At 36.9% G+C, this 128,753-nt stretch overlaps 1 protein-coding gene across 2 annotated transcripts; it reads right to left on the reverse strand.

The window, feature by feature from the left end:
* Positions 1 to 2,223: 2,223 nt before the first annotated feature.
* PIK3C2A (phosphatidylinositol-4-phosphate 3-kinase catalytic subunit type 2 alpha) lies at positions 2,224 to 93,340 on the reverse strand. 2 transcript variants are annotated; one of them, XM_001504950.7, is made up of 33 exons: positions 93,185 to 93,340; positions 70,324 to 71,463; positions 56,689 to 56,792; positions 51,997 to 52,154; positions 49,919 to 50,039; positions 49,069 to 49,180; positions 47,786 to 47,865; positions 47,590 to 47,653; positions 41,221 to 41,364; positions 39,657 to 39,705; positions 39,366 to 39,576; positions 37,475 to 37,597; positions 35,689 to 35,856; positions 30,866 to 30,977; positions 30,337 to 30,482; positions 28,550 to 28,738; positions 27,976 to 28,069; positions 27,383 to 27,477; positions 26,598 to 26,778; positions 23,578 to 23,682; positions 22,106 to 22,198; positions 20,723 to 20,852; positions 16,883 to 17,019; positions 14,635 to 14,804; positions 13,925 to 14,081; positions 12,855 to 12,964; positions 10,761 to 10,968; positions 9,444 to 9,568; positions 7,798 to 7,915; positions 7,636 to 7,708; positions 7,193 to 7,302; positions 6,980 to 7,105; positions 2,224 to 5,345 (listed from the first exon to the last, which is right to left on the reverse strand). In XM_001504950.7, exons 2-33 carry the CDS (start codon positions 71,395 to 71,397, stop codon positions 5,163 to 5,165), a joined length of 5,070 nt encoding a protein of 1,689 aa, XP_001505000.2. In that variant the 5' UTR covers positions 71,398 to 71,463; positions 93,185 to 93,340; the 3' UTR covers positions 2,224 to 5,162. The 2 variants fall into 2 exon arrangements, with proteins under 2 accessions (XP_001505000.2, XP_023501895.1); XM_023646127.2 differs by having other exon boundaries at positions 93,175 to 93,338.
* Between the last annotated feature and the right edge of the window lie 35,413 nt (positions 93,341 to 128,753).

Below are 128,753 nucleotides of genomic sequence, written 5' to 3' on the forward strand. Positions count from 1 at the left end.
ATTCAGTGCTATTTAGTACATTCACAATGTTGCACAACTATCACCATTAATTCCAGAAATTTTCATCACCCCAGACAGCCTTGTACTCTTTAAACAATCACTCTCCACTCTCCCCGCCCCCCACAGCCCCTGGCAACCACTAATCTGCTTGCTGTCTCTATGGATTTGCTTATTTTGGACATTCCATGTAAATGGAATCAAACAATGGTGGCCTTTTGTGTGTGATTTCTTCCGTTAGCATAATGCTGTCCAGGTTCATCCATGTTGTAACATGTATCGGTGCTTCATTCCTTTTTATGGCCATTATGAATAATGCTGCTATGTACATTTGTGTACAAGTATTTGAGTACCTGTTTTCAGTTCTCTTGGAGATTATGCATATATTTCAAATTGCTGGGTCATAAGGTAAACTCTATGTTTAACTTTTTGAAAACTGCCAAACTCTTTTCCACAGCAGCTGCACCATTTTACCTTCCCACCAACAATGTAACAGGGCTCCAGTTTCTCTACATCCTTACGAACACTTTTCTTTTCTCTCTCTCCCCAAAGTTCCAATACATATTGTATATTCTAGTTGTAAGTCCTTCTAGATCTTCTATGTGAGCCACCACCACAGCATGCCTACTGACAGATGAGTGGTGTGGTTCTGCGCCTGGGAACCAAACCTGGGCCGCTGAAGCAGAATGTGCCAAACTTTAACCACTAGGCCAGCAGGGCTGGGCCAACACTTGTTTTTTATTCTAGCATCCTAATGGGTATGGATTGGTATCTCATTGTAGTTTTGATTTGTATTTCACTAATGACTAATGATGATGAGCATCTTTTCATATGATGGCCATTTGGGAGAAATGGCTATTCAAAGTCCTTTGGCCATTTTTAAATTGGGTTTGCTTTCTGTAGTTGAGTTTTAAAAGTTCTTTATACAATATTTTGGATACCAGGCCCTTATCAGAACTATAACTTGCAAATAGTCTCTTTCATTCTGTGAGTTGTCTTTTTACTTTATTAATAGTGTCCTTTGATGCATGAAAGTTTTTAATTTTGATGAAGCCCAATTTGTTTTTCTTTTGTTGCTTGTGCTGTTTGTGTCATACTTAAGAAACTTGTCTAATCCAAGATTACAAAGATGTGCACCTATGTTTTCTTCTGAGTTTTATAATTTTAGCTATGTTTAGGTCTTTGATCTATTTTGAATTAATTTTTGTATGTTCTAAGAGTCTTACTTCATTCTTTTGCATGTGGTTATCTAATTGTCCCAGGACAATTTATTGAAAAAACTATTTCCCCATTGATCTTGGCAGTCTTGTGTCTTTCCTGGATCATGATTCAAAGAAACAAAAGTAACCAAATAGTTGTCTTGAAATGAAAACTACAACAACCAAAATTAAAAATTCCATGGATGGGTTAAACAGTTGAAGAGAGAAACAGTGAAGTGGAAAAGAAGTCATAATAAATTATTCAGAACTGAAGAAAGTTACTGGTCCATAGATCTAAGGATCCTAAAGAGAAAAAAATAAAAAGATCTCTACACCTAGGCACATCCTAGTTAATACAGATCAAACAAGATTAGCTCTAAGGTCATAAGTGTTGAAGGTACACAATGGATTCATTCATGGAGTTCATTATACGGTTACCTAATTTTGTGTATGTCTAAAATTTGATAAAGCGTTTCAAAAGAGTAATTAAGGGTGAAATAAAGTCATTTTTTTCCTGATAGAAACTGAGTTTATCACCTCAAGAAACTGGCTCTAATTGTTTAAGTGATTGTTCTTTCATCGTCTCTGGGACCTTTTACATGTTATCTCTAGGGTCAGGGAACCACAGCCTCACACTGGTTACCGCTCCCGGAGGGAGGTATGGTATTAGAAGAATCTCCATTTCTCTGTTCTGTAGCGATGTCTGTAACATGATGTTACAATACTATTTACTATTTAAGTAAACTACCACAGACCAGAGACCACACTCATAGAAGCATCTCACTTCTATGAAATGGTGATCAGGCTCTAGCAAGTGGCAATCCAAACCTTTAAATAACCACACTTAGAAATCAGACACAGTATCTGGACATTTTTAGGGGCAGCTGACAGGCCAGTTCTGAAATTCAGGATTACTGGAACCTAGTAAACTCCTGGGTGAGAGACAAAGAACAGCAGCAGTGAGTCCATAGCAAAGTTTGGAACCAAAAATCTTAATATGTTGACGAGGAAAGAAATGATAGCAGAGTTCCTTTATTCCAGAAATATTTTAATATAATCATAGTACAGTTATGAAGTCACAATCAATCCACTGAATATATTCAAGGTATTAATAAAAATATTATACATCTTTACTTGCTACCTTAATATAATTAAAGTATTTGGTTCTTATCGATGAGACTAATTGCCATATTCATTCATATTTGCACTGCTAGTCAAAAAGCATGTCAATAAATCTATGAATTATGGTAGTGGGGCTTCAGTCTTTTTTGATCTGAAATCAAAGTATCAAAATTGAATGTTTTCTTGTTTAAATGCCACAATACTTGAATCCTAGAAAGAACAGTCAACCAATTTAAGGCAAGATATTGGAACTTTTATACAACTTTAATGTGAAAAGATAAAAGAATACTTTATCAAAGATCATACATGCCTTAAAATTTAGATACCTAGAGATTCTTATAAAGGCAGTAATAAAAATGTCAGTGCAAGTTCTACGTTGGGTTCCTCAGTAGAGAAAATAACAGGTTCTTGGAGTAAACCATTATTTTCAAATCCAAAAACACTGCAAGAGGAAAGAATTCTTCTGGTGCAGGACTTCCACGTAGCATAATTATTTTTACTCAATAAAGATAGGTATAAAACATTGTGATTATACATAAAAATTAGTGTCTTGGCCAGTTTCAACTTTTGTTTCAGATTTACTTTAATGCAAGCTTTAACAAAAGGTTTAAAAAAACAGTTGATTTAAAATCTACTGATAGTAGTAGTGCAAAGAGGCGCCTCTGTCCCTTTTTTTGGTAAGGGCTGAAGATTAACATTTCACAAAGAAATAAGTTATATTAAAATATATGTAAAATGTGTGTGTGTTTTTCATGACCAAAGAAGGCACAACATGAATTAAATTAAGAGAAAATATTACCACATGTCCTGAATTCTGGTTAACTATACAGTATTAATCATAATATACACTTTTAGATAAGAATCCAGATATCCTGTAATTGAAAAGTGACAGCACATTTTCTAGCTCTATTATTTGTGCTAAAAGACACTGCTGTAACAGACTGCAATAGGCAGTATACATTGAGTCCAATTAACAATGACCTTTTACCAAGACAGTACTTTTTTTTTTTTTTTTTTACAGTGGCTAAGTGACAACTCATGGAATGGAATTAGATCTCAAAAGCTTAAGTGAAAATATCTAGTACTTCTTCATATTTGCAAAGCTACTTACCACACTTTAAGGACATGTTAACTGTATGTGGAAAAAGCAAATAAACGGTGGTGCTTTGATCTGCATTTTAATTAACTTATTAAATAGACAACACATTTTAACATTAAAAAAAGAAAAAGACATTCATATATCATACGGACTTTCCTACAAATGGACCATTAGTGTTAGGCACCAAAAATTTCAAGTTTTTTTTTTAACCTGTCCCACTGATACATCCCTAACTCTTCTACTTCTGCTCTGCAAGTATCAGCATGTACATTAAACATTTGCACAGTTCATAAAAATTCTGTTCTGGGCAACTGAATTGGAGATTGTCCTTCCTTTCTTGGTATTCTTCATTGCATATTTTGTCAGTTATCTCATAGCAACTAGATTGCTACAATCTCTATTACCATTTAAAAAGTGTCTGAATTTCTATTCTAGCCATGAGAATTAATATATATATATATTTATCCAAACTAAACATAAAATTATGTGTGAAGTCGAATGAACAATAAAAATGAAGCTTAATGGTTACTGTAGAATAATTTCAGTCATGTCCCTTATGATTCTGAATTCCATTATATTAAGGACAGTAATTCATGTGAATGTACAATGTTTACAAATGTAAGTAGACAGCTTATAAGACAAACTATGCCATAAAAGTCTACATTAAAATTCAGTCTGGACACTAGAATTCTTGTCCTGGGCCTCTTGTGAAGCGTCTGCCCTACTCATGGAGATCTTCTACCAAACAGGAATGGGCACATGGTGAACAATTTTCACCTGTTTAATGAGGGAGTGAAGTATAGATATATGGAGGTGAAATTACCAAACTTCAACTCACATTCTTGGGAATAAATGTAGGATTATAATGGAATGACGGAATTTAGTGTATGCTGTATTGATGAATTTCATTCAGTTACTGGGCAATGAAAATAAATCAAATGGCTGACTGTTTAAATAACTAAGTCACATATCAGAAGTGGAGAAAATGATCTTTCTGTGAGAAAAGCATTAGTATACATAATTTCTTGTCTTTAATAAGTTGAAAGTGAGTGAAAACTACTTTCTAGTTATTTATCAAGTCAGGAAAAAATTCAGAATGAAGTGCCAGGGAAGCATATGAAGTTAAGGCACCATTATTTACAACTTCAGTGATTGGCACTTATTCTGAAAAAGGCTTTGAAGACATGAATTTTTAAAAGCAATATCGTTTTCCTCTACTTCTATAAACTACTTAGTAGTTCTTAACATAACTATTATTTGTGCTTTGCTTTTCGGCCCTGTGAATAGCAGCTCATTTTATGGGATCATCCTGCACCTTTCCTTTCCTTTGGTGTTTGTGAACATACACAGTGGTAAAGGCTGTAAAAGGTGCAAAACAGGAAAACAAACACACTGTGTCTGTGTGAGAAACAATGCACAACAGCTGGCTGAGCTGACACAGTACTATCAGACCAAACGGAATTACTCAAGAAAGGATTAAATCCTTCACCAGCTCAAGCTCTTTTTCAGGACTTACTGTATATTAAGTGTAGGGTTTATAGTATTCTATATGACTTTAAAACGGCAATGACTTCAACAAATTCATAAAAGTTATATGACTGTTGGTCCAAAAGATGTGTTGAAATGCAGCAAGTACATTTACTTTATAATTTCTGTCCAAGTATAAAAATACTATACAAAGTTCACAAGTGTGTGTGTGTACCAGTCTAACTGCTCGTGCTTCCAAAGCTCAGAAATTCACTAGCTTACAAATAAGTTGCTGCAGTCAGCTGATACCACTTAACTGTCTCTTTGCTCAAGTTGAAATCTTTCAAAGGCAGGGTTACTCCACCCAAGAAAAAGTTCTCCCGCAGAGATTCTGCACTGAGTACACTTAGTTGAAGTTCTCTCTGTCTTAGGGTTTCTTTGCTATATCCACTGTACACAAGCTACAGCAAAGGCAAAAAAGAAACAGTAAGTTACAAATTATTTATTTGTCTGGTTTCTTGGATTATTTTAAATAAAAACATAAGTGAGATTATTAGCATGACTACAATTAATGACATTGAGATCATGACACATCTGGTAGGATTTGTTTCATACTTCAGATGCACATTCTATATTTCAGGAGTCTTGGATTGTATTATCCTTCCTCTGAGTGTCTGACATAGGAATGCACAAAGTAGAAAATTACTATTGCCTAAAAACTAAAAGCATGTTTTTTCTGAGACAGAAGTAGGGGTAAGGGAAGAGAAATTACATGGTAGTATGTCTTAAGATGATCTAAAGCTGGGAAAAAGAGAATGGAAGGAAGCAAGTAGGGATAGCATAATTATAATTATTTTACAAAAAATGAGAAATTAAAATTTCCTTTTGTTGTCTTTTTCCTGTTGGATTTTATATACCATGAAATGATAATTTCTGATTATCCATAATTCAGTGCAAACTCACAAACTATAAATGCAGTGTACAGCAAATACGGAGTGTTGAAAACTATTCTTGCAAACATTTACCACATTAAACACTTAGAATTTTTTTTCAGGAAAGCCTCACCATAACTTCTGAGAAACATCTCCGTAACCTAGTCCTTCCCACTGTTTGACTATAAAAACTAAAAAACTGACCACACTTCATTTTCTTGAAAGTACAACACTAACTAGAAAAAAGCCAATACCACTTCTTGAGAATAATACCAACTGGTCTTCACCAAACATTTTATATGCTTGTAAAGGGCTGAAAGGACATTCTATGATTTTCATAAGTTTATAAGCTTGATGAAAATTCAGAATTATTTGCTTCCAAATCTCTACCCAGACATTTTTGTGTGGATGTAATGTTCATGCACACAAATAACGTGGTGTTTATCCTAAAGAAGTAGCTGACTAAGGATTAGTGGGTTTTAATAAATCAGTAAGTTTATAAGTTGACCGTGAGTAGCTCAGCAGGGTCACAGTTCTGCTCCCCACTGTTCGCTGATGCTTTGCTTACTGCTTTCAGTTGGGGGCAATCTATTTTAAGAGGGTTGCTGACAGATAAAACAAATTAGGAGGATGATTTTGAAACTACATTCTATCAAACAAAGGTAAAGGTACTGAAGATGCTTTAAAAGAATAAACAGGAGGGGCACCTAACTTCAATTATCTGAAGGGCTGCCACGTAGCAGGAAAAGAGGAGTTCTGTGTGGTTCCAAGAAGGACAACTGAGACCAACAGGTGCAAACTACGGGGGGGAAGATTTCAGCTCAGTAAAAAAACAAGAGTTGGAGCTGCCCAAAACCAACTAGATGGCCTGGAACTATTTCAGCACAGATTGGACATCCACTTTTGAAAACGTTATAGAGAGGGTTCAAGCACTGGAAAAGGAGTTGAATAATGGCCCCTGAGATCTTTTTAAAAGGTCTAAAGGTCTATGACTAAGGGTTCAATTCTGCACCATTTTATTAAATACCATTGGACTACTATTGTTTTGCTTAACTAGTACAATACATAGTTCAGCAACTGATATCTAAAAATTTTAAAGTGTTTAAATTTTAAAATCTCAAAACAACAAAACTAGGAAACCTTTAGAAATTACTTTAACTTACCATTTCATTGAATGTCGGATTCCTAGTTTTTCGTGAAATTTTGGTTTTACGTTTGGATGTTTTGTGGGTATCTGGAAGTAGGTATGTTTTGACATATGGATTTGGGTCAGCCCCATCTTCAGTAACCTACAAAAAAAAGCATTTCCTTAACAGTAGTGCTTCCTACTAAGGCACAGGTTCCCTCTACACTCATCATTATTTGCAATCACTCACAAGATCTTTGATGTGCATCACCATGATGAAGAGAGTACCATTTCGGTAAGACACAGATAATTTCACTGCTCCTCCTATTTGGCCTGGAGTAGGACTGAAGAGACCTGCATCTGAAAATAGAAATATGCTCATCTTTATTTTATCTTGCTTGCAGTGGTTCAAGCTGCAATAAAAAATTTTACTTTAATTCCAGGACCATCACATGGGGGAAAAAAGGTAAAGAACCTGGTAGTCACTGACAGTATTTGTTTAGTAATCACACTCCATCAGGAAAATTAAGTGTATCCAGAAATAGACTGGCTTAGAAAGAATGCCCTCCTCTCATTCTCACTAGACTACAGCCAATAACCCCGCTGTCACTCTGCCACATCCACTGAGAAGTTACAGACTTGCAGGTCATAGGGAAGCCATGAATTATCAATAAAGAGAAAAAAGAATCTCACCTGCAGACCTAGCTATTCCTTCAGCTTTCTCATCACGAAGTAAAGGGTGGAAAAAAGTACAAACCAGATCACACTAAGATAGAGGAAGAAAAAGATTTATTAATTTAAATATAGTGTAGCACAAAAAATAGCATGTTATTATTTTTCAGTTAGGACAGTCACCTCTGCTACATCTGTTGAAGCACTCATCAAACTCTGTAAATAACTGTTTAACTCAATTTTTCTTTTGGCTGCTACATCTTTTATGTGTGTTCTTCCTAGAACCATCCTATTAGGAAAGCTACAAAACAAAAACAAAAACAAATGGGATTTAAAATTATTTCATATTGTATTTGCAGACTCGAGGACAATATTTACTTAAAAATACACTTTTTTATATATTTAAATACAAAATGGAGTCTTAATCTACTATAATCTGTCATGATTTCTCTTCAGAGTACTAGAGATGAAATACTTCAAGTATCCATTATCCTTTTATGAACCTTGGTACAAAAGGTATTGTTTTGCTTATTACTTATTTTCTACTTATTTCTTCTTAAAATGAATCATTCACAAATATTTTATGCAGATCTTATCCTCCAAAATAATCATTACTCAACCAGCCATACCTATTGTAGATGCCAGTAAAATCAACAAATTACATAGGGCCCAAATCAAGATAATCTTTTTTTCTTTTTTAAAAGATTGGCACCTGAGCTAACATCTGTTGCCAATCTTTTTTTCTTTTTCCTTCTTCTTCTCTGCAAAGCCCCCTAATACATAGTTGTATATTCCAGTTGTAGGTCTTTCTGGTTGTGCTATGTGGGACACCGCCTCAGCATGGCCTGATGAGCGGTGCCGTGTCAGCACCCAGGATCCGAACCAGTGAAACCCTGGGCCTCAGAAGTGGAGTGCGCAAACTTAACCACTCGGCCACGGGGCCGGCCCCAAGATAATCTTAATTCTGCTTATTTTGGTGGCAGTGGAAAAATGAGATTGCACATGGAAATAAAACTCTGATGCCCACTTTGCTGCCTCCTCACTTTTAAAATCTATTCTGAGAAGAATATGAGCAATTTGATACAGGAAAACTACTGGTCGTTAGCTACATTAAAACTGAGAGTTTCCAAAGGGTATCAGATACAAATCTAAGTACTAAGATTTTGATATACAGTCTCAATGCCTCAGCTTATTATTTTTCAGAGAAGTTCGGTATGCCCATAACAGATTATTTCTTCAGTGATTAAAAATCTGACTTTTTAAAACCAAGATTCCAAACTATTATCCTGTGTTGCTTACTGTGGTAGAGACAACAAATTTAAAGCTTCGACTAAAATCAGAAGGCTGGAATATCCTATGTTTTAAGTTTAAGATCTTGATCATTTACTCATTGTTTATTCATTCAACAAAAACTTACAGTTTCTTGTCTATGTCTAGTACTATATTAGGTCCTTATGAGACAAAGGAAAATAAGTCACACATGGTTCATAGTATCTTACTGTTAACACAAAGCTTTGACCTACACTAGATACTCAATTGTTTCCTGTAAAAAAAGGATTAATGTAGGGGCTGGCCCCGTGGCCGAGTGGTTAAGTTCGCGCGCTGCGCTGCAGGTGGCCCAGTGTTTCGTTAGTTCGAATCCTGGGCGCGGACATGGCACTGCTCGTCATACCACGCTGAGGCAGCGTCCCACATGCCACAACTAGAGGAACCCACAACGAAGAATACACAACTATGTACCGGGGGGCTTTGGGGAGAAAAAGGAAAAAATAAAATCTTTTAAAAAAAAAAAAAAAAAAAAGGATTAATGTACAAAGATGGGAACGTACCCTGGTAACTTCCAAAGTGGAAAAATAATACTGAGCTTATTGTGAAGTTCCTGAAACTCATCAAACGTCCGGAATACAAATGATGGTTCAAGCTGTCCTTCCCTCAAAATTCGGACTACGTAAATCTGAAAAGAAATCATACCCCAAACACATTAGATTTATAATACAACCTTTCCTGACAGGAAGAAGATTTAGAGCTTGACCATTATACATAGCCCAAGTGCTTTTCACTTGGTAATATATATGTCACCAATAGGAAACAGCAAATATAAAAGTCTTCATATATATAGCACATCTAACTACATTCTAAGAGTGATCTTAACCACTGCAAGAATATAAACAAGAAGTGGAAAGTGAAAGTCATTTTATTTCCAGGATTAAATATAATAAATGTATTTCCCAAATTTATAAACTTAGTGCATTTCGAATGAAAATAGTAAGTTCATTTAAGAGAGTAAATGAGAAAAAAGGCAAAATTTATGGCAGCAAGGGGATGAGGGAAAACATATCTTACTGGATATTTATCTATTATACAATCACAGTACTCTGAAGAGTAAAACCCTGGTGCAGAAAGAGTCAGACAGATCTACAGAAGACCAGAGATAAATTCAGGGATATATATGAATTTAGTATATTTAAAGGTGGCATTATAAATCACTGGGGGAAAGAATGGACTACTCAATAAAATGGTGTTAGGATAAGATACTCAATAAACATGCAAAACTTTCCTAATAATAAAACAGATGAAAATTAAAATAGTGCACTTTCTAAAATCTATCAATTTGTCAAAAATTTAAAGACTGACAGTACTGCAAAGTATTATCCAACAAAAATATTAGCACAGGGGTGAAAAATATATTGGGGGAAAAAAGCACGCTGAAGACCTTGTTTTTTTTTCAAAAATAAACTTTATTTGTGTGTGTGTTTTAAAATATTTCATCTCTGAAGAGTGGAATGAGAACTTAAGACTTTTACTTTATATGCTTCCACATTGGTTGAATTTGTTACAGTGAGCAAGCTTTACCTTTGAAATTAAGAACAAATTGAAGATTAGGAAAGACAAAAGCAAAATAGCACCACCCTTTTAGTCTTATCTGTGAAAGGAAGAATATCATTTGTCCCTCATGGTGTTAGAGCAAATTTACCAAGAAATAAATACCAAAAAACAATTAGGGATGCTCTCAGTACGATTACTTAGTTTTGGAACATCCATGGAAGAAAGAAGTTTGAAAAGAACAAATTCTTGGCACTTCAGCAGTCAGTGCAGGAAGAGGGACCGGACAACAATAACGCAGCCATGAGTCTCTACACACTTACGTAATGTTTATCTGGGTTGTATTTCTTATGATAAGTGAAAACAGAGACTTCCTTGATTCGACCATCTTGTCTAAAGGAGTATGTTTTGGGTGAAAACGAAAGGATGGGTTCATCATTGGAAGGAAGGCCAGAAAAACGCAACTGAGCAAGGTTGTGAATGAAGAAGTTAAACTTTGTGGCAATGCTTCCCAAACTTGATTCAATCAGCCTACAAAATAATCAGAAAATGTGTAAACAGTAAATGTTCATGAGAACACATGCTCAATTGTTTTAACATAATAAAAGATAAAAAACACTTTCATTCATATTAAACAGATTCTCACTTTGCCAAGGATTCCCTTTGTTCTATAGGCCAAAAACCCATTAAAATATATCTCACCCCCCCAAAAAATTTTAGCACAAAGTTTCCATTCCATCCCATCCCACTGTCTCCAAGAAATGATGCTTGGATTCCTTGAGCTCTGTGGGGTCGAACACTAATTAAAAAGCTACTAGGGATAGAAGATGATTGGTATAATGCCAAAAAGATGATTCATTATTTTATTCCTGTAATAAACGGGTAAGGTGACAAACAGGTATAGAAGGAAGCATCCAAAGTAATCCAAATTTTAAAAAATCTCTTCTATCAAAGAGTAGAATAGTAAAATCTAGTACTAGATACCTTCTTCAGACAATCATAATTTCCCTCAGTTGGAAAAAGAAGTTTTGACAGGATGGGGAGTTTGGTTGTGATAAATTTGGAAGGCAGGCCTGGATAAAACATTTTAGGCAAGCAAAGGAAATAAGAAGTCTCAGAAACAGGATAAAGGAGTACAGAAAAAGGAAAGAGGTTAAACAAGAAAAGTCAGAGAACCTCCTGGAAAGAGTTTTGCCTTGCGCTGGACTGAATGTCTGTGCCCCCACAACTTCACGTGTGGAAGCCCCGACCCCATTAAGCCTTTATGGAGTTAGTAATAAAGGTTAAATAAGGCCATGAGGGTAGAGCCCTGATCCAACAGGATTAGTGTCCTTATAAGAAGAGACAAGAAATCTCAGGCTTTCTTGCTCTATCTCCCCCCTTCATGTGAGGAAACGGCAAGAAGGCAGTCATCTGTAAGCTAGAGCCCTCACTTTAGGAAGCGAGTCAGCTGGCACCTTGATCTTGGACTGCCTAGCCTCCAGAACTTTGAGAAAATTAACTTGTGTTGCTTAAGCCACCTCGTCTATGCATTCTGTTATGGCAGCCCAAGCTGATTAATAAATGCCTGCTCTATAGTTTTGCCCAGGGGAGCCAACAGATCTCTTTGAAAAACAAAACAAAAACCCATCAATACCTAAACTATCAGGCTTAGTTTGGAAGGCTATACAAAAGTCAGCTTCCTCCAATTCAATTCAGCCCAGACTCTTGAGACTAGAGAAGCCCAGTCCAGTGTTTTCTACCTCTTCTCCACTGAGAGGAAGAAGGCAAGAGAATAGGAAAGAAAAGAACATGAGCTCATGTGCCCCTCCCTGATGTGGCATTATAATGAAGTGGTACCACTAGCCAGTAACCAACCTGCTCACCAGGCCTTTAGAACATATTTGTTAGGAAGAGCTGCTTTTAAAGCAATAATGACAAGTTAAATGCCAGTCACTGGTATATGTGTTCCAAGTACTATGTCACATAATAACGCTTTATTAGGGCAATGTCCCAGAATTCACTGTTGTAAGCACTTATGGCATGCCTGAAAACTGTTATGGCAGAATCTTGAAAAATTGATTGGTACAGTTATCATGTGAGAAAAAAACCCTTGTATTTGGCACTGTAGAAAATATGTTTCACAGAAATAGTTCATAAATAGGATCTTTATAAGTGAAATCACATAATAAACCTTGAGATCATATTTTGAGAGAAATAAATGTATTTTTTAAAGTACTATTGCAAATCCTTTATATTTATTCATTAAATAAACTTTTGACATAAAATAAACTTTTGATAAATCTACTATTTGTTAATCCTGTGAATCACAATTTTTTCCTGTCAGTGTTTTGATATATAGCATTTGTTTAAACTAAGGAAAACAAATCAAAACTAAACTGTATGTGCCTTCTCTAATATACCCAAATATGTCTTACCTAGTAAAGAAAATTGTAGCTTCTGCATCTGTAGTTTGGGGCTGAAGCGCATCTCTAACATATTTCAAATCTTGAATACTTGTAAGTTCTGGTAACCCTGAAGGAATCATCTATAGGAAAGGGAAAAAGAAGTTTGTGAGTTAAATTCTTTAAAACTCTATTCCCCACTCCTCCCTAAAAGGTGGCCAAGTAATCGAACTAAGACAAACAAAAACAATCACAGGTTTGAAGAGTTTTGTTAGTGTTTTTAGGACCTAAGTGATTCTCTTATAAATGAGAAAAATTGAGGCCAAGGAAGTCAATTGTTGGAAGTCACAGAGCCAATTTATGGAATAAAAGCTGTGAAATCCAGACCTTTTGTCTAGTCATCTGTCCCTACATCAATTTCAGTCACCATAAAAAATCATAGTGGGTTTATTTGTTTGTTTTTACTTTTTACTTAATATACATCCAGAAAAGTACAGAAATCTTAAGTGTACAGCTTAATGAATGTTCACAATCTGAAAATATCCAGATGAAGACAAAATTATTTATCAGCATCCCAGATAACCTTCTGAGGATCCCTTTTAGTTACTGATACCCTTCATTCCCAGGGCAACCACTCTAGTGACTTATTTTTTTGTATTTTGCATAAATGGCAGCTGGCATATTTCACCTAACAGTAATTTTTAAATATGTTGGTAATAATATATCTGACATTTACTTTCTTTTTTTTTCTTTTTTGAGGAAGATTAGCCCTGAGCTAACTGCTGCCAATCCTCCTCTTTTGCTGAGGAAGACTGGCCCTGAGCCAAAATCTGTGCCCATCTTCCTCCTCTTTATATGTGGGACGCCTACCACAGCATGTGTGCCAAGTGGTGCCATGTCCGCACCCGGGATCCGAACTGGTGAACCCCGGGCCACTGAAGCGGAATGTGTGCACTTAACTACTGCACCACTGGGCCGGCCCCTGACATTTGAAACTATGGTAAATTTTATTCCAAAAACTCACAAAATATCCCTGCTTTAGATATTGATACACTGTAGCATTAATATAAAATTAATTAAATGCTTGTAAAGAACAGAGTTACCAGTGAAAGAAGGTTAAGAAAGAGGTTTGTTTGCTTTCTTATCAAGTTGTAGGCCTGACAGCAAAGGTCCACAAACAACTGGAAACGAATGGTGGGCTTTTCGCCTCCATTAATGACATATGCCATATCAGAGGTCAGCACAAAAGGAGCCCGATCTCTATTTAAAAGAAAGCACATACAAAGTATTATTTATAGAAGATATTAAAATAGTGCTATTTCTATTCCATGGTTATTGAACTATGTTATCTGAACCAAAGCAATTTCCAACTGGGAAACTTAGTATCAGGCAGTTTTCAATTTGCATAATTTTAAAAAATTCACATTTTCAGGAAAGCCATCATATATAATTTCATTATTTAGATAGAACTTATAAATGAAATTTTTTTCAAGGTGATATTTGAGATCAAACAGTAGTTATAAACATACAGAGAGAAAAATTTTGTACTCATTATGCAAATAGGAACATTTCTAATAGGTATCACTAACTAGATAAAATAAAATACACCTTAACTCATTTCAACAAAGGTTACACACACATACTCATTCTTGTCTACTACAAGGTAAAGTCATCTCTTAGGGTCTTTTTCATCCCCAGTTATGCTCAAAGGGAGCTACAAGGCAAAAAACAGCAAGAAAAAAGATTGGGGACATTAATTTGTGAAATAGGAAGCACCTCTTTTCTTTAGCAATAACAGTAACAATATTAGTACCTTTTGAAGCTACCAAACATCTGTGCATGGCCCAAAAACTTTCCAAAGTCAATGTGAAACATATGTCCTGTGCTTCGAAGCATTATATTGTCATTGTGTCGATCACAGATGCCTAAAACATAGGTGGCTACACAGCATCCGGCACAAGAATAGATAAAATTCTCAGAAGCCTATAATAAAGAGATAAAATTATTTTAGGAAAAAAATTATTTTTAAAAGAGGCAGGGTTACCTTAAAGTAATTCATCACTCTTTGAAAACACTGTTGTAATCCACTTTCTCAACAGTTTATAAACTCGGTTATGGTAACAAAAGCCAGCCTTTTCATATTTCAAAAACAAAAACACCCTGCTAGAGATGGTTATTGCCCCTTCTCTGTAGCTTTTGTCTTGTAACAGGCAGAGATCCCACCAGTCCCTACTTAGGGCACACGCTGCCTTTGAACATCTTGTAGGCATCGTGTTTGTGGAACCCTGCTCCTCATAGGCTCTGCTGCTTACCACAAGTGGTAACACTGGGCCCAAGATTAATCTGAATAAAAAAAAATTTTCCCTTTTTTTGGCTTGTAGGGAGGGCATGTGTAAAGAAAGTCACCTTATATCTTTAAACATCCAGTAATATAATTAATGTGTTTTGTTGCCCATTTGGTGACTCTTATGTGTCATCTGCAAGTTTCTCAAACCTGCACACCTTCTTTTTTAGGCCTGTCTGTCTTGAGAATTAAACTACTAAAATAATATCACACAGAAGAATACAGCAAGATGCATACAATGAATATTTTGATCTAAAGCATGTACATTTAGTTTATTCTCAAGATACTACATTCCTGAATGGAGCAGTCATATATGAGCTCTATATGTCCATATGGTTAACTTTATCCTGTAATCCCCAGAAATCATCATCAATTACTGATGATGATAATGGCAAATGTTTATACAGCACTTATCACAAACTGGGCACTGCACTGCTCTCTCTCCACATACACATACACACACAGAATACATGTGTACATATGTGTTTTGTATGTATACATTAACTCATTTAAAATCTCACAACAAACCAATGACATAGGTACTGTTATTACTGGCATTTTATATATGAGGGAAACTGAAACACAGAGGGGTTATTTGCCCAAGATCACATAAGTGTTAAGTAGCAGAGCCGATATTCAAACCCAGGCGATGTGACTCCACAATGTTATATTCCCTCTTAGTAAAGCACATAAAAGAGCCAAATGCAAAAAAGGCACTCAATGTATGTTACTTGACAATTATTTTGTGTGAAACAACTTACCTAAAATCACAAAAGAGCCAACACTGCTATAAACAAGTATTGGCTTCTGCTACACTGCTTTCCCCAAGCCACAAAGAAGTAAGAAAAGGGAATAATCTTAAACAGTTTAAAAGACCAACAAAGGACAAAATTCTACTTTATTTGGTTGGTGAACACAGAAATTGAAATATAATGATGTACACTTTAAAATAATATAATGTAAGAAAATAAGAAGAAGAAGAAACCGAGATCTTAAATCACTATTGGAAGTTCCTGAGTCTTCCTTAGGCCAATTTAGGATCATCAGAAGCCTCGTGTCCTAAGAAATTTCCCTTTCCTATTATGTAATTCAAAAGTATACTAAAACAAAAAATTGATGCCTCCAATAGTAAGAATAGCTATCAATTATAGAATTTACTCTATGTAGCACTTTACATATATTAATTCATTTAATTCTCACAAAACTTTATACTACTATTATTTTTTACAACCATAATATATACTCAATACTATAATATGTACTATAATGTTTTATAGCAGAGGTCACTGAGGCACAAAGAGGTTAATAATCTGCCCAAGGCTCTATAGCTGGAGTGACTTGGGACCTGAATTCAAGCCCAGAGAGTCTGGCCCATAATCTTGCTCTTAACTGCCACAACATGCAGCCACTCTTATTCATTTCCACAACTTTTTCCAAGATCTTTGTGAAATATAACTTTCTGAATTATAAAAATACCTGTCTTGCTGGCCTCTAGATACATGTTTGAAATGTTTTTTGGGTCATTTAGCATTGGTTCATAAGATTCCTACCATTAAATGCTTTCTGTTTTCATATTCTTTTCTTTAGTTGGAGAAAGATGCTGTTTTCACAACTTAGACTAAACGGCTAGTCACTAGAGTTGAAAAATGAAAGCACTTAAGACCTATGTAATATATTTTTTACAAAGTTTTTTAGAATAAGGAGACATGCTAATCACCTTTTCATATTCCTCTTCAGAGGGATTGTATTTCCTCAGCCACTCTGCAAGTGGTTTATCTTTAAAGGATCCGGTCACACCATATTCCACTTGAATTTTCCTGAGGGTGTCTGAAGCAGGAACTAGCTCCACCATGCCTTTAACAACAAAACATTAAGCTATGCGAAAATATCTCCCAAAAGTAAGCCTTTAAAAAATTTATAGCTTTCAATCTTCGACATAAGACACCAGCTAGCAATTATCATTTAAAAAAAATCAAGTCTGGCAGCCCACGGTAGAAAATGTGAGCAATCAAAATTATTTTTATTTTCAGAAGTTCCCAAGATATAAAGTTGAATTTGACTATTTGAGACTCTATAGTCTGTACATCCATGTGCTACCCCCACAGGGAATAACAACAAACCCAGATGATACTGACCTCGCTAATACACTTACTTACAAGATACACCACGTCACATTTCAGCACAAAAAATTTTCTCTAGTCATATATTTGGGCAACGTAAGAGTGTTTCAGAGTACATTAAGCCCGTTCAAAGGGAAGAACAGATTAAGACTGTCCTTGTGATACCCTTCAGTCTCAAGTAAGTGTTTAGTCTTCCTAATTGAAATGTAAATGCCTGGCGGGGCAAATCATTTTTTGTTTTCTCTATAACTCCGTTAAAACAAGTATCAAACAAATAAATTATGGGACATCTACACAATGGAATACAACGAGGTAGATCTCTATGAGCTTACATAGAAAGATCTCAAAAATATGTTTTTAAAGACAAAATCCAGATGGAGCACTGTACCTTTTGTTTTTAAAAGAAAGACTATTAGGTATGATGGAATATACACAAAATATTCCCAGAAGGCTATGTAAGTGGTTATATTTTGGGAATGGGATGCCTAGGATCGAGGATGGAGGTGTGGGAGAAAACTAAGATTTACTCTTCAATTTATTCTATTACATGTTATATGGATATTTTACTACGTGCATATATTATTTATATAATTTAAACATTAGTTTTATATATTTTAAAAATCAGGCAGATGCACTGGTGTCAAAATAAAAGATATAGATACAGAGACCTGCTTTGGACAAAGGATTGGAAGAAAACAAGTCAACAAGGCTTCCAGGTCACCCCCAAAAAGAGTATGCAGGGCCAGGTTGTAATCCTAGTAGTCTGGTCACACTTGGCAGAAGGAATTCATTTGTATCTTTTGTTTGTTTGGTTCCATCATCTAGTTTATAGTTCATAGTGATATCCTTTTTCAATGAGTACCTGTACCTTGATTCTATGATTACATTTAATCAAATTTTTAATATACATACAAATTTCTAATTTCATAATCAAATATACATATGTACAAATTACTAGGTACAAAACAGTGGACCAAAGGTCATAAGATAGACACAGTACTACTATATATGTAAGATATGGTGCCTGCCCTAAGAGAACATAAAATCAATCCAGTCGGGGGGCTGACCCTGTGGCCAAGTGGTTAAGTTTGCATGCTCTGCTTCGGCAACCCAGGGTTTCACGGCTTCAGATCCTGGGTGCAGACATGGCACCGCTCATCAGGTCATATTGAGGCAGCGTTCCATATAGCACAACCAGAGGCACAATTAGAATATACAATTATATACTGGGGGCTTTGGGGAGAAGGAAAAAAAAAACTGGCAACAGATGTTAGCACAGGTGCCAATCTTTAAAAAGAAAAAAAAAATTCAATCCAGTGGGGAAGGTACAAAATAGGCAGTAAATGTCTGGTGAGTATTAAAGACAATTGCTGAATCTGGAGCAGGGAGGGATTACTATAGACTGAGGTGCTTGTTAAAAACTTCAGAGGGTGTGGATATCATTTCTTCATTTGAAAAATTAAGGATACGGTGAGATAACAGAAGTGAAAAACTTAGCACAGAGCAAGGCACAAAGTTAGCACTCAACCATTAGTTAGAATCAACATAAAAAACAAGAGGAATTTGATTGTCTCCAAAGTTATAAAGAATTCTATAAGAAAGAGTAAGTTGAACTATATGAAAAGTGTGGTGACAGAAACACCAATCTAACGAAATGATAGGCTCTCATTGAGGAATCCTGCTTGATAAAACAACTTCCATCTTACAAGACTTATATGAAAATCAACCAGCAAGAATCCTTAAATTGACCTTATTTCCTTTTTGACAAGATAAAGTTTGTATATCGTAACCTGAGAAAAGAAACTGGTAAGGTTCTCATACTGTCCTGATGGATAAAATGGAGAAATGTGGAGTGGCTGATAACACAATGAAGTAGATAAGTAACCAAGCAAAATACAGTACCCCAAAATTTAGCAATCACCCAAAGGGAGATCTCTCGTGACATGGCACAAGGATTGGTCCTTGGCCCTCTCTCAGTAAACATTTTTTTCAATGACTTAGCAGAAGCTACAGAATACATGTGCTTCACATCGGTTCATGACATAAACTAAGAGGTTCAATGACAGATAACAAAATTCAGATTTTAAAAAGAACCCAAGAGGCTGAAAACTAATGGATCAAATGTAACAAGAAAGTTAATAGTTAAGGTCCTACACTTGGGTCTAAGACACAAAATGTATAAGTATAGAATGGTCAAGACACGGTTTAGCAGGAGCTAGTATGATGGTTTTATTTGTGAATAAGCTCCACGTGGAAAAAGCTCCACTTTTCCCATCCTTCTGCATTCTACAAAATCCAGGTGCCATTCTTAGAGACTATGGATCACTTGACCCCTTTACAATGAGAACAATCAGGTGATAAGGTAACTTAAAGTCACATATGATAAACGGCTGAAGAATATGAAACTCAGGATCTGAGGCCACAATATACGTGTCATCATGAGGAAGGATTTGACTTAATTATATGATAGTCTATGAAGAGAACTACAACTGATGGGTAGAAGACACCAGGAGTCAGTTCCCACTCACGTGAATACAAGAAAGAAATCTACAACTATCAGAGCTATCCAGGATAAGATGGACTAGCTTGAAATGCAGCGAATTCCCTTCACTATAGACACTTAAGCATAAATTGAATGGCAAATATTAGAAACAAAGGTTAGATTATATAATCTTTCAGGTGACTTCCTAGTGTCTATGATTAGAATCTGTGAAGTATTTCTCGTTTCCACCAACCATAGGTGATCTTTCCTTTAAAATCCCACAGCATTGCCTTTGTAATTGTTAGAACTTTTAGCTTATTAAAGCATTTCTAATTACTTACGTGTTTAACTGCTTCCCTCTAAAATATAAGCACTACATGTTACTAGCATTTTGCAGCTAGATGGTAGAAACACAGAAAACATTTGTTGCATAAGAATGATGGTAACAGCTGCAATTTATTGAGCACCTAGTAAGTATCAGATACTAGGGTATTTTATATTCATTATCTCATTTAATTATCACAATATTCCCACGAGTGTAGTACTATTATTATTCACACTTAACGTATGTGGTAAGGAAAAAGACTTATTCAATAAATAACAAGATGAAGTCTGCTCTTAGTAGGAAAAAACACATTATTTTATTTTGCAGAATTGAAATCAAAATTGGTTTTACTTAGACATGGCTTTGCTTTTAAGTCAAAAGCTAAAGACCATAAAGTCCCCATTGGGTCAATTAATGGACACCTCTGGTTACTGCAAAGCACAAAGCATTTATTAGAACTACTTACTGAGTTATTTGATAGTGAGCAAATGAATCAATAAAGTTACACTAAATTAAAGTAAGAAACTACTGAGATCATAGTGCACCAGCATCAGGACCCTTAGAGAAGGTACACTCAGAGCTAAGTTCACACAAAAAAATAAGATACCAAGACACAGCTAACAGACTTACCTCGATCTCTGCCAGTTGAGAGACATTTGAAAATTACCATTCTTAGATCTAGTCCTTCTTTAAGCCAGATCTTGTCCATAATCTTTATCATCTGTAAAGCTAACATATCTTGCCGAAGATCTTCACCAACCTTGAAATCAAGGAAACAAAATGAAACTCGTACCTTTCCAAAAGACTTAATAGATTACATACTATAAACGAGGGGTAGAGGGGAATTTCAAAAAGAGCGAAGAATGAGAAAAACAGAACTGCCTTTTTATTCTTCTGCAGCATTCTAAAGAAAGTTACTTAACCTCTTCATGTCTCAATTTACTCAACTGTACACGTTAAAAGGCTGGGTTTTACGGTATGTGAATTATATTCAGTTTTTTAAAAGGGCAATATGGGGCATCTTTGTGACGATCAAAATATTACATATCTTGTCTGTATCAATGCCAATATACTGATTGTGATATTGTATAATAGTTTTGCAAGATGTTTCCATTGGGGGAAACTGAGTAAAGGGTACACGGGATCGCTGTATAATTTCTTACAACAGACTATGAATCTATAATTATCTCAAAATAAAAAGTTCACTTAAAAAAGTTAACTCTGCCAAAATGAATTAATTCTAACTGGAATCATATCGAGTTTTCATTTTCTTTTTAAAATTGGATAAAATAACTTTAAAAAACACATAATGATGAATACATTTTTAAGACTAGCCAAGAAAATTTTGGAAAAAAATAAGGGAAGGGATTTGCCTTAACAAATATCAAAACTCAACATACAAAATTTCTGTATTCAAACAGATGGTACTGTTTCAGGAAAAGGCAAATTACATCACTAAAATAAAATGAGTCCAAATTCAGATCTGAGTATAGGGGAACTTGCTATATATATCAAAGGTGGTTCAAGAGAAGCTATCTTTATGAACTACTACTACTAATCAAGTTCATTGAATTAACTAACTCTCCATTCTTTCTTCAAAATATACTAATTATGATCACAACACACAGAATTTTGACTGGTAATAGATTCCTCTGTAAGTACTTCACTCCTGCTGCTTCCCACAGATAAGTTATACGTTCCCAAAAACCAGTGCCACTGCTCACGGTTTTGGGTTTCACAATACACAACTCTAGCGAATACCATTCACATCACCATCTGTGTGAAAGGCACTGCCTAGAGTTATGATGTGCATAGGCAGCAGTTCTAGCCCAGAGTTACATTTGTTCCCAAATCTGTTTGGGAACAGTTTATGTCAGTGGTAATTTTTCACATAATTATTCAATTTAATTAAATATTAAGTAAACAAAATTACTTTTACAATTTTTGGAAAAGGAATTTGAGAAAAGAATTCTAAATTATGGTTTAAAAACAAAGTAACCTTATTTTTCTTACCTTAAACATGACATTAATTTCTTCTCCCATTGGATCAGCATTCACCATTGTGACTTTTAGGGGCACAGCATTAGAACTGAAGAAGGAACATGACTACAAATGCAACGAGTTAAGCATTAGTAAGATAACACTGGAAAAAAAATGGGTTTGAGATATTTTGTCCTAGGTAGTTCTCCTTTCACTTGTTCCTTTGAACTATGGCAAATGAAATACCACATGTGAACTGCTTTTTTTAGGTTATCTGACCAATAAAAGGTATATAAAAATACTTTTTGAGGGGCCGGCCTGGTGGCGTAGTGGTTAAGTTCATATGCTCTGCTTTGGCAACCCGGGGTTTGCCCATTCAGATCCAAGGGGGTTGCCATTCACACCACTCATCAAGCCAAGCTGTGTGGCATCCCACATACAAAGCAGAGGAAGACTGACATGGATGTTAGCTCAGGGATCATCTTCCTCAAATAAAAAGAGGAAGATCAGCAATAGACGTTAGCTCAGGGCCACTCTTCCTCACCAAAAAACAAACAAACAAACTTTTTGAAACTTAAACATAGCATATATGAGTAAAATATCATCAACTACTCTCTACGCAGAGAAATAAAACCTTAAAAACTTGAGACAAAAATAATTAAAAGTTTGAGCTTTTATTATAACTCCTCAACAGAGCACGAAATTTTGTATACTCTTATCTTTCCTCTACATCAGTGAGATCTGAAATGAGATCTCTACTTCTCCTATTTATGGTACTATTATAATTAATAATTAGCCATGGAATCAAATAGTAACACTAAATTTAACAACTCCATTATAAAAGATAAAATCTTATTTTAAAATGCAACTGGTTAAAAACTAATTCAAACAAAACCCAAGGGGAAAATGTAATTTCACCCACTCAATGACATAGTTATACAACTCAGGCATCCACCATTATATTTCAATGAAGAGTAGCCATATGTCAACATTAAAAAAAATCAAATCTGAGACTCCATCACAGATAATTGTACCCTAGCCTTTGTATCCAATATTGTATTACTATTAGCCCAGTTCAAAATATAATTACTCAATTTTGGTGATTACACAACTACTTTTTGATGGCTGTAAAAAGTGTTATAAACCTGGGAAGAGTCTATCTGGCCATTCATAAGGAAAGAAAAGAAAAATGCCTATCTGTAACTGGATAGTTTTATCATTGGAATTACAACATATGCCTCTCGTAGCAATTATATCATAGTAAAAAAAAATTATTTCAAGGTAATAAATAATTTTACACTATTTTTTTCCCCTAAGAATGGTGATTAGGTAAAAATATACTGAGATAAATATGGATCTCACACAAATAGACAACCTATATATTATATTATAACCAACCTCTGCAGGTTTTATCCTCATTTGCCTTAAGTATACTTGCCCATTTGCCTTCTTTCTACCCATTATTTTGAAATGTAATATGAACTTATAAGTATTTTATGTGTCACCTTAATATTTAATTCTTTTGCCACAAGACTTGGATTGAGAGGGAGACGGCATTTATTTTTTAGAAAAAAGGACTGTACTCGTTCCATACTCCTTTGAAGGACAACCTAGGAAAAGAAATTGATACTGTAAATACATAATGAAAATGAAGACCTAGTTTTAAGACAACAAAATTATGATATGGACCCAGTTTTTAAAATACCCAATTGTCAAATGGTCAAAATAAGTTGTTGCTAAAGAGAGCTAATTTTTACTATAAAAACGAAATTATAATGGGCAGAGGCTATAAACATGGGGGGAAAGTACATATAGTCATATTTAACACATTAGTTAAAACTCACCAAGAGTCAAAGAAATAGAAACCAAACAAAAATGAGATGCAATTTTTGACCTAACATACGAAAATTTTAAGATAACATCTAGTGCTGGCAACAGGGTGGGAAACAGATACTTTCATAATCTATTGATGGGGAGGAAGGTGTATAAGGCATAGTTTTTTTCTTTGGTAGAGCAATCTAACAGAAACTATCATAAATAAAAATGTACATAGCTCTTGACTCAGTTATTTCACCTGCAGGAATATCCTATAAAGAAATACTGGCAAAAATTTATATAGTAAAGTTCATTGCAGGATTGTTTGGGAAAAGAAAAATGTATTAACAACCTACATAGAAGTAATAGTTCATAATTTATGCTACAATACCTTGCACTATTATGTACTCATTAAGAAACATGAAGCATAACTATATTTACTGACATGAATTCTCTAAAACAAAGTTTAAAAAGCAACTTGAAAAAAAAGTGTAATTGCTGAAAGAAATTAAAGACCCAAAGAAATTAAAGATCTAAATAAATGGAAAGACATCCCATGTTCAGGAACCAGAAGACTTATTAAGATTGCAATATTTCCCAAATAGATCTACAGATTCAACACAATCCTTATCAAAATTCCAACTGCCTTTTTGCAGAAATGGACAAGCTGATCCTAAAATTCAAACAGTACTGCAAGAGACTTCTGAATAGCCAAAACAATCTTGAAAAAGAACAAAGTTGGAGTACTCATACTTCCTGACTTCAAAACTTACTACAAAGTTACAGTAATGAAAACAGTATGGCATAAAGGACAGACATATAGATTAACAGCATAGAATTGAGAGTCTAGCAATAAACCCATATATCTATGGTCAATTGATTTTCAACAAGGATGCCGAGAGCATTCAATGGGAGAGAATAGTCTCTTCAACAAATGTGCTGGGACAACTGGATAACCACATGTAAAGAGTGAAGTTGGATCTTTATCTCATACTATATAAAAAAAATAACTCAAAATGGATCAAAGACTCAAAATACAAAAACAAAACTATAAAACTCCTACAAGACAACATAGGTGTACATCTTTGTGACCTTGGATTTGACAACAAATTCTTGGATATGATATCAAAGGTACAAGCAACAAAAGAAAACAATAAATTAGACTTCATAAAATTAAAAACTTTTGTGCATTAAAGGATACTATCAAGGAAATAAAAAGATAATCCACAGAATAAGAGAGAATATTTGCAAATAGTCTATCTGATAAGGGTCTGGCATTCAGAATATATAAAGAACTCTAACGATTCAACAACAAAAAGACAAATCAATTAAAAAAGGACTTAGAAATTTCCCCAAAGAAGATAAATAGCCAATCAACACATGAAAATGTACTCAAAATCATTAGTCATTAGGGAAATGCAAATGAAAACCACAATGAAATATCAATTCACACCCACCAGGATGACTAGAATAATAATAATAATTAAAAAAAACAGAAAATAACAAAGGTTGGTTAGGATGTGGAGAAACTGGAACCCTCATATATTACTGATAGGAATATAAAATGGTGCAGCTGCTTCAGATAACACTTGAGTGGTTCCTCAAAAAGTTAAACATAGAATTGCTGTATGATCCAGTAATTCCACTCCAACATAAAGTGAAAACAGGTGTTCAAACAAAAACTTACACATAAATATTCAGAGCAGCATTATTCATAATAGCCAAATACTAGAAACAAGCCAAATGTCCATCAACTGATGAATGGATAAACAAAATGTGGTATTATCCACACAATGGAACATTATTCAGCCATAAAAAGGAATGAAGTACCTATATATGCTACAATATGAATGAACCTTGAAAACATTAGGCTAAGTAAAAGAAACCAGACACAAAACGCCACATGTTGCATGACTCCATTTATATGAAATGTCCAGAACGGGCAAATCCATAAAGACAGAAAGCAGGTTAGTGCTTACCACAGTCTGGGTGGAGGGGGAATGAGGAACGAGTGGTTAGTGGGTACAGACTTTCTTTTTGGTGTGATGAAACGTTCTGGAATTAGATAGTGGTGGTGGTTGCACAACATAGTAAATGTACTAAAAGCCAATGAATTGTACACTTTAAAAACGGTTAAAATGGTGCATTTTTATGTTATGTGAATTTTACCTCAACAACAAATATATATATACGTTTCAATAAAAAAATTTTTTAAACTCCAAAAATGTGTATATATACCTAAGTGTATATGAGTGTACAGTCATAAAATGACCAAGAAGGACATATAGCAAATTATGAAAAATAGATATCTACAGGGATAAAGTGAAACTGGGAAAGTCTTAATTTTTTATTCTATAAACTTCCTCATTATTTTGATTTTTTAAACATTAACATCAATTCATACTTTTATTACTTTTACAATTACAAAAAGTTGAAAAGCAAAATAATGAAAAAGAAGCTCAAGAGAACAATTTTGACCAGAAAGGAATTAATAATCATGGGAATTAAAAAGCACTGATTTTCTGACTTAGGCTGTGGAATTTATTCTTACAGATTTTAAACAACCTTTCAATTCATCTGCCCAAAACCGCAGAGGTGTAGATAAGAGTTCTACTGAGTGTCTACTGATAAAAAATAACAACTTAACTTGTCAACAGTGTAAAGATCCTTTAACATCAAAATATTTATGTTCCCTCTTATGGGTACATACCTGTCTGGCTGATCCACTAGCTTGCCTTACTTTTTCTGCTACTCCTCCTAAAAGCTGTACAAGTTTTGTCTGCTTCAAAAGTTCTTCTCTGAGTCCTTTTCCTCCTACTGAGAGGAGAGCGCCCAAAACATGTTCATATCGGGCACCAAACTGCGCATCATGAAGGGCATCCCTGAGGAGCCTAATACAGCAAAATATTTATTAGCTGCTTCTGAGAATTGGACAAACATCTCTCAAAAAACAATTTAATAAGTTCAATTTTAAGTACGCAGGAACTTATTTTAAGCTATATAAGCAAGTAAAAACTCATTCATTATTATAGAGCTCTAACATGCCAAATATCTTTGCGAGAGAAGGTTTTATTATTTTTAGTTTTATTTCTAAGGACATAAAAATTTAGCTTCTTTAAAATAATGCCTTCAGGGGTCGGCCCCATGGCCGAGTGGTTAAGTTTGCGTGCTCTGCTGCAGGCAGCCCAGTGTTTCATCAGTTCGAATCCTGGGCGCGGACACAGCACCGCTCATCAAGCCACGCTGAGGTGGCATCCCACATACCACAACTAGAAGGATGCACAACTAAGAATATACAACTATGTACTGGGGGGCTTTGGGGAGAAAAAGGAAAAAAATAAAATCTTAAAATAAAATAAAATAAAATAATGCCTTCAATAAAACACCTGATATCCACAGTAAGTAGTCTGAACATACCCTTCAGACTTTCAGAATATGTCGTCTCTATAAATACTAGGATTGGAAGTAAAGTACTTAAGAAAATTTAAATCTTACCAATATAAATTGTGTGCTATCTGTATATTTCCCAGTGCTCTGGACAAAAGGAAGCGCACTAATGAGCTGTTCAAGTAAATTTCATATTTCAAAGCCTATAGGCAAATGAAAATAAGAATTACTAGTGGTCAAACTCATACTACGTTGTTAGGATAAAATTATCAAAAGAGAAACTATATAAGGCAAGTATTACTTTTATTGATGAAAGATGATACTGATAAAAATGAAACAGATGAATTAACTTAGGCTAAATTAATGAAATCAAGCAGAAAAGTACAGACCTGGGAATAACATTCCTTAGCTAAGTTTAAACAGCTAGTAAAGAAAAATCAAAGAAAAGCTCAAGTCTGGTTTATTCTGAGAATCTAAAAAGTCTGAGAATTAAAAACCCAGGTACATATATATAATATTCAAGCGGGGCAGCTGACAATAGTGGAATAAAATTCACTCTAAATCCAAATGCAATGTACCTCAACATTCCCATACTACAAAAGTACTTTTAATCAAAACAGAAGGGGGATCCCTTAGCAAGTTTCCTAGTCACAAAAACTTGGGGGAGAATAAGAGAGTAGGTAATCTAGTAAAAAATTCACCTGCACAAACTGTGGAAGAAGATCTGTTAGTTCATCATCACTAATAGCCTCAATCCAGGTCACCGCTAGGGACCTCACTTCCTGATCAGCAAATCTAGAAGAGTACCACAAAATCAAGATTTGACAGTGATTTTTTTCTAATGAAGCTTATTTCCTGAAAACACAGTTTTAATCTATTTCTGACAAAGAATATTCAAATACCTCTTTATTCAAAAGCAATGTGCTTCTTTTTCTTAGAAGAAAATCTTACTGTGCTATACAAATGCAATTTTGGGACTGTTTAGAAACCTTAAGCTTAAGAAAATTAATTTTGGCCCGCATCATAAAAATATAACAAATTATTCAAAATTTACAACATAACTCTCTCTTTAGGTTAATTTTAAATGATATGACATCCCTTTTCAAGAACCTCAATGCATAAGATATCTCATAGAAATGTACATTTACATATTTATATTGTATTGAATTGCTTTCATGTTAAAACAAAGGGAAGTACTCCTGCAATATAACACCTTACTGGAAAAACTGAAAAACAATAAAATGGAGCAAATAAATTCAGTCACAGTTGACTTACTTTGAATCAAGAAGCTCTAACGCAGTCAGTGGGTGCAATGGAGGCCACTCCTGAAGCAATGAGTAAGTTTTGGCAAGATTAACCCTTTTCCAGTTTGGGGCACTTGCTAGTACTTTAGGAAGACAATTTGGGTGTTTGAAGCAGTAATAACGTTTCTCCCACAAAAAGGCTTTATCTTCTTTAGAAAGTCTGCATACAGAAAAATTAAATTACTTCTCAATGATATCATAATGACAGTTATAATCTCAATGATTAAAAGTACACCAAAGAAATTTATTTCATTTTAGGACAGCCACTCTTGGTAGAATCATTAATACTAATTTGGACTGGAAAAACGCAAACACAAATACAGCAAACACCACTAATTTGCCCTAATTTGAGAAATAAAAAGAAATCATTCTGCCTTGATAAAAGAGTCCTAGATATGAAAATGAAGGATAATTCAGTACAATAAAAATTTATTGGGCTCTAAACAGATGCCAGGCACTAGAAATCAGAGTTGAATAAGCAGAACCCACCCTAAGAGATAGCAAGGATTTCATCCATTTTATACCAGTAAAATCAAATGTCATGCAAAAAACAAATGCTATTACAAAATGATAGATGATTATACAGCTCAACTGAAGAACAGTCAAAATAAAAGTGACTTGTTTTGGGGATTCTAATTTAATCTTAATAACAAATGTTTATGTGAATGAAATATTTCACTATTTTACTACCCATCCATCTACTTTTGTGTGTATAATACATGCACTGAAATGTATTCATTTCATGTAGAGTACTAAAAAATTCAAATATTGCACAAAGGTGCACACTGAAGTCTCTCTCCCTCCAAAGCCCCTCCCAGTGGCAACTGCCTAAGCCTGTATATTCTTCCAGAGATAGTCTATTCATAGAGAAGTATATACACAGGTGTATGAAGATTCTGTCTTCCATTATGTTAATAGTAACACACTATATACATTATTCTCCTTGCTTTCTTCATTTAACATGTCTTACATATTAGTACATACAGCCATAACTTCATTCTTAATAGTTACATAATCCTCCATTGGATAAATGTACCATAATTTAACTCCTATTGACGAACAGTCCCTATTAGTTTTACAATAATCCAAATAAATACTGCAATGAATATTCTTGTCTCCATAAGCAAATATAACAGGTTCTCTCTAGGGTATATAACTAACTACAAGTGGAATTATAGGTCACAGACTATGCACATTGTAATCTTTATAGATTTTGCCAAATTGTTCTCCAAAAGCTTTTCAGAGTTCTGCCAACAGTATAATGCCCATTTTTCTGTATCCTCATCAAAACTTTATATGCTGAGGCATTTTAATTTTCATTAATCTGATGTGTGTGAAATGGTATCTTATATTAATTTACATTTCCTTGATTATTGAGAAGTTGAACACCTTTTCAGAGGTTTAAAAGGCATTGTATTTCCTTTCCAAAGAATTACCTGTTCATTTCTTTGCCAACGTTACTACTGAGTTGTTGGTTTTTCTATTGATATGAAAAAGTTCTTTATATATTAAGGAAATTAATCTACTGATATTTACTGTAAATATAGTTCCCAATCTGTTGTTTGCCTTTTGATCATGTAAAGTTTGACTTGTACAAATTTCTGAATTTTATATAGTCATATAGTCTTTTTATATAATTAAAAATAGAAATAGAAAACTTTCCATACCAAGAACATTGCTAAATCATGAACTAAATCAGGGCATTTAATAAACCATTAACTTGAGCTTTACATTGTAAACAGAATCAAAGGAGCATACCCAAGTGATGAGTCTCTGTGAAGAATATCAAGAAGTTTCCCTTTTATATCGTTCTCCAATGTTTCTAAGTTGTGTTGCTGTATAATGCTTCTATCAACTTGAGGAGTGGTATAAACGATATCAAATGTAGGAGAAGGAAAATCAACCTTAAAAATTTAACAGAAGTTGATCAAATTACAGCTGAACAGTCCACATATCTGCTACATTAACTTCGTCTTTGAGAAAACTGATCTTTCTTAGCCATCCGGGAGACTTTTAGATTGAATGGTAAATTAGTGCTTGTCCTTCTGCTGAAAGTGATTACCACTGTTGGTAATTCTCAATAGCATGTATATTGCTGGGATGGGTACAAACGCATTTTTTTTTTACTGTTTCTGAGAAATAGGAAATGATTTATTGACATTTAAATCCTAAGATTGAAACAAGATCAATTAGGCTTATTTAGTAACAACTCAAATCATGGTATACATATACCTTTTATAAAGAAATTTAAATTTAAACCTCTCCCCGAGTCAAAAAGTACCATTACCTGTAACACTATTCTTTCCATCACATATCCTTTTTTGGGGACTGTTCCAGGAACAGGGTTTGTATGTGACGAAGTCCAAAGATATAAAAGCTTTGTTCCACATGTTAAAAACCTTCATGAATATAAACAGAAGAATACTGTGATTTTCATTTTAAAAATTAATTCAAACCTCACAACACATGGTAATGAATTTGAAATGTTAGTATTCAAACATTTATTAACACCCTCTACATAAAAAGAATATCATCTTTAGGAACATATCCGAAGGAGTCACTTTCCATAGTGTATGGATACTTTAGGTAAATGTACTGAAGTGTGGAGGTTGGAACAAAGGGAGGGAGAATGAAAGAACGTATCTTGGGAGGAATGGGGCTGAGGACAGAACACAGGTAAAGACTCAGAGTCATCTGTCCCCAAAACAACTTCCAGAAATAGGAAGGTGAAGGATAGTCTTTGAAGATCATCTACAAAGGAATACATCTCGAGGTGGTGGTCTGGATTATAGAACTGCTCCCTGACTCTTCCCACAAGAACAAAAACACATGCCAAGAAAACCAGTACCTACTTTGTGACAAAGCACTAACGGTTTGAGATGACAAGTTGTATCTGTGCCCTAGGTCAGGGGTCAGCAAACTTTTTCCTGTAAAGGGCCAGATAGCAAATATTTTAGGCTTTCTGGGCCATAAAATCTGTGTTGCAGACTCAACTCTGCTGTTACAGTGCAAAAATGGTCATAAACAATACATAAATAAATGTGTGCTGTGTTCTAACAAAACCGTATTTACGAAAAATAGGCAGTGGACTGGAGTGTGCTGACCCTTGCCATATACTACCAATTTATGGCCTGCCTAAATTAAAAACATTTATCAATAAAGATATTGACATATCTTTACACAGAAGAAATTTCTAAAAAATAACATAAGCTACCTGTTTATAAAAGCAGGAAACTAAACACTTGATCAAACTTTGTTAATCTTATTGAAACAGCAAATAGCCTTTCCCAGACTAAACTCCAATCTTAATGTATTCTCTTGCAGGTTACCAGCCTTTAAATCTTTGACACATTATACTCTGTTTTTCAGAACCACCCTTACCGCCAACTATTTTAAGGCAAATTCCAATCTTATTATTTCATCTGTAAATACTTTTTTATATCTCTAAACAATAAACACTTTTATTTTAAAGTAAGTACAATACCATTACCGCTCCTAAAATAATTAACAATAATTGCTTAAAACTTTCAGCTAGCCAGTCAGTATTCAAATTTTCCTAATTGTATCTCAAGTTTTTTTTTTTTACAGTTTGTTCAAATAAGGAGCCAAGCAAGGTCCAACACTTGTATTTGGTTGATGTCTTTTTAAGTATCTTTTAATTCATGGGTCAAGAAACTCCAGCCTGTCATCTGGTTTTGTAAATAAACTTTTATTAGAACAAGGCCACACTCATTCATTTACATACTATCACTGCTTTTGCCTTTGCTTTTGCATCTGTGACAGAGACTGTATGACCCACAAAGCCTAAACTACTTCCATCTGCTCCCCTTTACAGAAAAAGTTTGCTGACTCTTGTTTTAATCTGTATATTCTTTCTCTCTTTTTTATCCCCTGCCATTTGTCGAAGAAATCAGGTCTTTTGTTCTGCAAATTTTCTATATCCTGGATTTTACTGACCACATTCCTCTGGTGTCATTTAGCATGTCCCTTTGTCTCCTATATTTTCTGTTAAGTAGTGGGTAGATCCAGAGGCTTGATCTGATTCAAGTTTAGTTATCTGGCAAGAATACTTAATACTTTATAGGTTGTATTGTATACTACTTCCTATTGCATCAAATAAAGAGGCACACCTTGGTGTCTCTCTCAGTAACGTTAAGATAATCAGTTTGTTCCAGTGCTGTCAGTCGAAACCATCCATTATAAAGTTCCAGAAAAGTTAATCACTTAATGGTCTTAGGCTGGAATTGATAATCACTGCAAATCAATGGTTCTCAACCAAAAGTGATTTTGCCCCCAGTGGACATTTGGCAATATTGCGGGACATTTTTGGTTGGCAATTAGGGGGTACTACTGGCATCTAGTAGGCAGAAGCCAAGGATGCTGCCAAACACCCTACAATGCACAGAACAGCAAAGAATTATCTTGCCCACAATGTCAATAGTGCCAAGACTGAGAAACCCTGGCCTAAATCTATTATTTCAGTAGGGGTTGCAAAATTTTGATATTCTAATTCTATCATTCTTTCTGCATTAGCTGGAATTTTCCTATAAACACACTTTCTCATATCAATTACTTGGTAACTCTGCGATAAAAATGTAAAAGAAAGAAAGGCAGGTTAAATGCTTGACTCTGATTATTTAAAAATGAGTTAAGAACTCATTTGTTACTGAGGCTGACTGAAATTCCTCTAATTCATTTGGCTTCCATGACAGTGACTTCATCAGGTTGTATGCACGTTGTACCTTAAACATAAATTATTTTTAAAAGAATTTCAAGACCTGGATTTCTTATCACTATAGTACTACAGTACTTTAACTGAACTAAATCATTAACACTTTGTTTCTCTATATGTAATAATGTAAAATTATCCTCCCTCTTAATTTCTGAGTATTTCTTGAATGTTAAGTCCTAACACTACCTAGATCAACTAGACTACTTGGCAAAGTCTTGAGCTTAATACCATCTGCTCAGAGTTTTAATAGCAGAGTGTTGGAAGCAAACTATTTAACTGTCAGACAGAAGTCAACTGCCCTTTACCTTATTCTCTTGAATTCTGAAAGAATGTTATATCATTCATCTAAAATAAACATCTATTACTAGACAACAAAAGTGGCAAAAAGCAATGGTACTTCTCTAATGAGGCATGATCTGAATGAAGCAAAGACTCCCAGTGCTTTCAAGAGCAGGAAGGTTGTCAGCACTGACTTATTTATAAAAACTAATGATGGGGCCAGCTACTCCACTTCAGTGGCCTGGGGTTTGCCGGTTCAGATTCCAGGCATGGACCTACACACCACTCATCAAGCCATGCTGTGGCAGCATCCAGCATACAAAATAGAGCAAGAGTGGCACAGATATTAGCTCAGTGACAATCTTCCTCAAGCAGAAAGAGGAGGATTGGCAACAAATGTTAGCTCAGGGCTAATCTTCCTCACCAAAAAAAATAAAATTAATTAATGACAATGATGCAATTATCTTTAATTTTCTCACATAACTATTCCCTGACAGTAATTTAACAAAGACAATTGAAAGCACAATTCCTCTCCTTCATGTGGCCAATATTCTGTTTTAGCATAGTTATGGATTATATTTAGCAAAAAGTTCTAAATACATATCATTAATAGTAATCTCTTCAACTGCTTTTTTCTAGCCTTTGGCAATTCAAAATTATGTCAGGTGTCAAATTTGAGCCCACCAAAAGGTAGAGAATAAAAAAATCTTACACTACTTCCTCAAATATGGGGGAAGTGACTAAAAGGAAGAAAAATATAGAAATAAAAGTTATATTTAAGTACGTGGAAAAAGAATATTTCAAGAACAAATTTCTGAAGTCAGTGTTCCAAACATCACATGATTTTAATAAATTAACAGAAAAGCAAACTGTGCTTGCCATTTCAGAGAAAAAAGGAAGCAGAACTAAATCAGCAGAACTGTTTCATTCTTAATTTCTAATTGTTTTATTGTAGGTTAAATAGATCAGTTATTAAATCATTTCCAAAACCATCCCATGGGACACAATGTTTCAAAAGATATATTCTAGAACAAAAAAAAGTACCATGGTATCAAATAAGTTGAGAATGGCAAACAACTGTTAAAAACACAGATCCTGGGGCCAGACTGCCTAGATTCAAATCCCAATTCTACCGATTAGCTGAGTGCCTTTGAGCAAGTTACTTAAATAGTTGAATTTCCCCCTCTGTGAAAAATAATACTACCACCTACTTTCATCAGGTTGTTGTGAGGAATGTAAGGATGTGTATACAGCACTGAGACTAACACCCAACAGAATAAATGCTATGTTTGTTATTACAGTAATATGGTTATTAAACACAATAGGCCTCCTGACTGTAGAACTTTAGAGATACTTCAACATGCTAATGTGTATTATCACTCTCCAAAATGTTACCACGTTCTATATGAAACATCTCAAACTTATTCAATTGATTTTTTTTCATTTAGGAAGACTCTTAATGGTCTCATGGAACATACTATTACTTAAAACATAATTAAAATAGTCAGCTGAAAGGCCAGATAGATTACACTATCCCAATGGCTATTAGTAGACACAAAGCTGAAAAAAAAAGAATTCTTTTACCCCTAAGGATCAATAAGTTTTTGTACATATGTGGGACCTTTGGAGATTAAAGGCCAGGGGCCCATAGCAGTTAAGAGTAGATCAGTCAGGTAAAGAAAAGGAAATGTGTGGTTGCAGACTCTGAAACTGGAGATGGATGGGAAAGTGATGAGAAGGGGAAAAATGGAGTTGTTTTATTAATATCAAGGGAACTTGTAAGACCATGAGTATGATGTCAATAATATAGTGCTTTGCATGAATGACACCTAAAGAGTGAACCGGCTGCTGCTTTACTCCAGGAACAGTGAGTGGCAAACAATCCTCTGAATATCCATATAGATATGTTCAAACTATAGCAGAATAACTTTGGTTTCCTCTGGTCTGCATCTCTGAAATGACCTCCTGTCATCATACTGGAAAAATTGAGGCAGCTCATTGTCTCATCTACATCACTGTTCCCCACCCTGTCCTCTAGCCAATTCTCATGCTGCAGATGTGTCCATAGCAACTCACCATCACGACTCAGTAACACTTACCGTTTAAAGTCAAAAAGAGGTAAAGAAACTTTGCCCAAAGCTTCTGGCCCCTTTCTCTGCTTATTAGAATCAGGAGAACTTCCACTGCTCTGATTTAAAATTCCAAAAAGAGTAAGGTGAAGAAGACATTCTAATGGCAATTGTGATATCTGGATGGGAAAAATGATTCTATGGGGGGAAAAATGTATTAATAGAAAAAACAAATTAGATTGAATAGGAACTGTAACCCTTTAATGAGACTGACAATTAGGTATTTTATTTGACTTATCAAATAATCTTTAATCCTGAGTAACCTTTACTTAAGTAGCAAGCTGACTAACATGTACTGTAAAAATCTTAAAATAAATTTCATTAAAACTTCAAATATGTAACATTTCTTTCTTCAAAAGTTTGTTAGTGCCTTTACTCAAGACTTGTAAAATGAAACGACAGCAAACAAACACACAGCATTGGAGATTGGATTGGTGGTAACCATAGGGGAAGGGGGAAGGAGGGACGGCAAAAGGGGTGATTAAGCTCACATGTGAGAAGATGGACTATAATTAGTTTTTGGGTGGTGAACATGATGTAATCTACACAGAATTTGAAATACATTATGATGCACATCCGAAAATAAAGAAATAAATGAAAAAAAAATTTTTAAATAATAAGAAAAAAAGACTTGCAAAATGTCAATTTCTAGGCTAAATAATAGTGGTCATCTTTATTTCCTTTATGAAAAACTAGATGAATGTCCATGAGTATTTCTGATTTGGGATGTATGCGTGCACATTACATACACAAACAGATATACATGTTTACCAATACTTTATTTTTTTTTTTAAGTCTGAAAGGACATATAAGGTCAACAGTGGTAACTCTGAGGAGCCAGGAGATGGTAAGTTTTGAAAATAAAGTGACACTTTTTACCCTATATGCATTTTTGTATTATTTGATTGCTTTCACAGATGTGTTATTTTTATAACTTAAAAAATAAAAGATAGGAATCCATTTAATAAATGCAGGATAAAAAGTAAAAAGCAGGGCTGGCCACATGGCAGAGTGGTTAAATTCACGCGCTCCGCTGCGGCGGCCCAGGGTTCGGATCCTGGGCGCAGACATGGCACCGCTCCTCAGGCCACGTTGAGGCGGCGTCCCATATGCCACAACTAGAAGGGCCTGCAGCTAAGATATACAACTATGTACCAGGGGGGATTTGGGGAGGTAAAGCAGAAAAAAAAAAAAAGATTGGCCACGGTTGTTAGCTGTTAGCTCAGGTGCCAATCTTTAAAAAAAAGAAAAAAAAAAAAGTAAAGAGCTCTGCAACTGCTTATCTACCTAAATAATAAAAGCATTTCCTTAGTTTAAAAACAATATTTTAAAAATATAAACAGTGAAAAATATCACCTTATACATGGATTTAAGATAATTTTTAAAATCTGTTAACCAGAAACTAGGCTTCACATATACAGTGTTACAGAATAAATACTAAACTAAACATTGTTATGAAACATCATCTTTCTAGAATCATACGTAAATTTATATTTTTAACTTGACAATGTCTAGGAACAATTAATGGCATATTTCTGCATTTAACAATATGCAGATCTGAAAGACTATTTCAGATTTTTAAATGAGAATTTCAGTCTGTTCTATAGAATCACACCAAGAAGAGATCTCAAGATGTCAGTCAGTATTTAATGAATTTTAATGGAAAATGTAATAAAAATTAAGCTAGGATGTATACATGGGAAAAAGTAAAGAACAGGGCATACTGAAAGAATAAAAAGCCAGAAATTTCACTTACAGTTCATCCCATTTAATAAGATAGAAGAAATTCTTATAAGTGCCAACCTTCTTTGATTGAATAGGTTTAAAAAGGTCCTTTCCATTATAAGACAAGGAACATATCAAATAGTATTTTTCATAACTGAGGAAAGAAAGAGTTTAATTTGATTTTTATTTAATAATACAGATTAGTTAACTAATACAAATACATATCCTTAGGCATTCTTTCCTAAAAGTGATTACTTTCTGAAATAATCTGGTCACCATTCATTTGAATTTTTGGAAAAAACCCTGAAATTTAACTGTTGCAAATTCTACACAAACAGAAAATAGGTAGAGCAAAGGGAGTAAAGAAGGGAATATATCCCTAGGTGCCACTCTAAGGGGGCCATAACAATACCTGCTGGAGAATAGATTTCAATCTTGTGCTCTGTTTTTAGATTTTAGTAGAATGATACTGAATAATTATCCATTTCTAGGTAAATTGTAGGAAGAAAGAGTACAAACATTATCTTCCCAGGTGCCATTTTCCTTTGTTAAGCCACAGAAGTAGAGTCCATCAAGCATATTAATGGTGTATGGACTTGACTTGCACTGAGCCAGTCCTCCCAATCTACTAGGAGGCTTCCATCCATGGGGACAGATCTGTTGTATTACCTCATTAGATAAAAATGATTTAGCCCCTAATTGCCGCAAGTACAGAGCTGGTTAGATACAGTCATTCAATCTTATAGGGAAGGAGTCTTAGGTTCAATAAAATTGTATTCTACTAGTATTCTAACTTATCACTTGGCTTACATGTTAACCACTTTGTCCAGGTATACAATCTATTAATCATTCTAAGTATATTTCAAATCTAATCTCACTGGTTCACAAAGTACCCCTTGCTAACTATCTGATTGCTTTTCTCAGTCTCATTCCATTTGTCCCTCTTTACTTCAGCATTTTATTAACTTTCTTCTTATCTTAATTACCAGTGTGGTTTTCTGTACTGTCTTCTACTGAGTATTTGTTCTCCTCACTAGTGTCCCTAAGTTTGTGTGTGTATATGTGTGTATGGAGGATGTGGAGGGTATTATCCCTGTAACTATTTAAAAGAATGAAATACCTTCAGACAGCAGTAGTATCCATTAAAATGCAAGTTCCAGGAGGGCAGAGACTTTTTTGCTGCCTTGTTTACTGCTGAATCCCTAGTATGAAGAACACTGCCCACAGATGGTGCTCATGAAATACTTATTGAATGAATTAATATACAACTTTAAAGTCATTATATATTTTTTATATTTATTTATTTATTTAATCTAAAGCTCAATTTAAGAAGAATTTATGTTTGGTATCTCTTCACTAGGCTTTACCTTATTTTACAACATTAAGCTATTATCCAACTATTTCATTAAAAATATTCAATTCAGACTTTTCAGTTTACAGTAATCATTTCCAAATAAGTTGAAGTTGGTAAACTTTATAGCATTGACAAAGAATCAAAAAGGAAAAACCCATATTAAAAATGCAATAGAAGAAATACGCTCTTGCAGGCTTCAAAGCCTAGCAATCAGTAAACTACTAAAGAAGAAAAAAATGTGCCAAAGTCTAGTTCCATTACATTTTGTTTCAAATTATCCTAGTTCTAAAGGAAAGGCAGAAAAAATAGCAGTCATGAAGTGACTAATTTATTAAATTGGTATTTGTCCTTGTAAGTTTAAACTGCCATTTTTGTATGCCGTGGGAGTCACATTTTTTACTGGAACAGCTTCAAACATCTCTTTAATTTTTATGAAAACCACTAAAGTATGTAGTGATTCTTGTATCATCCATTTAAACACAAAGATAACAGTAGATGCTGACATTTTACAAGATTAGAATAGCTTCTAGGTAAAGCTATACATATTTTCTTTTAAACAGTTACTTACTTTGATACCCAGTTACTCGAAATTCCATGTGCAGCAAAAATTGTAAACTGGAGCTGTTCTGTTGTGGTCCACGCTTCCTTGATGTTCCTGTTACTTTGAGTACAGTCTGCAGGACTCCCACCAGTACTTGCATGGAGTCTGAGAAGATCATAAATTGCTGCAGTTAATTGGTCCATGCTTACTTGAACAGGATTTTCAGAATTCAGTGAGCCTAGATTTAAAGAAATTGTTAATATAATTCTCTGAAAATGCAACAATTATTGCTAAAATTTAAAGAACTTAAAGACATACCCCTAGTTGAACTCTTGCTAGTGTCTTCTCTTCCAGATAGTGAAGTCATCTGCATAAACACATACAAATTAGTCAGAAAACTGCCTATGATGTAATATAAAATGTTTACCTTTAATTTCAATATATTTAATTAAATGCTATATCAAAGACACCCTTTGTAGGGGAAATCTCCCAAAAGTGTCTGCAGAATTAATTAAACCATAAAAAAGAATGCAAAAGGAAAGTGCAGGGCCAGCCTGGTGGCACAGGAGTTAAGTTGGCACGTTCCTCTTCGGCAGCCTGAGGTTCACTGATTCAGATCCTGGGTGTGGACCTATGCACTGCTTATGGAGCCACGCTATGGCAGGCGTTCCATATATAAAGTAGAGGAAGATGGCATGGAAGTTAGCTCAGGGCCAGTCTTCCTCAGCAAAAAGAGGAAGATGGGTGGCACATTAGCTTAGGGCTAATCTTCCTCCAAAAAAAAAAAAGTGCAAAAAATTACTGCAAAATATAGAAACTCAACAAAATTTGCCTCATTAAACCAATTTAGTAATTAAGATTGGAAACCAAAAAGTGATATACTAATACAGTATTTTATTTTCCATTAGTTGCTCTAATATTAGCATGATAAGAATATCCTTAAAGAAACTAGAACTCTATTACCAGTTAGTGTCTCAAAAAAGTTCTTATAATTTTTGAAATTGAGCTCCTTTATCCAGCAAATGAATATAATGGATAAGAAGCCTCAGATAACATCAGGACCGTGATAGATGATCACTTCCAGGTGACTTCATATATATTTTCTAATTTCTAAAAACAAGGACATAATAAGAAAGAAAGAAAGAAAAGAGACCCAAATTTCTGTATACTGTATGGGTAAGCTCTCCGCGAGAATGAATAGATTGAGCTATCTCCTAGATATCCGGAGGGGCATACCATCAATATAACTTTACCTTCTTTTAAATTTATCAATTCTTGTGCTCCACCTTCTCTCATCCTTCCAACGAGAGCTATGAACATCCTTATGAACAGAGTTAAATAAATCCCCATGGAAATATCATGGGGAGAGCTTCTACTAAAGCCAACAGTATGATATCAAGAGAAGGCTTCCAATCTGGTTGCTTCTGAGGCAGTGTAAGTCACTATTACGGAGGCTTCTGGGTCTTTTCAACAGGGAGGAGGTATAGTCGAAAGTAGAACTTCCCCCATTGGCAATCATGGACATTTCCATTCAGAAAGAGAAATGGTAGCTATCATCATCCAGGCCCTTCAAGCTCGGTATCTCTCTTAAAAGTCCCAACCAACTCATTTATGCCAGAGTTCCTCTTCTACAGAGAAAAGGTTCACAGTTTGGCATCTACCTACTCAATGTCAACTCTCACAAAGCTCTTCCAAGGTAGCCCATCTCCTTTCAGGAATTCCCCACCTTACCACGTAAGTGACCAAATTAACTCAAAAGTTAAAGTCAAAGTTAAAATGATAACATTTTGTGTAGCAGAAGCAAAAATCTCCCACTTTAAGTGATAGATACTTGAGTATATATTTGAATGCAATAAAACACTAATTACTAAAAAATACTCACGTTAGCACTCTTACTCCTTGGAAGATTAACTGCTCTCTTTAGCTTCTTTACTGATTCTGTAATGGCAAGAGTTTCTACACCATCTAAAGCACTACAGATTTTTCTTACAGCTTTAATTACTTGATCTACCGCTCGGTGCTGGTTCTTTAAAAATAAAAAGTAAAATAAACATAAGTATGTGGAATTTAAAGGATCAATTTCAGAGATGAAGTCAGAAAACTGGAAATTTTAGATGTGCCTAAGAACAGATATCCTTTACTCTTTTGTGATGAAAAAGAAAAAACAAGATACCTTCTTAACGACAGTTTACTGTGAAGTAGGAAAAAGCAGGCCTGGTTAATTTTCACTTTGCCTGACACAATTATTCATATGCAAATGCCATTAATTTCCTATTAGAATCAGAAGTCAAAGCAATAAATCAAGAAACTACTCTAAATAAATTGGAGTTATCTTTTTTATTCTCATTTGGGAATAATTTCCACATTAAAAACATCAACCCTTCTCTCTCTCTTGCAAAATATGGTATCAAAAAACAAATTCTTCAGAGGCTGGTCACATATTAATAACACTAGGAAACAGTTACTAGAAGTGAGTCAACTTTCCAGCATCATTTGCATCTATACAACCAACACTTTTTAAGTTTTGTCTGATGAAAAAACTTCCTTGATGACAATCCCTCTGTACTCTTCAGCCACAGTTGATTTTACCATGATTCAAAAGTATACATGTACAAATATATTACAAAATCACTTACCGGGTGAGAATGATTTAAAAATCCTCCACTTCCCCATCATCAAAGTACATATCTCATTAAGAAACATTCTTATATAATGAATTAATTCATCAAACATTTATGCCAAACTTCTATGCCAAGTACTGCTGGAGTGGGCTGAAACTCAGTACCATACCATTCCTTAAAAATTTAAGTTTTCCCACCCCTGAGGCTTGGCTACCATAAACCAAATGTTCCCTTCACCTTCACGCCTACACGAAACCACCTCATTTTCTCAAACACCCAATTACTCTGCAGTCTTCAGGGCCTGAAGGCTGTTTTCTACTTTCCATTTTTGCTTACTTGACTTATATTTCTGCTTACTTTTACTCCCCCACCTTCATGCAAAAACCATTCCAGTTTTGAGGCTCATGCTATTCTTCTATACTATTCTCTATCATTTTTTATGTGCCAGTTATCAATTTACTGTCTATCAGTTCCAAATCCACCCTTCTTTGTTCTACTTTGTGATACTGGAGCTTGACGCTATAAACATTTCTCCTTTGCCAGCTGGCACAATGTTAGGTTTTGTCAATAAAGGACACAGAAGGGACATTCAGAGGAAACAGCAGCATGCAGACACTTCTCATCAGGGTTCCAGTCCTCCATTTTGTAATACAGCATGGGAGCCCAGTGGTCCCAAAGACAAGCTCCAGTTGCATCCTCAGGTCATGCTCTCCCAATCTGATAGCTCTGGCACATTTCTTTGCCATAGGCAAACTGTGTGTTCCTGTAATAGCTAGACCCTCTTCAAAGAGGCTGAATTTCAGCCTAGGTTTGGGGGGAGAGGCTCTATCCTAAATCCTCAAAGTTCCTTCACTATCCATTGTTCCTCAACCCAGAGTTGACAGCTGCTTTTTTGCACCCGTTACTTCTAGACCCCTTAGAGCAGGATGGCAAACTTTTTTTTAAAGGCCAGATAGTAAATGTTTTAGGCTTTGCGGGCCATACAGTCTCTGACACAATTCAACTCTGCTATTAGGGCATGAAAATAAACATGGATAATACACAAACCAAGTAGCATGGCCGTGTTCCAATAAAACATCATTTACAAAAAGAGGCAACAGGCCAGATTTGGCATGTGAAACATAATATGCCAACTCCTGCATTAGAGTCCTCTTTTACCCTTTGCAGTAATTAACCACCTTTTACTAATTAATAATTCTTTAAATTTCTCTGTTCAAATAACTACTCTAGTTTCTGTCTCCTGACTTGGCCCTCACTAACTAATCTGCCTTGCCACTGACATATGGTCATCCCTCCCACTGCATGCCATATTTTTGCTCTGGATATTTATCTGACTTCCTACCCTATTATCTTATAATAAGGCTCTCAGTTACATAAATGTCCATGACAAAAATTCACAGCATGTTCAACCTAAAAATTGTACCCTATCAGAATCTTAACTACAATATCATATTCACCACAATCTCCTTTGCTTCTAGCCCTCATACCCTTATTCTGGCCAAATCTGTTCTTTGAGTTCACAGACTTCTCTGCTTCTTCTACCAGGCAGCTGAGTATTTCTAAAGAAAATCTCACAACCCTACAGATTCAACAGTCCCCAATTTCAGCAGGAACCTGCATGCCACTTAACATTCCTTTTACTTGCTCTTGGTCAGCTCTCTTTCCCATCCCCTTAGAATATGAAGCCAAACCATTATTCCTTGCCTCAAAACCCCCTACTACCACCGTAAGTTCATTTTAGTAAAATAAATTAACATCTTATCTCTAGGAAACTAAGGCCAAGAGGAACCAAAACTTCTACAACTTCCCTATCTCCCCTAAAACCTACCTAAAAGAAATTAAAACATACATCCACACAAACTTATACATGAATGTTTACAGCTGCGTTATTCATAATAACCAAAAACCATAAACAATAAAATGTCCATTATTTGGTGACAGGATAAACAAAATGTAGTATCCATACAAGGGAAGTATTCAGCAATAAAATAGAAGACAAATTATGGATACACACTACTACTTATACACTATAACATGGAGAGAGCTTAAAAAACAGTATGGCATTTGAAAGAAATCAGATATAAAAGATTACCTAGGGTATGAGTCCATTTACTTGAAATCTCCATTAAAGGCAAGACAGGAACGAGACATCTATCATCTATCATCTATCATCTATCGAGACAGGAACGAGATCAGTAGTTGTTTGCGGCTGGGAATGGGGAACAACTGCAGAGTAGCACGTGGAAACTTTTGGGAGTGATAAAAATATCCTAAAACTGGATTGGGGTGGTAATAATACAACTCTACGCATTTACTAAAAGGATCACTGAACTGTACACATGCAGTAGGTAAATCTTATGGTATATAAATTATATCTCAATAAAGCTGTAAAAAATATGGGGAGTAAATATGATAGAGCCAGCCTTGGTGGTCTAGTAGTTAAGATTTAGTGCTCTCACTGCCACAGCCCAAGTTCACTTCCTAGTCAAGGAACCTCATGACCTGTCCATCGGCTGTCATACTGTGGTGGCTACATGTTACTGTGATGCTAAAAGCTATGCCACCAGTATTTCAGATACCAGCAGGGTCACCTATGGTGGACAGCTTTCAGCAGAGCTTCCAGACCATTATAGACTAGGAAGAAGGACCCAGCCATCCAATTTTGAAAAAACTGGCCATGAAAACCCTATGAATAGTAGCAGAGCATATGTTTCATACAGTGCCAGAAGATGAGAGGATGGTGCAAAAAGATCGAGCAGGGTTCCACTCTGCTGTACACAGGGTCGCTAGGCATCAGAATCAACTCGAACGCACTAACAACAACAAATATGAAACAGTCACCATTTTAGATAAATGGTCAGTGAAGAGCCATCTGAAAAGACATTTGAGCACAGACCTTAATGAACTAAAAGGATAAACCATGCAAATATCTTGGTTAGGGCATTAAAAGCAGAGGGGACAACAAATACAAGGGTCCCAGTTGCAGATTGACCAGAACAAAGGAAGAAGTGGGTAGGAAGTCAGATCAGAGAGGTAGTGGGTCAGAATATACAGGGCCATGAAGCTACAATTAGGGATTTGAATTTTACTGACTGAGATAATTAACAGAATTGTGAGCAAAAGACTTAGCATGATTTAACATTTTTTAAGGGATTATAAATTTTATTAATCTTTTCAAAGAAGCATCTTTTGGCTTTGATTTTCTCTTATTTTACATTTGTTTTCTGTGCTTATTTTCATTTTTTTAAGTAAACTTTTAATTTTGGAATAATTTTACATGTACAGAAATGTTGTAAAAATAGCACAGAGAGTTCCCAAATAATATTAAAGGAAACTGGGTTAAGTGACCTCTTATATAACTAGGTTATACTTGCCAAAACTAAGACATTAATACAGGTACATTATTACTAACTAAACTGTAAACTTTATTCAGATTTTACCAGTTTTTCCACTAATGTCCTTTTCCTCTTCCAGGATACAATCCAGGATACCACATTGCATTTAGTGACTTTTTTTAAAAAGATTTTATTTTTCCTGCTTCTCCCAAAGCCCCCCAGTACATAGTTGTGTACTTTTAGTTGTGAGTCCCTCCAGTTGTAGCATGTGGGATGCCACCTCAGCATGGCTTGATGAGCGGTGCCATGTCAGCGCCCAGGACTCAAACCCGCGAAAACCCTGGGCCGCCGAAGTGCAGCGCGTGAACCTAACCATTCTGCCATGGCACCAGCCCCTGGTGACTTATTTTTAAAAGATTATTTTGCTTGCCTGTGGAAGATAGACTGTAGAAGGACAGGGGTAAAAGCTGGGAGATCAGGAAAGAACTATTGGGACTACTGTAATTGATGAGGACTGTAGCTTTGGTAGTAATGAAAAATGGTCACATTCTGAATGTATTTTCAAGGTAGAGGCTGACACGAATTAGAACTGAATATGGGATGTGAAAGATCTTTTTCCTGAGAAATCAAATATGACTCCAAGGTTTTGGCCTGAGGAAATGGAAGGACAGAGTTGCCAATTATGAAGAAGGGAAAGACTGATGAATAGAAATGAAGGTAGTATAAAAAATTCAGTTTTGTGTATCTTAAATTTGAGGTGTTAGTTAATTAGATAGTCATATAAAAATGTCAAGTAATAGATATTTGAATCTGGAGTTGAGAAAAGAGGTTAAGGCTAGAGATATAAATTTCAGAGTCATCAGCATATGCAGAGTACTTAAAAATATGAGATTAAGTGAGATCAGCTAGTATGTGAATATATAGGGAGAAGAGGTCCTAGAACTGAGCCCTGGGGCATTCTAATGCTTAAAGGTCAGGAAGATAAGGAGATCACAAGGAGGAAGCCATAAGTGAGGGTGAGAATAGAGCAGACAACAGAAGGAGGAGAACCAAGAATGTGATATCCCAGAGGTCACGTGAGTGTTTCAAGAAGAAACGATCAACTGTATCAAACACTATAGAAAAGTTGAGAGAAATAAAGACTAAGAGCTTATTAGCGGAATCATGATCATGGAAGTCCCTGCTGATCTTAATAAGTGCAGCTTCAGGGAAGTGCTGAGAATGAAAGCCTGAATGGAGTGGATGCATAAGAGAACAGGAAGAGAAGAAGCGGAAGCAGTAAAAACAGATTAACTTTCAGGAGTTTTGCTGCAAGGAGAATAGAGAAGTGGAGTGGTTGCTGCAGGAGAATGTGGACCTTTTGTTTTAAGATGGGAGATATTCCCAGGACTCAGTCTTGGAACTCTTTTTTTGTCTACCTGCGATGATTTTCTTAGTGATCTCATCCAGTCTCATGGCTGCAAAATACCATTTATACTCTGATGATTCCCAAGTTTATTATCTCCAGCCTTGATCTCCTCATTAAATTCCAGATTCACATCCAACTGCCTACTCAACATCGTTATTTGGATGAATAACAGTCATTTCAAACAGAATGTCCAAAACTGAGTTGCATATCATCCCCACAAACCTCCTCCTCTCAGAGTTTTCCATATCTCACTAAAAGGCAACTCCAGATTTCCAAATACTCAGGTAGAAAATCTTGGAGTTATGCTTAACTCCTCTCTCTCTCTCATGCTTCACAACCAATCTATTGGTAAATCCTCCTAGCATTAACTTCAAAGCATATGACAGAATTCAACCCCTTCTCACCACTCCTACTGTAATCACACCTTCCTTGAACCCTCAAGTTGGGAGAAGTTCCCTTCTTTGATCTCCCAAAGAACTCCAACGCATACCTCTATAGTAGATTTACTATACTATACTGAAATTGTGTTTAAATCCCCAATCACTAGTTTTAACTTCCTGGTAGGTATGGATTAGGTCATTCACTTTCATAACTCCAGCAGCTAGCATATAGTAAGCATTCAACAAAGGCTTTCTGAATTGAACTAAAGGTTCCTCTTAGTAATAAAGCTGAATTGAAGCGAGAGTAAACATGTTGACTCAAGCGTTACGTATTAAACATTTTTACTAGTAAGTTGGTTCTTATTATAATAAAACAAGTCATCAAACATCAAGAATATAGTTTAAATAGTCCTTCTAAAATAATTAATCCAATGCCAACATTAGTATTTAAGAGACCAGAGACAAAAATTTTTAAGGCATCATGCCAAAATATGAATTAAGACTTACTTCAATTTGAAGAGCCAGTTCTACTTGGTTGTGATAGGAATCTAAAAGTTCTTCAACAGGGTGTCTGAAATAAAGAACAGTTATTGTGGCTGAAGGATACTGTATGCAAAAATGATTGTTTTATTCACCAAAATAAATGTATTCACATCCAAAAGCAAAGTTTGAAAACCTGCAATTAATGATTTAGATGCCACACCTTGTCATGACTTCTTTATAAGGTTTTTCTATTTGATGCAGATATTTGTTTAAATCCACAGGTGTTTCATCGTCTTCTGCCTAAACAAACATATACACACAAATGTTTACCAAATAATCAAAGCCATTCTTTGGTCTTCTCTTGCCAAATTAAATATGGATAAGTGTATGACAAATAATTGAAACTAAAGTGATTTTTTAGAACTGAAGCTAAAATATTGTCACAATTAAATATTATTTATAATTGACTCAGAAAAAAAAGTAAATCAATATTCTGAAAAAAATGTTTTTTAAATGAAAAACCATACATGCTTTTAAGCCTAGCCTCTGATATATATAAATAGCTACCAAAGGAAAGATCACTCCCATTCTATATACAGAGAATGGAGAGCTAAAAACACTTTTAAAGATGGCTGACAGCCAAACAAAGGTGGGGTAGGGACCAGATGAAGAGGAAATCATCTCAATTTCTGCATCATTTTTTCTAATGATAATCAAGTTTACCCCTACGTTACTCCAGTAAATGAGGTACTGGTCTCTTCTACCATATGCAAATATACTGAAGAACATCATTCCTTAAGAAACTGAAAAGAGAAGTCACTGACTCCTAAAATGTACTGAATTCTGTGAAATAGCTTCTACCCGACTCAAATAAATTCTACCTAACATAGGAGCAAAACCTAAGAAGAAAAAGTTAAGAGAAAGTAAAAATGATATTTTTCCTTCCAAAATTCTATTAAATGAAGGATAATTTTTAGAGATTAAAATTCATCTAGTGTTTATACACAGTAATAAAAAAAGGCGTAATTTCCTGCATTCTATTTTGTTTTAACCTCAAAAGAAAGTACTGTACTTTTAAAACAGAGAATTAGTTTTCATTTGGTGAAAAATAATGTATTTTTCTCAGTTTGGTGCAAAGGTGAATGTGGATCTTTCTTTCCCCCAAACTGTATTTAGTATTCAAAATCTTTCCTTCTTCTTCATTTCTCCTTGATTGACCACGATGTTTTCATTCTTGTGTAAAACTATTACAAATCAAACTTTTAATTCCTCCACTTTGATTTTCAAATATGCCTCCAGCTCTGAGTAGTATGCCACCTAAATCTCCACAATTGAAAATATTCCATCTGCTGAAAAGACTCCGGTTGAGGTTAAAGAGTTTATCATTCCCAGTCCATCCCAGAAATCTTGGAGAATGTAGAAATTGCAAATTGGCTAATTAGCAGAATTATTCATATTCAACCAAATGACGAAAAGTGAGTCAGTTATAAGGTACACACTTACTGTTCGAGCCAGATTTTGGCACATTGAGCTGAAGGTCAAAAGCTGTAGTTTAATCTCTGTGTCCCATTTTCGACAATTTTGAATATGTTCATGACTTCCAAGGCAATGATTACTGTTAAAATATATTAATTATTCATCAATATTATTCTCTTCAAACTAGAAATTATAGAGGTGAATATAAAAGTAAAATATACATTCTATCTGCATCAGAAATTGAAGAGAACAGTAAAATACAGAGATAGTTTCTTAATTAAGTGTGAGCACTTATTCTACATGAGAAGAGTCAAAGCAAAGAAGAAAGAAGATGAAGATGAAGGAGGGAATAAGAAAAATAGGGACAGGTCATTTCTAGTAGCCCAAGAGAATGAAATCTGTAAAATAACTAGACTAAACGCTAGATACAATAATTACCTGGTTCAGAAAAAGATTCGTATAATGATTATTTCAGGCAACTAAACGGAAATCAGAGTTGACCACTGTGTATAAAGTAATAGTGCATGCTACAAAAGGAAAATGCAGTTTATAATGATGTGTCTATTGATGCTTTGCAGAAAGAAAAAATCCATTAAATTCACTTATCAACCAATTGCCCACATTCTTCCCATCTAAGACTATAAGCTTCTGAAGGGCAATACCACATTTTAATTATCTCTGAAATCCCTCCACTGTCCTAGACATGATGTCTTAGATAAACTATATCTCAATACAACTTTACTGATCCAATGAATCAATTCAGTAGGACCCAATGTAGTTTTTGATTACAAATGTAACTTGAAATTTTTCTAATTTAAGCCTTTAAAAATGAAATTTCCAAAAATGTTGCTCAGTAGTTAAATGAATATAAACTTACTTCTGCAGCACTTCCTCTTGACCACAAACTTTCAGAACATAGCTGCCAACATCTACTTGATTCAAATCATCATGTACCCAGCAAAGGGCTTGCATTATAACGATTTCTACAGTAGAACTCACTGTAAAAGAGTTAGTCATCATTTTCATTTTCCTCATTTAACTCTAGGTACACACTTATTCAGGTTGTATTTCTGATAATCTAAGATCAGTATACAACGGAAATACAATGCAAGTCACATATATAATTTAAAATTCTCTAGTAGCCACATTGAAAAAAGTAAAAAGAAACAGGTAGAGCCAATTCTAATAATATGTTTCATTTAACCTAATATATCCAAATATCATTTCAACATATAAACAGTATTTAAAAATTACTAATGAGACATCTTACATTCTCTTTTCAAACTAAGTTTTTGAAATCCAGTGTGTATTTTACACTTATAGCACATCTCAATCTATATTAGCCACATTTCAAGTGCCCAATAGCCACATGTGGCTAGTGGTTACTGTAGTAGGGCAGATCTAAGCTAAGAAATCCACCTTCTTATCATAGATTCCTCCAAAAAGGATGACATTTAGCAGGATCTAGCAAACAATGATTTACACCAAATCACAAGGAAAAAGAATCACTATTTTAATTGTTTGACCTTTGCCTGATAAATTTTCCAACGAAGAATAAAAATCTAGCAAGCAGGAAGTATTGTTCAATCATTATTCTTGGCAATAGCTGGATACTAAGATTACAACACATTAAAAAATAAAGCAACCTTTTAAATTAACCTATTTCTATACTTAGAGCTCCTATGTTCAATTTAGAACACAGTGATTACATTCAAACTTCATGAAAATTAGCAGTTTAGTAGAAAAGGGCCATAAAACCTCTATCTAATACAATGGCTACATTTCTGAATAGTCAAATGTATGGAAACATTTGTCATTTGAACCCACAAACTACTTCTACCATAATATGGTTACATTTGTTAACAGAGATGTACATTATAAATGTGCACATTTATAAAAAACTAAATGACAGGCATTTGAAACATTTTTTAAAAAATTAATCAGATCTTGATAAATCAACTCGAAATTTGACACAAATTAAAACATTTGCTATCAATGTCAATGCTTACTCATATTTATTTTAATCAAGGGGCCTTTTTTATTTTCTTCAATTTTAGCATTAATTCTTACTGTGTACTTAGATTTAAACAGTTACCCAAACCAAAATTTAAGGTATATTTAAAAAGAATAACTTACCTTAGAAACTAAAAGAAAATGATTGTTATAGTTGGCTAACATTTTTGTTTCAGATTTATATTTTTTCAAAGGGCCTAGAAAAGTACAAAGCTACAAAGAAAGTATCCAAATATTGGACAGATTCCTAGTCAGAACCATTAAAAGAAAGAAAGGCATAATTTTTAGGCCAAAGTACTGTTAAAATATAGGATCTCACTCTACTATTGGAATCTCATTAAAATAATATACACTGTGAAAAGCAATAAAATGCAAAAGAAAATAAAAGTAGTTTTTAAAACTATAACAAAAAATTTCCTACAGACTTTGGGGCTACAGCTCTAGAAAGGATATCCACATCAAGTTTGGAAAGGAGAGTTAGAACCAAAGGAGAATTATCTTCTCCTTCGAGGAGCTTAGCAAGACAACCGGGATTTCAATTTCACTGACAGCTCTTTATAAACAAGCATTCTTCTTGCCATAAAATTAAGAAAGAAAACAAAGACTTGGACTATAAGTAGCCTTTCTATCTAATGCTTTGGGGCCTTGGCCAAGAGCCACTCATTAACCAAAGTTACTCAGCATTCTTCAGAGAAATATGTTATTATAAAGGTAAACTGTTTTCCCTCTAGTCCTAATCAGAAAACTATCCATATGAATGCCAATTTTTTGAAAAGGATAACTAATGAAAGTTAAGCATTTTACCACACACAAAATAATCTTTTTAAAAAGGATACCTAATGATAACAGAGTCAATTTATTAAAAGAATGATAATATTAACATTTTAAATCTTTTCTCCTTAATCAGAGCAAAACAAGATGGTTAGAGAACTACAAACCTACCATCGCATGTAAAAGTAACCGGTAGTTGAAATCCTTCAATTTCGATAGAGATCTTCACGCTAGCATTTTCTCCACATATGTTTCTTTGCACTGTAACTGGACTTAACAAATAGCCTGGATTTGTGTAGTGATTCGTATATGGAAAATTGATCTTCAATCTGTTCACAAGAAAGAAGAAATTCTTTTTAAAAAGCTCCATTTGAGGGCCCTGAACAAGGCTTTCCATGCTTACAGCCATTCTATTCTGAGTCTTTGTCCAATTCTAGAGTAGCTTATGAGAACAGCAATGAATGGACCCCTGTCAAAACTCCAAATACCAGCATTTGCCTTTTAAACAAAAGGAATCCAAGAAAAGAGATTAAGTACTGCCAGGATATCTTTGGCAACACTATCAACAGAAAGCAAGGAGGCTGGACCCATGGCCAAGTGGTTAAGTTGGCACGCTCTTCTCCGGCGGTCCAGGGTTTTGTGGTTCAGATCCTGGGCATGGACCTAGCAGCACTTGTCAAGCCATGCTGAGGCGGCGTCCTACATAGCAGAACTGGAAGGACCTACAACTAGAATATACAACTGTGTACTGGGGGGCTTTGGGGAGAAGAAGGAAAAAAAAACAGTAAGCAAGCAAACACTGGATACATAGCATTAAATGAGGTTTTCTACTTCAGACTCTTTTACTACACAGTATAATTACACAAAATGGTACACTTTTAATGAACCACTGATAATATAGGCAATACGGCCCTAAATTGTAATTGTCGGAATATAAAAAGTTTGTTGTCTTTTTAAAATGTTTTTTTCTAAGGTCCTTTTTCCTACACATTGTTTTGGGTGTTAGACAACGATAAAAATCATACACAATAGGTTTTTATAGTGCTATGAGGCCTGTGTTCCCTCAATGTGATTTCTAAAACTTAGGAAATTACAAGAATTGCCTGTGAAGGTAATTCATGGTATGCATGGGAGCAACATAGTTTAACTTTAAATACATGAGCATGGTGTATGGCTCATCTCCAGACAGCACTTCTGTTATAAAACAAAGATAGATTCGATTTCTTCTTTAAACTTGTGGGCTTCCTTTAACTGACTTTTTTCTGGAGGTTAGAAGGTAAGTTCCAGTCCTCCCAACTGCTTCTCATAAAGCTATAAATGGAATGAATGCTAGAAATACTATCTATTTGCTTCTGCAGAGACTAAAATAATCAAGTCACAGGAACAGAATAAAAGAGTTTGAGTTGACAGAAAGAAAGGGTCTGAGAAGCAGTAAGTCTAACTGTTTGTGTACAAGCTCTAGAGCCAAACTACCGGAGTTTCAATGCTGATTTTACTTCTTACTAGCTGTGTGGCCTTAGACACGTTATTGAATCTCCCTGTTGCTTCAGTTTCCTCTTCTTTAAACTGAAGATACTGCTACTACTACTACTACTACTACTACTACTAACTTCATAGGGTTGTTGTCAGAATCATGCAAATTAAGTTTACAGTGTCTAGTATAGAGTAAGCGCTGTAAGCATCTTGTCAAATAAACGAATGCGTGAATAAATAAACTTCGCTTCTGCATTGTGATCTTAAGTGTCACAAAGGATTCAATACTAAAAAGAAGAAACATAATTGAAAAAAGGTAACATAAGTAATAAACTTAAATTGGTATTGGAAATGTATTTTTAGATGTGACCACATTATCTTCAGATATTTGATTGCTGCCAAGCTTACCCTCTGCAACACAACAAGATCTTCACAGGACTCAGCCTAAGATTCTTATTGTTTCTCACATACTTGGTATTCTCTTGTTTTCTAAAGTATGAAAGATGCTCACAGCAAATCATGTAATTAATACATGAAATGGTAGAGAAATTTATCTACATCCAAGCAAGCCTTCAATTTTCAGAAATCCTTAAGGATGATAAAAGGAAAATCAGAAATTCCTGATGATAGCTCAGAAAATAAGAATTTATTAGACAAAACTTCCAGTGATAAAAGTTGCATTCAATGAATTTGGAGGTAAGAAACATTTCATTTCCTTTTCTTAAAATGAGTCCTTTCTTTTTCTTTAACTAAATGCAGAGGTGAAGACCATGAAAACATATAAGGACTCCTTGGGGTCCAGACATTATTGTAGAATATAAATATTAGATCTGAACTATATATGAAGAAAAGAAATAGAAGGCTATTCAGAATGACAAGTGTAGTTTTTCATCTTATCGTAGGAGACCACAAATGAAGCAGCAAAAACTTCTACTGCTATCTAACATTCCTCTAAGAATTTTCTCTGGACCTGTAACTAGTAGATACAGCAAAGCTTTGTCAATTATGATGAATGTGAAAGGAAAGAAAACAAGAAATAACAACCAGAAAAATGCAGCAATAACAAAATGTCCTGAATCAAAGTATTACAGAACTTTATACTGAAAAGACCCTTGAAATCAAGAGTTCAACTCCTTAATTTCACAGAAGCAAAAAAATGAGGCATAGAACTGACACTAAATTCTAAGTCTGTTCTACAATCATCTTTAACTGTAAAGAAACATCATCCTGATAGTTTTACACTAACTTCATAGCTGAATTAAAATGATTAAATGGATCATTTCAGGAGATTTCAAAAAGTAAAGAATTGGCTCTCTAAGAGTATAAATATTTGTTTTAAAAATCTACTGCAGAAATGAGCATACCGGAAAAAATAGAAAGAATGATTAATTTCCTCAAGGGACATCTCCTGGCCCAATCTCCAAGGTCACAGGAGAACAAGAGAAGTTCCAAGAACATGGCTTCAAAACCACCTCTACTTTGTACTGCTCTGAAATATTTGCTGCAAGCATACTCTACTAAAGGAAATAAAATTACAAAAGAACCTCATTTTCTCTTCAGTTCACCTAGGGTTTCATATTACATAAGCCATTCTGTGTGTGTGTGTGTGTGTGTGTGTGTCTGTGTCTGTGTGTCTGTGTGTGTGTGTGTGTGATGCATGCGTGTGTGTGGAAATAATCATTTTAGCTTAGTGGCAAAGTTTGTGTAAATAACTCTAAGATTCAAATGGGGAAAAAGTAGATCACAGAGCGCCTAATTTCTCAACTTGTAAGCTTAAAAACAATAGTCACTCAACACAGTCTAAGAGAAAGCATACACAGCTTGTCTGGGGAGAAAATTAAAGGAACTAGATGAACACACAGATTATTTCCAAACCACAAAGGTAAAAGATTATTTCCAAATTGTTAACCACACAAACACAATGGTATAATGACATAAAGGCATAGGTAATACCTAACACATGCATTTTGCATAGTCAGTCACCTCAATGTCTCTTCTATTTTAAATGCCTACCGAAAAATATGAGTTTAGAAACCCAGTTAGGAGCAACCTTTGCAGGGAAGAAAAAGTGGCTCTACTGATATTTTTCTTCTTTTTTCCCCCTAAGGTATTCTGAAGAAAAGAAATGCTAGTTAAAAGATAACATAAAGGAAGACCGAGTTTTAATGAAATATTACCAATAGTCTAGAACATCTAGTTAGGTATTAATAAGTCCCTTAACATTAAAATGATGTATATACTCAAAAATGATCTGGGAACCCCAAACTCTGTTTGCTTAAAGCAGACTACACTGGGGAAAGTACTGGATTCAAAATAAATCCCCCAGTGGTGATCTTCTTTCCCTTCTTTTGATAATAGATCTCATCCCCTTGGCCACAATGTTTGTTGTTCCACTCTTTCCTTCCGTGAGATTTTTCTCTCTGGTGCTGGTTGAGAGGACTCCCTTTCCTCTCTGCTAGCAAAAAATCATTAGAATACGAAGTCTAAGCTATCAGTGGCTGCATTCCCTGCTTTCAAAACCCCATCTGCAGAAGAAAATGAAGCCAACATGCAGGAAGGAAGGGGCAGGGGAGAAGAGGGAGCAAGAAAGGATAGGGAGTGGGAAAGGAGAGTACAAAGGGAGGAAGGATCAATGAGGGTGTGAATTCCTGGATCTTGCTGTCACTGAGCTCTGCCCCCTCCTCCCTCTCTCTGCTATATAAGTTTGAGAACCAATACATAACCTTTCTTGATTTGAGCTAGTTTAAAATGGGTTTCTAGCATTCGTAACAGAAGTCCCAACTAGTACAGTGATATAACGGAAAGAAAACACACTGAACCAGAGGCAAAGACCTGGCTCAGTTACTGACTAGTTGAGTAAACTTTGGTAGGTAACCTCTCTTAGTTTCCTCATCTATAAAGATTAGACACACTTAAGATTAAAAGAACAATTTAGAAATGCATTTTTCTAAGCTACAGAAAATATATCTGCTCCTCTAATCTTGCCTGTTTAATATCATCTCTAACATAAGTAGGGCAGTATTTAGAACACTACAATGTTTATGGCAAAATTAAGTCTCCCGAAAACAAAAATAGGCATTTTCTAAGCATAAAAACTTACATATTATGTTTAAGCTATATTTTCACTGGTTAATAGAGCATCAGAAGTCTAATGTCAGACCTCAGTTTTTTCTTCTAAATACTCAGAAACCTAATAGGTAAGGATACAGGTTCAACAGTAGTTTGTGTTAATGTGCCAATTAACTGTCTTGAAATATTAGCCACTGGGAGAAAATATTTAAAATTTAAAAAAATTTAGAATTATTAGCACTAAGTTGGTTTTCAAGTTAAATTTTTTAAACAAATATTTAATAAAAAATAATCTTTAATTTATAAAGAAAAATTCCTTACGTTGTAATGGATTGACAAAAAGCTGCCACTTCCTCGTTCTGTACTTCAATTTCTTGTAGAAGAGAACTTCCTGTTGGCAAACTACTGGTCCCATTTGAGTCTTTCTGTAATCAAAAAAGTATTTTTATTTTAAAAGTAAAAGATCCTCAAAATGCTAAATAACAGCATAGTGCAAACACATTTTGACGAAAATATATACAAAGACATGGAGGTAAAAAAATCGTATCAGTAACAAAGTTTTACATTATGGATTTCCATCTTTGTAAAAGTAATGCCAACTAAGCCTATTTTAAAGTTCATTGGTTTTACTTGCTCAAAAGTAGAAATATGCTGTACCTTGTATTGGTCAGTAAGAATGGAATGTTAAAGACATTTCCATTCAAAATCTTCCTTAAAAGAATGCTTTAGAAAGTTAGCAGCTGAATGAAATTAAAGGACTACCCCCTGTTTTAAGAAAATGAAGAGATCAAGCCCATTTGGGACTCCTCTAATAAACCAGGAACTTTACATATTGAACTTAGTCCTCAAATTTCAAGAAAGCAGTTGGGTCTTTATGTAAGAAAATGAGTTTTAGGAGTTAGCAGGCATTTTCTATGTTAATAAACTTACACAAAAATCCTGACAGTCCTTCAAAGTTAAGTTTATGTCTTATTTATGGAGAGGAATTCACCACCCAAGTATAGCCAAACAGCAGAGTCCATTTAGAGGTATTCTGGCTTACTACATAAAAATACTTGATTTGGCACAAATTTCAACTGTAAATTCCCCTTAAAAATTAAAATTGGCACATTCTCAATTCAAAACTAAGTGAATGAGAAGAGTGTATAAATTTCAAGAGTTGTAATGGATTTCATTGACCATGGCACACAAGAGGATTTTGTCAGAAAATTAAACTGAAAATTAAGAGCAACAATTCCTTTCTGAAATTGCTTCTTTTAAAATGTGGCAGGGTCATTTCTGCTAGAATGTGATATGCACATTTGGGAGGAAAAAAACCAACAAGCATTGAGTTCTAAAAAATCGCAACTAAAAATAAAAGAGCTCATAGGAAAAAGGGTTATGGCAGACTACTCAAAATCAGTGTAACTTTGTAATCAAAGCCCTCACTAAAACAAAAATAAATCCTTATAAAAGTACTAGCACAGTTAAACCTCCACTTGAATGGCACCTAACAATATGGTCTTCGATCCTTTGAAGGCTTAAACAGAGTTCCTGCTTCCTCATTTGTGATATGGATTCCTGAGAGCATTTGCTTTTAGTCAAGACCAATTTCAACGAAGTGAAAAATATAATCCTGGTTGTAGACTTCTTCACCCAACAAACAAAGTTCTTAATGCAAATGGAAATGTCTTCACAGCTTCTTTGTCTGCACTCCTTCAGCAGAGAGCTTAACATTGGAATGTGGAACCGTTCTTGAAGACACTCATCCAACCACAATTTTCACTAACAGAGAACACTTCCGCAGGATTTCCAGTGTTTTCCTTAATATTTTTTTTTCCTTAGAAAGATTTGCCCTGAGCTAACTAACATCTGTTGCCAATCTTCCTCTCTTTTTTCCCTCCCCAAAGCCCGAGTACATAGTTGTCCTTTTAGTTCTTCTATGTGAGCCACAGTCGAATGGTGTGGTTCCACGCCCGGGAACTGAACCCAGGCTGCCGAAGCAGAGTGCGCCAAACTTTAACGACTAGGCCAAGGTTGGCTCAGTATTTTCTTATATTACTAAGGCTTTCTCTTTAATTGTGAGAAAGATTGTTCTTGATTGCTTTAAAAAGTTAATATGCTGGAAAAGATTATGTCTGAAGTAATGCTACTTCCCCATTATACTCATATGAATCTCATATTTACCAATTACATAATTAATTTGTGTTATAGAAACAAGCATTGTAGCAAATAGAGCGTAAGACCCTAACAATGAGATTAGGGTGAAACCCTGCCTGTACCTAACAAGGTTAATGTGGGAAACAAAGTAACCAAAGTTTCTGAGCTTGCTTTGGCCAAGGGCAGGAGGACCAGTGAGAAGACAGAGTAGCTTGCTGACAGCCCCCGCCCCCCAAGCATCACTCAGGAGCACTAAGAAGCTAAAATGACGAACTGTAAACTTTACATGTCACAAACTAAACATCCACCACATGCACCACATAGAACCCCCCCAATCTGCACGTGTGACCTATGAAGAAATATGAAAAACAGCTGCACCTGTGCAGAGGATTCTTAGAACTTCAGTTCCCAAGGCTACATGCTCCCCCTCCCCCACCTAAAACCCCAGATAAAAATCCCTACCTTTTTCCCTTCAAGGAGGTAGATGTGAGTTTTAACTCCTCTCTCCTTGTCTAGCTGCCTCTTTCCTTGCCACAAGCCTGGCATTCCAGTTACGGGCCCTCCTATGTTTGCGTTTAGTAACAATATTTCTAACAAATGCTCTGGCCTGATACTCCAAGTCTGTTACAGTCTAATCCAATCATATTTCCCAGAACTTCCCAAACATTCCAGTTAGGTTGAATCATATCCTGTTCCTATAAAATACAAATTGAGCTATCTTGCCTCTAAACCTTTCAGTTTGTCTTCAATGCCTTCATCTTAACCTGCCGTCATAAGTCAAAGACTATTAATTTTTTAAGGCCCAATGGAATACCACTTCATCTACAAGGCCTGTTATCATTATTCAGTCTGAAGCAATTCTCGCCTTCTAGCACTTCTAAGTACTCAGTCTGAACCAAACACCGTATCTTACACCGTTTTATATTTGTCCTAATGTGAAAGCTCCTTGAAGAACCAAATTTTATTGAATTTTATATTTCTGTAGAATCTTACTTCCAGTTCAGAAAGCACTCAACCACTGGTTCAATTTGTTGAATGCTTTGCTCCCACTAAAAACAAGTTAAAATTCACTTCCATATGACCAATGAATTTCCCATGGCAATCATAAAACACTGAAAGAATATAAGGCACTATATAGCTCCTTCAATAATCTCCTAAACAGAATGGCAACAATTTTCAACATTTGATTCTATAAAATAAGCTTTTTCTAATTGTTAGTATTATTAAAAATAAGATCTAAACTACAGTGAGTACCACTTCACACCCATTAGGATGGTTACTATTAAAAAACAACAACAAATGTTGGCAAGGATGTGGAGACACTGGAACCTTTGTGCACTGTTGGTAGTAATGTAAAATGGTACAGCCACAGTGGGAAACAGTATAGTGGTTCCTCAAACAATTAAAAATAGAATTACCATATTCAGCAATTTTGCTTCTGGGGATATACCCAAAAGAACTGAAAGCAGGTCTCAAAGAGATATTTGTACACCCATGTTCATAACAGCATTACTCACAATACCTAACTTGTGGAAGCAACCCAACTGTCCATCAACAGGTGAATGGATAAGCAAGCAAAATGAGGTATATAAATACTGTGGAATATTACTCAGCCTTAAAAAAGGAAGGAAATTCTGTAATATGCTACAACATGCATGAACCTTCAAGACATTATGCTAAGTGAAATAAGCCAGTCCCAAAAACACAAATGCCATATGATTCCATTTATATGAGGTACTTAGAGTATTCAAAATCATAAAGACAGAATGTACAATGGTGGTTGCCAGGGGCTGAGGGGAAGAGAGAGGAGAATGGGGAGTTACTGTTTAATGGGTTCAGAGTTTCAGCTTGACAAGACGAAAAGAGTTATGGAAATGGATGGTGGTAATTGTTATACAACAATGTGAATGTATTTAATACCACTGAACTGTACACTTAAAAAATGTTTAGTATGGTGGGTTTTTTTTGTTTTTTTTAAGATTGGCACCTGTGCTAACATCTGTTGTCAGTCTTTTTTTTTCCCCTCCCCAAAGCCCCCGGTACCTAGTGGTATATTCTAGCTGTGAGTGCCTCTGGTTGTGCTATACGGGACGCCATCTCTACATGACCTGATGAGCGGTGCCATGTCTGAGCCCAGTATCTGAACCAGTGAAACCCTAGGCCAGCAAAGAGGGGTGCACGCACTTAACTACTCAGCCATGGGGCCAGCCCCTAGGACGGTAAATTTTGTTATGTGTATTTTACCACAAAAAAAAAAAATCTAGCAATTACTGAGCATTTATTACATGTCAGCGTTGCTATAGGAAATTTATAGGTCTGTATGTATATATTATTTATTTCTCACAAAACTCTAGTAGGTGGGTACTATATTATTATCCCCATTCTACACATTAAAAAATAAGGCACAAAGAAGTTAATTAACTCACACAAGGTTACACAGCCAATATAATCAGAGCTAGGATTTCAATTCAGGCAGCGTAGCTTCAGAATCACATGCTTAATCATTATGCCATTCTACCTCTCAAACATCTCCTAAAAAAACCTTTAAAACACATGGAGAAAAACAACATTGGGACCTTTGCAGGAATAATCCTATAGAAAATCTGTATTTTTGCTTGACCCAATAATCATCTTTCCTTCTTTAACTGTTTTTCATGTTTTACTTAATAGATTTTGAACCTCCTTAGTGGCATTTCTAGATCTTTAACAAAAAGAGTTGTATTTTTTATAGTGCCTTTCATAAATTAGGTCCTTCCTATCAAGCAGCTTATAAGTTTCAGTTGACAGTGAAAGAAATGGATTATAATAACTAATTATCTAGTCATATATTAAGGTAATAATAGAATCTGGAAAGTTAACTCAAATGTTCTGTCCACAAGTGAAAAAACAGCTGGGCTGCCAATGATTTCATCTCATACATTAACATTAGCATTTTTCGTTTTTCTTCACTCTGTCTGGAACCAAAAAAAAAAATTCTTTTAAATTTTACGCCTATTCCCTTAACTCTTGCCCCCAATCCCTCCCTCAAACTCCACTCAAACAACCTAAGCATCAAATCATTTCTTTGCTCCACAGCTCCTGGACAAACTTTTGTGTGACACTCAAGGCTTCCTATTTTTTACTGTAGCTATATGCATACATATCTCAGCCCCCTATTCTAACCCAAGTTCTTTAAGGATGAGGTTAATATTTGTAACCCTTATAATGTATCTTCAAAGAGTTTTCAATGAATCAAAGAGACAAATGATAAGAAAAAATTGCTGATGCCATTATCCAATACATGGAACAAAAAAAAAAGAAGTTACTGAGTTCTCTAGTAAATGCTTTCGGTTTGGAAATCCATGTAAATGTTTGGTCATCATCTAGAAATACTCTATTCCAGAATTTCTATTCTAGAGCTGAAGGCATAGATTTGGGGATCATCCAATTTTTGCAATTTTCTACAGGGAGATTTCTCTCTGCTAACTGGTAACTGCTATCCATATCAATTAGGATCATTGAGAGCAATATCTCAGCCAAAGGGATTTTGAGTCCAAGCTCCATCAATAGGAGAAAGTCTCTTTAGGAGGCTGAGGGATACATAAGGGGCTGCACTCATTGGGCATCAAGCTAGGACACCTCTCTTAAAAAAAAAATATGTGTATATATATGTATTTTTTTTTTTAAGAAGAAATTGGCTCATGTGATTACAGAAGCTTACAAGCTCAAGATCTACAGTTGCCAAGCTGGAGACTCATGAGAGATAACGGTGTAGTTCCAGTCTGAGTCTGGCAGGCTCAAGACCCAGGAAGAGCCGATGTTTCAGTTTGAGTCCAACGGCAGGAAAAAAATCCATGTTCCAGTTCAAAGGCAGTCAGGCTAGTGAAGTTCCCTCTTTTTGGCGGTAAAGTCAGCCTTTTTGTTCTATTCAGGCCTTCAACTGATTGGGCAAGGCCCACTCACATTAGGGAGGGCCATGGGCCTCCTTACCCAGTCTACCAATTAAAATATTAACCTCACCCTTACAGACACACCCAGATCAGTGTTTGACCAAATGTCTGAGCATCCCACAGCCCAGTCAAATTGACACATAAAATTAACCATCACAGCATCTCAACCATAGAGAGCCAAGGAGTCACACTGCCACAAGAGTCTAGACCAGGAGCCAGCCCCGTGGCTGAGTGGTTGGGTTCACATGCTCTGCTTCGGCGGCCCAGGGTTTCGCCAGTTCAAATCCTGGGCGCAGACATGGCACCGCTCATCAAGCCATGCTGAGGCGGCATGCCACATGCCACAAGTAGAAGGACCCACAACTAAAAATATACAACTATGTACTGGGGGGCTTTGGGAGAAAAAGGAAAAATAAAATCTTAAGAAAAAGAGTCTAGACCAGTAACTTTCAAACTCTGTATCTTGAAGCCTCAAGAATAAAGCACTGACCGAGAGAGAACAGTAAGAGATATTAAAGACAATCAAGAACAAAACCTCGGAAGAATGCTTATGTTTAGAAGCTAGACAAAGGAAAAGGAATCAAAGATACAGGAGGAAAACTAAGAAGTAGATTTAACTAGGGCAACAGAAGGTAAATTTCAAGAAGAGGACGAAGTCAATTGCTGCAAATGAAGCAAAAGGGTTGGAGAGTGAATATTGTCACTGAATTGGCAGTTAGTATCCATATTACCAGAAACAAATTTCTGCAATATGACGGAAACAAGAGAGGATGGTGAGAGACTGGAAAGACAGTAAGTACAAAATTCCTCTTTAAAGAGTATGGTAGAAAATACTTTGGGGAGACAAGAACAAGAAAAGAGGTAAAAGAGTTAAGTTTTCGAAAAGGGAAGGAATATCTCTTCCCTTCAAACCAGAAAGAAGAGCTAAATCTGAGGTGGGCAAGTACATATAAAGGATGGCCTCAACCTCAGTATAAAAAAAAAGAGGTAGTGAGGTCATCTACTTGAGAGGCGGGAAAGGGTGATTAAGGGTTTAAAGAAAGTGGTAAAGATTTGAAATAATTCATAAAAACTTATCGGTACATATTCTGTAAAGCAGTTATAAGAATACAAGTCCAAGGTTCATGCCATATTACCCAGAAATTAGATGGAATATAACACCTACTTTTCAATAAATGTACTTTAAGCATTAAAATATACATATATGTGTTACTATTCAGAATAAAGTTGTTCACTTCATTTGAATTTTTTAAAAATATTACAGACTTCAGTAAGCTATTCGAATAATGTACAACATTCAGCCAGACAATGAAAATCACGTTTTGTTCAAGCTTCCTTCTTTAAAATTAATGACAGACATTCTGCCAATGGGAATATAAATGTTTTGTTAATATAATTAACATTTAGAAAGAGTCAATATCCACAGGACTTCGCAAAACCATTTCTATGAAAATAACCCTGATTCATTACTAAAATCTTTGAAATCTGCTCAAAGTAGCTAAATTTATAGATAACTAAAAGTCTGATTTAAACTTAAATTGCCAGAAGACATTTTCAAGTACTATGCCTTTTCCTGGCTTTGGTCACAAAATATTTGAACTAAAGTATTTAGATTATTATTAACAAAACAAAAGACACTAGAAGGAAACAGGAAGTCAGATTGCTGAGTGAGAAGAAAAACACCCTTCTGAGTTACCACAAAGCATAAAATTCTTACAGGAAACAAATACTTCAGTATGTAAAGTAATTTAAAGAATAGGCATTGCAATCTTATTTCCCAACAAAAATAGGAACCTCCAGGGAATATTTTTAAGTAGAGATGAATGGTGTGTGAAAAATTAAAAGCTCAGTGCCACTGTTTGTGCCACAGACTTCCCAAGTCAGCCTATTACTAGTGTTGTTTACCTCTCCCGCTTAGCCTAAATCAAACCAAACTTTATCTTCTTATATTATACATAAACAAAATGATGAAATCTCAGTGTTAATAAAAGGGCTTAGAACTTTTATTTGAGTATAAAAGTTCTTTTACAGCATTTCTAACAAGTGCATACCAGACTTTTGACTGAAGAACTCCAATAATTGTGCATTGAAAACCTGAGAAGAACCATTATCAAATGGCTCTAAGTTCTTTTGTCAATATTTAACTACAATACCTGCCTCCTTGAATTTTCTTCCCCATTGGTCCTTGTTCTACTTGCTGGGACAATAGATTTTAAAATTACATTAATAAATTGAATTTCTCAATTCACAGAGAAAAATATAAACAAATAGAATTTGCTTAATTTTAAGCTTTTTATAAAATGTATTTTAACTTTCAGCACCTGCTATCACTTGTCTATTAAAATCTAACACAAAGTGTTATTCAATGTAGCACAAAATAACATAATATATTGAAAAATTTAGGGGCCAGCTCTGTGGCCGAGTAGTTAAGGTCGTCCACTCCGCTTCGGCAGCCCAGGGTTTCGCCGGTTGGGATCCTGGGTGCGGACATGGCACCACTCATCAGGCCATGCTGAGGCAGCATCAAATTTAGTATAGCACTACGTCATCTTGCTTTTTTTTTTTTTTACAAGAATACCATGATTTTCAGGTATTCTATTCCTCAAATTGGTTTGAGAACCCACATCCAAAGTGCAATGGTTTAAAAGAAAAAAGGTTAACTTCCTCTTTTACATGGCAACTTCCCAAACTTTACATATTATTCCTGAAAGGGATCTCAGAAATCATCTAGTCTAACCAACTTTATTTCACAGATGAAGAAACTCAGATCCAGAGAGTGACTTATCTCCAATTACTATTCTCTTCTTCAGGCAAAACGTCTCCAATCTTTTCAACAGTTCCTGAGATGATGTAGCTTCTAGATCCCGAATACTGTAGTCTTCTCTTTTCAAGACACACTCTAGGTTGCCAGTGACCCCTCTCTTAGAATATGGTGCTCAAACATAATTATTAGATGGGGGTTTAACAGAGCAGAGTAAAATGGAATGATTAACAACCACACAGTCCTCAGCCATGCTGCAGTTAGACTCCTTTAAGACTGGGCACGTAGCCTAAACCACCTCAATTCAGACATTGTGCCATTTAGTAATGCTGTTGATGTAATACATTGTAGTAATCTAGCTCAAATCTGATCAGCTGATCAAGTCACATTATTTTTGCTTACCTGGCTTTGACTCATATCTCTCATTACCAATTTACTTAGTTCTTGATCCTTCCCCCTACACTTTTAAACAAAATCTAAGAACACGTTTCTGCTAAAACTGATCTTGCCCAGAAGCCTAGTTAATTCCTAGAGTCTCAGCAACTAGCAGTTCTCTACAACTCCCAGGTGACCTGACTCCCCAGATCTTGCTAGGGGAACTTCTTTCTATCTTTAGGAAACTACCTATCTGCATTAGTCCTGCAAGATGCTTTCTGAAAGCACTTTCAAATAAGGAAAACATCAAGATGGTGACAAATATTGAAAATAAACAGGAAAAGATATATGCAGGGAGACAATGAAAGAGATGCACATGGGTATCACAGCCCTGCCTCCACCAAAGGAAAATAGAGTACCTGGAAAAAGTTTCTCTGCAACTTAAAACCCCTTAAGTGACCAGCCTAAACTAAAGAGGGCAACAGAGAAAGAATGCGGAGTTTTGCAGCAAAAGCATTAGCAACCGGGGCTGGCCCCGTGGCCGAGTGATTAAGTTCGTGCGCTCCGCTGCAGGCGGCCCAGTGTTTCGTTGGTTCGAATCCTGGGTGCGGACATGACACTGCTCATCAAACCATGCTGAGGCAGCGTCCCACATGCCACAACTAGAAGGACCCACAACGAAGAATATACAACTATGTACCGGGGGGCTTTGGGGAGAAAAAGGGAAAAAATAAAAAAATCTTAAAAAAAAAGCATTAGCAACCTATGCTAGGGGTTTTAAGTTGCAGAGAAACTGTTTCCAGGTACTCTATTTTTACGTTTTGCTCTTCATCTTGCCACCTTCCCAACTTTAATGGCTCCTGAGGTATTGATGAAACTTTGAAGTCAAGAGGTTCCAAATGCCAGTCCAAGGCAACAGGTTGGCTGCATTAGAATCTCTTATGGAAACTTTTGAAAAAATAGTTATCTTTCTCCTCAAATTCTACACTCCTATCTCCCCCTTCCAGCCCCACCCCCAAACACACACAAAATCAGGACTGAGTAGGCCTAAACTCCTCTGCAGGATACTGTGACATACAAGATTGGGAAGGTGACCCATGTTTGAATATCTCCTGTAACAAGGAACTTATTACTTCCAAAATAGCATGTTCTATCACTAGAGGTAAAAAAAAGAAAAAAAGGAGAGATTTTAGAGTCACATGGGTTTGATACCAGCTTTTTTTCTTACAAATAGTTCTGTGGCCCTCTCCTTAAATTTTCAGACATAAACAAAAGCAGAGAAAATAATAAACTAAGACCCACATATCCATCACCAGCTTCAATAATTATCAACATATGGCCAATCCTCTTTCATCTATAAGCACTCTATCCCCAGCTCCTCAATTTTATTAAAGCTGTAAGTAATTTATTAAATTTCATTTGTAAATTCTTCAGCATATATCTCTAAAATATAAGAGTTCATTTAACTAACTACAATACCATAAGTACGTGAAAAAATTAATAATTCCTTAACTTCTGTACATTTCAGTTTTAACTGTAAAATAGGTATGGGTCACTTTGGCCTCATAGGATTCTTACAAACTCTCTGTCTCGGTGACTATAAAAAGAAATCAGTTTGAGCATCATCTATGGCATAGATAAAAAAGGATGCAGCTCTTAGATTCTGAGTTCTAGTTTTGGATCATTGACAGAAAATAATTCCAGTCAAGGCCAGAAACCTCAACTTGTTTAAGATAACCACAGTTCACCTAGAATGGTAATCTCAGCTCACCTGGAATAATCTGTTTCCTTTAGTGCATAAATGACTTTCCAATGTTGGGAGGGTTAGAAGTTGAGATATAGAGAGAATGAAATAAACCAATATAGACATACTGAAATAAACCAAAGTCACTTATAAATATTTTATTAAATTCAAGATAACCTATGCATTGTGGCTACAATGCATACATTGCAGAGGTGTGAATGCATAAATACAGAGGTGTGATACAAGGAGCAGGATTATTTGAGTGATCTGGATGCTCACTCTGGGTTGCCTGGACAACCAGGGGCTCTGTCTTCTACCAGTGGGAGGGCTGAGCCTAAACTCAGCTTCCTACAGGACCAGGGACTTGCTTTTCTCTCTGACAGCAAAGACTGCAACTTTCCATAGCTCCAGAGATATCCATGTTCTAAGCAGCTGCCCTTCCCAAACAACTCCTGTAAACAGCTGATATCCCTCATCCCTAATCAAACACCATGCCCTCATGCTCTCATGCTTAATCTGTATAAAGGAGTTGAAGAAGGATCTCTTTATTGGAACACTGACATAAATGTGAATCCAGTGACCTGGCATAAGCAGGATAGGAGGATCAGGGGAACCAGTGCCTTCCAATTAAAGTAAAATTCACAGAACACAAAATTTGCAATTTTAATCATTTAAAAATGCACAATTCATTGGCTTTCAGCACATTCACAATGTTGTGTGGCCATCACCACTATAGTAAGAACACTGAAATGTTCTAATTCCAGAACATTTTTACCAGCCCCAAAAAAGCTCTGGACCCATTAAACAATCATTTCTCATTCCCTCCTTTCCTCAACCACCCTTAACCTGGCAAACACTAATCTGCTTGCTTTCTTTATGGATTTGCCTTTTCTGGACATATCATACACAGTGAATCACACAATATGTGTCTTTTGCATCTGGCTTCTCTCACTTATAATGCTTTCAAGGTTCATCTATTTCATAGCATATATCAAGACTTCATTCCTTTTGACGGGTGAATAATATTCCATTGTATGAATATAGCACTTTTGTTTACCCATTCATCAGCTGATGGACATCTGAGTTGTTTCCAATTTTTGGCTATTATGAATAAAGCTGCTATAAACAACCTAATTTCTAAAATGGGCAAATGGCTTAAATGGACATTTCTTCAAAAAAGACATACAAATAGCCAATAAACACACGAAAAGATACTCAACATCATTAGTCAGCATGGAAATGCACATCAAAACCATAACAAGATACCACTTCACATCCATTAGGATGGCTATAATCCAAAAATGGAAAATAAGCGTTGACAAGGATAAGGAGAAACTGGAACTCTCATATGTTGTTGATGGGAATGTAAAATGGTACAGCTACTATGGAAAACAGTTTGGTGGTTCCTCAAAAAGCTAAACACTTACCAGCAATTCCACACATAGGTATATTCCCTTCGTTTGTTTGTTTTTTAATGATTTTTGGCTTAAGGTTTTCCTTTCTCCTTTCAAATACTTTAGGAAATGATTGTTATTTTGTGGGGGAAAAAAAACATGACAAGATGACATGGAATATTAAGAGAAAATAATCTGACATAATATTTATGATTCCAATTTAAAGTGTGCAATTAACTTGTGCTTTTTAAATGGGAAGATGTTAAGAGATTATGTTACTAAATCTGTAAATAGGATTGAAAAGCTTCAGAGAACTTAGTAACATGCATTTCTTAGTGTGAGCTGTAGTCAAAATGCATTTGCAGGGGCCGGCCCAGTGGCGCAGTGGTTAAGTGCGCACGTTCTGCTTTGGCGGCCCGGGGTTCACCAGTTCAGATCCCGGATGCGGACATGGCACCACTTGGCAAACCATGCTGTGGTAGGCATCTCACTTATAAAGTAGAGGAAGATGGGCACAGATGTTAGCTCAGGGCCAGTCTTCCTCAGCAAAAAGAGACAGATTGGCAGCAGATGTTAGCTCAGGGCTAATCTTCTTCTTCAAAAAAAAAAATGGGAAAACATTGTACTGGTTAAGATTTTTCTGGATTCCGATCATGTCATCCAAAAACATCTTCATCTTTTGTCTTAAACCTTCTTAATACCTGCTTCTTTCTCCCTAAAACATCCAAAATGGCTTTAAATCAATAATTCAACTTAAATCCATCCAAATCATGCAAAATTCACTTCTCCCCCAAATGCTAGGTTGATTCTCATTGCCTAAAGAGCAGCTAGGTGCTGATCTAATTAGCTGAATGATGTAACTCACATTAAAGTGAGAATGAGGCCTAATCATTCCCAGGATCCACAGATATATGAGCAAAATATGAATTTGCAATGGTATACTATACTTGGAAAGGAAAAATCTAAACCCTGCTTGCCTCTCTTGAGGGAAGACATCCTGCCCCAGCCACCCTTAACTAATTTTTCCAGATAGTAAGACTATACGAACTCAGCAACTATACCATATAGGCTATAGTTCCATTCTTCACTTTTATCAATGTTAAGTGTTTAAAGAGAGTCCTTTAAATGGCTTTTCTCCCATCTCTCTGGGCTTTTCCTTCTTCCTTTCTCTCTTTTCCTTCCTTTTCTTCCATTCATTCATTCATGGTTAAAAACAACAATACAACATAAGTGAGAGTTTCTATAAGGTAGTTAAAAAACAAAATTCCTCTGAAAAATAAGAGATGAAGAGAAAGTAGGACCATACATAATGAGAAGACATGGAGAGACAGATAAAAATCATCTTAAATGCCTATCAGTGACAGCCGGGTCCTTGATTAGAGCTTTTTTAAATTTATAATCCTAGAAAAGATAATGTTAATAGCAAAGCAATTTTTCAATTGGCCTAAACACATTTAATCCTTTACCATACAATCTAAAATTCACAGCACACTTAAGAACAAAGAAAATAAGATTCAAAATGAAAAATGTTTCTTTTACCTATTAAATTATGTACACAAATATGAATTCTGTTATACTTCTAAGTTTGAGTAGTTAATAAAGAAAAGACTATACCTGAGACATTTGGCCCTGGACTTTTGTAAGCTGAGTTGTTCGAATATTTAAAGACTGGCTTCTTGTTACAGTTGCCCCAGAAAGAGATTTTCCATTCACCTTCCTTTCTAGGTGACAACTTGCTAGTGATCTCTCTTCAAGAAGAACAGCATCCCAAGGATCCTCTGCTAGCAAACCTGGAGCATTTTTCTCTTCTTCATGATCTAATACCTCCACACTGTCCACCTTAGGCTTACTTAAAGGATCCAAGTCTAACCAGTCAAATTTACTGATATCTTCAGACTTTGGAGACACCTGTAGGTTGCTGATTGTAGCTTTTGAATTTGTTATCTCTAAATCAGTTCTTGCTTTTCCATTTTTTAAAAATTCTGATGTACTAGCTATCTTGTCAAACAGCTTTGCCATGTCAGGACTGACTAATGGACGACAGATAGGTAAGCTTGCTTGTGGATGAAAGTGCGTGGCAGGTGTCAAAGGATATGAAAAATATGGAGACTGTCCTGGAAGACTTAAATATATAGGTTCCGTGGATGGAAAAGTAGGCATTCTTGGATTGAAGCCATTTTGGAATGAAGTCTGTTTACTACTGTAAGTTGACTGATAAATAGAAGGTAAAGTGTAAGTGGAAGGCCCAGATAGTCCCGGTGGCCACTGTCCTCTCTGAATAGTAGGTCTAAGATAGAGCTGTGCTGAAAACGAAGGACTCAGAACAGGAGTAACTGGCAATACAGGTGCTGTCCTAGTCTCGAAACTGTCATCCAGCAATAATTTCTCAAGTTCAGCTTGGGTGAGCTTTTCTACATCAATATCTACTGCTCTTTTTTGGGTATCTGATTCAGGAAACACCATGAGATCATAATCCTGTTTGTTATAAACTTGTGCTTTTTGTCTGGTGCTGCTTGACAACTCAAAGCCTCTCTGATTATCAGTCACTCGTCTGTCCTTCTGCAGTTTTGCTAAAGCCTCTGCTTCCATCTGTAATGCTTCTGCTTTGTCCACATCTTTTGTTCTTGTCAGTTCCAGATGTGAAGATGAACACTGCTTAAATCCATTGTTGCTGGATATCTGAGCCATGTCCACTTAGAAGACCAAGCCTTCCCCTAAAGTATTTTTTTCTTGTAGCTTCCAAAACAGCAAGACCTATACATAAAAATAAACATAACACAATTAGATTTTTTAAACACAAATTTATTTTGTTTGTAAGTACCGCATATGACTTAGGATTTAAACCACTTAAAAATACACTACCAAATAAAATAAAATGAAGTGTTGGTAAATCTGAGTTAAAGAAGATTTTTAAAATATGTTATATACTATTGGGTTAAAGGAGATGTTCAGACATACATGACTTTACCCAATTCCCCCATTCCCTGACCTAAAGCCAGCATAGTAAATGAACTCAAGAAGCTTTCACTTCAGCGTCACAATGGCTGCTGTTAACTAGTGGTACTTCTGGCAGAATTTTTGGCATGAAATGGCATAAATGCTAGTCACATGTTTTCAAGAGTTTGGACAGGGTTTACTGTTATGCAAATAGTAAGTCAAAATGTTTTCAATCTTTTGTTACTTGTTAAATTGCTCAAAAGCCAATTAGCAATAAAAGTACTCAAATTCCTAGTCAATAAAATCAAGGAAATATTATTTTATCAAAATATCATGTGAAAAACTGTTTATAATGTTCTAGAAATATTAAATATGTATAATATAACATAGAATAATAAGACAAAAGTGTTAAGACTATAACAAGCTGTAATACTCCGCTCCAAGTTCAATTATGACTGTGTTTGTCACATAGTTTTGATCACAGGTCTATTCTGATTATCTGCAGTTAAATTAATACTTACACTACTAAAGTTTCTTCTTTTCAAATTGCTAAACTATTTATTCATAGACTAGAAGATAGTTTATTAAACTTTCTCATAGATCAGTTAATAAAAATTAATACTTCTCTATTTAAGATAAACACTTAATTCAGATTAAGATTACCCTATGAAGCAAGATCACCAATTAAAGGCTTAGTAATCTAGCGTGTTATAGAGGGCACATTCCTGCTTCTAATCAATATGATCCAGGAGTTAAATTGTGTGTTCTGGAGTCATATTTCTGAAGCTATAAGACCTTGGGCAAGTGAAAACTTTTCCATATGCCTGTTTCCTAACTCTGAAAATGAAAAAGTACCTATCTCCTAAATTATAAAGATTAAATGAAACAAGGCAACTAAAAGTGCTTATCCTTGGCCTTGAGCATAAGCATTAAATAAATGGCATCTACTATTAATCTAATCTGGTTTAAGACATACCTAGTTTGAATACTGAGAAAGCAAGAGAGCTCCTGTTACATCCTTTTTCTAGCATAGTGCTTGTCTTCAGTACATGCTCAATAAATGCTTAATGAAAGGAGGTAGGGAAACACCCAAAGTGAATTCAAATTACTGTAACACAATTCTAAGTGTTGAGGTAATACTAAATGAAAAAACTATTAGCGATAGGGACATGAAAAAAGTGGTATTTAAGGAAGACAGTTTTTGCAATTCTTTTATACAACTATAGTTGAATTTCTGAGGTATTTCAGTAAAAAGCTATTCCAGATTTTTCCCTTCTGTGGTAGACTGCAAAACTAGGCATGACATACACTTAAAATTTGTACACTTCATTGTATGTAAATGTTTTATAAAAAAACTGTAAACAAATATTGACCCTTGCTAAATATGCACAAAGTACTTAGGGGAAAGTACTGATGTCTACAATTTATTTGAAATGCATCAATAAACTAAGATGAATTGATGGATAGAGGGATGATGGATAAATATGTGACAAGGCAAGTATAGGAAAATGCTAATACACAGAAGAATCTAGGTGGTAGGTATATGGGTATTCACTTTGAAATTCTTTCAACTTGTCTGCATGACTGAAAATTTTCACAACAAAATGTTGGGAAGGGGAATGGGCACAAATTCCTCCCATTCCAGTATACTCTGCCCTTTGTAATGTGAATTTGTTACTCCTCCCATAAAGAGGTGGAGTCCATCTCTCTACTGATCTGAGCTGGCTTTGCAACTTGCTTTGACCAGTAGAATGTGAAAGAAGTGACACTGTTTTAGAATTTTAAGCCTAGGTTAAAAGAGGCCTGGCTGCTTCAGCTCTTCCTTTCTTGAGTGCAGCCACTGCCGTGTAAATGCTCACTGAAGACGAGAGAGCACAAGGAGAGAGAGGCCTAGCCAACAGTTAGTACCAACTACCAAACATGTGAGTGAAGCCACCATCTTAGACCATCCATCCACAGTCCAGATGACCACAGCCACATGAGTGACCCAAGGCAAGAAAAAGCAGAAGAAACCACCTAACCTGAGTTCAAGGCAAATTATTAACCCACAAAATCATTTTGGAACAGTTTGTTACATAGCAATAGATAACTGATAAACCTTTTCTTCTTACTTTTAGAAAACAAAACTGAAGCCACTTAGCTATTTAACAGCAAATTTCTGTTTTAACCTCCACAATCACTACCACCTTCCTTCACTTGTCCTCAGAGAATTAACAGTTCCCTTTTTCTTTCTAAGGCTGCCCCTCCACCAATACCCTTAATCTCACTGAATTCCCCTTCTCCCCTATGAATGATTGTCTCCTTTGCATTATTAATTTCTCCTTTACTTGCTTCCTCCCTCTGCCATAAAAATGCTCAAGTTTTCTCCAAATGAGTGGGAAAAAAAGATTTAACATTCCCCTTTAAACTCCAGTAGCTTCCATTTTAATTTTCTCCTTTCACTGCCAAACTTCTCAAATGAGTGACCTAGAAAGTCCTTTCTTTACCCATTCTGCCTTGGAAAAATTCTACTTGTCCTTCAGGGCCCGATTCAAAAAAGCTGTCTGAAGCTTTTCTTAAGCAGCTCCTATCAAAACTCATCTTTTCAGCTCAACTAAAAATTTTTATCTTTAATTTTTGTAGACTTTATGCTGTTTTTGTCTCCCTGGCATCCTTTCTTCCAGTAGCAGAATCTACAACTTCCTTTCTGGAAACTACTTATCATCCTTTTGTTCCACCTAGTTTGAATACAGCTGGACCATCCTTACTCCCCCCACCCTCCATCTACGCCCAAGGATCCAAATCTGGCCCTTTAGAGTTAACCAACCCCAGGACTTCTGAAACTATTCGGAAAGGAAGTTTATCATTGAGGTTGCTAAGCTGATAGGAGGTAAGCCTGGCACTGTTCTGGCCATCTTTGCCACCACTTGAGGAGATGCTGCCCAAGACTGAATCGAAGCTAGAAGCCAGCAGAGCTAAGATAAATGAAATGAGATTGATTCTGGATATTACATTAAGCCTCTGGACCCAACCCATGTCCAAGGCCAGTCTTTTCATCAATGTCGGCCAATAAATCCCCCTCTTTGCTTAAGCCAGTTTAAAATTACTTTTGGCCATGATAACCAAAATTATCTTGATTAACACGGGAATCTATAACCTATAGGTCCACCCAACAGACTAGAATAAACTTCTTAAGTGCAGAAGCCTGCTTTTTCCCTTCCTTCCCCACAACATTTAAAAGCACCTTGCTTAATAAATATGGAACTTAATTTAATGAACATGTGTTTTAACAGGAGGGAATGAGGGCTACTGGACAGTCTTGAAGAAGCGATTTCAGATGGCACAAAAGTATGGATATATGGTGGGAGAAATGTAATTGCCTGCTATTGAACACCACAACACACTGCCTATATTTCACAAAATCAGATGGATCAGAACAAAACAATATTTCACAGAGAGAGAAAAGATACCGAACTACAATTCATCTTCTACAAGCATAACGCCGACTTGTTATTTAAGTATTCTCCTGGCTACCATATTTGGTAGCGATATGACATTGTACTGAAAGGGAGATCTGGATTTTTTAAGTGCGTTTCAGATACAGTTTTTTCAGTGGAGAATACACTTATTCTAAATATTTCAAATTAATGTTACCTCTCATTTACTAACAAAGGTTAAAACTAACAGTCTCAAATTTATTTTAACAGTGAATGTAGTGTTTTTTCACATCAATTCATTTGCTTGCTCTATCCCTAGCACCAACCCAAAGCAATATATACTCAAGTAAATTCAACGCTAAGTAGTCAGTAACAATGAGCGGTCTCTGAGCAGCTCAATTACCATATTTTAGTTTTCCAAAAGATTATCATGCATGTATATTCAAAAAGTAATAAAGGAGTTACAAGATTGTCCAAAAGTAACCTTGGCTTCAGCTATTTTTCTAAGGTTGCTGCACTGACAGTCATGCTCCATTAATTTTTTAAAATAAAACTTCATTTGATGACGAACATTTAGCAGGAAATAATTTCCTACATGCTAATTCAAAATGAAAACTTCAATGCTAATGTTCCCCTAACTCAAGCTGGAAAAGACAATATAACTAGTTTTTGAATGATGATTGTATACCATCTGCCAAAAATTTCCCAATATAAAGTAACCCAGTGATGATCACAAGGCTGTAGCTACCTTAAAATTCTTCAAAAGAGGGCAATTAAACTATTCAGTTAAATTTTGGATACCATTTGCAGACCCAAAAGAATTAATTTAAAAGCTCTTGGCTTCTTCTGTGGTAGACATTCATTAACAATTTAAATTTAAATCTCAGAAAAAAATAAAACAAGTCAGTCCTGCTACCATCTAACTGCTTTCTCATCTTAAAATTCAAGATACCTGAGAAAATGGAGAAACAATGATTTGAGCTCAACAATATAAATATTTCTCCTCTAAAATGAAAATGAATCTCAAAGAAAAACAAATTACAGTACCTCCATGGAATTTAATATTATACCATTAAAAATAAAATTATGAAGACTGCAGTAACCACGGGAAATGTCTGTTAAAACTGTAGCAAATATCTACAAATCCCTATCTATACATATGTCTATGTATAGGTAGAGATATATTGATACTATATGCCAAACATTGCTTTAAGCAATGTATTAACTAATTTAATCCTCACAAATGCTATTAAGTAGCTATTATTATTATCCCTAGTATACAAATGAAGAAACTTAAGTACACAAGTTATATACAATCTGCCCAAGCTCATATCAGCTAGCAAGTGGTGAAATCAGGACTCAAACCTAGGCACTGCTAATTCACTTCAATATATTTTTATGTTAATAGTTATCTGGAATCAGTAAGTACCTAAACATACCTTATCCATGATAAATACCAACTTTCTTCCTCAATCCTAGGATTATTTATTTCTGCATTAATAAATTTTATTGTTTCTTTTGATTCTGTCATGTACTAGTTAATACTGCTATTTAGTAATAACATATACCAATTTACCAGTCAATTCATTATCATTAGATGACCAGTAAATTTATACTTTCATTGGGGGCATGGATTCTTATTTTATCCATCCTCTACTTGCAAACTTCTGCTGTAGTTGTTAAATGAATGCATCGATGACTAAAGAACTTAAGACACCATTCCTTTTACCAAAGAGAAGTTCAAATTCTGAAACAAAAAACAGACTAAAGAGCTCATTTATTAATAATTCAACTAAAACTGAACAATCACATGGTTGAGTTTAGAATAAACAAGTGGTGGAAGAAAAGATTATCTTGAAAACTAGGAGTGAGATGGCAACAGAAAACTAAAAATAAGAGAGACGGGCCCCATCTGTGCTAAAAGATAACATTCTCCTATCTCTACTGATTCATGAAGGGAAAAAAACTCAGTGGACAAAAGAAACCAGGTATTTTGGTATTAGGCACTATACAAATTTGTCAAAAAGACAAAATGGAAGAATGTTCAGGTGCTGGGTGAGATTAGATTACAGCAGCAATGTTTAAAGAAATAGAATGCAAAACACACATGGAACTTAAAAATTGTTATAGCTACATTAATGAAAAGAAATAAATGAAATTAATTTTAATAATATACTTTATTTAATCCAATACATCCAAAATATTATCATTTCAATAGGTAACAAATATAAAAAATATGAATGGGATATTTTATGTTCTTTTTTTTACACTAAGTCTTCAAAATCTGGTATATATTTTACCACATTGCAACTTAGACTAGCCACATTTCAAGTGCTCAACAGCCAAAGGTGAGCAGTGGACAACGCTCGGTTAGAATTTAGGAGGAAAGGAACAAAAAGCATGGTGAACAAGCATCATTACTTTCTGGATGGTAAGGAAAAATTTATCTTCCCAAAAGTCACCCCTTCCCTCAAGTCAGTAAAGCACCTCAAATTCCTATTAGTTATTTTTCAGGAGAAGAACACTTTATTTTTTTAAGTCCCAGAGATAACATATAGCCTTTTAATTAAGGTCTGTCTTATTATCCTTTATAACTTGTGTACTTTTAAAGTATACAATTTCTAATTAACTTTCTATAATTAGAAAATTGTTAACATTTCATAGAGAAATGTGTTCACAATCGACCACACAGGATAAATTACAAAAAATTAAATATTTAAGTGTAAAAAAAATTAGAATCATAAAACCAAAAGAAAACAGAGAATTCCTATGTAACATCAGCATAAAGATTCAAAACCTAGAGGTATGATTCAAAACCTGGAAGCCATGAGAGAATATTTAAGTACATAAACACCTTACAAAATAACTTTTGTTTGGCAAACAAGCACCAGTGAATTTATTCACTTCTTCAACAAATATTTACTGGCTACATACTCAGGCACTGTTCTAGGTGCTGAAAAGTAAAATAGTAATAACTATTTAAAATGTCAATAAAAAACCAACAAACTGGGAAAAAATATTTGCTACTCATATCACAGAGAAAGAGCTAATTTTACTAATACATAACAAAGAGCTTATAAAGAAAAGTGGACAAAGAGTTTGAATGAACAGTTTACAAAAAAAGTAAAGATCCTTACCCTCACTCCTGTTGAGGCATTAGTAACTTAAAAATTATGCTAAACCTAATTGTATACCATATTGATAACAAACACACAGAGAAAGTGAAAAAATATATTCATCATACCAAAACTTGTTAGATACATAAAAAAGCAGATAAAGGAAAATTTATAGTTTTAAGTGATGATAGAAAAGTGAAAAGGTTGAAAAGTTAATAAACACCCATCTCATGAAATTAGAAAAAGAATGGCAAAATAAAAGTAGAAGGAAGGGAATAAAGACCAGAGAAGAAATTAGTGTCATAGGAAATATACAACAAAGCTGAAAGGTGGTTCTTTTGAAAATACTAATAAGATATCTGGTGATGCCGATCAAGAAAAAAAGAGGACAGGAATAAACAACACCAAGAATCTAAAAAGGACATCCAACAGATGCAGCAGACATTAGAAAGATAATGAGGATATTATTAATAAGTTTAAGCGAATACATTCTAAAACGTAGACAAATTTCTAGAAGATAGTAACAAGTGACTCAAACATAAAGTTGAATAATCTGATAACCACTAACAAAACTGATTTCATAGTTAAAAATATTTTCCTCAAAGAAAACTGCAGGGACAGATGGCTTCAATGGCTTCATATTAGAAAGAAACAATAACAATCTTTTACAAACCCTTCCAGAGAAGAGACAAAAAGGCATGTTCCCCAAACATTTTATGGAACTACTATAATTTTGATAACAGTACCAGGAAAGGATAAGAAAATTACAAATCAGTCTTACTCATGAACACAAATACAAAAAGTCCTAAAGAAAATAATAGTAAACCAAAGTTGTAAATACAAAATGCAATTCACCACATCAATAATTAAAGAATTAAAACAGAAAAAGCATATGTTCATCTCAATAGATTTTGAGCAGAAAAGCCAACTATGAGCAGGTCCTTATCTGACCAAGAGTATCAAAAATCATACTTACTGGTAAATAAAACTTGAAAGCATTCCCTTTGACTATGAATAACCAGAATGCCCATCACCACTTCTATTCAACACTTTATAGACTCCTAGACAGCACAGAAAGGCAAGAAAAATAAATAAAAGGTAGAACCAAGTAGGAAGAACCAAAATATTATTTACAGATAAAGTAAAGAATACAAAGAATAATTAATAGAATTATATGCCAGAGTTTATCAAAGTTGCTGGATATGATACTAATACACAAAATCATAGTATTTCTATATACCTGCAAGAAATGGTTAGAAAAAGCAATTTTCAAAAAGGTAATGTTTACAATCACACACACACAAAACCCACCAACTAACTAACAATACATGTAATAAAAGGTTGTAGGAGAAATTATAAAATTTTACTGACAAATACTAGGACTATCTAAATCTAACAGATATTATTCCATGTTTATGAAAGACTTAATTTTACAAAGATGCCACCTCTCCTGAAACCCTATAGGTTCAATGCAACCTTAACGAAAATTCAAACAGACTTTAAAAATAAAATTTGACAAGGTGCTTCTAAAATTTATATGGTAACCAGAAGGACCAAAATAGCCAAGATTCTCTTGAAAAAGAACAAGCATGGAGGACTTACTCTACCCAATAAAAACTTACTATAAAGCTAACTTTATTTACGATAGTATGGTATTTATGCAGGAAGAGATAAATCTAAATAGGCTAAGAGCCCAGAAACAGACACATCTACATAGACATCTGATTTAAGACAAAAGTGGCATATCAGAGCACGGAGAAAGAACTGTCTTTTCAATAAATATATGCTAGAACAAATGGAGGGAAAATGAAATGGACTCTTGCTTTACTCCTTAAGCAAAAATCAATTCAAGATAAACCTAACATCTAACTCTGAACTTTTTTTGTCAAATTTTCACTATCTGTGAATCACTTAGTGGGCACTGCACATAGCACGATCAATTTACATAAAAAATATTCACTGCATTTTAAAATACAAGTAAAATATTTTAAAATGAATAGTAAGATATTCCTATCAGTGAGAGAGATGATTGCACATTCTCACAACTTGTATGTATGTCCAGTAAGTTTATTTTACTTGTTATCTGAATTAAACTAGAAAATCCTAATTCAATTAGAGCTTGTCAGGAAGGCAGCAAGGCTTGGTGGTAGCTCTATGAGATAGTTATAGGTATTGTACATAGAATCTTATAGGCTCTACCTTCAAATATTTCTGAATCTGAGCATTTCTTCATTATATTCCTGCTACCATCCTATACCAACCATCATCTCTTGCCCAGATTATTGAAACAGCCTCCCAACCAGTCTCCACCACCCCTCCATTCCCCACCTTCAGACTACTCTCAACATAGCAGCCAGAGTGATACTGAAAAACCTAGATCTTCTCAACCTTCTGCTCAGAACTTTCATGAGCTCCTATGTCACCTAGAGAAAAGGTAAAATCTTTACAGTACTCCACCAGGCACTCTAATAGTTGGTCCACCTATTACCTCTCTCCTATAACTCTCCTCTGTGATACTGTCACACTGGTCTCCTGGTTGTTGCTCTAACATATTATGCTTCTCATTCAGAGCCTTTGCTCTTCAGTTCCCTCTAACTGAACTGCTCTTCCCCTGGATAGCTGAATGGCTCACTCTGTCACCTCCTTCAAGTTTTCATTGAAAAGGTGACATTTGTGTAAAGTCTTCCCTGATAACCTAGTTAAAATCGCAACCTTCTCTAACTCCGCTGCCTATGTGCTTTACTTATTTTCCCCTTAGCATTTAGTACCATCCAGTAACTATATATTTTACTTATTTATTTTATAGTCTTTCCCCTCTAGACTGTAAATTTCATGAAGCTGAGATTTATCTGTTGGGTTCACTCCTGTATACACAGCATCTAGAACAGTCCTGGAACAAGCAAGTTTTCATTCACGTCTGTTATACAAATAAACGAAATTAAATCTAATGTGGACCAGATAGGGAAGCAATTCTTCCCAACAGCGTGTCTTTGGTATTCTGTAAGACACTCAAGAACACACAAAAATATCACATTTAAAATGAATATTTTAACCTAAAAGATACAACAGATTTTTAATCCACTCTTGTTACATTCGTTTTCATTTAAACTATCTGGGAGTCACCTTAAATGTGCCAAATAATAAACCATTAATTTCCTTCTCTGAGGGAAGGAAACTAAATGTATGTATTCCCAGAACGGTTCTTCAGAGCCACATGGCCCTTTTTCGTCAGACCAAAACACATTACAATTTTGAAGTACCTGTAGGAAATATAGTTCATGTCTGCTTGTTGATTAGAAATACTGGCCTTGGGCTCAACAGAACAATTTGGCTAATGATGAATCTTTGGGTGTTTTCTGAAGATCTGAAGTCATGAAAGTAGGTGAGATTGCCCTGGGAGAATGTGTAGTGAGAAGAGGGAACGAGAGACAAGGAGGAAATCATGATGGCCACTAACACGTAACAAAGGTTAAGGAAACAAAAGGTCAAAGGGAAATAACAGATAGGTGTGAAGACTGGTATCAGACAAATAAGGGAACAGAGCGTCCTAAGAAGGAAGTGGTCAGTAATGTCAGAAACTACAAAGCGGTGACAAAGGATGAGGACTGGAAAAAACACCCTAGATCTAAGAGCTCATTTGTGATTATTTTAATAACAGCTTTACTGAGATATAATTAACTTATTATAAAATTCACCTATTTAAAGCATTCAAGTTGTTTTTAGTATATTCAGAGTTGTGTGACAATCATCACTACCAAATTTCAGAATATTTTCATCACTCCAAAAAGAAACCCTTCACCCATCAGCAGTCACTCCTGTTTTCCCTCTCCCACAGACCCTCATTACTAATTTTCAAAGAAGACAGTTAAGAGAAGTGTGGAAAACTGAAAAAAGAATTACAAGTAACAAGGGCATATTATTCTTTAAATTCTTTGACACTAAAGAGAACTAGGAGAGAGAAGTAAATAGGATGAAGTAATTAAAACGGGAAAGGTCTTCAACATGAGGTAGGTTGAAGTGAAGGATTCAGGGGACAAAGATTGAAAGGCACAAGAGATAGAAGATAAATACTAGATCAGATCTGGGTACACTAGTTGAATAAGATGGAATCAGATGCATAGACAGAAGGGTCTGACTTGAAAAGGAAGAGACACCTTAGGAGACTGAGGTGATCATGGTAAGGAAACAGGAAGGCAATAACTAAAAATAGAGGACTTCAGGGAGCTAATGTGGAAAGCAGATTTACTTTCCACTATCTAAACTTTGGAGAGTTTTAAATATTTCATCATTTGCAAGCCATAGTATTTTATTTTATTTATTTATTTATTTATCTATCTATTTATTTAACACTCTCTCTCTTTTTTCTAAATTTTTCCTTCTCCCCAAAACCCCCCAGTACATAGTTGTGTATTTTAGTTGTGAGTCCTTCTACCTGTGGCATGTGGGATGCTGCCTCAGCATGGCTTGATGAGTGGTGCTAGGTCCGCACCAAGGATCTAAACCCTCGAAACCCTGGCGGCCTGGGCCGCTGAAGCAGAGCGTGCAAACTTGACCACTCGGCCAGTGGGCCACCCCCACTACTATTTTAAAACAAAGTTGATAAATATGTAATAGAGGAATTTTCTCTTCTTATTAGGATACACAAAGTGGCAAGATACTGTCACTCTGACCCCAACAAAGAAAAATAAGCTAAATAAGTTTTTAAAATAATGGTTTTAAGGCATATTAGCGAGCAGAGGACACAAAAAACCTAACGAATTAAATTCCAGAAAGTAATAAACCCATCATAGGAAAGGTAGACCCACTGCTGCTCTCATCCCTGGTACAGCAGCAGCAGGAGGAATGCACCGTAGATGGGGATAACGAGAAACAAGTCAGACTTTTAACAGTCACCTAAAGGCTAGCCTGACAGATTAGAATTCTGAGGAGTGGTAGGGCTAAGTCTGAGTGGTCTAAAGCACTGGAATAAGAATTATAAGGAGTCCCAGTCATGGAAGAAGTCTGTACCCACCCTCCAACTCTTCCTCACAGGTCTTCAGTAAATGCATAGGTAGCACACTGAAAGCTGGAGACAGGGCAGAAGAGCTGAAAGAGATCCCCCTTGAACAATGTGGGCCTTCCCAAAGTACACGGCAGCCACCCTCCAAAGGAAGGCTGGGCGAGTGAGCAGGCAGAAATCCATCTGAGGCACTCCAAGCTTTCAGCTACCAATGGCTGGGGATGGAGCAGGAGAGCTGAGAAAAAGTCCTCCAAGGCATTCCAAGCCTTCACAGACTGTAAAACAGCTGTCCTCTAGAGGCTGGGTAAGGACAGCAAGGTGAGACTGCCTGAGACACAGAAAGCCAGGAAGCACGACTAGAGAACAAAGAGACTTTCCAGCAACCTAAAAAGCCAGCAGCTAGGCTGCCAAACAAATCTCTGGAATCAAGTCAGTGCTCAGACCCCAAATCCTGCTAAAGAGAAAGTCATAATTCTGCTCTAAAGTATTTCAACCCAGTGTTAAAGTGAATCCAATTAAAGCTGCAACAAAACACAGACTGATCTTACTTATAGACTTTCTCCATTAAGTGGCCTGACATAATAAAGGGCATTTTGAAGATAAGTAAATAATAAGTTAACTTCAAGCTCCACTGTCATTTTATACAAGACTGGCATATGATCAAAGATTATGAGGCAAACAAGCATGAAAATATGACCCATGGTCAAGGAAACAGTCAAAATAAATAGATATAGAGATGGCCTAAATGTTAAACTTACCAAAGAGGAACTTTAAAATAATTACGTGAAAATACTAAATGATATAACAGAAAAGATGAATGATATGCATGAAGAGGGGGAAATTTCAGCAGAATGATACAAATTACAAAAAAGAATAAAAAAGAAACACTAGAAAAGAAAAATATATCAAAAATAAAGAATTAGATGGACTCAACAGCAGAAGAAAAGACTGGTAAACTTGAAAACAAATCAATAGAAAATATCCAAACTAAAACAGAGAAAAAAGAGAGAGGAGAGGTAAAACAGCATGCCTGAGTTCTGCGGGACAATTTCAAATGGTCTAATATATACATAATTGGAGTCCCAGGAGAGGACAGAGAGAATGAAACAGAAGAAATATCTGATGAGAAAATGGCCAAGAACTTTCTACAAGTGAAGAAAGACATCAACCAAACAAATCTAAGTTCAGGGAAGACCAAGCAAGGATAAAGATAAAGTAGAAAATGAACCTAACGGAGTCACAGAGTAATGTAGATTCAATGACTACTTGAATGAAATAGCTTCAGTTCTTACTAATATTCGTGGAGTTAGGGTTAAATCAATCTAATATCTAGAGTCTGTTCCTAAAGAAATCAGGAACTTGTAGAATTTAGCTCTTTTCTCCAAATTTAAATACACTAAATGTGCACAGTTATATTTCTAGGTTTGCGGTATTACACCATCAAACTTCCTCATTTCAACCTAATTCAATTTTACTCTGGATTTTTGGTGAAACGTTTTTTGATAAAAATTAAGAGTAAGTTAAATCATCAAACTCAATCAAAATCAAAAATCTTCTCTCAAAAAAAAAATCCTAGGGGCCAGCTCCGTGGCCAAGTGGTTAAGTTCGAGCACTCCACTGCGGTGGCCCAGTGTTTCGTCGGTTCGAATCCTGGGCGCGGACATGGCACTGCTCATCAAACCACGCTGAGGCGGTGTCCCACATGCCACAACTAGAAGGACCCACAACTGAGAATATACAACTATGTACCGGGGGGCTTTGGGGAGAAAAAGGAAAAAAATAAAATCTTAAAAAAAAAATCCTAAAATTTCCATCTATTAATAAGAACTTTTTATAATTAAATTTAATATACCTCCAAGGGGAAAAAAACACTGGTACACTCAATTATTAGGTGCAATAGGAAGCCAAAGGTGTGTTTTATGCAGAGACATTCATGTTACCTGATTTACATTGTTCAAACATCCTTATCTACTCTGTGGAAAACAGACATAAGCAAAACAAAAATGGAAACTGGGAGACCAATTAACAGACAACTGAAATAGTCTAGAAAAGAACTTCACTGACTTGAATGAGGATGACAAATGAAAATGTTAAGAAGTGGTTTATTTTAAACAAGCAAACAAAAATGATAAGTTCAGACAGTAAATGAAATGGGGGGGAAACAGTAATGTGACAGAGAATGATTTAGCTGAAGGGATACTATTTTTAATAGTGTAGGCAGGGAAAAGATGAAATTGGAGCCCTAATCTGGACATAAGAAGAGAGAGTCACGGGAAAAGCTAAGAGAAGAGCCTTCCTAATCTACTTCACAAGTTTAAAGATGGATAAGCCTAGACTGGCTCCCGCATTCTTTAACCTCCATACCACACTTAGAATTATGCTTTGCCCAAGTACTACAAACAATTATAAAGGGCTTAATTCTTCCATTTTGACAAAAAGCAATGGCTACACTATAGTCTAATAATCACTAGCAGTCATTATACCACCTTCAGTCCTTAGGAGCAACATCCTAAACATAAGAGATTCACAACAAACACTTTCATCCAGAACAACTTCCCATATCTGCATATGTGTATCACTGTTATGTGTTTGGGAGGGGGACAAGGAAGAGGGGGGATACAGTCACAGCAAGAGGTTCCTGTTGAAAGACATTTTACTGACAAAGCAGTTTTCAATCTAACTCAGAATCCCAACAGTAGTACTGCTTTGTGGAGATAATTACTGAACTTTGGACTACTTTATTGTTCATTCATTTAACATGAATCATTAAACATACTCTGACATTACCCCAATTCCAACACGACAAATAACAGTAAGCTTTTGTGCTAAAAGTTATGGTATATGCCTCCATTTCCAACACGGTTTAAGGCAGGAAAAAATAAAACTGAGTTGCAACTGAGAACCCCCAAATACACAATAATAATAATGAAAAACTGACATGAATACTTCTGGAATTTTCCCCCAAACTCTATCAATTTCTATGGCTAAAAACATCTTGTTTTCACGTGATACCAAGTACACAAAATTGCTAGTTTTATAGAACAACAGTGATAACAAAGAGAAGAAAATGATGCAGTAGCAAGACCAAAGCTCAAATATCAGATTTCCCTCTTATTAACTGTGTAATCTTACAGCAAGCTATGTAATCTCCCTTTGTCTTATTTTCTCATCTGTAAAACACAGATCATATCTCATAGTATTGTCAGGGTTAAATAAAAGAATATATATATATATATAAAATGCCTGGTATATAACAGGCATAAAAAATATATATATTACATCTGTCCAATTATTGGAACAACCATCAGTATGTTCCTACCATTAAAAAAGACAGCTTACTGCCAATAAGCACATAAAAAGATGCTCAACATCATTAGTCATTAGGGAAATGAAAATCAAAACCACAATGAGCTAACTTCACACCTACCAGAATGGCTATAATTAAAAAAACAGAAAATAACAAGTATTGACAAAGATGTGGAGAAATTGGAACCCTCATCCTTTGCTGATGGGAATGTAAAATGATACGGCCACTTTGGAAAACACTGTGATGTTTCCTCAAAAAATTAAACACAGAATTACCATATGACCCAGTAATTCCCCTGCTAGATATATATCCAAAAGAACTAAAAACAAGGACTTAGCCATCTGTACTCAAATGCTCACAGCAGCATTATTCACAATAGCTAAAAGGTAGCATCAGCCCAAGTATCCATCAATAAATGGATATACAAAATGTGGTATATTACATACAATGGAATATTATCCAGCCATAAAAAGGAATAAAGTTCTGATACATGCTACAACATGTATGAAAACATTATGCAAGGTTACAAAAGCGAGACACAAAAGGATAAGTATTGCATGATTCCACTTATATGAAATATCTAGAATAGGTAAATTCATAGAGACGGAAAGTAGATTAGCAGTTACCAGGGCTGGGAAGACGGGGAATGGGTAGTTACGGCTTAATGGGTACAGAGCTTCTATTTGGGGTGATGAAAAATTCTGGAAACAGACAGTGGTAAACATTGTACAACAGTGTAAATATGATTAATGTCACTGAATTGGACACTTAAAAATGATTAAAATGACAAATTTTGTTAAATATAATTTACATAAAAGTCATTAGAAAGTCATCATCTTGATAGAAATGTTCACATAGTTTCCTGTCTTCAAAAAACTAATTCTACAATCTGCTTTTGACGATTAGCAAATATAAACAGTTTACGTATATAAAAAATTATAGAGGAAACCAGATCCAAGGTTTACGGGAACTCTCTGTACTATCTTAACAATTTTTCTGTAAACTAAAACTGTTCTAAAAATTAGTTGGGTTTTTTTTAAAAGGCAACTTACTGAATCTCAAAAAGCATTATGCTAAGTGAAAGAAGCCAGACTCAAAAGGCTGTTTATACTGTATGATGCCAATTTACACGACATTCTGGGGAGGCAAAACCATAGGAATTAAAAAAAAAATAGGTGTTGCCAGAGATTAGAGGGTGAGTGGAAAGGACTGATTACGAAGGGGCATAAGGACACTTTCTGGAGTGATGGAAATATTCTATATCTTAATTGTGGTGGTGGCCAGTTACACATTGTTGGTATTTCCCATAATTTATAGAGCTGTATAACCTAAAACACCTAAACTAATAACCTACAACAGATGAATTTTACTATAAGTAAATTATATCTCAATAAACCTGATTTTTTAAAAAACCTAAACAGTTACAGTTCATGTCATGCATTTCAACACAGGCAGAATTTCAGTCCGATAAATGTCATTATGAGATCCAGTCAGATGAAACCAGGCTATAGTCTCTGAAGCCAAAGAGCACCTTTTCTCAACTCAGCATTGTAGTCTAAAAAACATTTACACACTAAACTAAAAAGAGGAGTCAGAACAGTTACAAATTACATTATAAACACATATAAATGACTTAAGTCAATTTGGTTATGGCTACTCATAGCACTATGGTTTAATTAGGTCTCCTTCAGAGTTTAACTTGGGGGAATAAAACACACACTTTGCATAATTCCCAAAACTGCAAATAAAACATCTGAAAAAGTATTTTCCTGTTCGCCAATTAGACATTTTCCTAAGGGCGTTTATCTCTTCCATCAACATCCATGTTCTTTTCCCACCTCATCAGAAGAAAAGTACCTGCACTGATTTCCCTCTATTGTCTCCTCTCATTTTCCCCACCCTTTTATCTTGAAAGGATTTCATCTTTGCTTTTTCCTCTCATTTCACAGTAGAACTTTAATACTTAATGTCCTCCTGCTTCTACTGGTATTTTCTGAAGGTAAACTGCCAATTTCTGTTCTTATAGGAAATTTTTTTTAATGGCCTATTTCAATTAGGATTTCCCATACTGCAAACTTTTAACCAATTTTCTTTTCTTAACACTGTCTATTCCTTTCTCTTTTCATAGTCAAATTCCTTATCAAATGCCTACTCATTTCACAACAGGAACTAGCATTACTCTGCTGCTCATCTACAGTCATCAACCTCTCCTTCAGTCCTCTTAACTATGTCTTCCACACTACTCAAGCCACAACGAGTTCACAGCCCATGCTAAGATTTCCTGAATCATCCAAGTAATATAAAAGTTCTGACCACCGGCCTCTAAATTCTTTATTGCAGATGTCTATTCTCACCTCTTACTTCACCTGTTCTGTCCTTATCTTTTCAAATAAGACTTGTGAATCCTTCCTTAAACCTGTACTTTATTTTCCTTACCTAAGTTTTTCCCCAAGTTGTTCCCTATGCATCGAAATTACTGCCCTTGACACCTCTTCACCTTCTTCTTCTACAGTAACAATTTAAGATCTAAACTCTTTATTCAAAAATCAAAAATCTTGTCTAATCAATGCTCATCAATTTTAAATGTAACTATACCACCCTCTACATCTTTTCTTCCCCATTAACAATTTTTTAATAACTAAAGTACTTTATACTATATGTATAGACTATATGTATACACACATATATGTATATACGTAATACACATATATATGTGTACATATAGCATATGTATAAAGTACTTTAGTAGTTGGCTGTATGTATAGCAGTTGGACTATAAACTCCCTAAAGGCAGGAAATACCCATTCTTTCATATACATTCCAAAATCTGGCAAGTGCTATGTATCTAAATCCAGTACCATATAAATAGAAACTATGAAAAGAACACTAGGCTTAGCACTGCAAGACACTGTAAGTTCAAGCAATACCTCTAATGTATTAGGCTAAACAAGTCACAATCTCACTGGGCCTCATTTTCCTCTTCAAGAAAATGATAAAAATATTATTTTTATATTTTACTTCACAGAGAGTAAGGTGGGTGGGGGGAAGCATAGTTAAGCTATAATCATCAATCAATACAAATGTAAGAATATTTACTTTATCATTGTTAATCATAGTTATCTTGCCTAAAATAAGCCTCTAGTGGGGGGTTTTTTTAAACTAAACTCAATGCACAGCAAAATAAGTGAATCAACACACCATTTACTCATATCAATAACTTTTGTCCTATAAGACTAACAGAAAGCCATATATTTAGCAGTAAAGATGTTAATTATATAGTATCTTAATGCACTCTCAAGGTTAAAAGATAAATACTTGCTGCTAAGCCAATAATTAGTACCTTCAAATCAACTAAAATCAAGAGTGTATAAAAATCCCATTCTCTTTTGTATCCAAATAGCTGAATCTAAAATTTTAAGAACTCCAAAAAGTAGTTTAAAATGGTATAAATCTCCTTTTTAACTGCCTAAAATGTCCATGTGCACTCTCCCATTGTGTTTTGAATCCATCACGTTATAAATAACAGATTGCAGAGAAAAGGAGGGATACAAAGTATACATAAATGCACAAAATAAAGATTTCAAAAATATGACTCCATGACAGAGACAAGGAAGTTTCTTCTAGTCCCAACCGTAACCCCACGAACAACCTGAAAGATATCCTACAGCAATATCATTAATGACCATAATTCCAATCAAAAGAGCATCAGGTGGGGGCCACCCCCATGGTTAGAGTTCCCCGTGCTCTGCTTCAGCAGCCTGAGTTCGTGAGTTTGGGTCTCTGAAGCGGACTTACTCCACTCATCAGCCATGCTGTGGAGGCATCCCACATACAAAAAACAGAGGAAGATTGGCACAGATGTTAGCTCAGGGCTAATCAATCTTCCTCACCAAAAAAAAAGGGCATCATGTATGGATATTATCAAAATAATTATAAATTATTAGTAATACATTTCTCAAACGAGTTGCTTTTCCTTTTCAAGTAGGAATCCAAGACAGAAAAGCAGAATTTTCATCCTTTAGATCTGCACTATCTAATATATGGTAGCTACTAACCACATGCAGCACACTATTCAGAGCTTGAAATGTAGCTAGTCCAAAGTGAGATGTGTTCCAAGTGTAAAATGCACATCAGATTTCAAAGACTTACCAAAAAAATGTGAAGTATCTTACATATGTGGCTCTCATTTAATATTTCTACTGGACAGCACTGATTTAGATGTAGTCAACTCTCGAATAAAAAATGGATACCAGAGGTATTACACATCTTGTTTAATATCTCACTGCTTGGTACTACCACAGCAGGGTCTAGAACCTGATCACCTTTATCCCACCCTTATTAACAGAAGGAATTCATCCTTTAAGACTCAACTTAAGCATCATCTTCCTCATCAGATGCACTCATTCCCTCTCTCTCTCCCAGCCCAGGTAATCACATCTTTTTTAGTACTTCGGATGTACCACTGCCCTTATAACCACACTGTTAAAATTTGTGTGACTGTCTCCCCAGATGGAACAGAGACCTTCTTGAGGACAAGCAGTGCCTCATTCATTTTTCTATTCCGGGAACAAGTGCAGTGCAGGCAGCTTTGTAGGCCCTCTGAAAACAAGATCTTTCAGAGGGTCAATTTTTAGCCCTACTCAGGTACAATGAACAAATCAAATCACATACTATCTGAATGCACTGCACGAAAACTTTCACTGTTATTTACCTGCCTTAAATTCTTTTTAAATATGGCAAATATAATAAAATGGATAATTTATGTTATCAAAGCAACACAAGTTACAAAGCATTAAAAAAAGTGCTTTGTACTGCTGCTCAGAAAAGTTTGGTCTGACGCTCTGATAAGAACTCTGATCTCTTGGGAAATTCAACACTCTCGTTAGGTATAAATTCACTTACTGAATGTGCTTACTAAGTGCAAAAACACTGTACTAGATTAAAAAAAGATTCCTAGACATGGGAATTGATGCAGCAATATTCCATTAACTGAAAACTTTAGAATGGCAGAAGGGAGAAACAAAGCATCACAGGTTCAGCATAGAGCTAATTACATAAAGTTACAGTGCGTAAAATTCCTAAATGCAAGCATGCCAACTTTCATATTCCATAAAACAGAAAAACTTGTGAAACCTATGGATGAAAACATTAAAATGTATTGCTTGCCAAGAAAAACTGCAAGCAACATGCACACAAAACAAAAATAGCAAGAGATTTTCCTAGGAAAAAAACTGCTGTAGAATCTGTTAATTTAGGCCAAGTTACTCGTGGAAGAAGCTCTGTATGTGCTTCGCGCCTATATAAAATCACTTCTGAATTAAGTTTAAATAATAAAATCTCTTTATTAAATAATAAAATCTCTCTCTTCTCATTCAGTCATAATGCTTTTCAGTACACAGACTGTCTTAACGTTAAACAAGAAGTTATCTTCAACCACACAGTCCAATTCGCTAGCATGAACAAGAGCCCCAACGCCAACCAGGCAGAGCCGCTAAGAGGAGGCTCCCGCGGAGACTTCACCACCAGCCCAGGAAGCAAAGGTACAAAGTCTCTCTCGGAATCAGCCTTCCTGGAATCAGCCTTCCTGGACGTCAGCACAGCCTTCCCCCTTTATACAGTATCTTCAACACTCTTCGAGGAATAGCTTTCTCTTCTCTGCATCTCTTCTAATCTGTCGCTTTGATGCTCCAAAAATATTAAACCATTTTCCCCACAGAGCCTTTCTGCCTGACGCCCTCCTCGAAAGATTTTAGGGTACCTCTTTAATAGTTAATCTTGCTCAAAGAGGAAGGCCTCTTCCCTCAAGTCAACTCAACACCCACTGTTCAAAATAAAAACATCACTGCAACCCCAACTTCCTCAGGCTGATGCAGGGAGAGAACGACCACAGGCTCCCTCTCCCACGTCCTTCATCTCCAGACCTTCCTCCTCGCTGAGCTTCTCCTTCCTCATTGCCCTCCCCAATCCCTGCTCCCCCCCCCGAAAAAAAAAAATTCCACAGCTGGAGAATCTCGTTTTTAAAGCCAAACCATTTACTGAGGAAAATAAGTACGTGCTTTTTCCTTCAATTATTTATTGTTCCGCCGTCACTCAGGAAGAGTGGAGCAAGTATTTTTAATCTCACCGCCCTCCCAGAAAGATGATGCGCTAAATACACACTGAAATAATACTGTCTTGCCGAAGCAAGTGGATTCGCGGCAAAAAGGCAACCGGGGGGAAGGCAGGAGAAAAAGGATCCCGAGCCCCCAAAGCGGGAGACGGGACAAGGAGGTGAAGGGGGGCATAACTGAGAAGCGCAGCACACACAGTCGCCAGAACCTAACAACTCGACCGGGGAACAGGACCGGCCGCGGAGCTCCAGCCCGGTCCTCTCAGACAGGCGGCTGGCCTCCCCTCCCCCTCTGGGGCAAAACTAACTCCCAGACGCCCCCCACCCCGACCGGGGGGGCCTGCTGGGGGCGCGGGCCCCTGGCACCTTCGGCGGGGCAGTCGGCAACGGCTCGGAGGGAAGCAAGGCCCGGAGGGAGGTGAGTCGGGCCAGGGCAGCGCCAAGAGTACGGGATGGAGGGTCAGAGGCGGGCACCCGGGGGGCTGGGGGCCACGGCGAGGGACCCTCCCATCCTGAGATCCCCGGGGCCCCTCGCCGGCCTTGCAGAGCAGGGTCCCAGGTACCGACCCCGCCGCACCTACCGCTCCTCACCTCACGCTGCCTGAGCCTCTGCCTCCACCACAGTCCGAGCGCCCACAGCCGCCGCGGTCCCAACCATTTTCCCCTCAGCCGCCTCAGCCGCCGCGGAGAGCTTCGGCGGACTCCGCGGCCAGCCAAGCACAGTACGTCACTTCCGGCCTGGGAGGCACCGCCTTCCGCGCCCAGGCTTCTTGCGGATTGGCTGGTGTAGACGGCCTACCTGAAGTAGTGGGCGGGGTTTGGGCGAGTCCCGTGAGGCTGCATCCCAGCTAGTTGGGGCCGGGGGCTGGGGGCCGGGTGCCCCAGGGAATGCTGAGCCGCCTCTGGATGTCTCTCCCTGCATTCCCGGACTGGGGGCGGCGGGCCTCCGGGACACCAGCTGCCACCTCTCAGGCCGCGCGTCGGAAGCGCCGCCAACCACCGAAGTACCCTATTGTTCCCGTGTCCTCTCCAGGGACTCCGCGCTCGCTTCCATCCGGGCTGCGGGTCCCAGATTCGCGGTCTTGGCCCCAGGCCGCGCCGAAATTGGTTTGTGATTGAAAGACTGAAAGGAACAGGCAAAATAAAAAATCGTCCTCTCTAACCAGCATTTACCGAGTCTCACGGTGGATCAGGTGCTGTGGGGTGTGTAATTAGTAGCCCATCGCGTGGATTGTGTAAAGCGCTTTCACATCAGTGTCTCATGTTAATTCCCCACAGCCAGATAAGGAAGATAGCCCAGTGATAACTCACAGCCAGACGGCTCTTTTACATTACAAAATATCTTCACACGCAATATCCATAATAATACCTTCCTCATGAGAATTGAATGAGATTATGCTTGTAAAGCGTTTAGCCCTCAAATGTTAGAGTTAAAAAATTACATAACGATGTTAAGCAGATAGGAAAATTATCCCCATTTACAGATGGTGAAGCTGCGGGCATGATTCAAACTCATTTTTGACTCCAATCCGCAGCATTTTACAACAGATTGTCCCTTAAACAGTAAGAGAAGAGGGTCCGATCCTTCCAGACTAATGTGGGAGACTGATTTGGGCTACAATTCTCAGTGAAAAAAAATTTTGTGTGTGTAATTGTAAGAAGACTAAGAGAAGTAGAAACTTACCTACAACAAATAATAGGAAAGAAATCTGATTTTTCTTTCTTTTTTTTTTGGAGGGAGGATGTGAAGTGGAGGTAGCCCTCTAATCACTGTAATAAACATGCCTACACCTCCCAGGAGATGAGGAGACTGGATAGAGTTGCTATCCTATGGAGAAATCTAGAAGCAACTGTATGATTATTCCTTGTGGCTGTGGCTGCCAACTCTTGTCTGCCCACCCTTCCTACTCCTAGCTTTTCGCCAGCTTCCCTTCTCTCCCCCATACGCACACTTCCAGACAGGGTTTACACACCCTAGAAGAATGTCCCTTAGGAATCCGCTTAGTTCTACAGCATTGTTCTGCTTTATCTCCTGATCAAAGGAGGAATTTCTAGAATTGGCAGCACTTTCAAATGATTAAAAGAGGAGGGGAAAAAGATTTATCTCAGGGTTGGTTTCCTAACTCCTGGCCCGGAACTGAGTGTGCCTTCGGAAAAGAAGGAAGAAGCTTTGAGAGAACACCGTGTCTTGAGGGAAGATTAACTGTTAACCGTTTAACTTTTTTGTATCTTATATTTTTTGTAAGAGAAAATATTTTCCCTGGGTCCTAGCAGCAGAGAGCCCTTGCTGGAGTGAGTTCCTTGTTGCAGTTCCGACTTCAGCATTTCATTACGTCTCTTGAATGACCAGAAGCTTTCCAATAAGAAGAAGAGGAAGGAAGGGAGCTTGATGGTTCTCCAGTTTCGAAAAGAGCAGCATTCACAAATTGCCAGGTGTCAAGAATCTGCACTGGTAGCCCTCCCTTAGCATATTTCATCTGTCTGACAATGGCGTGTGAAGATGCACGTGTCAACAATAGAAACACAAACTTCTAGGAGAAAGTGCATACTGGTGCTGCTGTCATTGGAACCGAAGAGAACATAGGTAGCAGCCATTTCTCCTCTTTCCGTACTTCAATATTAATCTTTCCAGTTTCAATATTAAGATTTAAAGTTAGTGGCTGGCCTGGTGGCACAGCAATTGGGTGCACACGTTCCGCTTCGGCAGCCCAGGGTTCCCCGCTTCGGATCCCTGGAGCAGACATGGCATCACTTGGCAAGCCATGCTGTGGTAAGCACCCCACATATAAAGTAGAGGAGGATGGGCACGGATGTTAGCTCAGGGCCAGTTTTCCTCGGCAAAAAGAGGAGGATTGGCAGCAGATGTTAGCTCAGGGCTAATCTTCCTCAAAACAAAACAAAAAAAAGATTAAAAGGTAAAGAAAAGAATTGAGGAGGTATTATGTTTTTAAGTGTTCCAATCCTAACCTCCCACAGAGAACTTCACAGCACCACAAATATTCCCAAACTTCTTCCAGTCCCAAATGAGAAATGGGTGACCTTGTTTTACCACAGGTAAAAATAGTGGCTGACATTTACTGAGCATTTGCTAGGGTTAGGCCCTGTTCTTAGTGTTTTACAAGTCATTGAATCTCTCCAACAACCTTACAGTAAAGTACCATTATTATATCCTCATTTTATAGCTGAGGAATTTGAGGAACAGGAGAGCATTGTCCAGAGTGTTGCCATGAGTGACACAGCTACTAAATAGTACAGCTGGGATCCAAACCCGAGTCTGACTGCACTGCCCCCAACAGGCCAAGGAGATTTTAACGACAATAAAGTAGCTGCAAAAGGCCGTTAGTAAGTAGATCTATTCCTCTCTTTCCTTTTCCAATATTCTATCCTTGCCCCAGTAAGGAGGGCTCTGCTTGATACTGTTCCACACAACTTAAAAGCTGTGGTGTCTACCTCTCAGAGATCATTACCTAAGGTAGATAACACCATCAGAGAGAAAGGACACTCAGAACATTAAATGTGTTGATGATGAAAGGATGTGCAGTTTGTAGAAGGAATAAGAAATGTTTGCCTTGTAATTCATTCAGGAAAAGAAAGAAAGAAAGAAGAAAGTACTGAGCCCCTACTTTCAATATGTCAGGCACAATGGTCTGTGCTGGGGATACAGTAGTGAACAAGACTAGGTGTCTCTGCCCTCATAGAGCTTAGAGTCCAACAGGGGAGACAAACCTTAAACACCTCATTAAACAATCATTTAATCTCAATTGTGATAAGTGCTATGAAGGAAAACCACAGGGTTCTTTGATTTAGAATGCAAGGCAGAAAGGCCTTCCCTGAGGAAGTGACATTGAGCTGAGATTCAAAGGATGAGTAGAAACTGAGTAAGGATGAGGAGCAAAGCATCCCAGGCAGAGGGAACAGTGTGTGCAGACACCGAGGGAGGAAGGAGCATGGTTCACTGAGGAACTCAAAGGCCAGTGTTGCTGTAGTCCTGGAAGCAAGGGGGAAGTGGCTTTAGATGCGGTGGTGAGGCAGGCAGATCATGCCAGGCCTGGGAGGCTGTATAAAAAATTTTGGTCTTTAACCTAAGAACGAGGAGAAAGATTTTAAGCTCCAAATGATCCAAGTTGCATTTTTAAAAGGTTTCTTGGGGTTGGGTAGAGAATGGGTTAGAGAGGGGCCATAGATGATTGGATGGCCCAGTTTGGAGGTTATTGCAACAATGTAGGGAAGTGATGATGGTAGCTTGAACTTTGCATAAGTCAGTAAATATAAAGCTGAGCCAGGGTTCCTTCTTCAGAGAGAGTCAAGTAGGGGAAAGAAACTTAGAAACAAGTATGATATAGTGTGCTAAGAGCATTACTAGAGATATGTCCAGGTAACTTTGGGAGCTCGGGGAAAGAAGAGAGAAGGATGGAAGGTAGATTAGTTATCTATTGCTACAGATCAAATTACTCCAATACTTAGCAACAAAAATTTACTATCTCAGTTTCTTTGGGCAGGAACCCAGGTGCGGTTTAGGTGGGTACTTCTGCTAAAGGTTTCTCATGAGGTTGCAGTCAAGCTCTCTGCTGCCAGTCTCATCTAAAGGCTGAAATGGGGAGACATCCACTTCCAAGTTCACTCCCATGGTTGTTAGAAGATCTTGAAACATGGGCCTCTCCACAGGACTGCCTCACAACATGGCAGCTAGCTTCCCTCACATGAGTGACCAAGAAAGAGCAAGAGAGAACAAGAGTATGTAAGAGAAGCACTCCTGGACAGAAGCCACAGTCTTTTGTAACCTAATCTCAGAAGTGATGTCACATCACTTTTGCTGTACTCTGTTCAATAGAAGTGAGGCAGTAAGTCCAGTCCATGTTGAACAGGAGGAGAATACACAAAGGTGAGGAATATACAAGACTTGAATACCAGGAGGTGAAGGTCACTGGGGGCCATTGTAGAGGCTGACTACTCGAGAAGGTTTCACAGAGGATGCAGCACTTGAAGTGGCTATATTGGAGTTTTTCAGAAGCATCTCAGGAGGAAGGGCATTCCAGGCAAAGAAAAGGGCATGAATAAAAATACAGAAATATGAAAGAACTTCATGTGTTCAGAGGTCTGCTGTTGGCCATTCCATGACCAAGTGAGGGGGACTTAGGGAATATCACAGATTCAACTGAGGAAACTTTGAAGAGGAGGTGAAATGCCATTGGTCGAAAGATGATAAATTTACTTCTTTGAATTCTACCAATGTACTTGCATCTTTGTGAAAAAATATATATATACAAGGATATTCATTGAAGCATCATTGTATTAGTTTGCTAGAGCTGCCATAACAAAGTACCACAAACTGAGTGGCTTAAACAATAAATTTATTGTCTCACAGTTCTGGAGCCTAGCTGAGATCAAGGTGGCGGCAAGGTTGGTTTCTTCTGAGAGCTATGAGGGAAGTGTCTTTTCCAGGCCTGTCTCCTTGGCTTGTAGATGGCTGTTTTCTCCCCGTGTCTTCATATCATCTTCCCTCCTAAGTGTCTCTGTCCAAATTTCCTCTTCTTATAAGGACTCCAGTCATATTGGATTGGGGTCCACTCTAAAGACCTGATTTTAACTTGATTATCTCCATAACGACCCTCTCTCTAAATAAGATTACACTCTGAGATACTGAGGGTTAGGACTTCAACATATGAATTTTTGGAGTAACACAATTCAACCCTTAATAATCATATAGTAGGAAAAGAGTGAAAACAATGTAAATTTTAATCAATAGGGGATGAGTAAATAGGTTATGGCATGTCATAAAATAGGAAATGTAATACTATGTAGCTGTTAAAAAGATGTACTGATAAGGAAAAATCTCCAATATGGAACAATCTCCAATATATTCTGTTAAAGGAAAAAACCAAGTTGCCAAATAATCTGCGGAATTCTGGTATTTATGCTTAAAAAATGTGGTGTGTTGTAATAGCATAACATACCTCTGGAGGATACACAAGAAATTGATAGTACAGTCATGCCTTGCTTAACGATGGGACACAATCTGAAATGCATCGTTACGTGGTTTTGTCATTATGTGAACATCATAGAGTGTACTTACACAAACCTAGATGGTGTAGCCTGCTACACACCCAGGCTATATGATACTAATCTTTTTTTTTTTTTTTTTTTGAGGAAGATTAGCCCTGAGCTAACTACTGCCAGTCCTCCTGTTTTGTTTTTTTTTTGCTGAGGAAGCCTGGCCCTGAGCTAACATCCGTGCCCATCTTCCTCTACTTTTATACGTGGGACGCCTACCACAGCATGGTGTACCAAAGGGTGCCATGTCCGCACCCGGGATCCAAACCAGTGAACCCCAGTCCACCAAAGTGGAACGTGCGCAGTTAACCGCTGTGCCACCAGGCCGGCCCTATCTGATACTAATCTTATGGGACCATCATTGTATACGTGATCCATCATTGACTGAAACTTTATGTGGCACGTGACTATAGTGGCTATGTTTATAAAGAGGACCTGGGAGGCTGGGGGTCAGCAAGAGGAGCAAGACCTCCTTTTTACTACAGTATATACTCCTTTTATACAGGTTGACTTTGTTACCATGAGCACGTACGACTTTCAAGTTAAAAAATAAAGAAACATAAGAGAGCTTAGTAATTTTGTCATGAAGTTTATTTAGACTGCACTGGATGCTAATATATTTTGATTAGAAACAATGATAAAAAAAAAAAAAAGACCCAGATTTGTTTGGAAGTGGTGTAAAACAGCTCAGGAAATATCTGAGCTGTATAGACTCAGAGGGTCTGATGAAGGATGGGATCCTGATTAGTTCTCATGTTATAAACCTGTTATAAGGTTGCAGTGGGGTGTTAGTTATCAGTTCTTCAAAGACTTGTGTGCAGGATTTTCCAGCACATTCCCAATGTTGGATTCAGTTGGGTTCAATGAACATTAATTGAGATCAGCTAGGAGATGGCCTGGGTGCAAGGGAAATAAGGATGAATACAATTTTGACCCCGCTTTTGAAAAGTTTACAGTCTTCTAAACCCAAATACAGAACAGAAAAAACACAAAAAGTACACAAATAGAAAACGGCAGTACACTGTGGCGAAAGCCATGGTATAATTGTGCACCAGATGCCAACAGAAGAGCACCCAGCCCCACTGGAGGGGAGAGAGGGACAAGGAAGTCTTCCCAGAGGAAGCGGCCTGAAAAAACGAGTAGGTGTTAGGTTAGGATGGGGGATGGTGCTTCAGACAGAGGGAAAAGCCTGAGCACAGGCACAGAGGCCTCAAAATGGCTCAGGGTAATTGGAGATACATGGAATATAAATATTCCCAATAAAGCCAATTGTTTAAGTAGGTGGCTACAAGTTTTTAAAATCCGTAGAGTTTTGCAAATTTTTTCACATGAATATGTTAACAGATTTTTTGAACCCACTGTCATATGATGAGTCCTGATTTTTAATTGGAAAGTGTGGTCACTGTGGCTGATAGTGATCTCTCCATTTTCTGAAATCCTAACATCTAATTACTTATTCGGTTTGGTCTTTAATTACCCCCTATCTTAGAGTATTTTCAAATTGTTTTATAATTATAGCTTCCCTCTATCTATTGAGTTCTTACTGCTAGACGTTGCACTCAGCATTACAGATAGTGTTTTATTTAATCCGAAGCTTGAATTTTTTACCACAACTATCCTCAACTTCTCCCAGACAAGATCATAAACTCCCTGAGGGCAGAAACCAAAGTTTAGCTCTATATTTCCCATTCTCACAGCTTCCCTACCCAGTCTCTCCCCATTTTACCGCCTTATACACATAACCTCCCACTCTCCCTTTACTTTACACCTCCAGCTTCTCCCTGATTTCTCAGCTTCCTATTATAACAAAACTCAAAAGAACTGTCTACAGTTGCTGACTCTCTTTTCTCACCCCACTGGGCTTTCATCCCCTCCATATACTGAACTTTCTCCTATCGAGTCACTATTGACCCACAACTTGCCAAAGTCAGGTCAGCTCTCTGTCCTCATCCTTCTGGACCACTCAGCAGTTTGATTTGTTTGTTTGTTTTTTAAGATTTTAAGTTGTATATTTTTAGTTGTGGGTCCTTCTAGTTGTGGCATGTGGGATACCACTTCAGCATGGCTTTATGAGCGGTGCCATGACTATGCCCAGGATCCAAATCGGGCAAACCCTGGGCCGCTGAAGCAGAGCGCATGAACTTAACCACTCGACCATGGGGCTGGCCCCCAACTCAGCAGTTTTTGACATTAATGATCACTCCCTTCTGGAAGTGCTTTGTTCTCTAGGCTCCCATGACACGAGGTCCACCTTTTTCTTCTTCTATCTTCCTGCCTGTTTCTTAGTCTCTTGTCAGTTCCTTCCCCTTGATCAGACCTCCAAAGGTAGGACTGCTCCAAGACTTAGTGTTCAATTCTCTTTTCTTTGTTTATACAGTCTAACCAGGTGAGCTCATCAAGTCCCATGGTTTTAAATACTATTCCTAGGCCAATGATTCTCAAATTTATATCTCCAGCTCCTGAATTCTCCCCTGAACTCTAGACTTGTATAACTGTCTACTTGATATCTCCATTTGGATGTCTGATAGGAAGCTCAAAATTAAGATGAGTACAAATTGAGAACTCTCAATTTGTTACCCCACATCTGTTCCCCACTTCCCCATCCCCTCATCACCCCCAGAATTTATCTATCTCAATAATTGGCACCATCAACCTACTTACATAGGCCGAAAGGTCAGGTGTCATCCTTGATTCCTCTAATTTCCTCACATCCCAATTGTTAAGTCCTGCTGGCTGTACCTTCAAAATATACCCTAATGCCTAAAATGACCCTCCTCGCTATCTCACTGCGGTAATCCTTGTCCAAGCCACTGTCTAACCAGTATTCCCATACCCAGTCTTGCCCTGCTAAGTTCATCCCCCATGTGGTAATTGGAGGGATTTTATTTATTTTTATTTTTTATTTTTTGGTGAGGAATATTGGCCCTGAGCTAAGATCTGTTGCCAATCTTCCTCTTTTCTTCTTTTTTTTTTTCCCCAAAGCCCCAGTACATAGTTGTATATCCTAGTTGCAGGTCATTCTAGTTCTTCTATGTGCGATGCCATCACAGCATGACTTGGTGACGGTGCATAGGTCCATGCCCAGGATCTGAACCAGTGAACCCCGGGCTGCCAAAGAGGAGCGTGTGAACTTAACTACTCACGAGGGATTTAAAATGGTAAATCAGATCACCTTGCCCCTGGCTAAAACTCTGTAGTAGCTTCCTTTTGCACTGAGAATAAAACTTGCCTTACCTATAAAGCCTTACACTATCTGATCCCTGTTTACCTCTCCTATATGGCTCTGCCCCCAGCCCACTATGTTCCAGCAACCGTGGCCTTCTTTCTATTCCTAAACAGATAAGAACAGGTAACCTCAATTTTGCTCTAATGACTTTGCATGAGCTATTCCCTTTGCCTGGAATGCTATCCCCTTGAGTTTGGCTGGCTCTTTTTTGTCATTCAGATCTCTGCTTAAAGGTCACCTCCTGAGAGAGAACTTCCTTGACCACCCAATCTAAAATAGCCACCTGGTCCTTATGTATATAACATCACCTTAATGCTCTGTGAAGCATCAATCACTCCTGATGCTTTTAAAAATTTATTTTAGTTCATTGTTTGTCTTACACACTAGAGTGTAAGCTCAATGATTTTGTCTGTCGTGTTCACCACTCATTCCTCTGCATTTGTAGCAGTACCTGGCACGGAGCAGGAGCTTAATTGTTGAATGAATGAATGAATTTACTTCCATTTATATTTAATACCTTCTCCCCACTCAGATAAAATGACAGAGCCAAAACTCATCTCTTAAAGGGCTTCAAAATGAGCATGAATTATGTAAGGCTAGTATTATTTAAATAGAGGCCCTGCTTTGTAAACCAAGGGTGGGGAGCATTTGTACTGCCACTGAAGCATTAAAAGAGACTCAGTTGAGAGTTACTATATAAAACATAAAATTAAGTTGGAAACTTTTCAAGGAAGAAGTATCAATCATTTCCTTCATGTACTTTAAAAAATGATATCAATTTTGTGCATCATAAAAGTAAAATGTGTAGGCTATGGCTCACAAGAGGAATAGCCAACCTACTCTTCTCTCCTCCTCTCCCCTCCCTATAAATATCATAAAGAAAGAGCTGTGACAGGCACGTGAAAGAGTAGCTAAGATTTTCTGAGAGCTTACTATGTGCTAGACTCGAGATTTCATGGGTTAACTCATTTATTCTTCACAATAACCCTTTGAGGAAGGAATGATTATAATTCCCATTTTACAGATATGAAGCACAGAGAGGTTAAGTAACTTGCCTGGGTCACACAGTTAAATGGTGGAGCAGGGCAAGCTGATTCCAATGCCCAAGCTCTTAATCATACATCATGCTATCCTAGGGGATGACATTTCAATGTGTCTGAATGTTTGTCACCACTGTAGTCCTCTCTGAGAGGACTCTGTAGAGGAGGGTGAGTAAGGAAAAATACATTGGGGTGTGGAGGTAACTGTCAAACCCAATAACCCACAGGTTTTTCTTTTTTGTACCATGGACCCTCTTGGCAGTCAGGTGAAGTCTATAGACTCCTTTTTCAGAATAACGTTTTTACATACAAAGCATGTTTTTACATGCAAAGCATACATATAATTGAAAGCCAATTGCATTGAAATATAGTTCTCAAACTATTAAATCAGCATTTGCTATAGCAATATACACACTTCTTTCTTTCTTTTCTTTCTTTTTTTTTTTTTTGAGGAAGATTAGCCCTGAGCTAACTACTGCCAATCCTCCTCTTTTTGCTGAGAAAGAGCGGCTCTGAGCTAACATCCATGCCCATCTTCCTCTACTTTTTTATACATGGGACGCCTACTACAGCATGGCTTTTGCCAAGCAGTGCCATGTCTGCACCCAGGATCCGAACTGGTGAACCCTGGGCCGCTGAGAAGTGGAACATGCGAACTTAGCCGCTGCACCACTGGGCCAGCCCTACACACTTCTTTATTAATTTACTAAACAAGATCCAGTGGCAGGTCTAGTGACTACCATAATTTCATAGTAGTATGAGCATAAATGAGATTTCAAGATATTTTTAACTGCTATAACATGACAAATATCTCTTGGGATATCTGTTGGTGACAAGGTCACAGATATTGCTAATATTACTATGACTTCTTGTCCACATTAGTAATAGAAGGAATTGCTAAATTTCTGTTAGAGGTGAGTAAAAATAAAGATTTTTTTTTCCCATCCAAGTTCATAGGCCTCCTGAATTCTGTCCATGGATTTCTTGGGGGCTATTTAGGGGGTGGGGAGATCTATAGACCTCAGATTAATGTCCCTGTCAACCAAACCTAGGAGCAGTTTCTGGGTATACTGTGGTGACATAGTGTATGGACCAGAAGTGGGTAGAGAAGAGGCCCAGGCAACTGATCAGGAACTCCTAGATTCAGTGGTGTGGACTGATAATCCCTTCCCATAAGCCTGTTGATTGACAGTGGAAAATTAAATTAAAACTTGTTCTGTGATATCTGAGAATAATTCCTTAAATGTATTTCTAACATTTCCTGAAATGCAGTAAATTATTACACAAATTTTTAAATTAAAGTAAATTTGGAAAAAAACAAATACAAATGGATATGAGTCTATTTTGGCGTCTGGAGGGTCTATAGCTCTGGGACGAATGCGAGGCAGCACTTTGGGCGGGATCAGCACACTGTGATGGCAAGCCTTCCTCATTCTGCCACCCTTTACTCCCCAGTAACTTCAAAAGTGGTTAGCAGACAACAATATGGTGATCAGAGAAGAACAATTTCAAAGCATGTGTGGGACGACCCAAGGTGCCCAGAAATGTATTGAACCTTGCAGGGATGGGGGCACAGATCAGCACAATGCAGATAGTAACATAAACATGATATCATTTGTTACTAGAATCTGAACAGTCAGAGAAAATTTGAGTTATACTTGTATGGAAGCTGCATCTTAATACTACTAGGAAGGTTTATAATAATAACAATACTAGCTAACGTGAATTGAATGTTTGCTGTGTGCCAGGCACTGTTTGAAGCACTTTCCATGCGTTAACGTATTTAATTCTTAAACTTACAAGGTAAGAGCTATTAATATCTCCATTTTACAGTTGAGAAAATTGAGGTACTGAGAAGTAGAAGTGTATTTTTGACTCAAATGCTATATTGACTGTGTACTAGCTGCTGTAACAATAAATCTTGAAATCTCAGTGGCTTAACACAATAGAAAGTTATTTCCCTCTCGCATAAGCCCAATAAGAGGTTGGGTGTTGAGGGACCTAGACTGATGAACAAGTCTACTTTATTTCATGCCTTGCATCCAAGGGCACCCTAAGGTTTCTTGCACCAGCCTAGAGGTGAAATACATCCTGTTCCACTGGCCAGAACTCACTTGCCCACACCTACCTGCAAGGGAGGCTGGGAAACATAGTTGAACCGTGGGCCCAGAGGGATAGGAAACCAGTTTGCTAACTACCCAGTCTCTGTCATGCCAACAGATCAGATAACTCTATTGGTTCAAGCCAAAAGCTTCCCTTTTTTTTTTTTCAAAATGTGTTCCTTAATGAACCGAAACCCCTTTTAGATGAGCTTTAGTACATGGCTTTTTTTTTTTTTTAAGAAGGGAAAGATAATTATTTGCCTCTGTGTTAAGGATAGGGTGGTGTTACCACTCAGCAGGCTTTGAATCTTTCTGTATAATTATCATCGGAAAGCATGACTTGAGGTCAAATCTTCTTACATTCACATACTGTTTTTGGTAGCTGTCTTCCAACATTTAATTGATGTATTACCAAAAAATGTATACAGCACATAAACTATGCAGTTATCTAGAAAGTAAATTTCTTGACTAATTTATTAATTAAGGTATTCTCTTAACTAATAGAGGCTAGAATGATCTTGACCACATGTGTGTAGAAGAACTTTGGGGCCTGAGTCATTATCTGTCCATTTGTTTAAGTGAGTCCAGATCTTTTTTTTAATTTTTTTTTTTTGAGGAAGATTAGCCCTGAGCTAACATCTGCTGCCAATCCTCCTCTTTTTTTTTTAATGACTTTATTTTTCGTTTTTCTCCAAAGCCCCCAGGTACATAGTTGTGTATTTTTAGTTGTGGGTCTTTCCAGTTGTGGCATGTGGGACGCTGCCTCAGTGTGGCTTGACGAGCAGTGCCATGTCCGTGCCCAGGATTCGAACTGTGGAAACCCTGGGCCACTGAAGCAGAGCTCGCGAACTTAACCACTCGGTCACGGGGCCGGCCCCCAATCCTCCTCTTTTTGCTGAGGAAGACTGGGCCTGAGCTAACATCCGTGACCATCTTCCTCTACTTTATATATGGGACGCCCGCCATGGCATGGCTTGACAAGCGGTGCATAGGTCCACACCTGGGATCCGAACAGGCAAACCATGGGCTGCAGAAGCAGAATGTGCGAATTTAACTGCTACACCACCAGGCCAGCCCCCAGATCTATTTTTTGAGGAAAGTCTTAGGCCCATGTCTATATGGCTATAGGGTGGCCTTACTTTCAAGCTATCACACTCCTTACTTCTCCGAAAGAATGTCAGTCCTACTTTCAGCTCCATTAATTGTCAAAACAACTATTAATTAGCAGCAAAGATTATTTCCATTCTAGTTTCTTGCCAGAGAAATAACTTTATGCTCTCTACTACACATTATTCGTCAAAAGCTCAGGTAAAAAAAGGATTATTCATTGAGGATTACTTGAAGGGTAAGTAATCCATTCATTTCTCTAGACATTCTAAATGTTATCCCTGATTTACGGCAACTAGAATAAGCTGTGTAGCTGGATTGCCTGTGGTCCCTTGTAGAATTGCTTTGACTGAGTTGCACTTTGACTTTATGTGTTGAAGTTAGTTATAAGAGATGGCCCTAGGAATGTTACTGTTGTATTTATCGTAGGGACATTGTCGAGGACTTTGACGATTATGTCATAGAGTGACTCATAATGAAGAAACATTTCTTTTAGATCTTAATACCAGGAAGCTGTATTTCTCTCAAGGACTACTTCATTTTTTATCATAGGAACACTGAATTTCCTGGTCGTTCATGTTTCCCTATTGTTTTGTTCCTGGAAGCTCAGAATCAAATATACAGCCCAGATCTAGCTGTTGTTTAGAACTATATAATATGCACTTTTCTATGCCAATCCTAACAGTTGACTTTAGTTTATTTTCCTTCTCCTGTTTGCCTTTGCTTCTCACCTCCACCCCAATTACTTAGCTCATTTATTTCCTGTTATATTTCTATAAGTTGCTTTGAATCCTTTTGGGAACATGTAAACTATTTACATGTTTGAGAATGTATTTGCATGTATATGTTTATATATAAAGTAATGCTCAAGTATTTGGAATAACAAACAAAAGATGTTGAGCTAGATGTTTCCTTAAATGCTATCTTCGAATATTTTTCATGAAAACAAGTTTTGCTTTGGAATTCATGTTTTTCTTTCCTTATACTCCACTGCTTCTAACATTTGTCCTCTAACCCATGCTGCAAACCCCTCCCATCCTTCCTTTTTCTTAAGCTTTTCCTCACCCCTTCTGCTTCTCCTCATCAAATCCTCCAAGGGCCTCAAACATGTTGCTCTCTCAGCCTGGAATATTCTTCCATGACCGGCTCCTTCTTTTTTTTTTTAAAGATTGGCACCTGAGCTAACAACTGTTGCCAATCTTCTCCTTTTTTTTTTTTTCCTGCTTTATCTCCCCAAACCTCCCCTGTACACAGTTGTATATCTTAGTTGCAGGTCTAGTTGTGGCATGTGGGACGCCGCCTCGACGTGGCCTGATGAGCTGTGCCATGTCCGCGCCCAGGATCCGAATCCGGGAAACCCTGGGCCGCTGCAGCGAAGCGCGCAAACTTAACCACTCGGCCAAAGGGCCAGCCCCATGACGGGCTTCTTCTTGACAGCTCCTTAGAGAGGCTTCCTGACCCCCATTCTCTCTAAAGCTGATGTTTGTTCCCTGCCCACCCCACCTCATTATTCTCCCTTACAGTACCCTTTTTTCCTTCATAGCACCACCTCTATCTTTGTTTTATTAATTCACTTGCTCGTTATCTATCTCCTCCACCAGAGGTTGAACACGTGAAGGAAAGTACTGTGTTGTGTGTTTCATCTAGGTCTTAAAATGAATGAATAAATGGTCAAGCCCAAGAACTGCAGAAAATCTCTTCTGACTCTTCTGTACCCTAACAACACTTCCCTTTTCTGAACTCCTGAATTTACTCCTGTCTGACCACAATCACTCACCATATTTATAGGCTTTGATTCCTCTTTGTTTCATGATTCAGGATGTGTTTCCTCTATCACATCGTGAGTTCTTAGTTAGTTGGCTAATGGATTAGAGGAACACTGATGGTACAGCCAGTAGTATCTGGATTTCAGCAAGGGATTTAGGTAGTCTCTTGTGACAGTCATGAGGGCAAGAAGGGTAGGAAGGGAGCTTACATTTATTGAGGACTGCTTAGAGTAGGCAAGACAAGAACCAGCGAATGCAAGTGATAGGGAGACCGATTTCGGCTCACTAAAATAAAAATTAGTAATAACATAAAAAACAAACTAAGTTGTTTGCCACAGGCCACTTTCTGCAGTTGTCATCATAGCTGGATTTAGAGTCAGGACTTCCTGGCCTGTAGTCCAGGATTTAGGTTTCAAAGCCACACCTCTGCCTGCAAATACATGAGGTAACTATAATTATTATGTAGCCAGACATTATAGGAATGCTGAAATGTCATAGCTACAACCATGCCATCTGTAATAAGAACCTTGATGAAAGTTCTAGATACTATTTTAAATATGCTACAAGTTTTTGTTTCCTTTGCCTTTACATAAATGGATTGATTTTTAAAACAGCATTTTATTTTATTTATTTATTTTTTTGGTGAGGAAGATTGTCCCTGAGCTGACATCTGTGCCAATCTTCTTCCACTTTGCGTGTGGGGCGCCACCACAGCATGACTTGACTGGTATGTCGGTCTGTGCCCAGGATCCAAGCTGGCAAACCCTGGGCAGCCAAAGCAGAGCATGCCAACTCAACCACTAGGACACCGGGCCAGCCCAGCATTTTACTTTAGATCCAGCAGGGGGAGCCACGTCCATGTTGATTAGAGGCGTTAAAAAAGAAAAAACCCAAACCAAAAAAACCCCACTAAAAAAATGCCTTCTAATTTCCAAAGTATTCTATTTCCACCTCTTTTTTAGTGTCCCTGAACAGCTCTTTCTTTCCTCTCCGTCTGAGACTGTAGGGCACAAAGATAAAGTTGAAGCATGTCACAATAGAAAACTTTCACTTTTTTGGTTCCTTTGAAGGCATAAGACATCAGTATTCCATTTACCCATTTATCCAGACAAGCATGAATTGTTGCCTACCCTGGCTGCTGGTCTGGGGCAGGAGGGAAGACAGCCAGAGTAGGAAAGGGTCAGACTAGAGACTAGAGCTACTAGGAAAGAGCAGCCACCTTCAGGGAGGAAGAGAGCTTTGAACTGGATCTTCAGGGACAGTTAGCATTCCTCAGTCAATCATGGCTGAACTGGCCTTCCAGACTGGGGGAATAATATGAGCAAATAACAGAGGCAGTGTATTTGTAGAATTATAGATAGGAAAGGAACAAGGTTGAGGGTACGTAAGATAATTCTGGAAAAGTAACCTAAGTGGGGTTTATTTCAGCAATTTTGGATAATATCTAACTGTAATAACTAATATTTGTGTTAAAAAATAAATATCTTATATTCAACAAAAACACTTATATGGCACTTAATATGTTCCGAATGCAGTTGTAAGTACTGTACAAGTATTAACTAATCCAATCCTCACACAATCTGATTATTATCCTCATTTCCAAATGAAGAAACTGAGGAAAAATGAGGTTGAATAACTTGCCCAAGGTCACACAGCTTGAGAGGGGTGGGGCCAGCCATTGAGCCCTGGCAGTCTGGCTCCAGAGTCTTACTACTGATCTAAATATTTGACCTGCCTTATCTCCTTTAATTCTCACAGCTCTCTGAAGTTGTTGCTATTGTTATACCCATTTTGTAGATGAGTAAAGAAACATAAGCTTAAGTAGTTTGCCTAAGGTCACACAACTAGTAAGTAATGGAGAAAGTTTAACCCAAGTGACGGAGAAAGGATGGGTTTAACCCAAGCAGTTTGACACCAGAGCCCATTTTTTGTGGTTGGTTGGTTTGCTTACTGTTGTTTTTTAAAATTTTTGATATATGTTCAAAATGGTTCAAAGTTCAAAAGGTCTAAAAGATTATACAAAGAAATCTCTTTCCATATCTGTTACCAGCTAACCAGTTCCCTCCCTGAAAACCAATGCTATTGGTTTCTTATGTACCCTTTTATACACAGACAAAAAAAATATGTTATTTCCTCCGTGCTATTACACAAACTGTGTATACTATACACCTAGTTCTGCATTTGCTGTAAACCTAATGATATATCTTCTGACTAGGAGCATAGTATTTCTGTGTATGGATGTCGTACATTTTGTTTAGCCAGTCCTTTACCATTAGGGGGCTTCCAACCTTTTACTGTTATAAACAATGAATGTCAATGCATAAAGACTCTTATGTATATGTCATCTCCCACAGGTGTGGGACTATCTTCAGGATAAATTCCTAAAATGTATTTGCTCATCAAAGATATCTGAATCTGGAACCACCCCTGATGGCCTAGTGGTTAAAGGTCAGTGCTTTCACTGCTTTGGCCGCCTGGGTTCATTTCCTGGTCGTGGAACCACACCACTCATCTGGCAGTAGCCATGCTGTGGTGGTGGCTCACATAGAAGAACTAGAAGGACTTACAACTAGGATATACAACCACGTACTGGGGCTTTGGGGAGGAAAAAAAAAGAAAAGAAGAGGAAGACTGGCAACAGATTTTAGCTCAGGGCAAAGCTTTCTCTGCAAAAGAAAACCAAAAAGATATCTGAATCTGTAATTTTGATAGAAGTTGTCAAATTGCTCTCTGTAGTGGCAGTACCGATATATACACCCTCCTGTGCTGTGAGTATCTGTTTCCCCATTCCTTCACCATCACAGTGTGTTAAGTCAAAAGTTGTTATCTCAGTGCAGGTTTACTTTGCATTTCTCTTATTATGAGTGAGATTGAACATCATTTCATGTGTTTAAGAATCATTTAATGTTTCCTTTTTTTGTGTGGACTGTTTGATCACAACCTTTGTCCATTTTTTTATTGGGTTGTTGAACTATGTAAATACATATATTCCAGCTCCTGGCCAAAAACCTATGTGTGATTTTTCAGGCCCAACTGTAGGCAATTATGAAGGCTTTCCTTGGCAGGCCTCACGGGGGAACGCTGCCTCTACTAGGCTTGATGCATAGGCAGAGCATTGCAGTCTCTGAAGGGAGTTTCGTTAAGGACTCAGGCCCCCCTGGCTGGTCATGGTCTTAAGCATAATGCACTTCTAGATGAGGAGACTTCATTTGGAGTTCTCTTTATCTAGGACTTTCCTCAGGGTCCCTACTGAGGCCTTCTTACTGGTGGCAAAGAGGGGAGGGAGAAACCTTGAAGACACTTTAGACACTTTTCTCCCCTCTGACTCAGTCCTCAGAACTTTTCCACTCCTAGTCCTCCTTTAAGCCCAGCCACCCACCCAGCCTCCACATCTGTGCTGATCTACCTGGCCTGAGAGGTTCCATGGCAGAAAAGGCAATAGGAGGGAGTCAGAGCTTTCTCTGGTTTTACCCTCTTGCTCATACTATCACAATAAGTGATTAAAGGCTTGACTGTTACTTTCATTTTTGGCTTGTTGCCTGAACATCTGGCAGCTCAGTTTTCTTCTGCACAGCTGAGCCCTTAACTATATATGAATATATCAATACACACACACACAATGAGAATGAGAAGAGAAGGCTGAGAGTGGGGATGACTAACTTCAGGACTAGGGCGGTTCCCAGGACATGGGACTTAATGCTGCTACAGCTGAGTTTGCTGAGTACTCTCTCAGTTTTAAAACTGAATCACAATCCGAGAAGTCCTTCCTTCCTGGGACAAACAGGAACAGTTAGTCATTCTATGTGAGATTAGACACTTGCAGTGAATACATGAACCCTTGACCTCTGCAATCCAGTGGGAATATGAAAAGGAGACTTAGAAAACTAGTATAAAGCAGAAAAGTGTGATTAAAAAAATGTGTAAACAATGGGTTATGGGAATTCAGGAGGAGCTGGGGGCGGGTATTGCAAAGAAAAGTTATTGAAGCAGAAAGTGTCAACTAGAAAGGTATTAAATGTAGTTTGAGAGATAGGGCATACTTAGATATACATTCTTCAGCAATAGATAAATCCATTCTATGTTGACTGGAAAAATATCATAGACATTCAGGATGCTTACTTCATAAAGTAATTGGCTTACTGTTTGACAGCTAATGAAAAAACCCACAATGGTGTGCAGCTTAGTGGAGATAATGTATGTAAAGCTGGCATAGTGTTTGGTACCCGGTAGGTACACAAACCTTGCTCTTCCTGACTCAATCTATTTCTCTTCCTGAGGTTGGCTCTTGAATTAAAAGGTCGTTTCAGTGTCCAGCACAGTGCCTGGCACGTAGTCAGTGCTCAATTAACATTTGTTCAGTGAGTGCTGGATGTATACATCAATTAATTTGGCATTGATTTTAGCATGATGCCAAGCCACTTTCTAGGGATTCGTCCCGTTCCAATTCATACTTAAGGGAGACCAGAACCAGATGTTGTAAGCCGTATTCATCACTTCGTCTTAAAAGGAAAAATATATTACATTCTCTTGGACTGTGTAATTTTACCATTTCCTGATATCTTAAGATGTGCAGGTGCGTTGCAGAGCTCAGTCAAGGATGATTACACTCCACAAGAGAGTACAATAGCAGGACATGTGTTATAATCATACACAGTTTGAATCCCAACTACTTTGGTTAATTAAAAAATTTTTTTAATTGAGGAAAAATACAGATAACATGAAATGTACCCTCTTAACTATTTCTAAGTGTACAGTTCAGTGGCATTAAGTACATTCACATTCAGAACTCTTTTCATCTTGCGAAACTGAAACTCTATACCCATTAAACAATTCCCCATTCCCTTTGCCCCTCAGCCCCTGGCAACCACCCTTATACTTTCTGCCTCTATGAATTTGATTACTCTAGATACCTCATATAAGTGGAATTATACAGTTTGTCTTTTTTCACTACTGTCCTCAAGATTCATCCATGTTGTAGCATGTGTCAGAATTTCTTTCCTTTTTAAGGCTGAATAATATTCCATGGTATGTATATGCCACATTTTGTTTATCCATTTATCTACTGATGGATACTTGGGTTGCTTGCACCATATGGCTGTTGTGAATCATGCTGCTGTGAACATGGGTATATTTGGGACTCTGCTTTCAATTCTTTGGAGTATATACCCAGAAGTGGAATTGCTGGATCATATGGTAATTCTATTTTTAACTTTTTTGAGGAACCACCATACTGTTTTCCATAGAGTCTGCACCATTTTGCATTCCTACTAACAGTACATAAGAGTTCCAATTTCTCCACATCTTTGTCAACGTTTGTTATTTTCTGTTTTTGGTTTTGTTTATTTTATAGTAGCCACGTAATGGGAATGAGGTATTATCTCGTAGAGGTTTTGTGGTTAATTTTTTAAAAAAATCAAAGTAAAACCTTTTTTAAAGTGGCTGCATGAGGTTAAAAAGTCAAATAAGGCAATTCTAAAAGGATTATAATGTCCTCATCCCTATCTCAGCCCTCTTTGCCCCTCAATCCTGCTCCTCAGAGGCAGCTTTTTTCAGCTCTTTGAATTGGCCTTCTGGTCCTTTAGTCCATAGTCCTAAACTGTTATTTCTTGATTCATCTGTTTTACTCATTATTATTTCATAATTATGGCAGAAAAAGTCTTAGCATTCTTCAACTATTCTCTTCTTCCAGTCCTCCCATTCTCCCAATATAATTATATAAACATGTTTAGTTAATTCAATATGACTATGTGTAATTTACTACTGAGGCATGTATTGTATATAAATTATGTTTCCTTTCTTATAGATATTTTTTGGGTTTTTTTCAGATGTAGTAATTGCTTCATTTTTCAATTTGCTCAATTTTCTCATATCTACTGTAATTCTTCCCATATACTCCAACAGCTTCTTATTACAGGCTCTTATAAAGTCAAACATTTCAGACAATTCATGATCTCCATGTTTTCCTGGAGATGCTCCCTCTGAAGCCCTCTGGCCTCGTACGCCTCCAATCTAGATGTGCTGTTTTCTAAGCCTGCTACATAGTTATTGTCTAGGGACTTCCCTTCCAACTCCCAGAGGGTAACTTGTAAAAATTCTAAGGAAATTAAAATTTCACTTGAAAAACAATATCTGACATTAGTTAGCTTTGGATGCAACCTACCTGAGGTTTTAGGATGGTGAGTTCTGGTCTCTGTTTCTTTAGTATTATACCCATTCTTTCATAGCACAGCTCCTTGAGGGTGCTATTGCCCACGGCTCTAAGAGTTACATAAGGATAATAAGAACAGATGAAGAAACATCAAGAGGAAAATATACAGTGTGCTCATTGCAAAAAAGTTGGAAAAATACAAAATGTGGAAAGAATGAGGGACAATAATCCTAATCCTCTCATATTCCCACAACCAAAGACAACCCCTGTTGACACTTTTACCTATTTCCTTCTCATCCTTTTTTTAAGTCTAGACTTTTTGTTATTGCTGTTGTGACTACACTGTATAGCCAATTTTATGTCCTGCATTTGTACTAACAATGTTATATAAGTCTTTTTCTAGGGGCTTATAAATTATTCAGAAATATTTTTTTAAAAGGCTGCATAATAGCCCGTCCAGTTGAAGAACCATAATTAATAGATCTTCTATTGTTGCATCTTTAGGTTGTTACCAATTTTCCACGATTATAAATAATACTTTGGTAAATATTTTGTCATAAAACCTTCCCCATATTTGGGATTCTTTCCTTCAGATGGATTTTTACTAAGTCAAAGGATATAAGCGTTTTTAAGGCTGAAATAAGATTTTTTCTTGATGATTTTTCTTCAAGGATGTATATTGAGACTGAAACTCACACCTAAATGATCACGATGCATTTCATACTCTTCACTGACTATATCTATTTTTTTCCTCCCCAAAGCCCCAGTACATAGTTGTACATTCTAGCTGGAAGTCCTTCTAGTTCTTCTGTGTGAGCCGCCACTGCAGCATGGCTACTGCCAGACGAGTGGTACGGTTCCACCCCTGGGAACCAAACCTGGGCCGCGGAAGCACAGCATACCGAACTTTAACCATCAGGCCGTCAGGGCTGGCTCCACTGGCTATATTTGAATGCAGCTAGGATTAAAGGATTAGATTGCTAGCCATCCAGATTTAATTGTATACAGTTCAGGACAGAAAGAGAAAGATCGAAAGTCTTAGAGGATGCTCGAGACAAAATGGTTCAGAAATGCTACAGGTAGGATCAAATACATGTTGATGAGTCCTCACAGCTCAGAAGTACTGTGTCCTCTAGCACATCAAAAGAAAATAGCCTATCTCTGGGCTTGTCTTTATAGTCTCCCTTCCTCCTCCTTCCCTCCCTCCCTCCTCTTTTCTTTCCTTTCTTCCTTCTTTTCTCCCTCCCCGTCTCCCTCCCTCACTCCCTCCTTTCTTCCCTTCCATCCTTCCTTCAACAACACATTATTAGAAGAGAACATCATGGAAATTCTAATAGCTCCATAGGACCTGGAGGGTGTGCTAAAATATTGTTAATCAGAATACTGTTCATATTGTATACCTAAAATGAATACAATGTTATATGTCAGTTATATCTCAGTAAAACTGGAAGAAAAAAAAGAAAGAATCCTGATCCCATCATTTCCCTGAGTTTTATTTATTTTTTAAAGATTGGCACCTGAGCTAACAACTATTGCCAATCTTTTCTTTTTTTCTGCTTTTTCTCCCCAAATTCCCTTAGTATATAATTGTATATTTCTTTTTAGTTGTGGCATGTGGGACACTGCCTTAACATGGCCTGACCAGTGATGCCATATCCGCGCTCAGGATCGGAACCGGAGAAACCCTGGGCCGGCAAAGCTGAGTGCGTGAACTTAACCACTCCGCCCCGGGCCGGCCCCTCCCTGAGTTTTAAACTCTTCACCTTTCAGGATGCATTGCCAGCTCTAGCAAAGGGCTGGACTCCTCCTTGTGTAATAAAGTTTCCCTCCCAGTTGGCCCCCACAAAGTGAATAGTGCATCTCTTTAACAGTAAGCTTCCTAAGGCTGGTAACTAGTTTTTTCCTCTTTATTTTCCTAACATGGAGCATCTTTATTTTCCCAACAGTGTAGGCACTTTATAAATGGAGTATCATACAACAGGATGAAGTCTAACAGACTTTCATAAGGCAGGATTTGTTTTTATATACTAGACCAGAAGAAACAACTCATCTGATCTTGGAAGTCTATTACCATGGAGATAGACCATTTATTGAGCTTGCAGTATATCCATGTACTATGTTAGACTCTTTACAAATATTATTTGATTCTCATAATAGCCCTATATAGTAGGCATTATTAGTATCCCCAGCTTACAGTTGAGGTAACTGAAGTGTAAGAGGTCAAGCTACTTGTGTGAAAACACATACTAAGAGGCATAGATAGAATTGGAGAAAGTAAAAGTCTGTCCTGCCATTCGTCAACCTGGCAAGGGGGTGGGGGCTGAGGGGGCAGACACAGATAAAGCTAGCTGCAGGGGCCAGCCTCATGGTCCAGTGGTTAATTTGGCATGCTGCACTTTGGCAGCCTGAAGTTCGCTGGTTCCAATCCTGGGTGCAGACCTACACACTGCCCATCAAGTTGTGCTGTGGCAGCATCCCACGTAGAAGAACTAGAATGACTTACAACTAGGATATACAATTAGGTACTTGGGCTTTGGGGAGGAAAAAAAAAAAGAGGATGCTTGGCAACAGATGTTAACTCAGGGCCAATCTTCCTCACCAAAAAGCATACCTTAAAAAAAGAGAAAGAAACAACTTCTTAAAAAAAAAAAGCTTGCTGCAAAGTTGGCAAGAACTATTGTTTCTCCCAAGGACACACTGTAGCTATAAAGTGTCATAATGATCCCTTTCTTTGAGTGACTACTGCTTTCTTACTCACTGAAAAACCATGTTTTCTAAAATCATAGAGTATCACAAGCTTTGCTGTTTGAAATTACATCAGGAAAAAGGAAACACCCTACTTTACCTAGAGGTTCTAAGTCACTTTGATACAGAGAGGCTGCCTTGATTTCCAACCTAGGTGAGAGTTTCAGATAAGTTCTGGACGCAACATTTCAGATATCCACCTTAACTTTGTAATATCCAAGGAAACAGGACCCTTGGTTCATTATCAGTCTAAGTCTGACATTAACCCATTTGAAAATAGCCCTGTTTCACTTTGAATCTAATCAAAACACTGCTCCCCTCAATTACACCTAAAACTCTGCCCTTTCCCCAAATCCTATAGTAACTCTATATTTTCCTTTGTTTGGTGAGATGCCCCACAGCTCCTTTAATGTGCAGTCTCCCTCATAACAAGGAGTCAATTAACCTGACTTTGTTGTCTGTATGCTTGTTCCTGGTGGTCGTAGGCTGACTAAGCTAGGACAGGTGTGAATCCAGGTTTGCCTATAGCAGAGTCCAATGTCCAAATGTCAGGCTAAACTGGAAATTATCCAACCTTTGTTTCGTATATATTGTCAATGCCCTTTGGCCAAAGACCACCAGAAGCACTCCTGTAGTTGAACAAGTTTGGTTTATAATTCATTGCAGTAGGAGAGCACATATACCATGGGAAGTGCAGGGCATCTCAGTTAAGAGGGTGTTAGAAAGGGCTACTTTCAGTCTTGAGCTTTTGTTGGGTGATTTTGGGGAGGGTACAAAGAAGAGGGCGTTCATTCTGGATTGGGTGCTGTTAGAAAGTGGAGACAATTCTGTCACTGAATATCTCAGTAAATCTCATCCATAGGAAGGGCAGGCTAGAGCCAGGCTAAATCTGTAATTGGTAGAGCAGTATCTGTCTCATTAGCCAGGATAGGAGGATTTGTGGTACTTCGTGGCTTGGACAAAGTTCATGTTTTGTCTATGTTCACATGTGATTATGGAGTGGTCTTGTTTTTGTCTTGATCTATCATGGTCACAGAGAGGCTTTGTCTGCTATTGATGTTACATGTGATAGGGTTCAGGGCAGGCTGCCCCAAGATGCATCACTCTGGTATGCAGATTATATTGAGCTGAAGACAGTAAAACCTCAGAAGATTTAGGAAGAACATTTGACCTTTCCCTAAACTGCCTGAAAGAATTTAACATAGAAGGCCTGTTCCAGGAAGGAGCTAATACCATAAGATAGCTATCATATAATGTAAAATAGGTGTGATAGAAAGGCACCAACAAGCCCATTTTTGGCTCAGCAAAACTTAACAAACATTTGCATTTGCATCTCCATGTAAATTGTCTTCCTCCCTTCCGAAATCCCAAAACTCTACCCCCAACATCCTCCTTTGCCTTTAGCTGAAGATAATATTTATCTTTTTTTTTTAAAGATTGGCACCTGAGCTGACATCTGTTGCCCATCTTCTTCTTTTTCTTCTTCTTTTCCCCAAAGCCCCCCAGTACATAGTTGTATATTCTAGTTGTAGGTCCTTCTGGTTGTGCTATGCGGGATGTTGCCTCAGCATGGCTCAATGAGCGGTGCCATGTCAGCGCCCAGGATCTGAACGAGCAAAACCCTGGGCTGCTGCCAAAGTGCAGTGTGAACTTAATCGCTCGGCCACTGGGCCAGACCTGAAGATAATATTTAAGCTGGCAGCTCGGCCATTTTGTTGAGTTGCTCAGTTTTCCTGAGTTTCTCCCATGTATACATGTTATAAAGCTCTGTTTGATTTTCTCCTGTTATTCTATCTCATGTCAATTTAACTCATAGCCCACCCAGAAAGATCTAGAGGGTAGAGGATCTGTCTTCCTGCCCTACACATGAAATAGTTCATGTTCAACAGGAGAACATCAAGACCTAGCTGTGAGTGCCAGACCAGCTCATAGCAACTCCAGGCTGGGTCCTGACGTCAGAGGATGCTTTTTTTGTTTCTCAATACTACCTACAATATGTATGAATGTATGTGTGCACATGTGTGCATATGCATACATACATATCTCTATTAAAATCATTTAAAATTCCAACTCTAAAATTCAAAGAAAAGCAAAGTGATATTTGGGATGTTTTCCATTTAACTAGGAGTGGCATATATATTTACAGCTTGCGCATTGGCTGTATCTTGTTTTGTCGTGGGTGCATGCTTATATATTTATTGAATATGTAATACATTCACATAGTTTAAAAATATTTTTAAGGATACAGAGAAAAGTCTCCTTTCTGTTCCTCATCTGTTCAGTTCTCATACTCTCTCAATAGGTAACTACTAACATTAGTTTCTTTATATCTTTCCTGAAATATAATTTATTTAGTTAATACATAGGAATGTGAATATATTCTCCTTCTTGTCTTTCTTTTTTAAACTTAAAGAGAACAGATAAACATGCAGTTCTGTATCTTACTTTTTATTAACACATCTAGGAGATCTTTCCATTTTAGTACACAAAGAACTTCCTCATTCTCAGGGCAGTTTTGTTTGAACTATAATTTATTTATCTGTTTTCCATCTTTTGCTACCACAAAAATCATTGCAATGAATACCTTTGTACATGCATCATTTCACACATGGGGGAGCACATCCTTAGAATAAGTTCCCCAAAATGAAATCATTGTGTCAAAGGGTGTGCACACTTGTAATTTTGAGAGATATTGCCAAACTGTCCTCCGCTGGGGTTATAGAAATTGACAAGCTTATCAGTGGAGTAGGCAACTGTCTGTTTTCCCACAGTCTCACCAACAGTATGTTATCGAACTCTCCATTTTTAGCTAATCAGATGGTGGAAGATAATATTTCAGTGATTCTCATTTGTATGTCTATTATTATAAATCAGGATGAGTGTTTTTTTTTTTAATAGACATTTTTTAGAACAGTTTTAGGTTGACAGCAAAACTGAGCAGAAGATACAGAGAGTTCCCGTATACCGCCTGCCCCCATACATGGACAGCCTCCTCCACTATCAAAAATCCGGCACCAGGGCCAGCCCCGTGGCTGAGTCGTTAAGTTTGCGTGCTCCGCTTTGGAGGTCCAGGGTTTCGCCAGTTCGGATCCTGGGCGCAGACATGGCACCACTCGTCAGGCCACGCTGAGGCAGCGTCCCACATGCCACAACTAGAAGGACCCACAACTAAAATATACAACTATGTACTGGGGGGGATGAGGGGAGAAAAAGCAATAAAAAAAAATCCAGTACCAGAGTGATACATTTGTTACAGTTGATGAACATACAATGACACATCATTATCACCCAAAATCCATAGTTTACATTAGAATTCACTCTTTTTTTTTTTTTTTTGAGGAAGATTAGCCCTGAGCTAACTGCTGCCAATCCTCCTCTTTTTGCTGAGGAAGACTGGCCCTGAGCTAACATCCGTGCCCATCTTCCTCTACTTTATATGTGGGACACCTACCACAGCATGCCTTGCCAAGCGGTGCCATGTCCACACCCGGGATCCGAACTGGCGAACCCTGGGCCACCGAGAAGCAGAACGTGTGAGCTTAACCGCTGCGCCACCGGGCCAGTCCCTAGAACTCACTCTTGGTGTTGTACATTTTTTGGGTTTGGACAAGGTTGCAATGACATGTTATCTACCATTATAGTATCATACAGAGTAGTTTCACTGCCCTAAAAGTTCCCTGCGCTCTGCCAGTTCATCCCTCCTGACCCCGAGTCCCTGACAACCACTGATCTTTCCACTCTCTCCATAGTTTTGCCTTTTCCAGAATGTCATAGAGTTGTAATCATACAATATGTAGCCTTTTCAGACTGGCTTCTTTCACTGAGTGATATGTATTTAAGGTTCCTCCATGTCTTGATAGCTCGTTTCTTTTAGCGCTGAATAATATTCCATTGTCTGGATGTATCATAGTTTATTTATCCACTCACCATCTGAAGGACATCTTCGTTGCTTCCAAGTTTTGGCAATTAGAGATAAAGCTGCTATAAACATCTGTGTGCAGATTTTTTTATAGACATAAGTTTTCAATTCATTTTGGTAAATACCAAGGAGAGCAATTGCTAGATTGTATGATAAGAGTATCTTTAGTTTGGTAAGAAACTGCCAAACTATCTTCCAAAAAATGGCTGAAAATTTTTGCATTCCTGCCACAATAAGTGAGAATTAGTATTGCTGCACATCCTCATCAGCATTTGGTGTTTGTTCTCAGTGTTCTGGATTTTGGCCATTCTAATAGATGTGTAGTGGTATAATTTCCAATTCCCTGATGACATATGATGTTGAGCATCTTTTCATATGTTTATTTGTCATCTGTATATCTTCTTTGGTGAGGTGTCTGTCAGGTCTTTTGCTCATTTTTTTTTAACTTTTTATTGGGATTATGATAGTTTACAACCTTGTGAAATTTCAGTTGTACATTATTGTTTGTCAGTCATGTTGTAGGTACACCACTTCACCCTTTGTACCCACCCCCACCCCTCTTTCCCCAGGTAGCCACTAATCTGTTCTCGTTGTCTACATGTTTAACTTCCACATATGAGTGGAGTCATACAGATTGTCTTTCTCTATCTGGCTTATTTCACTTAACATAATACCCTCAAGGTCCATCCATGTCGTTGTGAATGGGATGATTTTATCCTTTTTTATGGCTGAGTAGTATTCCATTGTATATCTATACCACATCTTCTTTATCCAATCATCAGTTGATGGGCACTTAGGTTGCTTCCACATCTTGGCTATTGTAAATAATGCTGCAATGAACATAGGGGTGCATGGGACTTTTGGAATTGGTGATTTCAAGTTCTTTGGAAAGATACCCAGTAGTGGGATGCATGGGTCATATGGTATTTCTATTTTCAATTTTTTGAGAAATCTCCATACTGTTTTCCATAGTGGCTGCACCAGTTTGCATTCCCACCAGCAGTGTATGACGGTTCCTTTTTCTCCACAACCTCTCCAACATTTGTTACTTTTTGTTTTGGTTATTTTTGCCATTCTAATGGTGTAAGGTGATATCTTAGCGTAGTTTTGATTTGCATTTCCCTGATGATCAGTGATGATGAACATCTTTTCATGTGCCTATTGAACATCCATATGTCTTCTTTGGAGAAATGTCTGTTCATGTCCCTGCCCATTTTTTGATTGGGTGGGTTTGATTTTTTGTTGTTGAGTTGTGTGAGTTCTTTATATATTATGGAGATTAACCCTTTGTCAGATATATGACTTGCAAATATTTTTTCCCAATTTGCGGGTTATTTTTTTTGTTTCAATCCTGTTTTCCCTTGCCTTGAAGAAGCTCTTTAGTCTAATGAAGTCCCATTTGTTTATTCTTTCTATTGTTTCCCTTGTCTGAGAAGACGTGGTGTCCAAAAAGATCCTTTTAATATTGATGTCAAAGAGAGTACTGCTTATTTTTTCTTCTAGAAGCCTTTTGGTTTCAGGTTTTTCTTTTGCTCATTTTTTAATCAAGTTGTTTGCTTTCTTATTGTTGAGTTTAACAGTTCTTTGTATATTGTTGATAACAATCCTATATCAGATAAGTCTTTTGCAAATATTTTCTCCTGGTCTATGGTGTGTCTTCTCATTCTCTTGAAAAATGAGTCTTTTTTCATATGATGAAGAGCCATTCTGGTTCTTTCTATGAACTGTCTGTTCAAATCTCTTGATAGGTTGCATTTTAGAGTCATTTGATTGGATTAGAGTTGAGCAGAAATTACCTCTTTCTAGAGTCATCCATGTCTCCACTCACAATCCCTCTAGAGTCTCAGATCAACTCATCCTTTTGTTTTTACGATACCTAGGAAGCTAATTCTGAATGAAATGACATCTAGTGGTAAAACTGTCTTCTGCAAATTCCTAATTTTTAGGCCAATAATTTGCTGGTAATAACCACTTACTTTTTACTATCATTTAACTAATAGCGAGCAAACTTTTGGCCTTTAGTGTTATACTGGAACCATTTCATACCTTCTCAAGAGAGCCAACTGTTTACTTTTCAGGAATTTTGTGAGCCAGTCGTTAAAACAATGCCATTATTAAAAATTAAACTATGTAAACTTATGATTAAATTGTATTAAGAATAAAGGCAAAAAAATGATCAAAACTTATCAGTTCCTTATTTTGCTACATTTCACTATTATCTTTGTTCTTGAGGGTCATCTACTGTATTTGTAGGGTGGGAATCCTATACACTGGTGTGCAGTAACTGAACATCTCTTCCCAATTCTACACTCAGTGACATTGCAGTATTGGCCATGGTAGGAGTAGTCATCCCTGCAAATGCTACAAATCAGGGCTTTTTTCTCTCCCCTTCCTAGAGAGCGAGTTGCTAACCATGAACTAGCATTCCATTCATTGCTGATGTATTGGCTATGGAGCAGACCAGACATGTCACTTATTCAAAAGGAGTTTAGAGTGTTCAGTCAATCTGGCTCCAAATTTGCCTCAGTTTGTTAATTCAGAGAAAATGCAACTGAAACGGAAGCAAATTCCTTTATTCAAAACTAACTTTGAAGCAACAGTGGTGGCTATGTGTCTTAAAGCCACTGAACTCAGCAGTGTGCAAATCAACAGATTTCAAAGGACTCACTGCTTTCACAGTTGGGCCATCACGATTTCCATCTCCCTGCTTGGATTTCTTTGGCAGCTTTGGTGGGAGAATGTGTCAGAGGCCCTCACAGGGGTGCTGGGGCTGATAGCATGGCGCTCTAAGATTCAGGCAGCTCCCCAGGGAATCTCCTGCCTCTTGATTATTCCAGTCTGCCTATAGTTCTGATACAAGCAAGTATGTTAAGAAGAAAGCTTCCTACAACACAGCGAACTTTCTCTCTTCATTTTTTCATATTCAAATCTCAAGTGACTACCCTTTTTTTAAAGATTGGCACCTGAGCTATCTGTTGCCAATCTTCTTTTCTTTCTTCTTCTTCTTCTCCCCAAAGCCCCCCAGTACGTAGTTGTATATTCTACTTGTAGGTCCTTCTGGTTGTGCTATGTGGGACGCTGCCTCAGCATGGCCTGATGAGTGGTGACATGTCCACGCCTTGGATCTGAACCAATGAAACCCTGGGCTGCCGATGCGGAGTACATGAACTTAACTACTCGGCCACTGGGCCGGCCCGCAAGTGACTATCCTTTGATTGCTTTCCTGAAATATCCAGTTTCTCTTTTTCCCACTTTAAAAAGTCTTTCATCCTGATGCACTCCTATTTGATTAATTTAGGACTTCATATTTTCTATCCCAATGAGGGCAAGCCCTCTGTTTCTTTTTTCTTTGAAAAAAAACCAAGATAATATTTGAGATATTAAAGAAAAAAATATGAATGAACGAAAAATAACTAACCAGACTGTAATCTTCACCCTCATAAAGCTGTTATACTCTTGGACTTTTTTTTTACTCTTTCTCTGCCAGTATTTATCCACATGCATATTATTTATATATTTAAAATAACAGTATATATTCATTTGCATAGTCTATTCTTTTTATGCAACTTTATATCATAAAGTCTTTTCCTTGTGTTATAATATAGCTTTCAAAGACTTCACAGATGACTTTTGTGCAAGTACGTTGTGGTGTAGCCTCTACGATGGCCCCAATGATTCCTGCCTCCTACTAGTCATGTAATCTCCTTGTGTAGTCTCCTCCGCTTAAGCAGGGCTGCTCTTATTGACTGGTTTCTAAGTGTTGGGGAAGAAAAACTTTTCCTCCACTCTCCTAATGTTTAGTGATTGGAAGCCAAGCCTACAAATTAAACTGACAAAAGAAAGATTAACAGGAGAAAAGACAAATTTTTAATTCATATATGTATGCAGGAGCACACAGAAAAATGTGACTCAAGGGGGCAGTTAGAATTTGGGGCTTATATACTATCTTAACAGGCAAAGAGAAGATGGAGAAAGGGCACTTATAGGAAAACAAATGACTTAGGAAAGATAAATGGGTCCTAAGGAGAATAGATGAGAGAGAGAATTGTTTTGTGACAATGTCTGTTTAGGTGACCTCTTATCCTGGTGCTGATGTCTTGCTCTGGTGATAAGGGTCAATCTTCACTGGTTAAGGAACTCCTTGGAAAGAAGACTTACGACAATTCAGTTCTTTTGGGAGGCTCTGCTTTTAGACAGATAAGGGGAGTTCAGGGGTAAAAAAAGTCTCTTCCAGTATCTGTTCATTCTCAAATGCCTTCAGCTCAAAATAATTTTTATGTTGGGCCCCTTCATAAGGAACACAATATGGTAGAAATGATGATGTCACATTTGATATTAGGTTATAAAAAGACTGTGGCTTTCACATGGTGTGTTCTCTCTCTCTCTCTCAAATTGCTCACTTCTAGGAGAAGCCTGCTGCCATGTCATGAGACAACCCTGTGAAGAGGCCCATGTGAGTGAGCTTAGAAACAGATCCTTCCTCGGTTGAGCCTTGAGAAGACTGCAGCCTCATAAGAGTCCCTGACCCAGAACCACCCTGCTAAGCTACTCACTGATTCCTGACACACAGAAATTGTGACAGAATAAATGTTTGCTGTTGGGGCCGGCCCCGTGGCCGAGTGGTTAAGTTCGTCGCTCCGCTGCGGCGGCCCAGGGTTTCGCCAGTTTGGATCCTGGGTGCGGACATGGCACCATTCGTCAGGCCAGGTTCAGGCAGTGTCCCACATGCCACAACTAGAAGGACCTGAAACTAAGATATACAACTATGTACTGGGGGGATTTAGGGAAATAAAGCAGAAAAAAAATTAAAAAATAAAAATAAATAAAAAGCTATGTTTAAAAAAAGATGTTTGATGTTTTAGCCATTAAGTTTTGGGGTTGTTATGAAGCAATGGATAACTAATACAGGTGCTAACTGGTTTTATTCAACCAGTTAATTGATAAAGGAATCATTAAGATATTAAGACTAACTCAAATGAGAATTTGAAGGATAAAAAACTGAGAAAGGCAGACAGGGGCCAGCCCCGTGGCGCAGTGGTTAAGTTTGCACGTTCTGCTTCAGCAGCCTGGGGTTTGCTGGTTCAGATCTCGGGTGTGGACCTATGCACAGCTTGTCAAGCCGTGCTGTAGCAGGTATCCCATGTATAGAGGAAGATGGGCATGGATGTTAACTCAGGGCCAGTCTTCCTCAGCAAAAAGAGGAGGATTGGCAGCAGATGTTACCTCAGGGCTAATCTTCCTCAAAAAAAAAAAACCAAGATAGATAGATAGACAATTAGGAATGCTGAAATGAATTTGCTAAGACATACAAATCTGATTAATATCTTATAGGACAATAAAATGTAATGTTTTGGGTCATCCTTTTGCAGAGTGGAAATTAATTATATTTTTATCAGACAAAATTCACATGTATTTCTGTGGACAAAAATCTTTTGTATTACCATCAGTTTGCTACAATTTAACTTCCCCAAAAAACTGTAAAATAGCCTAGTCTGTAGAAAAACAATCCAAGGTGTACATTCCTACAGCATTGAATTATCCCCAGTTGGTCTGCTAGACAATGCTTAGCGTTCTACTCAAAGGACACCAGTAATCTCTTCTATTTTCAAATCTTGGCCAATTTTTCTAGACACTTATTTATGCAAAGGCTTTACAATTACTATGTTTAATGGCTGTATACTATTCTAACAATTTGAAGCACCCGAATATTTAACATTTTCCTATTATTGAAATGTAGATTGTTTTCAGGTTTTTTTCTTATTTACTATGTTAGATGGTATTATTTATATCATTATTATATTATATATTACTATATTACATATATAGTATTTTGTTATATATTATTATATGTTATGTGTATAATATGTAATATTATTAATATTAGTATTATTTTATGTAGATATGTCAGTGTTGTAAATAATGATTATATGAATTTTCCCTTGAGATAAATTCCCAGGGGTGGGATCAAAGTGTAAGCCCAGTGTCCTCTCCTGTGCCCTCCATAGACTGGTTGTCATTCTGTCTCTCCCATCCGGTGGCCCTGTCCCCTTACATGCACTAGGCCATCCAGCAGGGAGCTCCCCTCACCTTTCTGCTGCTAATAGTCCTGTGACCTCTGCCCAGAACATTCTCTATCCTCTTACTTAGCCCAGGGTTTTGTAGATGGCTTTCAGGGGACTCAAAAGCCTCTTGCAATAGAATGTAGGAATTTGTGTATGTCTATGTGTGCTTTCTCTGGGGAGAAGGTCCAGAGACCTATTCAGCTTCTCAAAGAGAGTCTGTGGGATCTGAAGCTCCAGGTCCAAAAGGGTTTTTCTTATCCCTTCAAGCCGTACTGATCTTTTCCCCTGTGGGAAATATACATATTCCTGATTTAGTTTTGTACCAATACTCCTTAACTGTTAACTATTGGCTTCAAGGGGATTATTTTGTTTCTCCAACTCTTCAGACAGATACTTGTAAAGAGTGTGCAAAAGGAATAAAAGGAAAAAGATGAACAAATTAGAGATAATGTAGAGGAGGCACTTAGGATGATACTAATGTGTTTGGAACACAAACAATGGTTGTTATTATTGGCTATTACTCAAAAGCTTAACAGATGAGAAGCAATGTGGCATGAGCTCTGGTGGCCAGCTTGGGTTTGAATCCTGGCTTTGGTACTTACTAGCTGCATGACCTTGGGTCAGTTGCTTAGATTCTCTGTGTCACATTTTTCTCATCTCTAAAATGGGGGTAATAACAATACCCAATTCATGCAACTGTTGTGATAATCAATGACCTAATGTATGCAAAGTGTTCTGAACAGCATCTGGGACACAGCAAGTGCTTGGTTGCTATTATTCCAGACTAAAGAACTTTCACATATATTTTGTAATATTCACAAAGACCCATTAGGGCTTTTTTTTTCATACTTTTAATCAAAAAATTTCAAACGTATACTAAAGTAGAGAGAATAATATAATTTCTGGGCACCCATCACCCTGCTTCGACAACTATCAACACATGGCCCGTCTTGTTTCAACTATATACCCACCCACTTTCCCCTTACACTTGGATTATTTTGAAGCAAATCCCAGCCATCATATCATTTCATTCAGTAGGTATCTCTAAAAGATAAGAAGTCTTTTAAGAGTTTATTAACCTCTTCTAATAGGTAGATTAACTGAGGCTCAGTGAAGTTAAGCAACATTCCCAAAGTGACCCAGCTGGTAAGTGTAACAACCAAAATTCAAATATAAGACTGACTTCCATTTCATTGCCATTTATTGACTGATACAAATATCCATGATCTGAAGATTAGGTATCAAAACTCTAAATTTCAATAATAAATCGTAGCATTTTAAAATTTAACAGGAAATCAGAATAGAATAAAAGCATAAGCATTCAACACTGGGGAGCAATAGAGCACAGATTAAGTTCCTTTGGATTTGTTTTTCCTCTGATTGAAAGGATTGATCTTGATCTTTGAAGTCATCAAGCATGAAGTGTGAAAGCAGGGTATCAATTGTTCAGATTTTGTGCATGGTGAATAACTGAGCAAATGGTTTTTCTCCAGCTTCCAGCACTAAAACAAATACCTCAGCACCTGCTTATAGTTTGTCACACTTTTAAAAGGAAATACTATATTCCTAGCAATGTGATTATTTAAAAGGAAGAGTATACAGGCAGCAACTGCATGTAGGGAATTAAAATTATACCGCCCAGCACTATAAAAGCTTTCAACAAATGTTAATTGATGATGATGAAAATGATAGTAGTCATAATGATGATGAGGTTGACACATGATCTATGAACCACACAAAGGAGCAGGAAAACAAGTCAGTCATACGTCTGTAAAGCAGCTTTGGAGCTTGCCTAAGGAAAAGGATGAAGAGGTGGTGTGTATATTGCAGGACCTAAAACCACAGGCTTTGGAGCCAGCAAGAACTGATCCCTTACTACTCGATGTATGACCTTGGACACGCTACTTAACATCTCTGAGTCTCGGGTTCTGCATTTGTAAAATGAGAATAGTACCTATTGCATAGGGCTGTTCTAAGGATTAAATGAGATCATC

This window comes from Equus caballus, chromosome 7 (assembly GCF_041296265.1).
Source record: "Equus caballus isolate H_3958 breed thoroughbred chromosome 7, TB-T2T, whole genome shotgun sequence".
Taxonomy (NCBI): domain Eukaryota; kingdom Metazoa; phylum Chordata; class Mammalia; order Perissodactyla; family Equidae; genus Equus; species Equus caballus.

Bases quoted from the DNA above. Each gene is read 5' to 3' on its own strand.
- PIK3C2A (XM_001504950.7), bottom strand. From the start codon at position 71,397: ATGGCTCAGATATCCAGCAACAATGGATTTAAGCAGTGTTCATCTTCA. The intron at 23,683-26,597 runs GTATGTACCCAT...TTCTTTTCCTAG, and splicing joins CTAGTGGATCAGCCAGACAG to GTTGTCCTTCAAAGGAGTAT. The intron at 20,853-22,105 runs GTAAGAAAAATA...CTTGATTTCAAG, and splicing joins AAATTAATGTCATGTTTAAG to GTTGGTGAAGATCTTCGGCA.